The following is a 144,179-nucleotide window of genomic DNA, read 5'->3' as shown; positions in this document are numbered from 1 at the left end:
AGGACTATGGCGCCCAGGCATCCCAATTCCCAAAAATCACTCTTCAGTCATCCTAAAAATTAAGTCATCGTGGAATCATTTAGACATCATGGTGCCTTTCTGCTTGAGAGAGGACTTGGGGATATGTCAGGTAAAATGCAAATTTGCAGCAGATAGTTGCTGATTTGAATGCAGTAGGTGTCCATAGCAAGACATATGTTCAGGTGGGCCATAGGGCCATTAATGTGATTTCATTGGCATGGAGGAGAGCAGTTGCACATGAATAGATGGCTACTGGGCAGAGGATTATTATGCACCTACCACTAATGGCAAATAAAGAGTTCCTGTCCACTGTCAGGGAGCCATACATCTCACTGGAAAGTGTACAACAGCATGTAATTGATGTTGGTTCTACTTTTTCAAGGAGGATGAGTATATACAGGAGGAGCTTCGAGGTAGGCTTACCTAACTCAATTGTTAAATACATCTTATATAGTAAAAATATTGACAGCAGTACTTAAGTTCTGTTTAACATTAAATTTGTTTGGGAGATAGTTGTAGCTTGGCAAAAACACATTCTGAATGATTACACACGGGCTTAGGTTGGACTTGCCATCCAAGTTCTTGTTAAAAGTATTGTTAATGAACATATAAAGGGCAAGCATTTCTAACACCATGTGTTACTATTAATTACAATGATATTTTCTGTACCTTTTGCTTAACTTCTTCCAGAACCATCAACCATATGAAGAATATCATCATCTGCACATGGTAGGCCAAGCATTTTCATGTCAGTTTTGATGAGCAGCTCAGAGAAATATTTATTTTATCCATATGGTGTGATGTGGGTGTCAGGCTGTTGTGTGTATTGCTGTACCAATCTTAGTTTGTTAACATATATTGGACTATAGTAGTGTAGGTATTAATTTATTTCCTGTGTTTGTTGCTTAATATCACAGGTGATCCTGACAATAAAAGTGTAGAACTCTTACCACCTGATATCTGAGTATCGGCAGACTTTGATGATGATGGTGGCCAAACAGAGACACAGGTGGAGGGTGCAGAGGGGGAATATGACACTGAGGTTGACATTCAGGCATCCGCTGTAATTCCATAAAACATAACCAGTAGGCCTACCCCAAGCCATTCCAGTGAACCCTCAGATGTTGGACAGGTGGAGGTGAGACACTCGATTAGGGAAGTGTGGTTACTGCAGCTTCAGTGCTTGTTATCTCTGGCCATAGCCAAAGTGTGGGTGAGGTGCCACGCAGGAAGGTTGTAATGGGTGCTCAAAGGAGGCCTGCTGTCCATCCTCCACCTGATCTAGTTGTGTCTTCCCATGCCACTCAGACCATCATGGAGACACAGACACATTCCTATAGGTCCTCCATAATAATGTTCAACTCTCATTAGAAGCCTACACATCCATTTGATGCAGGCCTCCCAACATCTCCTCCCCAAAATCCAGTGATGATGTCATCAACCATAAGTTGTTGTGCAGCCCTGTAAATGTCAGGCTTAAGCTGTGGTGCACGCATAAAATACTGTGTTCTCTAGTCAGTGTACTTTGATCCATAGGGGTTCTGTTTTCACTGCATTCAACTAGGAGGGGTGTGCATGTATGTGTGTGTGTGTGTGTGTGTGTGTGTGTGTGTGTGTGTGTGTGTGTGTGTGTGTGTGTGTGTGTGTGTATGTCTGCATGTGTCTATCTAGCCAGAAGAGCATAAGTGAGTATCTGAAAGTTAACACTCCAATTCCATGGATTGACTGTATTTTGGCACTTGCACAGGCCTACACATCCATTTCATGCAGTCCTCCCAGCAACTTCTCTCCAACATCTAGAGCTGATGTCTTCTACCATAAGTTGTCCTGCAGACTTGTAAAAGTCAGACTTGTGCTGTGGTGCATGCATAAAATACTGTGCTCTGTAGTAGGTTTACTTAGGTAGAGGTTCTGTTTCCACAGCAGTTAACTGGTGTGTGTGCATGTGTGTGTGTGTGTGTGTGTGTGTGTGTGTGTGTGTGTGTGTGTGTGTCCTTGCTTAACATTACTCATTTTACACCATCATATGGGACACAACTATTTGCAGGTTCTCTTAACCAAACACTTTTGATGTCATCAGCTATAAAATGCTGTCTGACAACATCCAAGTCAGACTTGAGCTGTGGCACTTGCCTTAAATACAGAGTTCTTTAGTTGGTGTACTTAAATAAGTAAGGGTTCTATTCAGACAGCACTCAAAGTGTCTGTGTGTGCGTGGGTGTATTTGATCCCTTGCTTGACATTACAGAGTGCATTTTACAATAGCATATGGGATACTGCTATTGTCATCTTCCTCTCACCAGACTCTGCTGATTTGTAGATGTGCAGTATTCCCAACAATGCAGAGTCAGAGACTTACCTAGAGACCAGGCTCAAGTCACCTCATCCTATATGATACAGATTACAGTGACAGGGCTTTCAATCTATCCACATACATCATGGCATGGTTTGTAGGCCTTGTATTTACTTGGTGAGAAACCCTTGTGTTCTCTCCAGGTGCTGCAGGTGTCTGGGTAACTACATGCAAAAGGGAGCATTATACTCTAAGTGTTCTGATGAGGTTCGAGTACAGTGCTGTTACATAATCCTCAGATCTGGATATGATAGCCTGACTTATGAGGTGCGCAATGTAGCTTTTCCATACCATTGTGGACATCTGGTGCTCAAAGTTCAGATTGCTGTCTTCTTCATGTGTTCCCAGGTTTTGCATCACTGGGTTTCAGTCCAAAGAAGTGTTGTCAATGCTGTAATTATCAAGAAATTCCACTTTGCAGAAGGCCAAAATAAAGACACATTTTTGCATTTATTTGTAGGCTGTATGGCTTTAGCACCAATCTTTTGTCTGTGTTAGTTCCTCTTGTATGTTATCATCATTCATGGATTCAGTTATTGCACCTGTAAGCCAAAGGCCATATACTTTAGAAAGAATGTTAACAAATGTGCATTTGATAAAAACTAAGTCATATAAATTGGTCTACACAGAAAAAAAAATATTTCAAATAATCTTTTGAGCATGTTACGTAGATCTCATCACTACGCTAAAACACACAAGCATGCACGTGTGTGCATGTATGTGTTTATGTATGTATGGATTTATTTAATGACATTTGTAGACTAGCCCTGGGATTCATGAAGCTCGGCGCAAGGCCGATGTTAGGCTTGCGCTGACCGTGTGGTGTGAAGATGGCGCAGTAGCACCAAATGCATGTTAATGAAGGTGCGCTGCTGCCACGGCCACGTGCATAGGAAAGGAGTGCGAGTGCATAGGGCATGTCGAAGTGCCGCACTGAGGCGTGGAAATGTCAGCTGTCAACATGCAACCTAAAATGCTTGCATATAACAATTTGCTAGCAATAGTAATCACATCTGTCAGTGTCCATGGATACTGAAACATATGCAAAGCATGCAAGACAGTTCCTGCGAACACAAAATGAAGAAGCAAACACAAATGCACGTTAGGGAATAACGGGTCCCTATCCCGTGAACAAATGACATTGAAAACCATGTGCCCGTAGTCCAACGCAGTGTAGATAGTTATACCAAGTGGAAGTGAAACGCATCATATGTTAGCGCGCTGCCAGTAGGTACGTTCAGCCCAATGGTCAGGGTCACCAGCTGACCCATATTATGAGGGAGGGTACACAGCTTGGCAGATGTGTCCATAACAAAAAACACGATAAATGTAAATATCTAGCGATCGTATAACTGGAATATATCCCACAACGCATGTAATAGTCACATACAATAGGTATGTCCGTATTTCACATACCAAATGTGACAGGAAATAGAATAAGCATGTAAACGAAACAGAAGGAGCATATAAACTGCTACAACAATAAGGCAACATGTAGGCTGAAAGGAACAGTATTATCCATAGCGTTGACTGTGGGTACGTGTTGTCCAGTACAATCAGATATGTGTCCGGAATATATCCCATCCTGGACATAGGAAAAGGTGGCATCCTACCAATGATTAGAACAGTCGGCCAAAATCCATACATCTGCGGTCCAAGCCGAACTTGTCAGGATGTCAGGATGTGTCACAGTTGAATGGGTATTACCCGGGTATACCAACCATGTCATGAAAGTTAAGTATGGGCGTGTACCTATGTGCATGAGGTATAGCATGTGGAAAGTCAAACATGGCAGGGTAGTCCACACAACCATACAGGTACCTGACATATGTAGAGTATGCAATGTGTTACCTTGACTGTGTCATGGGCCATCAACCAAAGCAGTGATGGATGGAGTGTCAGGAATATGTGTGTGGGGATGATGGGTAATGGTATAATCCTCAAAGGTGACACTATGTCGTATGCAGAATAGGTGAACCAGAGGTTTATGAGGGAGCAGCGGGTGAAGCAGAAAGAAACACAAAAACATGTATACACATCTGCAATACAACCAGACAGGCCATACTGCAGAATACAATCCCACAAACATATGAATATTAAAATGTGTGATACAAATGTACAGACATGTCACCGGCACATACCCACAGATTGGTCCTGATGGAACTGGCCATATCATATGCAACACACCTGGATGCATAATGGACTATCCAGCATCCCCTCCACAGAACACAACCAGCCCCATACCTGAACGTCCACCAAATCCAGCCATACTTGGCCTAATAGTTTGGTGCAGCCACATCTACACATAGTGACCACTACGCATATGTAGTAGGTAGTGTCACCCTAGGCAGTTTCAGGATTGCAAACTATATATCCCTTGCATGTAAAACCCCCAGCACATTTTCATAATGCCAGAAGAATGTTCGGTATCGGTCTTGTTATTATCGGTCTTGTTAAATTTTTGGGATATATCTCATGGGATAAGTAACCTGTATAAACATTACAATGGGTATGAAGACACGATGTCCAGTCCTGTAGACATCTGGACACAAGTTGGAATGTGCAGTAGTGGTGCATGAGACTGTCCAACCCTAGATGGTCATGCAGAACCTACTACCCAGGATCAAACACCTGCCTGTGATGCATGTGTCCCGACACGAATAAGCGAGAGAATATATTGCACACATTCGCATAGTGGCACATGGTATAAGGGTGAGGAAGGCACTGACGTAAACAGGATACCCCCTGATCCTCTGTGTGAGGGACAATTAATGTGTGTGTAAGTGTGACCTGACCAACAATGTTACAATGCCAAATGTCCTGTGATTGTAGGAAATAACTATGTACCATACTGCATGTAACAGTTGCCTACAGCGGTCATGTCAGGGTAGAATAAACGTAATTTGTACAAGAAACAGGCAAACAACAAAAGTGCTAAAGGTATAGGCTCACAGTTAGGAAACTAATGAATGTTTTAAACCTACACTGACCATGGCTATGTGTTGGCCCAAACAATCTGGTGTCCCAAGTAGGGTTACCATCTGTCCCACTTTGCGAGGGACAGTCCCTCTTTGGACAGTTGTGTCCTGACAAAAAATATTAAAAATGGCAAATGTCCTGAGATTGTAGGACATAATTATGTCCCATATGTTATGTAATAGTTGCATAAAATAATTATTTCTGTATCTAAAATACCTAAATGTTACAAGAAACAGAATAAGCAACTAAACCGCTACAAGAATAGGCTTTTATGTAGGCAAATAAGTAAAGTTCTATCCTTTGTACTGACCGTGGGTATGTGTCGGCCTGTAAAATCTGATGTGTGTTCCGAAAATGTCCCATCTTGGCCATTTGAAAAGGTGGCAACCCTAGTCCCCAGAATATATCCCAACCTGTACATATGACAATGTCAACGATACCAATGGTCAGAGCAATCGCACAATAACTGGCCAGCCTCTTAACCACTCACAAAGCCAGTGACCTTTGAAGGAAAGGTGTTGAATGAGAATGACTACTTACAACAATGAAGAGTGATAGACGCATTTAACTGCAGGAAATTAGTAGTATTACGAATCTGTCAACACGTTCCAAGTTAATAGTACTAATTTGGTAGATGTGTCCATGATTGTCCCTGAGTTGTCATAGCCTTGTCCCTGTCACTGTAGAAATGAGTCCCCGAGTATCACAGAGGTCTGTACACATAAGTACACCAACCAACTGTCACATCTGTTGACAGGACTATTGCATACCTGTAGTGAATTTATAACTGATGTCCAGAATAATATTCATTGTATCTATAAATGAATAAAATAGTCAAATGGGAAGGGAAACACGTGGAACCCCCCACCCCCCAAACCTGCATTATGTAGTGGAACCACTCCTCACCCTAAATGATGTAGCACTGACCTAATAATGTGGTCAGAGGTGCCGAAACACCTGTATCTGTAAACAGAGGTAGAATGTTAAAATCTGGACTAACTGTGTCCATGTGCTACATCTGATATTTGAACAGCACCAGGGTAGTTCTAGTTACCAGTCGGCCGAGCCCTAACCCGGACCAGCACATGAACACCCTGACAATCAAAAACGCGTATGTGTGAGGACTATAAGCGTAGGAGTTCTGAATATCCTTGGAGTGAGTAGACATGCAGCACGGGTCCAGAGCAGTAGAAAAAAGGAAACATCCTAAGTGTAGTACTGCGGTTTTCCCAGCAGGAGAGTGGATGCCTGCTGTGTAAGGGAAGCGGTGAGGCATATGTCAGAGTAGCTATGAACCATGGGTATACATACAAATGAGCCCGAACAACAATAGTGTAGTGGTTACAGCATCCGCCTAATGTAAAAGCATTCCCAGTTCAAGTACGACTATAGCACATATTAATTGTGTAATGAATGCCTCTGTGCTGTAAAGCCAACATTTATACATGTAAAGGTGATTGTGTTCGCATGGGTCCGTTAACCGGATTCCATCAATCAAAGTGGTAATTTCATAAGGAATAAGGCACATGTAATCCCAAAGAAGTGCCTGTAAACATATGTAACTCAGAATAAGTAGATGCAAGTGTGCCTGTGCGGGTGTATGCAGCTATTAGCATAGCAAATGTATGTTGTCTTGTACAGCTGTAACTTTTGTATATATAGATAGATAGATGTGTGTATAGGTAAATATCCACAGACATAACAGAAATATGCAATTATATATCTACATATATACATATATATATATATATATATATATATATATATATATATATATATATATATGCACACACAGACATATATATATATATATATATATATATATATATATATATATATATATATATATATACATATATATATATATATATATATATATATATATATATATATATATATATATATATATACATATATATATACACACACACACACACATATATATATATATATATATATATATATATATATATATATATATATATATATATATATACATAGATATACATAGATATGTAAGGAATGCCGAAAGACGAAAGCAAACATAAGAGTTGTGAAGGGAATCCAGAGCAAGTAAGGAATTATAAAGTGCTCGCAGCGTATGTCAGATAAAGCTGCACAAGTGTAAGCAGAGCACCGCTCTTCACACCAGAGGCAGGGTTACACCATTGGCCATAACATCGTTGAAGTGCTACGTCAACATTGTAAACAGACGGAATGTAGTACATGTTGCGACCACCTACACTTGTAACCCGCAAATCATTCGTAATCCATAACACCAGAAAAGGCATGTATGTGCAAATATGAATGGATGGGGAGCCTGTGAATACACGAGGCGATACAAAATGTGTGTAGGGCCCCAACGCTCATGAGAGGGCAATGTGTAAAGGTGTGTCATGGCTGTGATATCAGGTGTATAATGGCTGTTATGCATGGAAACTCAACACGGGTGTGCAGGGGAAACTATAGATATGCGATTATGGACACAGGTGTGCTAGGGTATGTTGCGCCAGGTGCCATGTAGCGGCCCGTGGAGGTCAGCTAGTACGTAGGTGCGATTCCCAGACAGAGCATCGTTTGCGTGGAGATGGGTGTATCGTTGTCGGACGTTGTGCATCAGGGCTGGCAGCCCGGCACGTAAAACCTATACGCCACCCATGAGTGGATCGGAGTTCTGCTGTGACAACCCCAAACCGGGAAAAGCAGAAAGACACAACTACATGAAGACATCAATATGTTGACGTACAATCACAGTAACACAAACACTCATTCTATCAACAGTAATAATATGAATGTGCACAGAAACAAACACAGTAGCAGGAATAATAGGCTGCGCATACGAGTAATAGGTTGAATGACACTGTATCACATCCCAGTTAGCAGCGGCACCCCAGACATGAAAAACATGCGACATCTGTCCGCTGTATAACGTGCAATATACTGATCAGAAGTTTACTGGAGTGAAGTATCGGTGTCATAATGGCTAAGGCAATAGTATGCTGTTGAAGCAGAGCTAAAACCCAATACGCATGTGTAAGTGTCCATGTCCGGGAAATGTATAGGTTAATGGACACATAGATGTATATATAGATAAAAACATATGTATATATATATATATATATATATATATATATATATATATATATATAGAGCTAGATATATATATATATATATATATATATATATATCTATATATATATATATATATTAATTTATATACACATATATATTCTTAGCCGGATAGACATACAGACAGGCAATACAGATCAATACACTGCTGCTGTCCAAAACATCGGTAGGAAAGTGGGAGAGATCTGCAAGGTCTACACTTTAAACATGGATAACGGTGTCCCTTGCGGGACCCCAAAAATTCAGGGTACGTGTGAATCTGCTGACACTAACACGAGCAGGATGTAGGTGTACATGGAACAGTAGGTTGTGCAAATGTGATAAGACATGGGTTGATAAAACGTACAACATGTGTCCCGATACGGGGAGAGTGGGCAATGTGTAGGGGTGTGCTCATACCCCAGCTGCGCTCGCAGTAAGTATTTGTCATGACTGCTGTAGAGGGGTGCCAGGTAGGTGGATCATGGGTATGCAATAATGGGTTTTAGTGTGCAGGTGCTGGTTGGCAGAGATGTAGTAAGCCCGCCCAGTGGAAGTCATTAATATTCCTATGTGGGCATAGCATACGCCTACACCTCCCAAACGTGAAGAGCACATCTACTGGATAGTCTGTAAACCATCGGGGGAATACATAGAGACCAGATCAGTGCCGTGTACCTGATTAGCATGGACGTCCATAGTTATGTATCAGAATGTAACAAAGTCCAACTAAACACTTCCAGAACTAGTGATATTAGGTGAACAGGTGGCGGTGGCGGAATACAGGTGATGACAGATGATAACATGTATGAGTCATAAACAGCATGTACCTCGACAAACGTGAATGAATACATATGTTCTGTGACTGTAAATGTGTCTGGTTAATAGAACCAATCATCTAAATGTGTCCCACAGGGTGTTATGCATTGTTCCCGATACAGTGTTCATTCACACCCATTGGTATGTGAGTTCTGCTAGTGACAGAAAGTGTATAATTTGCTGACCACCTTACGTAGATGATAGCATAATAGAAGTGGTTCAACACCCATACGCCTGCGAGGGACACACCCGTTTGGGCAGCTGTGTCCTGCAAAATGACAGTTATGGCACATGGCCTGTGAGTTCGGGAATGGAGGGCATATAGTGTGTGTAGTGGTGTCAGAAATTAATTTGTTGTATCAGAAACAGCTACATGTAATAGGAAACAGTATTATCAATTATAATGCTACATGAATAACCTTAACGTATGCAAACCATGGAAGTCGTCAGTTTACTACTGGCTGTGGGTATGTGTTGCCTTGACACATGTGATAGCTCTACATATAGGGTCTATAGGGCTGCCACCATTCTGAATGGCCAAAGTGGAACCTGGTCTGTAGAAATGTCAGACGTACCAGGGCAGAACATACCTACAGCCATGCATAGTACAGAAATATTCATATTGGCACAAATCAAAGCATAGTCTAGCAGCAGTAAAGTTGCTTATGCTATTACATATAACATACCGACATGTCAGGTATACAAGACCTGTAACAAGCAACCAGTACAGACACGTACAACATGAGAATGTCCCCTAATCAGGACAGTTGCAATGGCTAGAGTATTGTCCATACCTCTCAACTGTCCCTGAATTTCAGGTACGTCCCTGAGTTTGACTGAAAGTTTAACTATGTCCCTCTTAATCCCTCCTAAAATTAGTGATGTTTGAAGGAAAGGTGGTGAATTACACTTAATGACTAATTACAATAAGTAAGAGTTATAAACTTCTTTTACTTCAGAAAATGTGTTTGAAGTCATATGCTCTGATTCTGTCAATGTTTCAAGTTACTAGCACTACTTTTGTAAAAGTGCCCCTGATTTTTTTCTTGACCTGTCCCTGATTCTGTAGAAATGTGTCCCCTATTGGTGGAGAGGTCTGGTATTGTCACATGAGATATACCTAATGACGGACTGTCCCATGCAAAGTGGGAAAGGTGTCACTCCTACAGTCTCCTGTCGTGCAATCTGAAAGGTGGAAAACGTACAGTAAGTATGCGGTAGCATGACTCTGTGGACAGCTGCGTTAATGAAATCATAGTCACATGTCAGCATTGCAGAGTATCAGTTCCCATATATCAGGCAGATGGGAGCAGATTGTAGGAGGAACACGCATATAATATGATTACGTCACTGGACAGGCCGCCGAGTCCGTACAGTCGAACACCTGCCGTTGCAAAATGGTTACACATACCCGATACTGTAGTCATGTAGTCTGATGTAATACACATCACAAGGGATTGCACACACCCAGCGTGAGTGACAAATGAAAGCAGAAATGTCGGTGAGCGAGCGGCTGTAAGCGTGTTAGTCTGCCAGTATGCCAGTAGTGCACTGTCAAAGAAATGTGGAGTCTAAATGGGTAAAAGGTGCTGTGACCAGAGGTCAGCAGTGCTTGACACTGTGCAAACCCATGCACAACTGCTCCCACCTGCTGGAATGTGCCTTACCCAGTCTGTATCCAAAGGCGTCGGTCTGTCCGCAAACAAAGAACCGCCCTATTCACATGTTGGTAGCAGTAACCTGTGCACATAGCTCATGTGAATTAACAATAGACCATGGCATATGTACAGACAACAGACCACACGCACACACCATACAGTGCAGTCATCCAACAGTATAGCAATGTACTGGCAGATATGTCCGGACCACTGGTGTATGCATGCCTGGCCGTCATGTGTTTCAGTGTGTGAGCATGCCCAGTATGACTGTTATGCATGTTGTCGACTGACATTACCGGCATACCGTCATGTGTGTGCGCATGCCAAGTATGGTCAACTGTATCGCATGTGTCACATGTCCAGATAGTTAATACTGTGTTGCTGATCCCTCCGTTCTACACAGACAGGTGTCATGCAAAGTCTGCAGGTTAGCTAATGGTCATGTGGCATTGACAGTTGCTACATGTCTGCATAGCGTGGCGGGACATCCAGCCACAACCACAGTCCTACACAGCACCGTGGGTGGTGCACATGACTATCACATGTGTAGGATTGATGGGGGCACAGCTGACAGTTGTACACATCTGCCGCTACTGTACTGGTATGCCAGGTACTCCATGTCAGTGTGTGGACCTACCTAAATTGCTGGTTGGAGGGATACCAGTGTACGTCAGTTCCCAGCTTTAAATAGCAGCACAGTGATGTTGGACGTCCTAGCTTACACAACCTACATCAAACTGCCTGGCCTGCTGTAGTCTGTGTGTGTCTTATGGGGTTGGGGTCATTCATTGGGCATATCCATAGGCCATTGTATATCATTTGTCTGTATTGGTCCACATCTGTCCAGCTGCATGGAACGTGTGTGGGCTGCACGGACACACATGACGGTCAGCCCATAATCTGCAGTGGGTTAGGACACCCTGTGTATCATTGTGACCCCTGTATGTACTGCAGAGGTCATGGTGCCACTATGGATGTGTACTGTCTGCTGCCCTAACATTCAGCCACCACAGTCACTTGTATGCCCACATACATACCATAGCAATGGGTAAATACACATTCTAATACAACTGCCAATTGTTAGGTCAATAGACATACCCTGGGTGTGTTCTGGACTTCAGGACAGTGCTGGAGGGCTGTCTATGTCAGTTGCACACAGTGCACCTCCTATACATGGCCGAGCACAGGTAGTGTCATGTTTGGCATCCATTGTACTGTGTGCGGGTCAGAGAGGGGAAATCCGTGGGTACCTACTGTGTCAGTGCATATGACTTCTGTTGCCTCTTTGCCAAGGACAGGTCATACTGTGCACGGGCTTTCGCTGACTGTGCCCTGCTCAGGTAGTTCCTTCAGCAAGTCACACAGTGCCTGTATAGGCCTTGGCAGTTGTGTTGGGCTGTGTGGTCCTGCCCCATGCTGTCCCTGCTGCAACTGTTACTGCAGGATAAGATTGTGTAGCATAGCAAATACCATAACAACTTGTAGGCAGGTAGCTAGTGAATACTGCAGAGCTCCACTGGATGTGCCCGGATACCAGAACCATGAACTGAGCATCCCAAACACATACACAAGTATATGTCTTGCCTGTGCATCCACCTCATTATGGTGTGAGTGTTCAGGTGTGTGTGCATTTCTGATGGGTGTCATCAGCCACCACACCAGTGTTTACCCAGCATCCCCCACTAGGAGACTGTAGGGGATGTCCATATTGGCATTGGTGTGATACAGCTGTGTCAGAAGCCATATATCGGAATCATCATAGCTTCCAGGGCAGACAGCACACACATTCAATCTCATGCCCTGTCCATCGCATATGGCCTAGCTGTTGGAGGGTATGCCCCTGCAGTGACTGTAGGCCCTACCCCACTCACTGGGTGGTGCTTCGATATGTATGTGTGTGCAGGCTATAGCACCCAGTACCCCAGCGTAGTCATCCATGTGGTTGAACTGATGCATATTGCTGGTCTACTAATCACGTGTGTTGAGGACATGTACGTGCTCACTAGCATGTGTTGACATGGTGTCTGTGTACTGGTGCAATACTCTGCATGCAGATGCCTATGAGATACCCATGATATCTCCAGTTGTGCTGTGTGAGGTACCTGTGGCTAGTACACCTAGGTCAACACATACCATGGTATCCACTGTGATGGGTTTCCCTTGGCCTGTGTGATGTGTCAGGTGTGGCAGGCACAGGTCAACAAGCCTCTGTAGGAGGTCTCTGCCCACCCCATAGTGCTCCACCATCGCCATCCCATGTAGCCCCTGGTAAGTCACCCTGGGTCTATAAAGACTTATGTCACCCCAGTAAGGATTGTTCGGCAGCATACACATCCTCACTGCCCCAGCCTTCTGCACATGTTGGTATATGTTGCCTGCTGCAGCCCTTCTCATTTGGTTGGACTGTGTCATGAAATGTCCCCGCAGGTATACACTGGTGGTGTAGAGTGCAATCGAAACCTGTGTGTATGCTGCCTTCTCACATTACCGTACTGTTCAGGTGCGGGCTGGCCATGTCATCTGCTGATTGTGCTGATCAACACCTGTTTGGGCAGCCTGTACACCCTGACTACCCCACCACTGCTGTCATCCCTCCTAATGTCACCAGGCAGGTATAGACACAACCCTAGCTTAGGCGTGCTAAGGCAGGAGCACTCCCGATGCACAGTTCTGCAATGTACTTACAGTATGCCTGACCCCCCTCCCATGCTGTCAACTATATTCGAGCCCTGCACCTGGCTGACTACACACATACACTCCAGGGGCCTGCATCACACCCCGGTGATGCATGGGATACACTATTGTCAACCTCATCTGCATAGTATAGTCTTCTAATGAATAGTTATATGACTCATACTAAACCTCCAAATTAATAACCACTGCTCAGTGTCACTCAGAAACGTACACAACTGGCAACAAGTGCCTTACTGTCACCATATTCGATGTCCCATGGTCTTCCCAGCAACAAAATAACCGGTGTCTACATGACTACAACCCATGACCCTGCACACTACAGAGGATGTGCATTACCACCATGCCATGGCAGATATACATAGATCCCAGGTTACCACGTACAGATCATCTGGCACAAACATTCAATAGTGCTGATGTCCCCAGACATTTATGTTCACATCTATGTCTACCTCTATATCTACATATATCTTATATATTATTTGTATACATATATACATGGATATATATATATATATATATATATATATATATATATATATATATATATATATATATATATGTATATACACACACACACATATACATGTACACACATATGTAGCTATGGCATTTATATCACAACAGCGGACCACATGACAGCAAAGCATTAGACAGGAATGAAAAGGAAACTACATGTGCCACCTGCATCATATAGTGTTGTTACTATCATGGCACGTGTGTTTTGTTGCGTCACGCGGGTCAGACCATATCAAGGGTAAGAGTAAGGGTGCTGACATTTACTCACCAGACCTATTGGCAAACGTATGTGTTGACAACCCAGTGTCTTGGCAGAATATGCGGGCTGTGGACACTATATAGGTCAGCAACAAAACAAATCCCGCAGCTAGCCACCCACAGATACCAACACATACAGTATATCTGCCAAACACACACCTGCCATGCCTTGGAATCGAGCACCTACCTGTTTAGTCTACTACACTACATCATTATGCAGTAACAGAAGACGCTACTGAGTTCCAGCATCACTGCACTCCCACAGGCATACTTATAGGTAGATGACATCATCCGCAAAGACAAAGACGCCAATAGGGAATGTATGAGGAGTGAGCCATCTAAAAGCATTGCTCTGTCCCAGGCAGCTGGAAACACACACTTGGCAGGGCTGGGAGTTGAAAGCACACCTAATTACCTTATCACACTACAGCATTACACAGTTACAGAATGCGCTACCAAGATTACTGGAACACAGTACTCCCTGAGGCATACTTCTAGGTGGATGACATCATCCGCAAAGACAAAGACGCTGATAGGAAATGTATGGGGAGTGAGCCATCTAAAAGCATTACTCAGTCCCCAGGCAGCTGGAAAAACACACACACACTTGGCAGGGCTGAGAGTCGAACATACACCTAACTACCTTATCACACTACAGCATTACGCAGTTACAGAACAAGCTACCAAGATTACTGGAACACAGCACTCTCAGAGGCATACGTCTAGGTGGATGACATCATCCGCAAAGGCAAAGACCCCAACAGGGAATGTATGGGGAGTGAGCCATCTAAAAGCAGTACTCTGTTCCCAGGCAATTGGAAAAACACACACACACACTTGGCAGGGTTGGGAGTCGAACATACACCTAACTACCTTATCACACTACAACATTATGCAGTTACAGCACACACTACCAAGATTACTGGAGCACAGCACTCCCAGAGGCATACTTCTAGGTGGATGACATCATCTGCAAAGGCAAAGACGCCGGTAGGGAATGTATGGAGAGTGAGCCATCTAAAAGCATTACTCTGTCTCCAGGCAGCTGGAAACACACACACACAAATTGGCAGGGCTGGGAGTCAAACATACATCTAACTATCTTATCACACTACAGCATTACGCAGTTACAGAAAGCACTACCGTGATTATTGGAACACAGTACTCCCAGAGGCATACTTCTAGGTGGATGACATCATCCGCAAAGGCAAGTACACTGATAGGGAATGTATGGAGAGTGAGCCATCTAAAAGCATTACTCTGTCTCCAGGCAGCTGGAAACACACATACACACACTTGGCAGGGCTGGGAGTCGAACATACACCTAACTACCTTATCACACTATGACATTATGCAGTTACAGCACACACTACCAAGATTACTGGAGCACAGCACTCCCAGAGGCATACTTCTAGGTGGATGACATCATCTGCAAAGGCAAGGACGCCGGTAGGGAATGTATGGAGAGTGAGCCATCTAAAAGCATTACTCTGTCTCCAGGCAGCTGGAAACACACACACACAAATTGGCAGGGCTGGGAGTCAAACATACATCTAACTATCTTATCACACTACAGCATTACGCAGTTACAGAAAGCACTACCGAGATTATTGGAACACAGTACTCCCAGAGGCATACTTCTAGGTGGATGACATCATCCGCAAAGGGAAGTACACCGAAAGGGAATGTATGGAGAGTGAGCCATCTAAAAGCATTACTCTGTCTCCAGGCAGCTGGAAACACACACACACACTTGGCAGGGCTGGGAGTCAAACATACACCTAACTACCTGATCACACTACAGCATTATGCAGTTACAGAACATGCTACTGAGATTACTGGAGCACAGCACTCCCAGAGGCATACTTCTAGGTGGATGACATCATCCTCAAAGGCAAAGATGCCAATAGGGAATGTATAGAGAGTGAGCAGTATAAAAACATATTACTGTCCCAAAGTTGACGTAGACAAACACATGGCAGTGGTGTGAGCAGGACAACTGCCTATCTACAGAGCACTATTACAACACTACATAGATACAAGACATGCCACAGACAGTACACCCTTCAAGACAGTCAACCAGTGTGTTCAATGTAGGAATCTATCCTGACGTGGGATATGGACATCTGTTGCCTGGATGACCACCATCGCTATACAGGATGTCAATGGCCATGCCCATACACAGAGGCACATAGCCGACACAAGGTGTCACTGGGCATGCTCACACACTTAGTATCACATGTCCGTTTGGAATGTACTGTGTGTCCATCTACACAATGGCATACTGGGCATGCTCACACACTTAGTAGAAGTGAAGGGCTGTCTTGCATGCACACAGATTCTAAACACGGAAGGGCACAGTTTGGAATATACTGTGTGTCCATCTACACAATGGCATACTGGGCATGCTCACACACTTTGTAGTAGTGAAGGGCTGTCTTGCATGCACACGGATTCTAAACATGGAAGGGCACAGTTTGGAATGTACTGTGTGTCCATCCACACAACAGTGTACTGGGCATGCTCACACACTTAGTAGTAGTGAAGAGCTGTCTTGCATGCACATGGATTCTAAACACGGAAGGGCACAGTTTGGAATGTACTGTGTGTCTATCTACACAATGGCATACTGGGCATGCTCACACAGTAGTAGTGAAGGGCTGTCTTCCATGCACATGGAGTCTAAACACGTACATGAAGGCCACTCACATGTACTGACAAGTACACACGCAAGAGCCATCACAGATGTCTCAGGTGCAGATCACAGAGGTAAATGCCACATTCTACTATGTAGCCCTCAGACATCACCATGTCCTTGGACCAGCAACACACATCCATACATTACCACAACACCATGTGACTCATGACCAGTGGACTGTACATAGGTCTACAGCAACTGTGCAGACTACACATGTACTGATAGGGTTTCATCATGTGTTATGCAATGCAATGATGCCACTGTTCATAACCAGGTCGGCTCTACACATAACAGGGGCCCTGGGTCTTACACAGCTGTAACAGATGACTGTCGCTGTACACCAAAAAACACTCATGTTTGGATATGACATACATGTAATCGCAGTGGATATGTACATGGCCACACACACACACACACACACACACACACACACACACACACACACACACACACACACAACACATATGTACATAGCATAGCTTTTGCTGTCCTCCGTGCAGACAACTGGCTACAGCAATCGCACGCATGCACATGGAAGGTAAGTCCATGGCTATTGAATGGTAACAGTACATAAGGTAGTAATGTTGACCGAGGTAACATTCCCTCTGTACTAGTTACCCATGACAACCATCATATCATACAACATGCCACAGTCAAGGATTCCAACCATGTCACCCAATTGCCTGTCCAGAACATCAGAAATCTGCTGTTGAGCATTTGCCAATGCCTGGATGTTCTTGTTTAGAGTATGGATAGCAGCCCTCTGAAGCCTCTGCCCTTCACTGTTTTGCCATTCAGCATGTGCCTGTGCCGCCCTTATAGTCTGGAACATGCATCTGGTGACACCAGCTGCTGTGCTCTGTCCTGCAGGTGCATGTCTGCCAGAGGTCCTCCTATGAGCAGCACTGGCCATATGCCTGTGCGGCACATCTGCAGTCATTACAGTGTCACCATGGTGTGGAGACACACCTTCTGTAGCCCCCACACATTCCTGTTCCAAGCTAACACACACTGACTGTCCTTCCTCTATGGCCACTGATGATGAGGTATGTGTTGGCATGAGAACTGTGTGCGGGGAAGAGGGGGACATAGCTGGGATGGAAACCATTGGCACAGATTCAGCCTCTGACAACCCTGCCTGTACCTCATGCATATGTTCATCACTGCTAGCATCTGTGGGGACACTAACATCAGATGAACCGCAGGAGGGTAACACACCCACATCACCTGTGAATGCAAAGAAAGACTCTACATTACAATAGACACACAGACACAGAGACACACAGACACATAGACACACAGACCACCATGCATGTGATTTGACAGATGGCATGCAGCATGCATGTGATACAGCAGACGGCATGCAGCTCAGACATTAATAGTGGTAGTTAGCATACCTCCCTGGATTGCACACAACAGCAAGCAGGTGTCATATCAGTAGCCATGCAGTTCACAGAATCATGGTAGTAAGCATGCATCCCTGTGATACACCATGTGGACCAGCACAGCTTGACAGTACACATGGCTGAAGTGACCTTGACATGTAATCTGCTGATGTGTGCATTGACATGCATACATATTTGACACAATGGTGTCCTGGCACATGTACAGTGTTGTAATGGGTATCACATTGCAGTGTTGTCTGTATGCCCTACAGATATAATGCACTTTTAGCAAATGTGCATGAGCATTGAAGGGTAGTGCAAGGCATCTACATTGCTATAGAGTGTGAAGTACAGACACTGTGCCATTGCATGGCATCATGAGGCATCTATATTGCTATACAGTGTGTAATACGCACACAGTGCATAGCCATAACTGCGTGCATACACATTACATAACTGTGGACCGTGACCCACGTCGCTGAGGTGTATACACACCAAACCATGCTGTGTCATGTGACAGGTCACTGGAAGACCTACGGATAGCACCCCTGCACAACTACTACAAAGTCTTAGCTGCCTGGCAACCATGTCCACACATGGCAGACTTGTCAATACACCATGTCCCACATGAAATTAATGTACCACATACACGAAGTGCACAGCTGACAGTGATGTCCTACAGCAGCAAGAGAAATGTACGGTATTTGTGGCCTGATGTGGTGTCAATGTCTGTGGAAGCTGTACAGGTGACAAGTGTCATGCTATGGCACAGTCGTGATGTTCAACACATCTTAAATGGTCGAATTAAGTGACACCTCCACTAGCTGTGCACAGGCTTTTAGGATGTCCAGTGTTCCACATCAACTATATAATCAGTCAACTATGGCTATAGTTGGACCATGTGTGGACAATGTGCAACAGGGTGTATACACATCACAACAACTGTGTGGCTACATCTCTCTGGCCATCCTCCATGGCCATGTATGGACATGTGTTGGCCAAATGTTTGTGAGAGCCATCTATCTCACATGTCTGTGTTGTCCCATATGACATACACCCATAGATGTCAGATATGTCACTGTCCACAGGGCTATGCAGACAATGGGTTGTATGTTTGGTATGTGGTGTATGTATTATGGGATAATGAGACAATATTGCAGCTGGAACACTACATGTCTGGAACATGTCAGATGGCACATCACAATGTGTGCACCCATTGCAGGGGCATATTACATAGTGGTGACTCCCGTGGGCTGCCCATATCCCAGCTCACTGTGTGGTACTGTTTGCGTACCACACATGTGTTGTTCCAATGTATAGTACATATGCCTACATTGAACGCCTCCACCATTGTATGCACAGCTGTCCACACATCTAGCAATGACAGATACTGTAGTTTCATGTCGGTGTTTCATTTAGTTTGTATATATTGCACATGGGTAGCCAGCGTGAATGATGACAGATGCAACCTGTATATCATGACTGGACCATACATTATGTGTACATGTGTTAACTGGCCACATGGCATATAGATACATGCATTAACATGCCTGATACTGATAACTGTCTCACCTGCAACAGACTGTCTGTGCGGCACTCCAGAGGTACCTGTATAGGGGTGACACAGCAGTTTGAACATTATCCATGACTGTATGACAGCCAGAGGGTGCACTGTGCATGTTAACACATTTGCCTGTACAGTAGCATATAGTATGCACATGTGTGCATACACAGGGTAGCATACTGTAGTATGCGGCATGTGTGTAAACATACCTTGCATATGATGTTACATTACATATTGTACAGTGACACATGCAACTAAATAGGATATAATAGTCATATGTGCTGTAGTGATTTACCAGGCAACTCCAGGCTCATTGGTTGGGAGACACCCACCTCTACGATGGCATGTAGTGTTTGTGGATGCTGTTCTGAGGTTGTCCCCAGGCTGGCCAGTAGATTCTAGGTGGGTGTGAGTGGGGCCTGGGTTGGTGGCCCACCACCTGTTCCACCTTGTTCCCTAGCGATTGCATTGGCATGCTGTTTCGCATGTCGTATCAGGTCCATGCAGTATCTGTGTACCTGCTGGTAGGTGCGGTTATGGCCACCTACATCACTAACCCTCCTGTGAAGGTCCTGCCACAGGTTATCACACTGCTGGGCAAGCTGTGGCACATGGCTGAACAACACCTCGTAGTTCTCATGGAGGTACAGGATGAGGGCATCATCCTCCAGGTGGCTATATGCTGGCAGGCATGAAGAGGCATTATTTGGAAGACATAATGATGGAGACAGGTCACAGTATCACAGAGATGTACAGAGATACAGCTGCACATACATTTGTATTAAATCTATTGCATCTGAACAGTTATCTTTGCAAATCGTCATGACACTGACACGACTGAGATGTTTGTGTCACACACATGTAACACCCGTTATGCATTGGATATCATCACCATATATGTGTGTCACCTCATTACATTGTTCATACTCCATGTGAATGCTGTCTTGATGTGGGCATGTCTGTTTGCCTGTACTGGTGTTCTTACCTATCAGCACATGCCTGGATGTGTCCACAGTAATGCTGTTGACCTTGATGCTGTGTATGTGTCACATATCAACACATACACTGCCTTGTCAGTAAAAAACGATGAGTGCACCATGGACTGTAAAACGAACTCCAATAAAACTTCAATAAAAGCTCCAAGTTAAACGAATATCCACGTTTATTGTTAAAAAAGAGAGACAAACAAACTGCAGTAAAATGTAAGCGCTTTCGCGTTGTTATACAACGCTTCATCAGACATAAAAGCAGTTAAGGAGCACTTCATTTTAAATACTGGCACATGATGACATCGTGATGTTCTTAAAGAAACACACATCCAAAACTCAAAAAACATAAAAGCCATCATGTGATATAAAACTTAATGTTTGAGAGGTCTGGACGCTAAAAAAGGCTTGATGGTAAACCTATCATTAAGCCCAAATCTATGGGCTTGTAACTTCATGATCCATTTGCCCTCCCTCTCTTCAGTCCTATTTTTCACATTGCCTAATCTACCATTTATGCTGACTAACTCGAGAACCTGAAACCTAAAACTGAATAGGTTTACCATCAAGCCTTTTTTTAGCGTCCAGACCTCTCAAACATTAAGTTTTATATCACATGATGGCTTTTATGTTTTATGTTTTTTATGTTTTTTGAGTTTTGGATGTGTCTTTCTTTAAGAACATCACAATGTCATCATGTGCCAGTATTTAAAATGAAGTGCTCCATAACTGCTTTTATGTCTGATGAAGCGTTGTATAACAACGCGAAAGCGCTTACATTTTACTGCAGTTTGTTTGTCTCTCTTTTTTAACAATAAACGTGGATATTCGTTTAACTTGGAGCTTTTATTCAAGTTTTATTGGAGTTCGTTTTACAGTCCATGGTGCACTCATCGTTTTTTACTGACATTGCTTGTTTAATGAGAGTGCTCTACCTGGCGGTACTGTTTCCTTTTTTGTTACTGTTTTGCACATACACTGCCTTAATGGACATGAGCAGTGACAATGCACACAAACCCACTGAAACCTTTACATGCATGTGTTTTGCCATATACATCTACACGGCACTGTACAGCAGTTCAACATCCTGCCACATATCGCCTGTATTGCACATGTGATAGACATGGGACAATGGCTAGCAGGACGTCATTCACAGGGATGGTTATCAACTATAGCATGTACGGTCAAGGTTTTCTAGCTATATCCGACAGCCATTTTGCCATCGTGAGGTACATCAGTGCCACATTACTGATCCAGACAGTTAATAATACATCTAACATGCGACCATCGCACCAAGTATGACAGAGATGACATGTGCAGCTTTGATGGACAGGGTTGCATAGTATGGCAGGAGTATGTAACATGTATGGCACAGGGATCTGTCCAGCATGTGGCGATCCTTGTAGTAGGATGGTGGTGTCCATGACATATGTCTTTCAGATCAGGATATGTATGTGTAGCATGTCCAACATCACAGTGTAGCACATGTCTTTATGCAAGGTAGCCAGCATGCTGCACAGTGGAGATGAGGATTATGAAGGCTGGTATTGCCCATCGATGCATGGCCAATACCCCTTAAAGGTGATATGTGATCCGATATTGGTCACCCAAGTGCTGAGTATGCCTGTCCAATGATCTCCATGCTCATCGATGGCACCCTGTCATGACTACCTAATAGGCCTGGAGACGTCACCAACTCAGGGAGGTGAATTGCATAACACCATCCCTTACACAGTGTCCATAATGTTGACCGCTGCCTAGGTGGTAGTTAATGGGTACAGGGTTATTCACCTAGTGGTGACAATGCTATTATCAGCTGTCAGATTGTACACATATGTCACAGACCTCACCCACAAAGCCCATTCTGTATGTCGTCCACAACACTGAGACAGCTATTGCTCCTAGGTCATGGACATTCACATCCTTACATACACAGATGCCTCCCATTTGTCTGTGTGGTATGGGCTACAGTGATGGGGGAGTACACAACATTAACCCTGTTTTACTGTAGCTGCCACTGGTTAGATATGCACATGTCACTCAGACACCTTTTGTAGTGTTGCTTCTGTCAACAGGCCACTGGTAGAACACTCCTGTGACCTACAAAGGTACATCTAGTATACTCAGTGTAGCTGGAACATGATATGGATGATGATGTCCTATGACCTGTCACAGGTATTCTATGCAGTGTGAAATCATCTGTACTGTCATCTACTTCTGTACTGCTAACATCTACATTGATAAAGGTTCATAGACTTGCAGACCATACACAGCAGGGTAATAGTGCAGTGCCTCCAATTATGACTGTCATCTCCACTTGTGGGTTGCAGTGGGTTGATATTATCCAACACCCTATCTGTATTGCATATTCATGCTCAGCACTTGTTCAGAACATGTGAGCACTTCATGAGCTACTAATTACTATAGCACCCATTCCAACTCATTTCTTACAAGTACACTGTCTGTCCTTACATTTCCAGCTTGCTTACAGTACAACAGCTGTTGTACACACGTAACTCACATATCTTGTGAGACATGGTTGAATATACAGGCATGCCCAAGTGTCACGTACCAGTGCTATTGCCTGTCTATATGATGAATATGGCACACATGTGGCAATAGAGCAATTGTCTCATGTACACAGTCAATGCTCACCTCCCAGCATACGACACTACAGCCTGTGAGAGATGCACATATGTAGCCATGCTGGGGGTAATGCTCTCACCAACCCAGACTGAACCTGACATTCATGTGGGGATGTTTAACATTTGCAACACATCCCACTCATCACATAGTCTCACTAGATCTCCACCACCACAGGCCACACATAGTATGAGTACGACATTTGCAGAACCTCTCCTTACTCGGTGTAGGCACCAGAGGCAGCCCCCATTACCAAACACAATAACAATTACTTATAGCCCACAGACTCATGTGTGCCCATCAACTACAGCCAATAGGGAGTTATAACATAACCAACACACCAGTCATAGGTGACTCTGTAGGCGGTCACACTGATACATCAGGGATCACTGCAGTGGCTGTACTGTACAGAGGTGCAGGTAACACATGGCTCTGCTGTGCCACCGGTATAAACACTGTAATTGGGCTTACACATAGACTTGCCAGACAGCATAGTACCTCACTATGAACCTGTGAAGCTATTACATGTCCTTTGTGCATGGTTTATTGAGTAGCTCTTCCATTTAGATTAACTATCATGCTGTTACAGTGTCCAGTGACTACAAGCCATATGTTTCGTGTTATTGTGTATTGTACATGCCAGTAGACAATACCTTTTGTTTGCATGATATAACAGTTGTGCTGTGTAGAATATCTGACATATCTACCTACAATACTGTACATTACACATATTTTACACATTATCCCATAATGCAAAGCATACTTGCACAGCAGGACCACCTCAGGCATGTTATTGTCGTTATATGCCCATACACATGCCTACTGTGACAGTATATCAACATATACAATCCCCTGCTATGGCACGTACTTGTTGGACAAACCCTACCACTGATGGCGGGTGGTGTGGAATTGTTCTGTTTAAAGCCCTCATGTAACATCCTTTGTGGTGTATGTGATGTTTACCTTGTGGCCCACAGCAGGACACACAATTTCTACAAGCGTTACTATGCTCAACAAGACATCACTAAATAATACCTATTCCCACTTTATGCATTGCGTACACTTTAATTAATACAAAACAGGCTTTACGTACACTAACATACTGAGTGTTCTACATACCTTGTTAGCATTCCGAATCTTCGTAAATATCTCTCTTACACCTTTACTGTTTAAACGGTTCTATGGTATGAGCATTCGGTTTGGATGTATGGCAAGTTATCCTTATATACGTCGATACCTGTAACATGTGGTTTCCTGCCACCAGTTGGTGTTCCTGAGTAAATTATTACATGCACATCAGCTGTGCAGCTACTCCATTTGCTAATTACGCGGCAACAGTGGGGTATAATTTAATTCTCCACTTGGGCATTGCCTTTTTGCCCTACCTTTGGGGAGACAGCCTGTATATGTTTTGTTGTGAGGAATTGCAACTGCTATTTGTAGAGACATGGATATTTTGAATTCATGCCCCCCATGGATTGTGTGTGAAGGCTAGAGTATGTGGTTCTACATGTGAGTGTACCTGTCATCTCAACCGTCTGATAAGGGACTATTGCAAACAAAACCTGTAACATCACCATCTGTTCCATTATACAACAGCTACGATTTCACATGGCGCCTTTACAAATGTGTCTCTCACAAGGTATGTTAACGCTTCTGCAGATGTAATTGAGTGAATGGATGTTTGTGATGTTATTACAGTCTGTGTTGCAATTGTTTCAGGTTTGGGGGAGATGTAGGTGGGTATACATAGCATATACAGGTTTGTGGGAACTGCATTTCTACATATTCTATATATGTGTGTGGGCTCCTTCCCTAATTGAAGACCTATCACTTAGTAGACTGAACTATGGTTGTTACGGGCTTATACATTGAGCCATTGTTAATTGGTTTCTATATAGTATGCAGGTGAGGTTGATACTTCCATACCTCCGGAAATACAGTGATATGTAAAGGAATATTACTAAATGACAGCTGTCTCATGTATTTCTGTCACAGATATTTGCACTCATTGCAGTTGTGTTGGTGACTGAACCTCTTTGGCATGGGTTGCCACCTTTTCAAATAGCCATAGTGCGACATTTGCAGGACACACATCGGTGTTTACAGGCCAACACATACCCACGGTCAGTACACAGGATAGAGCATACTTTTATCCTGAATACATACTCATTCTTGTAGCACTTAAGCTACTTATCATGTTTCATGTAACATTTACGTTTTGTAGATACAGGCATAACTATTTAATGCAACTATTACATAATATATGGGACATAATTATGTCCTACAATCTCAGACATTTGCCCTTTTTAATATTTTTTGTCAGGACACAACTGCCCAGGGAGGGGCTGTCCCTCTTAAAGTGGGACAGGTGGTAACTGTATGCCTACGGCCAACTATGACCACACCTACAGTACTGATCTACCTCTGCATTATCACTAACAGACACACGATGCAAATACACACACGCACATTACAGTCCCACGGAAACGCACATGGCACCCTCAACACACACATACACAGACTACAGCAATCACAAACACAATTGAACACAGTACCTACGTGGACCGCAACACCGGCAGCTAAATGTATAACTAAATGGATAACTAAATGTCCCTTAATATTGTAATAATATTACATGCGGTTCCAGTGTTCCGGTACTGTGTTCTTTCGGTCTTTAAGCCTCGTGATTACACGTGTCGGTATGTGACACATTCCATAGTTGGCAGTATCCTATTTATTTCTACCTCCTTGGTTGTGTACATGTTGTTGACCTATCAATATATTTGCAGATATAGGTGAATCTGTATATATCAACATATATCTCTCTATCACCCTTTTTATCTCTATTATATATATTTGTATATGCACATATATATATATATATATATATATATATATATATATATATATATATATCTATATGTATATGCATATATATATATATATATATATATATATGAGAGAGAGTGAGAAGGAGAATATACCTTTCATTGTGTACATGGTGTATACTGTTTCCTGGACTCCGCACATTTGTGTTTGAACCTGTCACATTACACACCTGCCGTTGGCATACCTCTCAACCTGGAAACATCAAAAATCTGGACAGGGCCCATGAAAAATAGGTACAAATCTGTACGCTGATTAACATCTAATTTGAATACATAATTATGTAACCCCACCCACTCCAATGGAATTGTGGGATACCAACCTTCAAACGCAAACTGAAGAACAGACAACTAAAATATGGCACCAGAGTCCCCCTGCAGCCATCCCAATGTCCCATTACCTGGCTATTTTGCCCCATTTATCATAAACATGAATGTGTGCATACTGCTTTACTTCTACAATGATTATTTGGATTTTATTTTTACATTTTACAGCACAACAATGCAGAAACACTAATAGACATCTGGTAAACAAAGCAATACTGTCTCACAATGAAAATAGGCTTGGCATTAAAACTTCTCTGCCCTTGGAACTCACATTCATTGAAACAGCACTGAAACCCACACCACATCCAAAGAAAATGCATCTGGCCAGTGGTGGATAAAGATTACTTTTGGGCTGTTTTAAAATCATTGGCCCCTTGTGCACAAAACAAGAACCATACATGTTTTCTTTTCTTTGATACACCTTCCTGACTTTATTAAATGATATTCCTTGTATAATACAACACACTTGTTAGACAGCGCGCATTTTAAATTTATTATTTTTCCAGTAGGCTGTACTGTAGGCAATGAAACAAAATGCATGAACCAATAATAACAAAACTTCCCAGTTCAGAAGATTTCCATCATAAAAGTCTACTTCCACACCCACACTATAAATACAGCATCAAAAAGGAGGTGGGACTCTTCTGCATCATAGTGCTGTGTCTCTCACCAAACAGAAGAGTATGACTGATATTTGTAAACAGTGATGCAAATACTGTCAACATATATAACTAATAATATAAATAATGATTATAATGTTATATACAGAATGCATTGTACACAGAGCATTGTTTAATTAAATCACGTATGTGTTTTGCCAAGCCTACCTGTTGTTTTATGTCCAGATAGCTACCTGGCTATGATAGCAGGTTTCTTTAATAAGTTATTGGATGCAAAACATGAAGGCTGAGGAAAGCCCAATAAGAGAAAATATGCCCTTTGTGGAAAGTGACTGGGAGTCTAGAACTTAGATTCTGGGAAACAGGATCAAATATGGTGATGAAAAACTATGGAAGAGAAGAAGATGGAAATCATTCCTGCCAGAGGAATCCAGAATGAGAGAATGAGAGAGAGGGTCAGACAGAAACCAAAACACACTGCTCCCCAACAATTAAGACTGAACCAAAGTTACTTGCTGTACATTTAATTAACCAAAAGATTCTGTTTTGCTTGGAAGAATCTGTCTAATTTGCATCTGTATATAATAAAATGCAAAGCTGCACTAATCTTCCACAATATATATGTAACACACAACTATATACATATATTGTGTGTGTGTGTGTGTGTGTGTGTGTGTGTGTGTGTGTGTGTGTGTGTGTGTGTGTGTGTGTGTGTGTGCGTGTGTGTGTGTGTGTTGCTACACAGCCAGTTCCCTACTGTACAACTGCACAAATGCACATCTTACTTCAGTCACTTCAGAAGTTAAAAAATGCAAAAATACATAGCCTAGTTCACTTAAAAAAACTTCAAAAGTAAATGATAGAAGGTTTAAATATCATGAACAATTTTTCCAAATGTTATACATTAACTATAATTCAGTAAGTAAATCCATAAAGTTCACAAACGTGAATTATATTATAAACTATTCTTCAATAAACTGGAACATGAACTGCAAGCAGCTCTAAGCTGCAAATCAACAGACTGGAAATGAAAACTTAATATGTGTTTGATACAAGAGTTGGCAAATAAAATAATAGTATTAAAGTAATATGCTGTAACTATATTTTTGAATGTTGCATACCAGTTATATATCAGTAATAAAATCTGCAGCTTAAAGATTTTACTTGGTTTTGGAAACAATTAAGTTTGAAAGACACTTGAATATGAAATGCAGACCATCAGCTGTAAAAGAAACTATTAGATCTAAAGTGCAAATCTAATAAGTTCTTCGTAAGTAATCTGCTGGTCAAATGTCGAAAAACCTAGCTTCATAAGAACAGCAATAACAAGAGTAGAATAACAAACTTAACGGACATCAACCGAAATGGAATGTACACAACGCTCAAACGCTCAATGCATGTAGTGACTTATAGTCACATTACTGTTTACAAATACAACACTAAACGGCACATGTTTCTTTGTTTACAAGTGGTAGTGCAAGAAAGGACACAGACTTAAATTATGGAAGTGGAAGGTATATCAATTTGATTGCCTTATATTCAGTCTACCTAGTGGCCCTCACTAGTTTTATTCTTTTTAAATAACGGTTCCCCTGCTGCAGTGACGTACATGCACAGAGCTTTGACTATGGTTATCTTTAGGCTATTATGTAGTCCTTTCTCCATTCAAAAAGATTTTATTGATGACATATAAGTTAATGAAAGCACAGCTGGCCGTGAACAAAGCAAACAGCATGCACAGACTCAGTCAGTACAAATGAAATTAAATAAAAAACCTTCAAGCAAACTCTTACTTCTAAGCACACTAGTCTAGTAGTACACAGATTTGTTAGCACGAGTGCTGCCGTTTAAATAAAAAGACAGTTTACACACTCCTGAAGTACAGTTTCTCCTGCTTTAAGGCAAAATCTGTTTTTTACCTGGAGGAGCCGAAGCCAAGCCATCCGTGCATACTGCATAGCTGCAGACAGAGTCAAACGTTAAATAAGGAAACCTGAGCCGGGGGACAAAGCTGACATCATCACGCACACTCTGTTGATGATGTCAGGAGAAAAAAAAAAAGAAAAGAAAATCGGAAATTAAAGGGACCATGTGGGAATCCATGGCACCCCAATATTTTGCCCTCAAAACCGGTATTTACCTAGAAATTCGGTACAGTTGAGAGGTCTGGCCATTGGTACATCTTGGGTAGCTTAGTGTTAGGTGATTGTGTAAATGATTGCATGTTCTACTCCTGGCAGTGGTCGTTTTACCCATTAGAGCAGGCACTATTAGTACAGGGGTGAATAATGCTAGTTTCACCTGTTCTGGACATCATTGACCATGATCTGCGAGATATTCAGAGAAGCTTATCCCTGTTTCGTGCATATCCGTATAGTCATGTTTAAACAAAGCTTACCAGCACTGGGCAACACAAATTCCCGCTAACATGTGCTAAACCTGATCTGATGACCTGCATCCACCATCCATTATTCTTGTCTTCGGGATTACATAACGTCCCTTGCAGGACATGGTACCAGGAACATGCATGACAGTCAGTGCATTTACCATTTGGGCATCTGAGATTTGTACACGTGTTATGGCGTTTTGTATGTGGACTGTACTACTGCTGTTACTCCATACTGCAATCAAATGGGTAACTCAGTTAGTTTACATATGGATGAGAACTATTAATGGTATGTACAAGTGATGTTTAATTTATGTGCTCCAGCATTGGGAATGTATGTCACAGTGATCCACACACTATAAAGTGCTACACCTTCACACAACCATAGGTGGAGCATGCTGGGGTGACAAATACCTGTCATGGGTACACCCCATGCTTTGCCACTACATCCATGATTACATTGTATGGAGCCCCTCATTAACACACCAGGGAATCCATGCAGAGTGTGTGGGGAACAGTGATTACACACATGGATCCCGCAATTGGCTCTGCTCCACTGAGGGTCAATTGGTTACTCGATGTGGTGGTGACAGCAGACACTGTTTGCCTCGAGTGATGAATGGCCTCTGACAATCAGGTGTGTACCTACCAATGTACCTAGGAACCTATACATACAGTACCAACATATGCTGATAGGTGCGTGTACTGTTCAGGTGTTGACATTCCTTGTTCCAACAGTTGTTGTGTGTGCAATGGTTGAGGGCTGCCTATGTAGGAGTCACACAGTAGGCCACCTATACATTACAATTTACAGGTGGTCGTGTGTGTGTGCCATCCATTTTACTGTGTGTATAGGTGGAGAGGTGTGTCAGTCCGTAAGGGCCTACACTGTCAGAGTTTGTGCTATACGTTCCCTCTTTCCCAAGGCATAGGCATATTGGGCACGCCTCCATCTGCCTACTGGGGCTGGCACAGGGTGTTTATGGTCTGAATCCGTCTGTGCCTGTGATGGCCTTGGCAATTGCGGTGGGCTGTGAGGGCCTTCACCATTATGTCCCTGCTGCAGCTGTTTCCGCAGGATCATATTATGTAGCATGGCACATACTATGAAGATGTGGGCACACTTGCCTGGAGAATACTGCAAGGCTCCACCAGATATGTCCAAGCAACAGAACCATGATTTCAGCATCCCGAACACACGCTCTATGATGATTCTGGTTTGTGCGTGTGCCTCATTATGGTGTTCTTGCATGGGTGTGTGTGCATTTCTGATGGGAGTCATCATCCATGGCTCCAGTGCATAGCCAGCATCCCCCACAAGGTGGCCCTGTGGGATGTCCCCTCTGACAAATACCTGATACAGCTGTGAGGCATGCCAGATGTGGGAGTTATGGTAGCTTCCAGAGCTGCCAGTAAACACATCCATAATAATGCCCTGGGCATTGCACATGACCTGGCACTTGATGGAGTGGTATCCCTTGCGGTTTATGTAGCGCCTACCATGCTCACCGGGTGGTGACTTGATATGTATGTGCGTGCAGTCTATCGCACCCAGTACCTCCAGGTAGTGTGCCACATGGTGGAAGAGACGCACATTGCTGGCCAACTCCTCCTGAGTTCAGGGGAAGTATATATGCTCAGTGGCATGTGGTAACATGGCATTCAGGAACTAGTGTAGTACCCTGGTTGCTGATGCCTGTGAGATCCCCATTATATCTCCAGTTGGCCTTTGAAAGGTACCTGTGGCTAGTATTCGCAAGTTTACACATATCTTCGTGTCCACTGGGATGGGTTCCCCTCTCTTGTTTCTGGATCTCAGGCATGGCTGGCACAGCTCAACTATTTGCTGCAAGATGCCCCTGTCCACCCTGTATCATTCTACTATCTCCAGATCATGTAGCCCCTGTTAGGTTACCCTTGGTCTGAACACTCTTCTCCTCCTTTGGGGCCTGTGGTGGTTGTCAGCATCATCCTCCACAACACCTTCAGTCACTAACACATGGTGATGAATCACAGCTATGGCACCTCCCAACATGTACATTGTAAAAGTTCCCCATCTGTTTACACCTATGGTGCAGTGTTTGGGAATACACAGTTGTGTGTGAGGTGCTTTCACACTTTACACTATTGTACTGTGAACACTGATGATGTCATAAGGTGTGTATGTACGATCGTAGCTACAGGGTATCTTATGTGTTTTATGACAGGAACTACTATTGTGGTGCCTTTGGTGTTGAATTACTTTTGGCTGCCATGCATTACCTCTTGCCCTTCCCTTTACATTTCTCAATGTTTCACCTCCCATTTTCTGGCATGCATCCAGCAGCCTGCTTTCATTTGTACTTTCCTAAACCTGCCTTATCTTGCGTAATGTGTTCTATGGCCGGTCTACTGCAGGTTTGCTTTGCTCTGCTATGACAGTTCTCTTTTCTTTGCAATCCGACACCTCCCCTATCCTGTTTTGCAGGTTTCTGCGAGCAGACTTGTCAGCTGCCGTCAATTGCCCGCTGTGAGTTAATAGGTGTTAATTGCTCAGTTGTACTCCAATTACCCTACTGCTGCATTTCCTTATTTTCTTCCCCTGACCTTCCTGTTTGAGCTATGGTGCATGACGTGTGCGTCTGCTTACCGGCTTTCGGGCTGGTTTTCATCCCCATACACATGCGCTTTCGGGAACCATATGTGCTCTCAACTAAACGATGCTATACCTACCTCCCCACCCCTGTCCTGCAGTTTTGCTTAGAAACAGCCAGGCTGGATTTACATTGCTCCAATGTGCTTACAGCTACGGTGACACACCCCACTGCTGATGTCATGTATACCTCTAAACCACTCCTCGGTGTTGTAGCGCTGCGCCGTATGGTACATCCTTAGTCCGGCGGGACATTTGCGATTCACTATTACCTGCCACATTTGCATGGCATTGACTACTAATTCCTAGTTACCACACTGAACACTGTCACAGACCCTTAGCAACCCTTGCAGCTTAGTTGTGGTGTACCATGCATACCATTGAGTATTATGGTGAAATCATGATTTGCATTACATTGCGATTTTATGACATTTGTATATATTTTCTTTGTGTTCCCATTTGCGCACACATGCCCTGTGGTTGTACTTTGCATTACTGTGGATATGACATTAAATGTTGTTTTTAGGTGTTGTGCATCTTTTCTTATGCCATTGGCTGTATATTTATTGGCATATGTTAACTTTGTAATACATGAGTCTGGTCCACTTTCATAGCTCCGATGTTCTGCTTGGAAAAATGTAAACCGTGTTTTTTGGTTTACATTTCTGTCGGCTTACGCTACGCCTGCAACACTTCATGAATCGCTATGTACCTTCATTTGCATGGTGCGGCACTGCACATGGGGTGATTAGCATACCTAAGCTGAGGGCTGCGCAGATCTGGCATATGCTGGTAGTGCATGTGGATTTGGAACGTACCTGAATCGCTCGGTGGCCATATTTGGCGTTATACTGCCTATGCTACACCTGCGCCTGGTGAAAGCTTCATGAATCCTGGGATAGGATATTTCATATTGTAAATCCCATTCTGCAGTGTATGATTCATGATCATACATCACACATCTTGCATATATTGCACTAAGTTGATGTAATCAATTGTGTTACATAATGAAATATAATTTTGACATGGAGGATGCTACCCAATATCAATGAGTCATTTACACTACCAAAGAGCCACTGGTGATGACACTTGTTGTCACATATAATAGAGTTAGATGGGGAGGGTTCTTTGCCATTGGTAAAGTAGCTGCATGCTAACTTAATACGACACAATGCACTAGCCAAAGGTAGAATTCCTGCCTGCAGTGCTCTGTTCTTATAGCCCAGTGAAGTAACCTAACTTAATGATTGTGGGACACAGTTCTGTAGGGGTGGTATACTATGTATTTGATGTCTGTCTATTTCAAGAAAGATTTAAGTAAACCCACATGTAACATGTTTTCTCCTGCATATCACTATTGTTCACCTTTCTCTTATCTGTTTATGTGCTCTGAGAACACAATAGACACATGATTGTTTCTTTCAAATTATACTAGAACGACAAATTGATTTTCTTCTGTTAACATCATTCATTTTAATTTCTAGGTTTTATGTGATAATATTGAAGAATGAAAAGCTTAAAAGATATTAAAAAAAGCAATCCATTGGTCAGCCTCTTCATTTCGTATTTTATGTATGCACCATCCTTCATCTTCTTCTTTAAACACTGCTCTTTATTTTGTCTGCTTTCTGTCTGAAGTTATTCTTATTCCTTCTATTTCTTTTATTTGAGCATAATTAAAACATAATGCTAAACATAAAAATAAAAATAACAAGTTAAAAACACATGAATGAGAGATGTGTAAATAAAGCTGTAATTGTACATTGACAACCTACCCAGTACATCCACAGCTATGCTCATAATGACACAAGCTTTATTGTCTTTATTGTTATTATTATATAACTTTTACTGAATGTAATATTTCTTTTGCGGTGGTCAAAATGGTAGGATCATGAATTTTTCTTGCACTTTGCACATTAAGACTTATTTCATGTTATTTGAATTTATTGTAACTAAGTGTATTTTACTAGGGAGAACACATTTGCAAAACGTATGTCTGTATATTTAAATGAATGATTTTTTAGGATGTTATGTTGTTTCTATCCAGATTCTGAGGAAGTTCCATTTTTTTTCAGTAACAAAAGTGCTTAATCTAATCTTGGATAGTGAACTATGGATTGTGTTCCTAATAAACTCTGTACTACTCAACGCATGAGGCGGACTTTGGAGAGCTTATTTTTATTGGTGACATCTTTGTATGATATATGTAACTGACACCATGTTTTCCCTATAATGACTTTCAGTAACAGGTTGTGGTTTGGCTTTAAGCCACTTTGCCCAGAAAGGAGGTTATTTGCAGATGTACAAATAACAGTGTTTTTCTTTCTACACTTGGTGCTTACATCAAGGGTATTCCTGCATCTACTAGCATAAACTATACTATATGCTACCCAGATGGAAACTCAAATGCAGACCTTCCTTCTAGACATTAACTTTTCTCAGGTTCAAAGACATGTCTTTGGTGTTACATACAACACTCCCATCTCCTGCCATTATAAGGATATCTTTTTGAAATATTATACTGCCTGAGAGGATGAAGCACAATTCTTGTACTTTGGACCTTGGACAGGGAGTGTGTGTGTGTGTGTGTGTGTGTGGGGGGGGGGGATACACCGATGCTCTGGTCACTCTTCTGCCTAACCACTCCCCGTATGGCTCTATATCTGTCTCCTTTATTAATTAATTCATCCTCAACTCTGACAGGTCTACTTCTTTTGATTAGATTAGTCATACCTATTTTCCCGTGACCATTCAGCCCAGCAAAATACCCTTTTCTAAATCATTTATTGAGCAATGTGAAATGTTCTATATCATCTAAGTGGGTCTCTTGGAGCATAATGGTCTATGTCCTTGACCTATGGGCGTACATTAAGATTTCTTTTTGTTTTATTCTTGTCTATTTGTCCATTCACATTTTAGGATAAACATCTAAGTAACTTTGTTAAGTGACAAGTGTGACCCACTGGCTGATCAAAATACTCTCTGAGCTCATTAGAAACTTTCTGCTTCTATCGCACATTCCAAGTTAAGAACATCAAAGTTAATCATGAGCTGCCTAACATGTGGGAAATACATCCTCACTTTGTCCATCCATTTAGTAGTAGAGCAATGCTAATAATCAAACACCATCCATCATACTGTAATTTCACATATAAATGTCTTTAAATTGAGATGGTGTATCAACTGATTTCTAATAAGTATACATGGGGATATAGAACTGCAATGTTTCAGAGCTTAAAATGTCATTGTGAACCATAGTAATAATACAGTATCTATATTATCACAGCCCAACATCTGTCACACAAACAAAATGTGCATCAATGCCCATCATCACATGGCAAATACAATGCAGACATGAGACCTGATTTGAACACCAATTTTCTGCCGTATTTTAATGAGATTCTTTAAGGTAAGACATCATGGCCAGAGAAGAAGCAGGTAACATTCCTTTAAGAGCAGAGAGGTAATGGGAAGAGGAGTCTAAAATATTTCTGTACCTTCTCCATAGGGATTATAAAAGGCCTCAATATAAGACTAGAAATTGGCATAGTTTAGCCCAGGCTGTCTTCTGTACTAATGGTATCCCACACGTTGGGGAAAAGTACCATCACCATTACAGTGACATGATGCACAACAATCTTGACCTTCTACATTGATGGGAGGATGAAATTAAACAGGGCCCCCCACCTCTGTACCGTATAACTTATCATAGCTGCACATATAACCTGATAGTACAAGCCATCCACAAATTTTACACAGTGCTCTTTTCATCTCTGTATTCTCTGAAGACATTTAAATAAATAAGCAGCTGCACAGGAGGAGATTGGAGCACCTATGAGAGTTCCAGGGAAAATATACTTGCTTCAGCTTTTAATATTAATAGTAGTAGAGACTCATTCCCTAATGGTATAACTTTCAGACATTACTAGCAGTTCTGTCATAACTGCCATAGAGCAGAGATAGCAGTGCTGGTGCGTATGCCTACTAGCAGTGCAATCATATCTGACCTGGTATTCACAAATATAGGAGAACACTACGTACACCCCTCTTCAGGATTGTGTTCTGTCTGGTAATGGTGGACCACAACACAATCTCTGTTAAAATAAGAATCAATTCAGTAACACCAGCAAACCCTGTAACAGAAACTGCTTCAAGGCAAAATACCTTTTGTTAAGCAATAATCTATCAAAATGTCAAGCCACTTTAAACCCACATAAAATAGTAGCCTTTGCAGAGTTATTCACAGAAGCTCTGTACAGCTGTGTCACTGACACCAGAGAGGCTGCTGTGCCTACCAAAAGTAAGTCCAGAACTAACCCAAAAAATAAATAAATAAACCATCCAGGTGGAATACAAAACTTATCAGGTTGTACAAAAAAAAACAAAAAAGTCATAGCTAATGTTAGGAAGTGTAACGCCATAAAAGTTAAAACAACAACAAAAAAAAAACTCTCACATCAAGCTGACTAGACACCTAAGAGGAATATTTAGTGTAATAAGGCCGCCCATAAGGCCTTCTTTAGCTATGTCTGAAACCACAAAGGCAGCACATAACAGTGTGCCAAGCAGTTGCTAAATCGAGTCACATACACAGAATTGGGTGATACAGCAAATGTTCTGGCTTACAGATTCAGCACCAAATGTATCCACCTCTCATCCCCAGCTGTCCCCAGGAAGTACTATTTAACAGAACATCTCCAGTTATATGAAGAAACCAGTACTTAGATGCAATGTCTTAAGCAAAGAATACAGCTTTGATGGGCCTCAATAATGGCTCAGGATGCCTCCTAAATAGTCTGGAATATGACCTACAAGGGCTACTGGAGTCACTATTCAACCATTACCTCTGCATAGGCTTCATGCCAAGGGAAAAGAGTACTATAACAGTCATCCCTCTGCATAAGAGTGGACTATTAATAGATCCCAGGAACTACAGATGTGTTAGACTAACTAGCCTCATATGGAAATGGTCATGGAAAGAGTTATCATGTAAATGATAAACAATTGCATAGGAAACTACAGGAACTGGACCCAACTCAGTTTAGTTTCGTCAAAGGCATGTCATGCCTACTGAACCTGGAAGACTTCTTTGAGAAGGTCACCAAGGCAATAAATGAGGGCAAATGGTGCATACTGTGTACCTATGCCTAGCTTAAGCATTTGAAACAATACCCACTCAGAAATTGTAAACAAACTCACAGAATTAGGCATACACACCTATGTATCTCACTGGATAGCCAGCTGGCTCACAGATAGGACCCAGGAAATTAGGATTGGACAGATCACCTTCACAAAGTGTCCAGTCACCAGTGGAGTCTCCCAGAGCTCTATGCTCAGTCCACTCCTCTTTGGCATCTGTTTCTTTAGATCAGGGCCAATGTCCAGGGTCTCTGACTTACCAAGGTTGCAGATTATTGCAAGCTATAAGCAATCATAGAAATCCCCTCAAGATTCTAACATCTTACAGGAAGGTCTACACAGACAAATGACTAGTACCAAAGCCACATATTAAAACTCAATGGCAATAAATGTATAATATTATCTCTTGGGAAGTCAACCACCCAGGGAATCTACCTTATTGATAAAAACACCCCATAAATTAGACACAGTAGTCAGGGATTTGGAGAACTGATGTAGATAGTAACTTGGTTTGCAACCAAAATGTGTGTTTGGTAGTACAAAAATCATTCTGTGTCATTCAACTTATAAGTAAAGGTATGGCATCTAAGTCCATGGAAGTCATTGTGCCACTGTATTCATCCCTCATCAGACCCATCATTAAGTATAATACTCCCTTTGGTATGTACTTGACCAGGCACATGCAACAACTGAAACATCCACTCAGCTTCGTCACAAAAAGAATACAGGGTGTAAGCACAACAGCCTATGTAGATCACCTTATCGCACTATTTCTATATTTTGTTTCCTACAGACTGCTGAGAGGTGATTTATGCCTGCCATACAAGTCATCCTTGGATTCTGCTCTGATGGACCTTTTGCATATCCACAAAATGAACAGTATTGTAACTACTGGATCTAAAGATTTAAGATTTGCTTGCGACTTAAGCAGGACATGCTGGAGGTAGAGCTATATATCTTATATATATGTATCTTATTTCTGGAATAGGCTTCCCATCTATATGAAGCATAGCCCTTCCCTTATCCTAGTCCAGTGCAACCTGAACCACTGGATGGGAAATCAGAAATTCACCCCTGGTCTGACATCTGTGTCTATGTTGAAATTAGGCAGCCATTAAATCATGCCCAAACTAACATACACCCCTTAAAATAACCTCTAAGGCACAAAAAAACATGTAGGATACATTTGGGGTGCATGACTGAGATTATAAAGACCCCATTGGTCATTAGCCCAGTATACACCTACAAACCTATGACCCTATGAAAGTTATTATTGTGTTTGTGCATTCATCCAGTCATATACTTAGAAAAACAGGACAGGATGTTAAGGCTGTGATCCCACATTGTGACCCTTCCTCCTCATCATCATCATCATTATCATCACCCATCACCTTCTTCCCATTTTCTAAAATGAGCCGGGGGGGTTGTTGTGTCAGCTGCCATCATTTCTCATGATTTAATGACACTCTGTTACCTTCTTCGACAGTAATGTCTGACTGCCACAAGCTTTCTTTCACACAATTCATCCATCTATTTGCTGGATGCCCTCGTTTCCACTTTTCTTCCTGTCTGTCCCAAATCTTCTTCACCAAATTGTCTTCTGCTTTTCTGTATATGTGCCCAAACCACCATAATCTGTTTTCTTTGACCTTTTCTGTAATGGGAGATACTTTGGCTTTTGCTCTGATGTCCTCATTTCTTCTTTTGTCCCACTGTGCATCCTAACACCCATCTCAAGCACTTTATCTCAAGTAATTCCCCCCACAGTTTGTGTTATCATGACGTATTTCAGTTGAGATTTCCATCTCAGTATACTAACTCAAGCATTAGAGAGAGGACACATGTATAAGAACCATTTTTAGGTGAGTGGACATCTTTGAAAATGTCATTCTTTTCATTTTTGTATAACCTGCAGATGAAATATATGTCTGAGCAGCATGTGATTTTGTATATGTACATTTGTCTCAGATATCACTGCTGCATTTCAGAATATAAACCATTGCTTGTTTGTCCAAGTAGCTCTTTACAGCATTAATCCATCTGTCACAATGTGGGGGATGATAGCTGTTGGTTCAATTCCCTCTCTCAGTTGTGTATGCTAGAAGCCTTGTTAAATTGAGAAGCATGTTTTGGTCCTTCAATCAATTAGGTTTAACTGTACCATAATTAAAATATATATCAGCTTCACTTTTTCATTGTATTTGTACTTGTCTCTTCTGCACTCTCTTTGTCATTACACTTTCTATTATATACTTTAGTTTACGATATTGTTTCACTCCTTTAGTTTTACAATTACATGCAGCAGCATCACAACCTGATCCATAATTCTGACAAGGGATGTTACAATTCCCCTTCTGGTGGCAACGTCAGTACCACTACCACCACTTCCAGAAGCATCCAGCCATCCGGGTTCTAGACTGACACATTCACCCAGAAGCACCCAGCACATCTGGGTCCTAGACTGACACAGTCACCCAGAAGCACCCAGTACATCTACATCTGGTTCCTAGACTGACACAGTCATCCAGAAGCACCCAGCACATCCGTGTCCTACACTGCCATAGCCACCCAGAAAAACCCAGTACATCTGTGTCCTAGACTTCCATAGTCAACCAGAAGCACCCAGAACATCTGGGTCCCAGACTACCACAGTCACAGAGAAACACCCAGCACATCTGTGTCCTAGACTGACACATTCACTTAGAAGCACCGAGCACATCCAGGTCTTAGACACAGTCACTTAGAAGTACCCATCATATCCGGGTCCTAGACTGCCACAGTCACCTAGAAGCACCCAGCACATCTGGGTCCTAGACTACCACAGTCACCGAGAAGCACTCAGCACATACAGGTCCAAGACTGCCACAGTCACCCAGAAGTACCCAGCACATTTGGGTTCTAGACTGACACATTCACCAAGAAGCACCCAGCACATCCATGCCCTAGACTGCCATAGTCACTCAAAAGCACCCAGCACATCTGGTTTCTACACTGACACAATCACCCAGAAGTACCTAGCGCATCTGTGTCCTAGACTGCCACAGTCACCTAGAAGCACCCAGCACATCCGTGTCCTAGACTACCACAGTCACCGAGAAACACCAGTGCATCCAGGTGGTGGACTGCCATAGTTACCCAGAAGCACCCAGCACATCCAAGTCCTAGACTGCCACAGTCACCTAGAAGCACCCAGCACATCTGGGTCCTAGACTACCACAGTCACCACGAAACACCAGCACATTGAGGTGCTAGACTGACACAGTCACTCAGAAGCACCCAGCACATCTGGGTCCTAGACTGACACATTCACTTAGAAACATCCAGCACATCTGGATCCCTGACTGCCACAGTCACCTAGAAGCACCCAGCATATCCAGGTCCTAGACTGTCACAGTCACCCAGAAGCACCCAGCACATCTGGGTCCTAGACTGACACAGTCACCTAGAAGCACCCAGCACATCCGGGTCCTAAACTGCCACAGGCACCTGGAAGCACCAAGCATACCTGGGTCCTAGGCTAACACAGTTGCCTAGAAGCACCCAGCACATCCAGGTCCTAGACTGACAGAGTCACCCAGAAGCACCCAGCACATCTGTGTCCTACACTGACACAGTCACCCAGAAATACCTAGCACATCTGGGTCCTAGACTGACACAGTCATCCAGAAGCAAACAACACATTCAGGTCCTAGACTGACACAGTTATCCAGAAGCACCCAGTACATCTACATCTGGTTCCTAGACTGACACAGTCATCCAGAAGCACCCAGCACATTCGGGTTCTAGACTGTCACAGTCACCCAAAAGCACCCAGCACATCCAGGTCCTAGACTGACACAGACACCCAAAAGCACCCAGCACTTCTGGGTCCTAAACTGACACAGTCACCTCCACACCTCCTGTCGTACCTGCACCACCTATACCAACCAGCAGTGTACTGGATATTGGAACAATTGTACTAGCTAGTAGCAGTGCCAGTGGATATGACATCTTTGTCACCCACTGGCAGCTGGCTGACATTGTATGGGTGATTATTGACAGGAGGCTGAATGCCCAAATCAGTCAGATGGATAACCTCCACTGGTGATTCATTGAATCGTATCCCTGACCAGCACTCTCTCCCTCATCTGAGTCAGGTCCCAATGGGGACTGTATCCAGGGTGGCAAGTAGTCTCCCACTAGGTCTCAAGTGACAGAGACTGCAGCTGTGGACATCCCATCTTTTCTCTCATCCTGGTGTTTCACTCCATTTAGTGTCCATGCCCACCCCTGCTGGTTGTTCAGTCCTCTCCTCAGTATTGTCTTCCTTGTGTTTGTCTGATGTCTGCTTAACCACTCTGACTCTCCTTCTACATTGTGTTATCACACATCCTGTCATACACCCTGCCAGTCACACACCCTGTCAGTCATACACCCTGTCAACCACACACCCTGTCAGTCATGTCTTTCTTCCCCTGCTGCCTAACCTAACCCTCTTACCTTTCTGTTACATCCATTGTTTCTTTCCCTAACTTACCTATCTCTTTAGGCATAAAAAATGGGCACCCGTCCAGAAACAAATGTATTTATTTATTTTATTTCTTTTGCATTTGTTTCCCAGGAGTTACTAGGAGAGTCCAACTGGCCTGAGTCCAATTTCAAGCGGAGGCCTAAGGACAAAAGCCTCACAAAGGTTACTATAATAACTGCAATACACAAGTTAAAAAGTACAGTATAAAAGAAGTACAGCAGCTGTTGCCTTCTAAGACAGTAAAATAAGCATAGAACAGTATACAATATAAGACCATTTGTGAAAAAGATACAATGCAGTTGTATGACATATCAAACAGTTGTTTGCTTACAGTCATAAAATAGTTAAGAAAATAAAACACAAGTTGCACCTTGACTATAGAAATTAACTGTTGTAAGTTAGCACAGTGATTTCAACATATGTGCCTGTATACTATATGAATATATACCATTGTGGGAGGCTAACCAGGGTCTGAGCAATTACATAACCAAGATCTGTTTAAATGTGACCAGAGGAGCTTTTGAAGTTATTGTGGCTTTCTATGGTCCTAATCTCAGTGGGGGTAGAATTCCATGTTTTTGCAACATAAGAAGAATAGAGGGAGTCCCCAATGCTATTTTTGCTTTTGGTAATGTTGATCACTGTTTTGTTGGCGGATCTTATTTGGCATTAGTTAGAATAGATATTAAGAAGGCCTTGTAGTGCAGGAATGTTATCAGGCTTATATATGATTTGGTGGACCACTGAAAGTTGGTTATATGTGAATAGGATAGTAATTCTAGCCAAGATAATTGTTTGATTGCTAGACAGTGATGTGTACTGAAGGGTCAGTCAGTCACAAATTTAGCTGTTTTATTGTAGCAGCTGTTTAGTTTCCTTAAGTCTGCTTTGTTTAGGTTGATGAGTATGGGGGTGGTATAGAGCAGTGTGGAAATTAGGTGGGTTCGAGCAGTGGTAGCTTTACTATTGTTGTTGGTGAGGTACTTTTTGCATCTATATAGGGTTCTAAGGTTTTCATGGACTCTTTTTAGTGTCTGTGTAGTATGCATATGGAATTTCATGTTGTGATCTATGGTAACTCCTAGCAGTTTGGTGTGTTGGACAGGTGTAATAGGAGTGTTGGTAGCGGAGTATATTTTGAATGGAGGTATGAGGTCTAAGGTTCTTGTGGGATGAAATATCATTAGCTGGGGTTTTTGGGGGTTAATTATTAGCTGAGAGTTGACTACCCAGATTTCAACAGTGGCAAAGGATACTTGAGTTAATTTTTGGAGTTGAGGGAGTGATGGGGGTGGAATAGATTAGGGTGGAGTCATTGGCATATTCACAAGGGTGGCAGGCTAGGTGAGTTAATGAAGTTGGTTGGTAAAGATATTGAAGAGGAGTGGACCAAGGATGGATCCTTGGGGGAACCCTAGGGTGACAGGTAGATAGGGAGAAAATGAATTTTGCCATTTTACTGCTTATTGGCAGTTAGCTATAGTCCTGAAATCAGGCAAGAGTGGAATGGCTTAGATTAAGATCAGAGAGAGCAGTTAGGAGTTTGGCATGGGAGACTGTATCTAAGGTTTTGGAGAGATCTAGAATGACAGTGGAGACAAGGTTTCCGTTGTTGCAATGTTGATTCACAGTGTCAGTAAAGCTGATAAGGGCTGTGGGAGTACTGTGATTGGGATGTAATCCATGTTGGGTTTTGTCAGCAGATTGTTGGTAAGGAGATAGTTCATTATTTGAGAATGTATACATTTTTCAAGGATTTTTGACAGGGGAGATAGAATAGCAATTGGACAGCAATTAGATAATTCCACTGAGTTATCACCTTTGTGAAGTAGTATTATATGTGAATTTTTCCATAGAGAAGGGACACGTTGTTCTGACAGTGAGCGATTGATTAGCAAAGAAACAGGATATGATATGGCTTTGTCTGTGATCTTGAGGTATTCTGCAGTTAAGTTAGCAGCAGCCAGAGCTGTGGGTTTAAGCTTATTCAGATGTTTAGATATTATGCTAGTAGTGTATCGTTGTAAGGAGAAGCAGTTTTGGCTAATAGATAAGGATGATAGGATTGGATCTGAAGTTGGAGAATTATTATTGGTGAAGGTTAGAATGGATTTGTTGAAGTATTCACTGAATTAGGTTGCAATATTATTGGTGATGGTATTGATGTTTGGGGGTGGAGTACTGGTGTTTCCTGGCTGCAGGATTTTATTAATGGCAGCTCAGAACTTTTGTGGGTTATTTTTGTGTCTAGATTGGGTGTTTCCACAGTGGTTCTTTTTGTCTGACCTAATTTGTTTTTGGCTTTGTTCCTTAGTTACAAAAATGCCTCTCTATTAGTTGGGGTTTTATTGTAACGCCATATGTCCCATGCTTTATCTCTTTGTTTTAGTAGTAGTTGGGTATCTTTGGTAAGCCAGCGGGCATAGTTGGATTTCATTCTAACAATTCTGATAGGGGTGAAGTGATTTAGAATGTTAAGGAAGGTGTTGTTGAAGTAGTCAACAGAACTATCCAGGGAGAGAAATGAGAGTGGTCTCCAATTACATTGATTTAGTGCAGATATGAAGTCTTGGGTTTTGAAATTCATTGAATACCGTATTTGTTGGATGGTGGTGGATTTTATAGGGTTCATTTGGTATCTTATTACAAAGGTGGGTAGCTGGTTGCTGAGGGTGTCTGGAAGGGAGATGGATAGGTATGGTTTAGATGGCCATTTAATGAGAATCCACTCTAGGATGGACTCCTTTTTAGAAGCTTTATCCACTCTGGTTACAGTTTTTATTAATTGAGTGAAGCCATACAGGTTAATGTGGTTGGAGGGGTGGAGTGAGTCACAGGAGGACCACTCAATATTTAGGTCGTCTAGTAAGAGAAATAAATTTAAAATAGATAAATAAAGAAAGAAAGAAATTACCCCACCTTCCCCATCTCTATCATGCTTATTCATTAGTTGCTCACTTTCTGTTCTACCCTCTGCTTGCTTTCCCATTTAACCTATTTCCTATTCTCCCATTTCTAGCATTAAATCTGGTAAAAATAGATAAACACACTCCATACATGTCCATGCATGGCTTTCAAAGGACTTACCTTGTGTGATCATACTGTGCACATCTGATTGCATAGAGCACCACTGATGCCCATGTGCAGCCAATGAGAAATGGCAGTGCACAGTGTATAGCAAACAGCTTGGCTGCCAAGTTCGATATATACATATGCATTTGCCTAAGCCAGCAATTGCCACGCACCTAAGTTGGGCATCATTGTGTGGCAGTTTGCACATACTACATCAGGTACAACTGTCATAATATAACTACTTTCTTTCACAGTGAATTACTACGTCAACTACACCCGGGGATGATAGATTAGGCTTCAAAGAGTATTGTCCCAATGGGTTGATGTTGGCTGCCTTATTGATTCATTATGTCAGTGTGTAATCAATCACTTACTGCTGTGTGTTTCCTTGATGCAGTTTATCTGACTTCTTCTGTAGCTCAATCTGTTATAATACAAATGTCAACACACTGAAAGTTAGTGGGTTGTTGGTTCACGGCCCATAAGGATTTTATATAGACGCATCTTTTTTTTTTTTTACAGTGGATACATATTTCTTGACATTTGCATTATAATACAAGTACAGTGATTAGACTCTGCTGATGCAGTAACTGCTTTTGGACAATATCTTGGCACTCCCCCCCCCCCATTATGTATTGTTTTACTTTTATATCTTGAGTTAGCTGACAGTTATATCCATGTGTTTCATATCCTCTTATGCTTTGTCTTTCACATCCCTAACTGTGTCACCACCATCATTCACAGATTTGTCTATGTCATATATTTTGTAGTGTGGTCCTACTACCTCATCTACCCTCCTACATTAATCTAACTTCCTTTACTAACTTCCCCAAGTTATAGTCTCTGCATATCTATCTATCTATCTATCTATCTATCTATCTATCTATCTATGTATCTATATATACATACATATACTGTTACATCAAAAAAGTAGATTGATGTACAAGCCCCATGACTCTGCTGGGCTGTCACATCTCTTTTTTCTCTTGCAGTGAGATCACACCAACACCTTCAGGGCTTAGTGTTAATGGCACTCCACTTAATGACACTCCAGAAATTTTTAAAAACGTGGTTGGCGTTTGTGATAATTTATCTGACAAGGATACTGAACCTTTGAGCAACAATGGTCTGCATGCTCTTTCAGAGCAAATGAACTTACTTTTGGAGAGACAAGTCAAATTAGAGCGCCAATACAGTGCCTGTGAAACATCGCTACCACTAGGTCCTCCTCTATTGAGAGACTCTATCTTCACTTCCGGTAACTGAGAAACTGGTACTTTGATTTCTGACGCACCAAGTTTGCAGAGTTTGGATTGCGGGCAGAGGAGTATTCCGGCCATTCGTATATCCAATTCTCTTCAAGCTACTTCTTTTCCTGTTAATCGTGAAGTCGATTCTATGGTTCCCAATGTCTCAAGTACGCAAAGCTTAGATTGTGAGCAGAGGAGTATTCCGGCCAGCAGTATACCTAATTTTCAGGCAATACTTCTACCAACAGCTGGACACGAACGAGGAGCCAGTTTGCAAAGTATTAATGAAGCTTTGATTGTTTCAGCTAATTCGAACACTAAGCCATTTGGTTCTGTTATTACTGGTCCAACGGCAGTTGCATTTCCTGTATCTGATACGGTAAATAACTCTTATTATTTTCCTGATATTAACAACTGGTTGGCTGATAACTTTACTTTTTCAGCAACAATTAATGGGACAGTTCAGCAGAACTTAGTTAATGATAGTGAACAGGCTGACATTGCTGTCAACTTTAAAACTTTGGACAGTTTGTTACTCAAATTAAAGAAAACTCAGCTTGAAATTTCATACTTTCAAGAGTGATGCTTAGCTTAAAATAGTTCCAAAAGGGTTGAGGCACTACCAATACCCCACTGGCCTTGTCGCTAATTCTTTATTTCACAAGGAACTTCTTGCTTTGTTTGACCGGCAAGGTTTTGAGTTATTGGACTTGATTATAAAACATTACTCTGTGTTGGTGGACTCTTTGAGCAAACAAGTGTCTGAACTGAAAGAACTGATTAGGCTTCACAACAAATTTTTCCATTATAAATATGACTACAGTAGAATTTTTTCTAGTATTGATCAATATCTTAATAAACTTAAAAACAATAAAACTAAGAAATTGGAGAGGGATATTAAAGCCTATAATGGGGGGGGGTCGCTTACCCCACACCGTCTTCAGCACAAGTTTGGTTAGGACCAGCTAAACCAGTTCCACCTTCATTGGGAAGTAGAGTCTCACCGCCTATCACTGAAAACAACCATCTTATTAATGACACTCCTTCTGTTGTTGGCCCTGTGTGTACTGACGATCTACTACAAACAGAAGCCAGAAGGAGTGAAAGACTGCAGAACAATACTAAATCGTTTCATTACAATTTAAGATCTAATGACTCTAGTTTTTTAGGGGCAAGACCAAAACAACCAACTGGTCAACACAATCAGAAAGTAAAGCAGAGTTTCAGGCAACACAGGACTTGAATAGATGCTTCTCTAGTATATTACATGCTGATAATGTTTCTTCAGTTAATGTGGACCTCAATGTCTCTCCGCTTGAATCAGGGTCACTGTTAAGTGTTACTGACTCACAAGATATATTTGCTTGTGAAGAATCAATTGAGTTATTTGATAATCAGACTACCAATATACTTGTAACACTTACTAATGCTGACGACAACTTTAATGTTTATAATTTTTCTTCAGTGGACATTACACTAGAACAGGTTGAGCTATTTTCTAAGGGCTACACTTATGTCCTTGTACAGAAGTTAGACTTGGTCAAGACAATTATTGATGTAAAATTATTCACTAGGAAACTAAATTTCAATTTGATGATGGATAGTAACATCACTGTCAATAGTAATGATTTTAGAATTCCTAGTGTTTATAATCCTCCCCTGCACCCATTATTGCAAATATTCAAGCTTATGTGTGAGTTGGACATTCATCAGAGATTCCATGAAGTGAAGCATGCTTATACTATTGACACTAATTTAAAAGCTGAGAAGGAATGTATTGACTTTGTTAAACTATTTGATGTACGTATTTGCAAACCAGATAAGGGTGGGGGGCTTGTGAATTTTGATGGTTCTGACTACAGTGAAAGGATGTCACTTGTTTTGGATAGCCCTTCCTATATTCTTAGTTCGAGATCTGAAGTCAACAGGGCCTACACTACCATCAGGAATAGCATCGAGGAAATGTATATAGAGGGAAGAATCAACCAGAATATGTTTAACTATATGTCAACAATGTATCCTAGGTTTCCTTGTATGTTTGGGATACCAAAAATACATAAAGATTTAATTACTCCCCCTATGCGTCCCCTTGTTGACGGGAGGTGTTCCCCTACATATCTCTGTGTGAAAGTTGTTGACTCTATTCAACAGAAATATTTGGTTAAAGTTAACCAAATTTGCTAAGACTCTTGGATGTTCCTTGATAAAATCAATAAGTTAGAATTTAATTCTGGTCACAACTTTCTCACAATTGACCTTAAAGATCTGTATACCAGTATCCCGCACGATATAGCTTTAGAATGGGTTGACCAAATGTTAAGACTACATGGTGGCAGTGGGAATGAGTTGGACCTTGTCCATGAGCTCTTGGATTTAGTATTAGATAATAACTTTTTCATGTTTGAGGATAAATTTTATCTACAAAAAGTCGGTGTTGTGATGGGCTCCCCGTTTGGTGCCAGTATTGCTAACATCATCATGGCCCACTGGGAGCACCTTTTTGTTTTCAATAATTGTATGTTTAAACAGCGAATAATTTTTTATACTCGGTACCTTGATGACATCTTTATCCTTTTGGACTGTGACAGTACTGTTAGTGACCAACTGGTCGACTATTTTAACAACTCGACACAGTTCTTAAAGTTCACATCCACATTCAATACAGAGACCATAGCATACCTCGACATCTCTCTAACTAAAGACTACTCTATCCATAAGTTTATCGCCAGTATTCATAGAAAAAGTACATATTCCAATTCTTTTTTACACTTTCCAGCTGCCATCCATTTCATCAGAAGTGGGCAGTAGTAAAAGGTCAGCTGGTTAGGGCAGCCCGCATTACTACTCTTGACAAGGACTTTCATGCTGAATGTACACACTTGAATATGTTTCTTCACCATTGTTACCCAGGTGATATGGTGGATGATTTGATTGAGGAAGTCTCGAACAAACGTTTGAGACGGTTTTATAAACCAATTTTGGAAAGTGAACATATTCAACATGAGGATGAAGTGGTTACACTTTCTGAATTGGTAAGCAAATGCACTTCTGCCCCTGAGCTTAAAACACAAACTGCTACTTTTATCACAACATACAAACTCAACAGTAGAGACTGTTTCCAGATTTTATGTAAGAACTGGGCAATTTTTAAGAGTGATAACAGTGTGTTGCAGAGGGTAGGAGACAACCCTATTGTTGTTTATAAGAGAGCTAAAAACTTAAAAGCCCTTTTTGAACAATGTCCTAATGTGCGCAGTAAAACCACGGGTATGTATAAATGCCAATCCTGCAATTATTGTCAATACATCATCGAGTCTAATAGATTTAAGATTCATGACCATCAGTACACCTTAAATTTTAGAATGAATTGTAATTCGAGAATGGTAGTTTACCTAGCTCAGTGCCAGGTCTGTTTAGCCTATTATATTGGTAAAACGGAGAGACGTCTTTGTGACCGTTTATATGAGCATATTTATGCAATAAGAAAAAACAAACTTGACAATGCATTGGCTAAGCATATTCTTTCCCATCCTGACCACAGTTTTAAATTCATGGTAATCGACCAAGTTTTTCAGAGTCCTCGTGGTGGCCCGACTGCTCTAAAGTTAGAGGAACTTGAACTGATCTGGCAAATCAGATTAAATGCTTACAATGTGCCTGGCTTGAATGAGGGCTGCTCAATCAGCAGTATACTTAAATTGAAGAGTCTTTTTAGATGATAGCTTTTAATGTAGCATCACTTTAATTTAGGCACTAATATTTACTGTGTTTTTATTTAGGTTAGTGTGAGTGTTATTTTTATGGCTTATTATTTCTACTTTTTTGCTTTTTTATTATTTTCAATGTCAATGATTTGTGTAAAGTGGATTATTCACCATATATGAAGACCTTTAGTGGTATTGTGAAAAATGGTTTTAAATGTGCACCTGCTCCTTTTAGAACTTTATTGTATTAATTGGGTTACTAATTGATGTAGTATTTATAGTATACGTGCACATGATTTTACTAGTCTGAAGAAGTTTGTATACTGAATCAAACGAAAAGCGCTTAATAAAACTTAGGATTTGCATTTGCTTGGTGCTGTGCCGTTTGCTTGTCTCAGTCCCTACTTCTTGAATTTATCAGTTTGTTTTTGCCTGTCTTTGAGTTCTACTTTCAGGGCTTGTGCTTGACAAATGAACACTAATGTTGTTCATACTTCCCTATGGTCACAGAGTAGTTCTACACAGTCCTTGCTGTGACAACAAACATTATTTTTAATGTGCTACTCATTAAGTACACTTGTCTGGCTGCATTCATAATTTATAAGCATCATGGCTCATCATTCATCCACAGCAAATAGAGGAAGGCTGGCCGTGATTGCGGCTGCTGTGTTTCAGAATCCCAGGGTATCTTTTTCCTTAGGAAGCTTACATAGATATAAATTAATTCAATGTATACTCTGCATGAAATCAATGTCTACAATGTTGGGTAGGTTGACATAATGGATAAGGTTTTATTCTTGTTGTGTTGTGTCTTTCGGCTTTTCCCGGTTAGGGGTCGCCACAGCAGAACTCCGGTCCGCTAATGATTGGTAGGTGATTTTTACATGCCGAGTTACCAGCCCTGATGCACAACCTTCAATGAAGGTACGCCCATTCACGTATGTCTCCACGCAGAAGACGCTTTAGCTGAGAATTGATCCAGACATCATCTTATTGTTACGCGACAATGCTAAAATGCAGCTTTTGATTCTAAACTCTAGTTTGTGGCTAGGCTTGTAATGGTCTGCAGACTGACTGTTTAGTATTTTCCTAAGAACTTATTTTATACTTCCTTATTTCAACCTACATATACTTAGTATTACACACTACCTATGGACATGTGACAACATATAGAATTCAGACAACTAAATATATAATTAATATGTTTCATTGCATGTATATTATAGCTAAACTGGTAACATCATTATAAGATACATATTTGAAAAAATGTGAAGAATATTATTATTAATCTCGTTGAAAGTGAGCAATTTCCAATTTGTTATTCAAGATTAGATGCTTCAGCATGAGAGAGAGGTGCATGTATGTGTGTGTGTGTGTGTGTGTGTGTGTGTGTGTGTGTGTGTGTGTGTGTGTGTGTGTGTGTGTGTGTGTGCGTGTGTGTTTGTGACTGTTTGTGTGTGTGTGTGTGTGTGTGTGTGTGTGTGTGTGTGTGTGTGTGTGTGTGTGTGTGTGCACGTGTGTGGGTGCTGGGTGGTGGTGGTGGGGTTGAGAAAGTGAGCAGAAAACAATGACATAACAAGTAAATTTGTTACTTTGAACTGGTCACTTTAGCCAAACTTGTACATCATAACAAACCTATCTAAACGGTTACAAGAGATAAGACTGCTAACTTTCTTAACTTGAAAAAAATGTGGAAATGTAAGTTCAACAGTATAAATTAGGGGGATATAAAATGGATACTGAATGTAATGAGGTTATTCCTTTGAAGGTTGATGGAGCCGAGGAACCAGAATGTGATGTGAAATAAAGAATTGTAGCCGCAGCTGTGCTCTTGCTTGGTTTATTTCATTTTATTGAGGAGAATTCCTGTGTTGTGTTTCCTGGTTTCGGCTGGGGACTGTGGTTGTTTGTTTCCAATTTGTCATTGGAAGGAGCATCAGTTATCCCAGGTGTATTTAAAACTCAAATGGAGGGTAGCAAGCTGAGGTGTATGGAGTTATGGAAAGAACGAGATGACAAGATGTTAAACGGTGATCCCTGGTCTGTGGGATTGGAGAATTATGTTGATAAAAGGTACAAACAACTTGAAAAGCTGCTAAAAAAAGAAGTTTTGTTATACTATGATGTGAAGCTGCTACAATAATATGTGGATTTGAACATTACCCCTAGAGGGCTTAGAGTGGATCGACTGCCAGCATATGATTTTTCTGAGGAAGAATCAGATTTACTGGAGTAGTCGAACGCAGTGTCATTGATGTGTACTGTAAATTGGTTGAAAATTTTGGTGAAGAGGAACATTCAGGCAAAGGAGAAGGTACGTAATACTATCATACAACTGCAGGAGGCGCTAATCACTGAAACGTCAGAAATGAGCTTCTCCAGCAAACTGAATGAGATTAAAATTCGTGTAGCTAAGGTGGAGGTGGAAATCATCGACAGAAAGAAGAAGAAATTAAGTCATGATATGAAGGATTACAATACTGGGCTTATTTTTTCTTGGCAGCATAATGAAAAGCAAGGGCGCTCGTTTTTTGCTGGCAGAAGAAGCAGAAGTCAGTACGGCCCATCTTCCCACGAGGCCTCAGTTTCTGCTGGTGAGCAGATCGCCAATATACAAAAAACATGTGTCATTTGAGGATGTTAATAAAAGTGTGGGGGATCTACTCCAGATGGAAGGCGGGGAAGAGTCAGAAAATCAGAATTGGGGAAAAGGAAGAGGCAGAAGGTTCCAGGGAAAGGGAAAGAGGAACTGAGTTTTTGGAATGGACAAAATAAGGTTTGTACTATATATAAGATTTTGAGATCCTTCCCTGGAGCCTGCCTTTCTGAACAACCATCAAGCAGAATATTTAATGCAATGGACTTTAATAATACAAATGTGAATGTAAAAAAATGTAATTGTGAACGTAAATAATTTAAATGAAAAAGGAATGTCTTATGCAGGTGTCTCACATGTTTTTGTAATGTGCCACAAGTAAGGGAGGTAGCAAATGATGTGTATTATGACAATGTTTGTTGTACAAATCAAAATGTACTAAATATTGTGAATTTGTCTAACTTAAGGGTGACGGAAACAGCAGAAAAAGTGCTTTTAAAAGGCACAAAGTATGTTCCCCCGTTTATTCCATCACTTCCTGATCTGCTAGGTGAAGTTTTTTTTTGGTTTAAAAAGCATGAATCTGAAAAAAAGGTGGAAATATTAACATATGAGGAAGATATGCATAATTTGTTACTTGATCTTTCAGTATATGAAAACTCATTTTGTAATTTGAATGAAAGTTATGAGGAAGTTAATGAAAATGTTAATGTAAATGTTTCCCAAAGCTGTTTTTCTACAGGATATGGAAGATTAGAAATATCTAAGATGCCTGCATTTAACTCATTTATTCCACCAAAGAATTCTAATGCTGTTTGTGCGTTTGAAAATACATTGTGTAAACAGATAGATAAAATGTATGATCATTGTGCCAAAAATGTTAATGTGTGCAATTTAAGTAAAGAACAGTAGTTAGCACTTAAACAACTACGTAGTGTTACTGATAAATATGTGTTTATGCAAGCTTACAGGGGAGGGAATTGGGTTATTTTAAATAAGAAAGACTATGATAATATGGTTTTGGAATTGCTATCTGATAAATAAACCTATAAAGAACTACCCTGCAGTCCAATGAAGCAATTTAATGAGGGTTTGATGGAACTGCTTGAGAGAGGTGAAAGGCTTGGTTTCTTTGATGGTAGAGATGTTAAAAAAATATATCTAAAGTGTCCTAAGGATGCAAAGTTTTTTGTGATTCCTAAACTTCAGAAGTCCCTAGCTAAACCCCCAGGAAGACTGATAGTTCAGGCATAGGGGCTTATTTACAGAATGTAGGCATCTTTTTGGACTCTCAATTAAAGGTATACCTTCCAAGAATCCAATCTTATATTAAAAACACGTCGCACATATTGGAATATATGAAGCATATACAATGGGAATCAGAATATTATTTTGTATGTGCAGATGTGAAATCTTTATACGCAAACATAAAAACTGAGAAAGGTTTGGAAGTGGTTAGAAGGATGATGGGAGTGGGTCCTAGAACCTCATTTATTTGTCAGCTGTTGGAATATGCCTTAACACACAATTATTTTGGGTATGAAGGAAAATGTTTTTACAGTTGGAAGGGACAGCAATGGGGGCAGCATTTGCCCCCTCATATGCAACATTATTTATGTCCTATTTTGAAAATTTGTTTGTATATCCAACACAATTTACAAAGAACAACAGTTTTATTTAAACGTTTTATAGATGTCTGATATTTGTGTGTAAAGGTGAAATGCATGAATTTGAGTGCTTTATGGACACATTTAATCAGAACACTTTTGGATTACAGTTTACTTATTGAATGAACAGCGAAAGCATGCAATTTTTGGATGTTGAATTTTACATTGATACAGAGGGAAGTTTGCAATATAAACCATATCATAAGGAAACAGCAGTAGAAAACTTTTTGGAAGCTAGTAGTGCACATCCCCCACATTTAATAAGATCTTTGCCTTATGGGGAAATCAGGAGGATTTCTACCAATACATCTGATAAAAGTATATTGAGGAGTGAATTGGGGAAGAGGGGATATGGCGAGAATATTATGCAGGCGACCTTGAATAAGAAAAGGGAAACAAGAAGTACAATGAGGACAATTTTGTCAGAAGACATGTTGGTCATATAAAGGAAAAGAAAGGAGGGGTTATGGAGGTGGATCCATTTTTTTGTGACAAAATTTTCTCTACTGACATTTGAAGTAAGAAAATTGGTGGAAAATGTGTGGCCTGTTATTAAAAGAGATGAAATGGTAGGAAAGTTGTTCCCAAAAAAAGTTACTTTTTCTTATGGTCTGTTTAAAAACTTAAAAGAGTTATTAAAATCGAAGAATGAAGACAAAAATAGGGCTGGGAATGGTGCTTTCCCATGCGGGGCCTGTAAAATATGTAGTAAGATCAAAAATGTAGATGGTTGGATGATAAAGGGTAAGAAGTTTTGGATTAAAAGTGAATTTAAATGTAATTCATGTGGTGTGGTCTACATCATTGGATGTGGATGCACACTCACAAAGTGGTATGTGGGGCAAACAAAAAGAAAGGTAAAACTGAGAATATTGGAACATTTAGCTGACATAAGAAATAAAAGGATGGAAAGTCCAATTGCTGAGCATTTTTGGACGTCACATGGGGGAGATATTGATAGTTTTTTTTCTTTAGTGTACTGGCACAATCTTTTGGGGGGTGATAATATAGGTAGTGAAGTATTCAAAAGCAGATTGGTAAAATTAGAAACAAAAATTATTATTAATCTAGGTACTTTATATCCTAGAGGGTTGAATTTGGAAGTAAACTGGGAGTTATAAGACTTATGTACAGATGAATAGGCAAGGAAAAATAGTAAATGTTACATTAATAAATTTTAAGAGGTCAGTAGGTAAAGTGTAGTGGCACATTTAACATTATTAGTGGGATGCAACTTAAACATTGGTAGGCACTATAAGCATAGAACATTCAATGGAAAATGGTGAAATGGAAACAGTAATAAGTTATTTACATATATTATACAAAGAAATGTTATAATGGAGATGTGTAAAATGTGTAACAACTTTATAAAAGTGAGGGATGGCTTTTATATCTGTGGAGGCACCTTTAACATTTGGGAAATTAAAGTCATTATTAAAAGGAAGTGAATGTATTTAATTAATTAGCACTGTAATTAGGGGGATATAAAATGGCTACTGAATGTAATGAGGTTATTCCTTTGAAGGCTGATGGAGCCGAGGAAGCAGAATGTGATGTGGAATAAAGAATTGTAGCCACAGTTGTGCTCTTGCTTGGTTTATTTCATCCAACAGTATAAACAATGTAAGTGAATATTAATTACTTAAGCATTCATTATCACTTTGTAAGACACGGGTCATCGTATAACACTGGAAAATATTGCATCTTCTCTGCAGCATACTTGAAGTTAACTGAGTGTGCAAAGTACCTTCATGTAGGACATGATGAAACGTTAAACAAACGGTGAAAGAAGGTGCAGAAATGTTAAAAACATTACTATAATGTCACTGTAGAGTTTTTAGCAAACTGTCATTTTTGTTAACAACATGTACTTTATGAGGTTTATGCAATGGACTGAAATATGAAAGATATTACCACTGAAAACACAGTTCTTGAAAGGAGCTTATTCTTTCTAATACCAATGTGTATTAAACTGTTATACAGTTGAAACTCTCTTGAGGTTTAGCTGGTTAATATTAAGTACACATATGCTGACCACCTACCAAACAATTGACAACATTACTGCACAGTTCACTTTTCATAGAAAAAAAACATAATAACCATCTGCTCTTTTATGAAAAGGAAAAACAAGTTTCACCATTATGTCTCCACACTGACACAAAACAACTGCTGTGAATATTTTGCAGGAGTTGCAGAAATCAATTCCAGAGATGGCTTGCTCTGTGTTTTTTTTATCTGAAGAAGTTCATTGTGTCAGATAATAGTACCAAATACAATCAAAGCTGTTATGGTTTCAGACAACAACATGCATTTTGCTTCACACTCTGTTTAAATCCTTTAAGTCATGCTTGACTAGATTGAAATAGAAATATTGAAAACCTGTCCAGTCTTGCAAGGAATGTAAGTGGGTGTTTCATCTGCTCTGATCAAACACACTGATTCTTGAAATTGAGTAGTAGATGTCAAACATTACAGCATTGCATATATCACAATCACATGTTCTTATGCAGAGTGTTAAATGTTTATGTGCCAGAAAGATGTATACATTAGTTCCAGCTTTTCTATCAGGTGTGAACGTTTTGATGGCATACTGAAGTCCTCTTGAGGTTGCTGAAAATAATAAGTTTTAAGTCACATGCATTTATACTAAGGACGTGCACACATTTCCTTTATAGTGAAACGTTTTCATTTAAAGAAAAAGAGCTGAAATGTTTTCATTTAAAGAAAAAGAGCTGAACTGTTTACATTTAAATAAAAAGAGCTCTCTCATTATCTTCTAATATCGTTTAAGCATAGAACTGCAGTACAACTTCAGATGTATGGTTCGAATATGTGCACAGGCTGGGTGCTGGCGTAATGCTTACAATGTTTACTCCCACAAACACAAGATGCAGGGGCTGATTCTGACATTTGAAGGAAAAATTGTCTAAGTTTACAAGGGCAGCTAGCCTAGTACTTACCTGTGACTACATACTGAGAACATTTCTTAAACTTCACTGTCACCATCACAGATAGATGTATCAATACAGGCTTACATTTCTGAACCGCCACTTACTGTGTGCGATATTTTCCATTAATGCAGATTTTGTATAAGTAGTAGACTCATCAGGATGCATCCAATATATGTGCCTTATCCCTGCCGCAAGGAATCCACTTTCAGAAACAAACATCAGGCTGCCATAACAGCTTTACATTTATTTCACTGCAAATATGTTCAAAAGTTCTCTTATTTTCTATAACATTAAGGTGAGTCTAGTCTTGCTTCTCTAAAGTATATGTAGAAATATTGCTGAATAAACACTGTTATATGTTAAATACCTGAAGAAAATCAATACCTAATAATTAAAGTTCATTAATGCAGAAATACAAAGTCAGCTGCCTAAGTTTTAAAAACATGCCATGAGTGGTAGACTATCTCGTCAAATGAGATGTGTGCTTTCTTTGGAATCAAGCCTCTTTTGCTTCTGTATAACTGACTTAAAAATAAATTCAAAAGCACATGGAGCATAGTACTACTGTAGTTAATGGTTTACTATCAAAACCATGAAGTTTAGATGCGCGAACGTTGAAAACATTGATGCATATGACTGACATCATGAATATTAAGTAGTTTAGATGATCGACAAGGAAATTCAAAATTTCCTTGTCAATGTAAACGTCATCTCTTGTGGCAGGTTTTTTTTTGGTTTTTCTTGCTGTAATGACACAAACTATGCAGCCAAATTCCCAAGTTGTGGGAAGCATTACAAAATGAAACCCTTAGTGCATTAAAGGAAGAACACAATATTGCCATGTGCCAGTAGTATTTCAATGAATTACCCTTGCAATAAACAGTACAACATCACAATAGTAGTCAACATCAACCATGTTAACACAGTCCTTTTTGCATATCCATCACCATGTATACACGCAGTCCTTTTTGCATATCCATCACCATGTATACACACAGTCCTTTTTGCATATCCATCACCATGTACACACATACTCCCCCTTGCATTTCCATCACCAGTTATTCACACAGTCCTTGTTGCAATTCCATCAGTAGTTGGTATGTTCAGTATTACATGGAAAGCTTATAACAATTGCCAGAAATATGTTTCTGGAATGACATCCACGACACTTGTACCCACACCCTAAAAGCTGCAGTGTTTAGCTACAAGTTCAACAAAACCTGTAGGGGTGAAGTCATTCCTCTTCTGCAGCAACCTGAGAAATACCTCCTCCCTATCTACAAGGCATCTACGCTTAGGGGATGATGGTAAACAACTCATAAGTCTGGCCCGCATGTCCTCAACATGGCTCTGATCCAGGCAAATTACATGTAAAACATCATGTAAAAATAGCTGTTTCTTGCCAAGCAGACTCCTTAACCTTCTATGCCAGCCCTCAACACTGTTTTGTGTACGTGGAAATCCCATGGTACACATATGTGCCTGATTCCAAAAAGCCACTTCAAACAATGGTGGTATGACTTCGGTGGAGGACTGCCTCATGCCACTTCTCCATGGTCTGCCCACTAAGTAATTTGTTTTAAAGTACTCACATAGGCTTGCCATGTGCAGGCATTTCAATCTGGATTCCCTGGAATGTGTCCATTACATCATTAGGGGGTACAAAAGCCAATGATGTTATCTGCTTACACAATGAATCAAACTGGATGTCATTGTCAAACTCCACAGTAAGCCGCAATTTCTGTATCTGACGCTGTATGATCTGACAAAAGTGCAAACAGCACCCCATTGCATGTGAATCTGCAAGATTTCTTTTAACACTGTTAACAGCTGCTTTCTCAAAATCACTCAAAACAATGTTAGGCTTGAATAATAACCTATGTTCCTGACAAAGTTGCAATAAATCTTTCCAGAAGTAGTCATATGTCTGATCAGATTTTGATGTCAAAACCCCATGTACTGCAGGAAATACCTTCCCATTAATGTTCCCCTGTAAATTACAGTTCACAGTATATAGCTGCTTACATTTGAGGGTATTTAAGGGGAATGTGCCATCAATGATTATGACCTCACTCAGAGTGTATGGAGGTTACTCACAGTAGTGTTGATTACAGCTGGTGGGGTACCCTCACTATGTTCACCCCAGCCTATTAGGAATGACCCTGACTTCAATGGTAACATATCTGCTGTGAAATCCCTCAATATGATCTTTTCTCTCCCTTACACCTCCCTACTCTTTCTGCGTAGTCTGCGCACTGACTGTTTCAGAGCATCTGTGTTTGGCAGAGTGGTGACTATATCAGTGGAGGTGCTTGCCATCACCTCAGAAACTATCCTGCAGGGGTCCTCCTGACAGGAAGCAGCACATCTCTTAATGTCATAATGTACCTGTGATTCCTCATATCTCTCCAGAGTGGGACCGTGAAAATGGACAGTGCTTTTTAACAGCCATTCACCTTCTGCGATGGTTTACCCTGCACAACGGCCTTTACATTTATCTTTGATTTTCCTAGCACAACACCAGTAGTTCCTGCTACCTCTACTTCTTTCCAAGTAGTACTGGTAGCCATCTTTATTGAGCAGCTTCTTGCCCTTCTGTGCTTCGGTGGTGGTGTATGTGGACCCCACTACACCTGGAATTGTGTCCCTGACATCCAACATGCTTACTATATGCTTGTGACCTATATGTGGGATACATAGATATCACTAACTATCTCTATCATTACAATTGTACAGCGCTTTACAGTTCTGTTTGACGCTACTACACTTACCCAGTATACACTGCTGTCCAACATCGTAAATCAAATCTCATATGCTATCCACCTACTGTTGATGGCCCTTTAAATTGTGCACCTCTGCCAAATACGAGCATTAATATAGATGTAATGTTGTTTTCATGACAACTGTTTGATCGATGGTTATTTGTCCAAAAGCACAGGGTTTATGGTGTTATGACTGTCGATTAAAGGATGTTAGAAATCATTACTTTCGAAGTTAGAGCTGTCGAACATTTAACTGTCGTCCAAATAAGTTTAGACCTTTTGACAGTAAACCGTATTTAATATCTCAGCCACAAAGCTGCAAGGTCTCTTATCCTACAGTCTTGCTCGTCTCTGGAACTCCTTACCCCCATCCATTCATACCATCACAAATCACTTCTCTTTCAAAAAATCCCTTCACTCACACCTAATTTCCCAGTGGGAATGCTCCTGCTCCCACCCAACATAATCTCCTCATACTGAGAATTTTCACTTCTCCTCCCCTATTCATAATGAGAATTTCTACTTACTCTCCTAAGCTCGTAGATCTTGCTCTTGCTTGTATTAACTTTTTTTCTGAATACTTAAAGGTACCTTAGTGTAAATATACCCTCTGATGGAAAAGGTTCTCTGTTTCTATATTGAAAGGTTCTATGTCAGCTCATATACCTTTCTCTTGATTGTATTAAGGTACTCATCCTGAATGTATGAAAGATATCTCCAGTGTAACCCACCATAAGTTGTAAAAGCCTCTCAGTTTCTATATTATAAATTGTTTTCAGTGATACAAGATTGTAATATTTGTATATGTTTGTACACTAGTCTACTGTATTTCCAAGTCCATAGGAATTGTATAATTGAAACTAAATACCTTATTGTAACCTTGCTAATTGTTTTTGGAGCTTTTCTCCCCAGGACTCCATTGAAAATGGGTTATTTTGGCCCAATGGACTATCCTGGTAAACCAACTGCAAATAAATAAATAAATAAATAAATAAATAAGGTCCCAGGTTAAATTCTGACTTCAGTTCACTTTACATGCTCTTCCAGTGTCTGTCAGAGCTTTTTTCTGTAGAAGTTCATCATATTGATCACTACTGCAGTGCCCTTACCTATGTTTGTTATATCCAACCAAGCTATATAACAGACGGCCAGCTTCCAAAACTTCAGGACACCTTCCATGCTCACAAATTGTCAGTCAACTTGAGCTTAGCTGACTAAACTTGGGTGCCAAACCCTTCAGACCTTTACTGCTTCTATAAGGTATGTTTCATTTAGGGTTTCAAAGTTCAACAGTCAGCTTGGTGCTGTTCATTTTCTGGGCAGATAAGTTCCCTTTGGGGGAAAAAACTTCCATTTTCTAAATATTGATTGTATTTTATCACTTTTCTCTTAAAGAAAGATATTTTAAAGTCAGGAGTGTTGTGGTTTAACAGACTGTTACAAAACTGTATCATACTTTTAAATGGGAGTGCTCTATATTTCTGTCACTTTAAAAGTTGTTCAAAGTAACTGAAAAATGTTTTTCTGTGGAAAAAATTGTGTTTATTTTACTTTTTGGGGGGCTGTTAAAGTATTTTAAAGTATTTTACAGTGGGTTTTTTCTGTAAAAAAGAGGTGACTTTAAAAGACATGTAGATTTTAATGGCATTTTCCGCTTGTCTTCCCCAAGAAAGAGGCACCACTTTTGAGTTGACCATGAAGCAAACTTCTAGACCCATGGTTGATCCTGCTTCTGGCAATGAAAATAGGCAAATAATTTACTTTCTTCTATTGCACCGGTCACTGTTCATTATTTACAGCATATGTATGACTCTGTTGATACTTCTTATAGGTTAAGGCCACTGGTACTGTTTTAACGGACTCTGTACAGCTGCATTCTCAGAATCTCCCAGATGAGATTTTAAAATCCCCTTTGGAAAGAGATTTAGTTTTTGACCCCTATATTGCAGAGGTGATCAAAAAGTGTGCTGAAATGGTAAGCTGATACAGGGAATCTCTAAGATTTTTCTGCCCTCCTTTTTCAAATTTTCTAATGGATTTTCAAACTCCTCATTCAGTTTTAGCAAAAAGCTGAATAAACATTCTCAACCAAATACAGGTAACCAGATGTTTAAGAAGAACTAGCAAGGGGGCTTCAAAAAAAGAGCCTCAAACCTCCCAAATCCAAGGTCAGTCCAACAAATCTGAATGACTACTCAAGAGACGCATGACTCCCTGTCACCCTGGTCACGCTTTCCTTACAGAAGGTCTGAATCTCCATTTTTGTCTTTGTTAACAGATAGTTTCAGACAAATGCGTTCTGAAGACCATTCATCAAGGTTACAGATGGCAGTGTGAGGAAATTTCTCCTTTACAGGGGGTCATTCCTAATCCTCCAGATCACACTGTTTTGTTTCCTCCAATTCTTCATAACATGGTTTCTTGAGGAGTGACATCACCAATTCCTCCTTCCCAGGTGGGGATGAGTTTTTATTCAAGGATATTCCTAGTGCCAAAGAATGAAAGAAAATGTTCTGGATCTTTCTTCCCTAAACCTGTTTGTGATAGTGCACAAATTCAGAATGATGTCATTTCTCCTCTTCCTCTATCAAATTTCCTGGTAACACTAGATAGATGTTCATCTTCACATACCTATTCATCCAGATTTCAGACATTTCTTAACGTTTTGTGGGTCTGGATCACATCATCAGTTCCTGCCTTAACTTTTGGACTATCCACTGCATTAAGAGCGCTCACAAAGTGTCTAGCTCCAGTTGTAGCTCATTGCAGGCTACAAGGTATCCATATGTTTCCATTTTAAAATGATGTACTTGTCTTTGCAGAGTCTTTTTCAAAGTGTCAGGAATCTCTCTCTCTCTCTCTCTCTCAGGTGAAAGATCTCTTACACAAGCTGGGATTTAAACAGAACATTCAAAAGTCTTTCTTGACACCTATACACAGGATTGTATTCTTGGGATGTCAATTTAACACCTCAGTTATTCAGGAGGAAATTGTTGATCTATATCCAGATTTATTTCTATTGTTTTCCACTCAGACGTCAGTCACTGCAAGGAAATTCCTCAAGGTTTTTGGTCTTATGCCCTCTATGATTCTTTTGATACCCCTGGCAAGACTCCACATAAGAATGATACAGTGGTTTTCTGAAGTCTTTTGGGTCTCACCAGAAACACCCTATGTATTTTCATATCCCAATGCTGCAGTTTTTCAGTACAGCAATCATTTGGTAGAGACAACAGATATCCTTAAATCCAGATCTCCCCTTGTCCCTCCCTGTTCTAAAGAAGTCATGCAACACATATACCTCAGACTTTGCTTGGGAAGCAGTTTCAGGAGGGATAAAAGAGTAAGCAGTGTGAGACACCAAGAAAGATGTAAGCACATAAATATCAGAGAGCCACTTGCCTTGATTAAGGCGCTTGACTACCAGAATTATCTTTGGTCCACAAGAACTCTTCAAGTTTTTATACACAATACCACAGTGATGTGGTACATCAACAAACAGGGGCAGAGGGGGACAGGTCAATACTACCTTTGCAGACTAGCCATGTTAGCTTGCAATATAGTTTCACAGCACAGTCTTACTCTACAGGCCTCCTACATTTTATCAGAACCAAGTTGTGTGGCAGACAAGATAAGCAGGATCAGGGCAGCCCCTCATGAATGGAAACTAGATCAGTCGGTCTTCCAACATTTGATCCTATATGGAGAGTTCCTCAAGTAGACCTGTTTGCCTCCTCCCTGAACAATCCACTTGAATGATTCAGTTCTACATTTCCATGCAAGGTGACCTGGAAGACAGATGTTGTTTCTCTTCCTTGGACAGGAATGTTTCTGTATGCCTTTACACCTTTTCAACTAATATCCAGGGTGTTCTGAAAATTCAGAAGGAATCCCCCAAGATCATTCTGGTGACCCCTGTCTGGCTCAGGCAACCATGGTTCAACCTTGTTTTGGAAACGTTCAGGAGCAATTACAACAACATCTTCACAGATTGGATCTACTCACACAAGAACAGGGTTTTGTGATATACCCTGATATCAATCAACTTCAGTTGGCTGCCTGGATGATAAGGACTTAATTTCTTTTAGGCACCTGTTTTCTGAGGATGTGCAGCAGTTACTAATGCAGGCAAGAAATCCTCTGCTAAAAAATCATATATTAGTAAATGGAAAAGGTTATCTAGTTGGTGTTGATAGCATAACCAGAAGATATTCAGGGCAAGTTTTTTCTTTGGTTTTACAATATTTGTGTGAGTTACTATCTTATGGCCTTTCTTATTCCTTTATCAAGGTTCATATATCAGCCACCTCAACATGTCTACCCATGGATTCTCCTCTTTCAATGCAGTCTCATGTCAAAATTTGTTTTGGAAGAGGTTTTGCACAAGATGCCTCCTGGTAAACTGATGGTCCTTCCTGGGATCTTTATTTTTTTGTTAGAGGAGCAAACACTTGCTCCATTTGAACTAGCTAACCTGGCTGACTTGAGGTTCTTAACATGGAAAGCAGTTTTACTGATTACTTTGAGGTCTGCAAGAAGAATATTTGAGCTGCAAGCTCTCATGGTGCGTGAGCTGTATCTCATTTTGCACAGGGACATGGTTTCATTTAGGAATAATTCTTTGATGCCTAAAGTAGTAACTGAGTTTACTTTAAGCCAAAGAATCCATCTCCCCATTTTCTTTCCTGAACCTAAAATGAAGGAGAAAGGATATCCCGTACTTCATATGTGCATAGACAACTCGGATACTATCTTGTCAGAACTCAGTCTTTCAGATCTTTGGATCAATTGTTCATTTCTTGTGAAGATAAGAAGAAGGGACAACTTTCCTCAAAACAGACTTTTTCCAAATGGTTGTCTAAAGCTGCTACTTTGTTATACTCACCACAACAAAATTACTTCATGCAGGGTTAAGACCCACTCTACTAGGGCCTATGTTTCATCTATGGCTTTTTGGAAAGGGTTGGATTCTAGAAGTATTCTAGAAGGTGCTACTTGGTCCCCTGTATATACTTTTACAAAGCACTATAAGCTTGATTACTTCTCTAGGTCTGCTAGGACCACTCTGTAGAGGCTACTGGACTTTTCTCGTTCCACCCCCAAATGTAGTAGGTTAGGCTAATCTCCCCATATAGCTAAGGCTACTGCAGTAGTTATCAACATGATGAACATAGTATAGTTATGTAAGCAAACTTACCATAGGAATAGATATTCAAATGATCACAGCTGCAGTAACCACTCCGTCCTTCTACCCGCCTTGTTTTTTGGTGTGTTCTTTAAGCTTGGGTGTTGACATTTATTTTCTGTTGCTCCTAGCATTCACCTTTCAGGACTCATAGACTTCCTGACTATGTTGGCAGGAAAGTTCTGATGGGTTTCATGCCCAAACCTGTCTTTTTGTCAGATCAGTTTGAGCTGCCTGAAAGTTTGGGTGCTTGGAAGGTGCTCTGAAACTTTGGAAGCTAGCCGGCTGTTATATCCTTCACAGAATATAACCTGCAGCTGTATTTTCCTTTCTAGTTCACAAAATTTCTCATTGGTTGAATAATTAAGACTTCTCATAAAGATGCTGGTCAACTAGATAATGAAAGCTGCCCATTTATATTACATTTACCCATGTTCTTGTGGCCAAGGTTATGGCTGAAATAGATGAGAATTAGGCACAATTGCACGCTCAAGTTAGCAAATACATATATCAAATTAAAATGAAAACACCTACAGGCTAAGAGCACAGTGATCCCAGTTTATGGTCTTCTAATCTAAACACTTTAGTGCATTTGCAGTCAGCTTACATGTTGAGTCACACAGGTCAAGCTTGCCTGGTACATTACATGGTAGATAACTGTCAAGCAAATAAATTGCACCATTTGCCAGCACATTTCCTCCAAAGAGTATCAAAATCTGTTTACTATCTACATCTGTAGATAAGCACTACTAACACTATTTTACCTGCCAGTTGCTAGATCTTTTGACCTTTTCTCTGTGGTATAAGTGTGTGTATCTGTATATATACACTTAAAGGGCAACAAAGTTATACAAACAAACCATTCAATATAAACTACAATAAAGACCCAGTCAATCTAGAGACTTCATCGTGTAATACCATAAACCACCTGCTGTGGAGGCCCATCTGATAAATACTAATGACCCCTTAAGGACATACCAGTGTTTCAGCTCCATGGCTTCTGAATGTCAATAAATATTTACAAGTTTAAGTCTTTGTGGGTACATTCAGGCCACCAAATCCAAATATAGCTTTAATGTCTGAAACATGGCATATGGCTAGTGGAGTATGCCTTTATTGACCTGATGTCATGATGGCTCACAAATGATTGATGTTTTCTTATCAAAATTAACCCAGTGAAACTCTCTTTTGATCAATACGATGGGTTTAGTAGGGGAGACAAATAGTCAACTCCTACTTAACCTATACAGTTGATTGATAAGGTTTGCCTTGGAGAGTATCAATAAAAAATAGTTGATAATTTGTGAGCTGACAAATGTTGAGTTGGCCAACACACTTGTGTGTGTGTGTGTGTGTGTGTGTGTGTGTGTGTGTGTGTGTGTGTGTGTGTGTGTGTGTGTGTGTGTGTATGTGCGTGTGTGCGTGTGTGTGTGTGTGTGTGTGTGTGTGTGTGTGTGTGTGTGTGTGTGTGTGTGTGTGTGTGTGTGTGTGTGTGTGTAGCTATGTCTGCACACACACACATATAAAATATATAGGTTTTTGTCATTTGTTTGATTGATGGTTTTGTTGACTGGAAACTCAATGTGTTAAAATCATTGAATGATCATTTGTTTAAAAGTCTGTTTCATTGAATGCGGCATAACTATACATAATTCTGTAAAACAGAAGTTTAATATGTAGAAATATATGAAGATATTGATGACATCCTATCACGCATGGTCATTAAAGGACCTGTCAGATATAACTATGTGGATCATCCACGAAATGTAAAGACATCAGGCCTGTGACAAGATCTCTTTCTTTGCCTGGAAGACCTTGGATTTTTGAGGATTGCAATTATCAAGCATAGTGCTGTGCAATGACAGACTAACTTATTTGAGGATATGCATATTAGTATATTTCATACACAGATCCTTATGCACTATATTGACTTACATGATGGTAGGTTCCCAGTGTGTGTGTGTGTGTGTGTGTGTGTGTGTGTGTGTGTGTGTGTGTGTGTGTGTGTGTGTGTGTGTGTGTGTGTGTGTGTGTGGTCTGTAACACACACACCTGCATACCCAAAGCTACTGTTCATACAGATTTGAAAAGTTATGGGGCTCACACCTCACAAAGGAGAAAAGTTGGCTAATATACATGGAACGTCTTGCATGTAAATGACAAAAGAAGCAGTGACCTCCAACAAAATGCCACTATCCACTAGTATCTGTATAATGACTGAATGAGGCAGACCTTCCACATAACATGTCTTTTACTGCATAGGGTTACATACATAGGTGACTATGGAGAGATGAAAAGTCAGCAAGCCTTGGCTGATCTTTTGTAGTACTTCTGTTTGGCACTGTGCATGGTTGTTTGACTTTCACATGCATGTTTGTAGGTTGGTTTCTGTCTTCTAGAGAGATATGTACCATTGCTTGACCTGCATTTGGAAGCTAGCCAGCTGTTATATCCTTCACAGAATATAATGTGCGGCTGTACTTTCCTTTCTAGTTCACAAAATTTCTCATTGGTTGAATAATTAAGACTTCTCATAAAGATGCTGGTCAACTAGATAATGAAAGCTGCCCATTTATATTACATTTACCCATGTTCTTGTGGCCAAGGTTATGGCTGAAATAGATGAGAATTAGGCACAATTGCACGCTCAAGTTAGCAAATACATATATCAGATTAAAATGAAAACACCTACAGGCTAAGAGCACAGTGATCCCAGTTTATGGTCTTCTAATCTAAACACTTTAGTGCATTTGCAGTCAGCTTACATGTTGAGTCACACAGGTCAAGCTTGCCTGGTACATTACATGGTAGATAACTGTCAAGCAAATAAATTGCACCATTTGCCAGCACATTTCCTCCAAAGAGTATCAAAATCTGTTTACTATCTACATCTGTAGATAAGCACTACTAACACTATTTTACCTGCCAGTTGCTAGATCTTTTGACCTTTTCTCTGTGGTATAAGTGTGTGTATCTGTATATATACACTTAAAGGGCAACAAAGTTATACAAACAAACCATTCAATATAAACTACAATAAAGACCCAGTCAATCTAGAGACTTCATCGTGTAATACCATAAACCACCTGCTGTGGAGGCCCATCTGATAAATACTAATGACCCCTTAAGGACATACCAGTGTTTCAGCTCCATGGCTTCTGAATGTCAATAAATATTTACATGTTTAAGTCTTTGTGGGTACATTCAGGCCACCAAATCCAAATATAGCTTTAATGTCTGAAACATGGCATATGGCTAGTGGAGTATGCCTTTATTGACCTGATGTCATGATGGCTCACAAATGATTGATGTTTTCTTATCAAAATTAACCCAGTGAAACTCTCTTTTGATCAATACGATGGGTTTAGTAGGGGAGACAAATAGTCAACTCCTACTTAACCTATACAGTTGATTGATAAGGTTTGCCTTGGAGAGTATCAATAAAAAATAGTTGATAATTTGTGAGCTGACAAATGTTGAGTTGGCCAACACACTTGTGTGTGTGTGTGTGTGTGTGTGTGTGTGTATGTGTATGTGCGTGCGTGTGTGCGTGTGTGCGTGTGCGTGTGTGTGTGTGTCTGTGTGTGTGTGTGTGTGTGTGTGTGTGTGTGTGTGTTTGTGTGTGTGTGTGTGTGTGTGTGTGTGTGTGTGTGTGTGTGTAGCTATGTCTGCACACACACACATATAAAATATATAGGTTTTTGTCATTTGTTTGATTGATGGTTTTGTTGACTGGAAACTCGATGTGTTAAAATCATTGAATGATCATTTGTTTAAAAGTCTGTTTCATTGAATGCGGCATAACTATACATAATTCTGTAAAACAGAAGTTTAATATGTAGAAATATATGAAGATATTGATGACATCCTATCACGCATGGTCATTAAAGGACCTGTCAGATATAACTATGTGGATCATCCACGAAATGTAAAGACATCAGGCCTGTGACAAGATCTCTTTCTTTGCCTGGAAGACCTTGGATTTTTGAGGATTGCAATTATCAAGCATAGTGCTGTGCAATGACAGACTAACTTATTTGAGGATATGCATATTAGTATATTTCATACACAGATCCTTATGTACTATATTGACTTACATGATGGTAGGTTCCCAGTGTGTGTGTGTGTGTGTGTGTGTGTGTGTGTGTGTGTGTGTGTGTGTGTGTGTGTGTGTGTGTGTGTGGTCTGTAACACACACACCTGCATACCCAAAGCTACTGTTCATACAGATTTGAAAAGTTATGGGGCTCACACCTCACAAAGGAGAAAAGTTGGCTAATATACATGGAACGTCTTGCATGTAAATGACAAAAGAAGCAGTGACCTCCAACAAAATGCCACTATCCACTAGTATCTGTATAATGACTGAATGAGGCAGACCTTCCACATAACATGTCTTTTACTGCATAGGGTTACATACATAGGTGACTATGGAGAGATGAAAAGTCAGCAAGCCTTGGCTGATCTTTTGTAGTACTTCTGTTTGGCACTGTGCATGGTTGTTTGACTTTCACATGCATGTTTGTAGGTTGGTTTCTGTCTTCTAGAGAGATATGTACCATTGCTTGACCTGCATTTGGAAGCTAGCCAGCTGTTATATCCTTCACAGAATATAATGTGCGGCTGTACTTTCCTTTCTAATTCACAAAATTGCTCATTAATTGAATAATTAAGACTTCTCATAAAGATGCTGGTCAACTACATTAGATAGGAAAACAAGAAGGATGCTTCATGCTCACCAAATGATTTACACCAGATGATATATTCTCTGTTCCAAAGGAGGGATGGGCCTCCTTGAGATTGATTACATGTAGAGATCTGCAATTGTGGGACTCCACACATATCTGCTGTCCTCACAAGACCCAAATGTAGTGAAAGTTTTGAAACATGAGGAGAATAAATCTTAATCTAGCAGAAGTATACTGACGTCAATCAGGAATGGAAATTAAACCAGAAGTAGATAAAAATCAGGCAGCAGCTGAATGTGCCAAAAAAAAAACAAAAGAAGGAATATAAGGTGAAGGACCAAATGAGAAGGCAAGAAATGTGGAAAATGCATAAATATGGTTGCAAGCATAGAAAACTCTGTAAGAGCCTCATGTTGCTCAGGAATGAGCACAGGAATGGTTAAGGAGAGGTGAATTCAAACTGAGATGAAAGGTTAATATTGGCAGCCCAGGATAGTGAGCTGTGTATACACATTGGTTTACAAAGTCAATTGAACATGTAGGAGAAACAGACAAATGCAGGTTTTATAAAACCAAATTGGAAACAGTTGCACTCGTTGCTGGTTGTGACATACTAAGGGCAGAAGGACTGTATACCGAACGGCAGAATAATGTGGCAAGACTGTTGCACTGGGGATTGTGCAAACATTATGGTATTGAAGTGGCTGAAAATCACTGGAAACATGAATCACAAAGCATCATAGCAAATGAAGAAGTCTGCATCATATGGGGTCATCCATTACCAGCACATTTCAAAAGATAGATGCTAGAAAACCAGATATAGTGGTCCAAGAAAAGAAGACAAAAGTAGCATTGATCATTGAAATCACCACACCGAGTGACTACCGTGGCTTGTGTACAGAGAGACACAAAGTCACAAAATATCAGGATTTGCAGGCAGAAATGAGAGCAATGTGGAAGAAAGATACCCAGACAGTTCCAATGGTAATAGGAGCAACAGGTCTTATAAAGAACAGTCTACAATCATATTTAGATATGCTACCAATACATGTAACTTCATACGAATTGCAGAAGGAGTCATTACTGGGCACACTGGGGGTGCTGTGAAGACCACTACTGATCGACATAAAAGAGTAAAACAATACTAATTTCATGAACTTTAATTGTACTTTGACTTATGAATGGGGTCCATTCCCATCATGGTATTAGAAACTCAAAAGACTTGGAGAAATTAAAAAAAGTGTGACTAGTCTGATTATGTATAGGCACAGAATAAAGGGTGCCAAAACAGGAATAGCCCAGATAAAAAAAAAATGGATTAGTGAATATGCCAACACTGGGTTCAGGACCTGTGTGGGGAGCACAAGTAACATGCGCCCAAGGAAAGTGGGAAACAGAAAGAAGATGTGGTGTGGGTGAAGAACAGGGTGAAACAAGAGTAATGTTGGTATAGGAAAATCTGAGGGAAAGACAAAGGGGCATGGGCAATATTTTTTGTGGGAATAGGCCCATTCCTTTAATTTTTTAAGAAAGGTAAATACAGGGATGGGAGAAGATGAAGTTAAGCACAGCAGGTATAACAGTAAAGCAAATACTACAATGCAAGATGGACAAAGGTTGGAAAAAAACATTATGGACAGATTAGTTACACAGACAGAACACTGCACAAGACAGGCAATGGAAAGTTGTCAAATGAGGGAGGGGGGTGTGCATACCAGCCATGGTGAAATACACAATTAAAAATCTGCCTATGCACCATCATGTTAGCACATGGTGCATTATGTGTGACAGTCATACCTGGATGTGTATGACCAATGGTACATGTTTGTTCCAGGGTAATAAATTAAGATCACAGTACACATTGGATAAATATACATATATCCAATTATTCCATGAGCCGTGAAGATGTTAGCCAAGCCACATCACAGATGAGCAAATGCAGGTCAAGTAATGGTATATATCTCTAGAAAACAGAAACAAACCTACGACCATGCATGTGAAAGTCAACCAACCATGCACAGTGTCATATAGAACTACTGCAAAAGATCATCCAAGGCTGCTACATACACAAGTTGGTATACACAACAAATGTTTGTATGTTACACACATATGCCATGTCAAAGGGAACACATAGGTATGCATGTGTATGCATGTGTATCAGTGGCATAAATGGAATGTACATGAAATCAAGGTCAATACACATACATACACTAATGGCGTGTAATTATATGCTAAAAATTTAACAGGACAGAATATTGAACATACTAGGCTGTGCACATGGATGTGAAAAAATACAGTGGGTAACACACGAGTAGAATGAGAACAATGATTTATTGCAAGCATTAGCCAACAGATTGTGTGCACATGTCCTGCATTGTAAAATTCCCAAACATTTGATACATGTTCACCAGTTCGGATTAATAACTGGCAATAGACAGTAGTTTTGACAAAGGCAAACATATCTGCAATAAACAATAGAGACATATTAAAGTAGTACAGAGGCAGTCAACCTGGGACCACATCAAGGTAAAACAGGACGTGGTAAGGTGACACAATGCAAATGCATCTGTAAAGCACACAGAGTGCTGTTAAAGACACACAGACATTTATTTTATTAATTTATTTATTTGACATTTGTTAACCGGTTTGGTGCAACTGATCCAGGTGGCCCATTTTCAGTGGAGACCCGAGGAAAAAAGCTCCAAATACATAAACTATAACACTGGCTGAAAATATATACAGAGATAGGTAGATCACTAGACAAACTATAACACTACTTAGAAATATAGACAAATATGGATATAGGTAAAAAATTCTTGATACAGTTATGCAACAGAGGAGACTTAAAATCAGTCAAAAAAATACTATGACTTAATAAAAAGAACATAAAAAGTGTGTGCCATATAAAACAATATAAGCCATAGTACCCTATATTCTAAAGATGCTTAGGACTAGGTTCAGGGAGGGGGGGGTTACAGAGGCATGACCTGAGGTGTATTAGGTATTGTTTGAGTGACTTCTTAAATTTGTAGGTCTGAGGTATGCTTCTTAAGGTCAAGGGAAGTTTGTTCCACAGAATGGTAGGAGAGTAGCTGTATAAGTTGTGTCCTGCAAATTTGTTAGGTTTATAGATGGACTGCTGATGTCCTCAAAACTGGACATGTATAAGGCACACATGCATAGTAAAGTGCAATCATGTCACATCAACATACACAGGTAAGTAAGTTAAAAATTTCAGTCTCTTACACATATACTGTCATGCAAACGTCAACTAAGGAAACGTGTATGTCAGCCACACTGCTCATTATGTTGCAGAGGACACTTCTGTGAGCATCTTTACAGCACATTAACAGTACATCACAGAGTGCTCACTTGTCAAAGCTACATATCTGTGTCAGTATATATGTGCACACATATGTACAAACATCAACCTCTTGCTCCGGCAACATAGTAACCCAGTTCAACAAATACTTTATTGAAACTATCCAAGCCCTTGTTGCCTCGCAAAACACCTCCAAAAGTCCTAACAACTCTATCCATCTCCCACCACAACACAACTCCAGCCACAAAAATAACCCCATTCAATTTTCACTACATCCCTTATCTGTCAGTAATATAAAAAGATTACTAAAAAAACTTAAACCTACCACACTTGCTGTAGATAAACTCCCAGCAGAGGTTTTGAAAATTGCAGCCGACACAATAGCATACCCAGTAATCATACTCATAAATAGATCAATATCAGAAAACACAGTCCCTTCCATCTGGAAGATCTCCCACATCATTCCACTTCACAATGGGGAAAATTCCACCGAATTCAACAACTATCGCCCCATAGCTATTATGTCTCCCTCTTCCAAAATCTTAGAGAGAGTCATACATTTTCAGCTCATGGATTTCCTTCACACACACAAGCTCCTATCAAACACTCAACATGGATTTTGACCCCATCACAGCACTACAACAGCCCTCATGGCCTTTACTAATATGGTTAATAGTCATAGAAATAATGAGCAATATGTATCTGCTATATTTTTAGACTTAGCTAAAGCCTTAGAAATGGTGGATCACAATAAACTCATCGAGGTCCTCTCCAAATTTAACCTCAGTAACTCATCTCTTTTCTGGTTCCAAAGTTACCTTTCAGAGTGCCAACAAGTTGTCCTGTGGCAACAACAACTTTCTTCACTCCTCCAAGTCTGTATAGGGGTTCCACAAGGCTCCATCCTTGGCCCCCTACTTTTCTTTTTCTTCACCAATCAGCTCCATACCGCCACACATCATGCATCAGTAATACAATACGCAGACAACTCAAGTCTGATATGTCCAGCCTCCTCCCTACAAGACCTGCATACCATAACTCAAGAATCCTTTCTGTCTCTGGAAAATTGGCTCACTGATTCCCAACTCATACTAAACACCAACAAAACTGAACTACTTCTTCTCTACCCAACCAAACCCCCCCCCCCCCCATCCTTTATGATCCATTCCAAAAACCAAACTGTCATCTTCCCATCCATTCATACCAAACTGTTAGGAGTTGAAATCGACAATAACCTAAAATTTGAAAAAGTTCCAGAAAAAAATAGGTCTATTATACAGGAATAAGTAATTTTTAACTCCCAGTACTAAAGCTATTACTGCCCATACACACCTCCTCTCAATCCTCCTATATGCCTCCCCTATACTAATCGGTCTCTGCAAAGCTGACCTCTCCAAATTAAATTCATGTTACAATAAAATTGCCAAATTTGCAGCAGATGCCCCATACAAAAATACAAAACATGCCACTTTATATCACTTAAACAACTCAGTTGGTTAGAACTTCCCCAGCTACTTCAATTCAACCAACTAACATTTGACTCTAAGCTTCTACACAAACGAGATAATACCCCAGCTCTCCAAAATCTTATAAGACAATGCACCTCCCCTAGATCCCTTCGCTCAAATAGCAAACTCCACCTACATGTCACAAAAGCCAATATTTCAGCTGGTGAATCACTTTTCTACTATTATACTTCTAAAACTTGGAACAACCTCCCATCTACTATAACAATAGTAACTCTATGACACAGTTTAAAACCCTACTAAAATCACATTTACTAGACACTTGGCTTTGCCCTTGTAACCATCCTGGCTAACCCCACTCTTAACACTACTAATCTAATACTACTATTCAGCTTCGTTATCTAAAGTCTACTCAGTTAGTGTCACCTACACAGAAACATTCATTCATTAAAATAACTCCTACTCTCTTCATCTCTCTGAACCATGCAGAATCATGCCTGAGTCAAACTTACCCACCTCTAGACAATAGTATGTTCAGCATTTAAGTCTGCACATATGCATTGTGAATGTCTCCAAATATTTTTAGTTGCTGTAACCACTAAACTATTTTTTTCTATGTATCTCACCATGTATATATTACTTACCTTTCATGACAATCTGCTTGCTGTACTGCAACTGACAACTATGATTACCTGTATAAAACATGTGCTTTTCTTTATTACTTTAATTGTATAAACTTATATACTGTATTACTTAATTCTTGCTACTTATAATTGGAGCTTTTCTCCCCAGGCCTCCACTGAAAAAAGACCCAGTAAACAAATGTTAAATAAATAAATACATAAATAAATAAATAAATACAAATTATGTATACAACTATTTATGTAACGTTGTACACCAATGTCACTACATCATGGGTGTGGAAATGCTACATACAACAAACATGTTGTAATGTACTGTGAAAGACTGTGTAATCTGTAATATTGTGTACAGATTAATGTTAATTTGCTCTTTGATGCAGTCAGAAAGGGAGGACTGCACATACACAGGATATACCTGTATGTGATCCCATATGGCATCAGTATTGCTAAAGCATGACACCACACCACATCATGAGAGTGGGGCATTATGACAACTGTCATCCAAAACTATGTGGAATGACATGTCTGTATGTTGCACATACCTGATATGGCAAAACAGACATCCAAGGCATATGATATTGTTAGTGTTAGACTATGGGGCAACATATGGTGTCTGTTAGACAATGGAGGCTCTCAATAGAAATCTATGCAAACACCAGAGACCGCCAAGGCAGAAACTCACTCGACCACCACAGCACAGCACAAACCACAAGACATATAGCACTCCTACACGGTGTGCCCCTCAACCTAAGCCCCTAAGGCAAAACAGCTTGCACAATACACTAATCCTAGGTGACTCAATAATGAGGCACACTGATGTCCCATTCAGTAGGTTGAATAAGGAGAAGGTAATAGTCAGCTGTCTGTCGGGTGCCAGGATCTGACACATAGCACATGCACTCAGGTCACTCCACAACAAGTACAAGTATAACTCTGTCATTGTCCATGTGGGTGTGAATGACCTGACATGTACCTCCCTGGACTATATGAAAAGAGACATGGAGGAGCTCTCGGATTATGTGGCCCAGGCAGGTATGACCCTAACCCTGAGCAGCATCCTACCATTGCCCAGAATGATACCGCAGTACAAGCAGAAAATGATTGACTTCAACAATTGGCTACATTTCTGGTGTCATTCTAAGAGGATACAGTATCTGTCTGCTTGAGATGACATGATTGACACACCTTGATGCCTTGCCAGAGATGGCCTGCATCTGTCAGTTATGGGTTTCTGGATACTGGCTAAGGCTCTTGCCACCCCTATAGTGCCTTTTTTAGGCAATGTTCCAAAGACCAAATTACCACTGTAACAGCTATAAATAAATGCAATCTGAGGATAATGCTGCTCAGTGATAGAAGTCTAAATCTCAAGATGCACTTGCTGAAACCACTCCTCAAAATGGAGAACGTCGACATTTGTGCTGTAACAGAGACCTGGTTTAATGCAGCAGAAAGCACCCCTGCACTACCAGGCTATAACTCATTCCACACCTTTCAGCTACAGAACATGGAACAAAGCACCAAAGACAGTAGTGTCTCCATATTCATGAAGGATATGCTCACCTCCAGACTAGTAGCCCAGCATAATGCATCTGAGATACTTCAGATACAAATAACATTGTGTAAGATGGCAATTCAGGTCATAGACTGCTATAGGTCCCCAACTATGTCCCAAAACTCTCGCTCCACATTCCTAAGCACACTGGAAGGTATTAGGGTCCAACCCAACACTCTTATACTAGGTGACTTCAACTACCCCTCCATCAACTGATAAAACTTCTCATGCACCAATATACTGGCCCAACACTTTCTGGAATTCATAAATTCCAATGCCTTGGACCAGCTTATTCTTACCCCCACTAGAGGAAGCAACATCCTTGACCTGGTTATTACAAACATGGGCAACTGTTGCTCTACACCAATAGTCAATTCCTCCCTGGTTAGATCAGACCACAAACTAATCACCATGGAAATTCACATCTCACCCACACCCCCCGCAAAGGTAACCACCATGAAAAACTTCTCCAAAGCTGACTTTGGGCTCCAAAAAACAGAGGTGGCTAAATTCAGGGAACCCATGTCAATGGAAAATAGATGCTTGACTGCCGAATCATACACCAATGCACTGTATGAACACGTACATAAATGCATGGAATTAGCCATACCCAACAGAATCAAGACGCTCTCCTCCAAAAAAGGAAGCCAGTCTGGTGGTCCCCTGCCATTAATAAACTCTACAACAGAAGGAAGAAACTGTTGCAGAAAAAGGTGAAGTCCCAAGACTGGAAAAACTCCCTTATTAGCCTCAACAAAAAGTTGAGATCCCTCATCAAAATCTCTAAAGCAAGCTATGAAGGCAGAATTGCAGCAAACACTAAAAACAATCACAAAAACTTCTATAGTTATATCAAGAATCTCCAAGGTAATACCAAGCTTTTCTGTGAGTTACTGCACAATGGTGCCTCCTATACTGAGCCAACAAATATTGCCAACATACTGGCTGACAGATTTAGTGCCAACTTTAACCCCCCCCCCCCAAAGAACCAATCACAATACTGGAGGAATGCCAGGCATCCAGAATTACTGAAGCACAGGTTAAAGCCGAATTGTCCAAGGCTGAGAATACAGCTTCCATGGGACCCAACAATATCCCTGGATGTGTTCTACATGAACTACAAAGTGAACTGGCACCACATCTGTATGCCTTATTCAATCACAGCCTTACCTCAGGCTTTGTCCCTACACAATGGTGCACTGCTACAGTCCTCCCTCTCCATAAATGGGGAGTGACTACAGACCCTGGGAATTATCACCCCGTTAGCCTGATGAGTCTGATATGAAAGGCTATGGAGTGCATCATCATGGACCTAATTAACAAGGATATAGGGAATCTCCAAACTCTAGATCCCATGCAATTTGGTTTTGTGAATGGTAGATCATGCCTACTCAACCTGGTTGACTTCTTTAAGTCAGTCACCAGAGCTGTGGATGAGGGCAAGGCAGTTGATACAGCGTACCTGGATCTGGCCAAGGCCTTTGATACAATTCCCCACTCAGGAATTACTGGCAAACTCACCAAACTAGATATCAACCCCCATATCACTAGGTGGGTTGCAAATTGGCTCACAGATAGAACCCACAATGTGAAAGTAGCAGACTCCAAGTCAGCCTGCCGATGAGTCACGAGTGGAGTCCCACAGGGATCGGTCCTGGGTCTTCTCCTGTTTGGCATCTACTTGTCAGAAGTACAGGCCAACACGGAGGGACTCTGGCTGACCAAGTTCACATATGACTGCAAGCTGGGAGCCATTATTAACTCCCCAAGTGATATAGACATCCTACAGAAAGGCCTTACTGAGGCCAATGACTGGTGTCAAAACCATGGCCTTAAGCATAATGCCAAAAAATGCATCATCATCCCCTTTGGGAAAAACTCAGTTCCCACTTATTACCACATCAATGGGAGCCCACTGAACACTGAAGGCATTGCAAGAGATCTGGGGACACAGCTTGACAGCAACTTCTCCTTCGACCACCACATTGCCACTGTGGTCAAAATGTCCTATGTGGCACATCTCATTAGCAAGGATTTTGCATCCAGGAAGAAAGAGGTCATCATCTCTCTCTACTCTTCCCTCATTAGGTCAATCATTGATTATCATGCTGCATTTGGCATGTCCCTCACTAGACACATGCAACAGCTGGAAAGACCACAAAAGTACCTCACAAAGAGGATCCTAGGCCATAAACACATGTCCTACATGGACAGACTCAAAAAACTCCAGCTATTCTCTGTCTCATATCATCTATTAAGAGGCAATTTCTGCTTGACTTACAAAGCCATGTCTGACCCAGCTCTGTTAGAAATGCTACATCTAAAGAAATCCCATTCCCTCCACACCACATGCTCCAGAGACCTCAACCTCATTACCACAATCAACAGAATATTCTGGAAGGACAGGTCCATAACACAAAGACTGCCCATGCTCTGGAATAGACTTCCCATACATGTCAAGCAGAGCACCTCACTGGTCCTCTTCAAGAGAAATCTTGATGAGTGAATGGGAAATAGAAAGTTCATCCTGGAGATCACTCCAGTGGCTCTACTTGATAGAGGCACTGGAAACTAACGTCGGGCAGCATGATGCCAGGGCACTTCTATGGGCTAGGCTTGTAAAGGTTCCAGGGCCATTAGCCTAGTACACACCTATGAACCTATGAAACCAAAGTAAATGTCATACGATAATAACACATAAGCATGACACATACATTGTATGCATGCACAAGAGTGCATGTATAATCTGATCAATTAAATGTCAAAATCACCATGTTGGCAATAGAATGCAAGTGCAGCACACAGACAACACCTACCAACTGGAGGGACCAGACTGATGTGGATCAGACTCCTGAATTATCTCACAAGCTATCATCCTGAATGAATCGCACAAAGCCTTTGCCATCTCATCAAAGTCATTCCTCATCATGTCCCTCACATGTATTTGGAATGTATCAGTAATGACCTCTTTGATCTCCTCCCAAAAATTGTCTGTATCATGGCGATGGTCACTTCTTCTCTGGGGTGCAGGCAGGATGGCTCAATCAGGGGAAGGTCCAGGTTCTTTGCCATTGTTGTCATCATCACCATATTCTTCTGATGACTCAGGTAGTGGCCTTGCACATGCATATCCTCGTCTTCAGATTGGTGAATGTGCACGGTTATCAAGCTCTGTAAAGATTAATTGCAAATTACAACAGAAAAGAAAACAAAATGCCTATCACACAGAGCAATCCTATAAAAATCAGAGCACAACACAATATTATTATGATGACAATTTATACAGGGACCGAGACACAGCTATTGTTGACAGAGTTACCCATAGCCTGATATGTCATACTCATAAAAAAAGACAACAGTATTCTTTCTTGGTCAATTCAATATGCTTAAACATATATATGTGTCATTAGTATTGTGGCAATGTATGAATGGTCAATAAACATATTTTACTGTCTGCATTCAATGATTTATATGAAGGGACCAAACATGCTATTATATAAATGAAGAGAAAGATATCAGAATCTACTGTAAATAATATTCACAGCATACTACTGAGACAGACAGCATGACATATGGCTGAACACACATAAATATAATAAGTGCAACACTAAAGACAATGTGATATGTTCAATCAAAAGAACTGTACACATATCAGAATGTAATATATCTGTTAATAGTAGTATTGCATGTGTACAACTGTATACATTCACTTCCAAAACAACCAGGAATCAGAGTGCTTACAAATCAAATATTTTGGAACATGATTGCTGATTTGATTATGACCTGCTGCTATCAAATGTATACCCGCTGAAGTCAACCTAGGCTATAGCAGTGCTTTTTAAAAATAAAAACAAGTGTTTGGAGATCGAAACAACACCATTGTTGACCTGAAAGATGTGGTCATTCTGACCTGATTCTGTCAAATGTGTACCCCCTCAAATGTCAGTCAACCTAGGCTATAGCAGTGTTTTTAAAAAAAGTGTTTGCAGAGACAGAAAAAGTACCAGTGTTTACCTGTGGGGTTTGCTCATTATGAACTGCTGCTATCAAATAGGTACCTGTTCAAGTGTAAGTCAACCTAGTTATAGCAATGTTTTTCTAAATGGGTTTGGAGACAGAAGCAATCAGAAACAATACCAATATTGACCTACAGGGTGTACTCATTATGAGCTGCTGATATCAAACGGGTACCTGCTGTAGTGACAGCCAATCGAGGCTATAGCACTGTTTATACAAACACACACTGTGTGAGGCAAATGCAATACTAAAGTTGTATTGAAGGCCATGCCACACAGTCTGAAAACAGTGTGTTAACACTGTCATCATAGATGCCCGCTCATTCTATGAACAGGCAGGCTAAGCACAACAGATCAAACATCAGCAAACATAGCCAGACATACAAGTATGCCAAACCATGCATCACAAACAGTAATCACAGCAATCAAACTTGCATGTACACCATTCACATTATAGCCTGTGTATCAGATGCACACAACAAGCTGTTCTTTATTTTGTGGATGTATTTCTCAAAAATGCATGCTGACAAAATGGTTGAAAACTACAACATACATCAACACCTTAACTTTTATACACAATTGTAATGAAAGCTACCGTTTACTGATTTCACTTACCTTACTGATGTATGATGGTATTCCTGCATTCTAAACAATGTTGTTGTGTCTTTCAGCTTATGGTTAGGGGTTGCCACAGTGGAACTCCGGTCCGCTAATGTTTGGTAGTGGATTTTTACATGCTGAGTTACCAGCCCTGATGCACAACCTTCAACAAAGGCACGCTCATTCACACATGCCTCCACACAGAAGACGCTCTAGCTGAGAATCGAACGGGACAACGTCTTGCTGTGAGGCGACAACGCTACAGCAGCACCACTACGTATTTTTTTTAATTACAAGCCTGAAAACAATGGAATATGCATCTCACTTCATAATATATGTGAAATATTCAAGATACCTCTCTCCCTCCATTGCTCTTCAAGCCTGTGGATCTGCTTGTTACTCTCTTCCAAGTGCTGTCTTTGTCATCTGAAATAAAGAAAACATTTAACAGTTATTAATTAAATAACAAGGATAAACATTTCACAGCACATTTTGTAGAGTGTTATTGTAAAGACCCTTAGTTTAGGGCAACACTCAGTTGATATTCTAACATTCGGGTGTTAACATCTTTGAGTACAGATTGGAAGTCAAGAGATTCAAACCTGCTGATGCATGTAACTTACATGCAAACTCTCACCTATAGACTTATCTGCCTGCCTAACACACCTTAAGCATGCTTTCCAGGCTATGAAAAGAGTTAATGTGATGACATCATCCTAATGGATGATGGTATACTAAGAATGATCTTGGCTTAATATTGCAAACTGTGAACACGTGCTGCTCATGTAGCTAAACTGTTTTCAAATTACATTCCCATCAGCACTGTGTTCTGAGAAATTAGCAGTAAATGAGATAAGCCATTCCTCATACGGGGGGAACGTGACTTGTAACATCCACTTTGTGTGAACAGAATCATATATCTTGCTGTACATTATGGACACAGAAAGGTATGTAGGAGGACAATTATTCCCTGAAATTATACATCACCAAGTGATTTAGTATTGTAATGTGAAATGCAAGCAGACTATGGTGTCATGATGCTCTTGTCTTTGGGACTGTATTTAACATAATAATATAATGTCAAGAGTTCTAATCTCAATCAAGAAGTGTACAGATATTACAAGTCATGTTGTCTTTACAGATGTTATATGATGTCATTAATGATATGCATACTATTTGTTCTGACATATGTTGTTCATTGACTCAGGTGTATAAATGTGCTCATCCGTGAGTCTTATCATGTGTGTATCAATGTTTTCCAGATTACGCACCATCTTAGGGGTGACAATTTTCCCCCGCAGGAAAATAACATCATCCTTGATGCTCTCCTCCAATATAGAAGGAGACTCCTACTCTGTTCTGGGAATACTGTGTGGAGAAATTAAATATAGACAGACCTCACCAACATAATCAATGTCGTTGGAGGCCACAACCAATCACTTGAGACTTGTAGACATTGCTGCTAGGACATGATTCTTCATGCAGACAACAAAGTCACACGTTATGGGATCTAGAGAGATGACACCAGTGGTGGACCATCACTGACCCCCGATGATGTCACAATCTTTTTGGTCTCACTGCATAGAGCAAGAGGGGAATGATGAATCCTTGGTGGTGGTATTAAAGTGTGGGTTCCAGGACAGACATGTATACATCCATATAGACATGTATATATATTCAGCTTGAATGTTAGAGTGCCATTGAAATACAGCAGTGATATAAAAGGCATCTGCAATATTGTGAGAAACAACTGGAATTTTAGCCAACGATGATGAACTTAGGTTGATAGTGGGCAACTTTCCTAAGTTTTTGTATAAAAGGAACAAAAATCTTAAGCAACTTACAGAAAATAGCTACCAGCTTCAGTACAAAGTTGCCTGCAAGTGAAAGGGCTAGTACTTATTGTTGCTGGAGATGCAAGGCTTGTAAAGTAATATCTAGAAACAACACTTTCATACACCTGATTACAGAGGTAAGATACCAACTTAAACTCTGTGCTGATTGTTGCTCTTGTAATGTGATATATCTTGCCAAATGTTGATCCTGTACTTCATTTTATGTGGGTAAAACAAACAGAAGATTAAAAGACCGCATACTGCAGCACCTAAGTAACATTAGACTTAGTAAAAATACAAGTGCTTAATATCAGCACAAGTTGTATAAACCTGAGCATAACTTTACTTTTATGGTACTACAGTTATGTGAATCAGATAAAAGACGGGGTAATATATGCAATAGAACAGAAGTGGCAGAAGCCTGTTGGATAGAAGATTTACAAGCTGATAAACCCCCAGGGTTGAATGGATATCTTCCCCTAAAACCCATTTTGAGAGAACACAAGCTCAGGCACTGAAATGATTAACTTGATACAAGCAAGAGCTCAGAATAAGAGGAAAGAGGTGTGGTGCAGCTTTGAGTCTGTGATTGGTCAAGCATTACTTAAAACAGTTAAACACATTTTGTTCTTTGATCTGATGAAGAAATTGTGCGAAAGCGCTTATCTTTTATGATTTACAATGAAATTTATGGTTTTAGCTGTCTTGGTCCTTGTTGTTTTTTAGCTGCTTAAATCTTAGAAGATCAAATTTGTTGAGGCTCTGTATGCAAGGCAGAGATAGTCACTTCATAGTCTATATGATAACAACATGAGGGTCAAGTTTGTGAGACAGACAGTGTACATTTTTGACGTAGACCCTTGATTTTCTTGGTAAGAAAGCACTGCGGTCATTCGAATTTTGTTAAGTGTTTGGACAGGTAAATACCCAAAAGGGCATTATACTCAATTGATCTGCCTTATAAGTGACAAATACAGTGGTATAATCATATTCCTGGAAGTAGACATCATATCTGTACCAAAAAGCTGTGTAATTGGAAATAACTTCCTTACAAAAGTGGATCTATAGTGATTTAAGGATATTTTGTCATCCACAGATGTTCCCAGGTCCCTAACTAAAGGATCATCTTTAAGGGGGTGTGTCAATAATATCATCCTTACAGGGGAAATCTTGCTTACCAAAGAGATTATTATACATTTTTTGGCGTTCAGTTTAGTCCAAGGTTTGACACCAACTATCTGTTTGGGAAAGGCCCTCTTGAAGGATCTTGGTGTCCTTTGGATGGTTTATGATAGCACCAGGTTTACAGACATCAACAAACTTTGTCAGCCATAAACCCTTAACATTAGTGTTGACCTCTGAGAAGTAAGTGACAAAGAGGAGTGGCCTAAGGACTGAACCTTTAGGTATAACACTAGTGACTGGACTTTTGAGGGGATAGATCCTCTACAGTAATTTCCCAGGTTCTGTTGAGACAGTTTCATATCCATAAATTTGAACAGGGATTAATATTAACTGGGAGGATTTAATAATCATATCTGAGTGCTGGATGGTGTTGATTGCTTTTGTGAGGTCTATATATGTGGTTTGTACAGATGTTTCTTCATCGATTGCTTGAGTAACCTTCTTTAAGAAATCAACCAGGTTAAGCAGGCACGATCTGCACTTGACAAAGCCAAACTGTATTGGGTCAACACTTTATATGCTACCTCTGTTCTTATTTAGTAATCCCATAATGATTCCCTGCACAGCCTATCAGATGAGGCTAGTCAGACATATGGGCTTATAATTACCTAGGTCTGTTGAAGCCCCATCTCTGTGAAAGGGGATGACTATTTTCTGTCCTACATTCATCTGGCAAAAATCCTTTTTGGAGGCTAATATTGAAGAGCTTCATTTGAGAGTTTGATAGGTGTTGGTGCATTATCTGGCACATAGACACAGTATTCTTGGCCTTTGAACATACTTTGAGGCCTTAGTGGAAGATTTGGCAGTATAGATGTGGGTACATGATTTATAGGTTAGTACTAGGCTAACTGCACTTGTGGACCATTTTAAGCCTAGCCAGTTAACCCATGTAAGAGTCAAATCCTGCACCTTGTGTCTGTAAGGTAAACACCTTAACCATTACACCAAACTCCCACCCTGAGGTGATCTGGGAATATAGGGAGAGATAAGGGGTAAAGTTAGTTTGTGAGGTTTTATATGAGAAATCCCATCCTGGTCTGTTGCATAATGCACGTTAGCCACTTCAGATACCTGCATGGTCTCAGTGACTTTCCAACCTGCGTCAATGTTGATGTAGAAGATGAAGACTGATCACCCCAGAGACCATGATTTTAGAATATACTAGGCTTACATAACTTATGACTAGAGTGACTAGAGCCAGGAGCAATGACCCATTATATTCAGTAAAAATAACAATCAGAGAATCAGAGTCATCTTCTGATAGGAACTGAAGGATTGTGGATGAAAATATTTCTAAGCCAAAGTGATTAGCAGAATGAGTCACCTGATGTTCTCATTGGAGGGACTACAGTGTGGAAGTCCTGGGCAGAAGAGAATTAGGACATTTTTAGACCAGAAGAGTAGTTAAACTACTAAGTCTGATGCATTTATATCCAGAAGGAAGAATAATTCTACACTATGGCCTAAGCTTTGCATTGCAGAGGTAATGACCTGAAGAAACCTAAAACCTTTCATAATGCATCTAAATTAATTTGGCAAGAGTCACTGACACATTATCTGACTCATTATCTTCCCTGTGGTTGAAATCACCAAACAAAGCTAAGTGCTGGTGAGTAATGAGCATGTCAACAAGGAAATTAGTGATCTTCTAAACGAATGTCCTTGACAACCTAGTGGGAAGTAGAGAAGGAGAATCTTATAATTTTCTCATGCAACAATGATATGTTCAAACCAGTCTGTCTCCTTAGAGGCAACCTGAGCTATCTACAACCTGTGGTCACTGCATGCAGCAACCCCTCCAGTCCTCCCTCCTTCAAGGACACTGCAACACTGAGAATCGTATTGGAATGGCTAAAGCCAAGTAAAGGCCAACAATGTCTTTGAACCATGTCTCAGTGGCAAAATTTCCCCTAAAAGGGAATGTAAGAGGATAATTCCTACTACTTGCATTTGATTGAAAAAAAGGAACTGTGGGTGCTATTAGGAGATAAATAATCTGTTTTTTTTTTTTAAATCTAGGATAGTAGGAGCAAGGCTGAAAACCCACCACAGGAATGCATATGGAAACACCTGTAATGCCCAGATTATGTCAACCATCTCAATGTTTTCAAGATAGGTGGAAATGACTGGAGAGGTAGTAAACTATTCAAGGTAGATTATGTGAGAAGGAAGTTTACAGACCCAGCAATATGGATTTACTCTATTGAGAAAGTCCAGTGGAAATAGTGCCCATAATAAAAAAAAAATAATAAAACAGTATTAAACTAAAACAGATTCAGTTGTGTAATATAAAATGGCAGCAGTGCATTCATATTAAGTACCCTTTCTGACCTGTAGGATGAATAAAAACTAAGCAGCACAAACCAAATATATATAGACTGAGACATTAAAAACTAAAAAAAAAAATCTTAAAATGTTATGCTGACAGTAAAGAACTTGTTTTGAAAACAGTAGTCATTGTAGACAAGTAATCAGCTTAATCCCAACAAAGTTATGCATTATGTTGGTTATACTTGGAAACATTAATAAAAAACAAAAACTAATACATTGAAAACCATAGCATGAGCTAGCCTGCTTGATGAAAACAGTAATACAATCTCGAACCATAAAAACTCCACAAAACTCTTTGCAAACAGCCAGAATATCTAATGTCCCAGCCAGTGGTTCTTGTAGTGAAACACAGAAATGGGTGTTATATGGGCAATAATCAAAGCCCTAGACACAATCATTAAAGGAACAAGATGGAAGTCAACCCAGTAGGCAGCTTCACATAGTAGTTTTGCAAAAACCCAGACTTTACAAAGATATAGCAATTGTATAATCTTTCTCACAGGAAGCAGCAGCCAAAGGATAAAGCTAGAGAGCATGGACAATCACATCCAACACAGCACAGCAAATCTCCAGGTAATTTCCAGAATAATTGAATCTCCTAAAATGGCTTAAGGTTACAGATTTGCATTAACAGAATGGAACATAAATCAGTCTCAACAGGGAACATGTTCTGACCACCATAAAATCAAGTATGTGTATAAAACTACCCTTCTTAATTGCAATACAGTATCCTCAGTTATTCAACCTGCTGCTGTAGCTGCCACTGAAGCTTTAGGGTAAAAGAAACAGTCAGATGAAAAACAAAAATAATAGCAATTCTGTGTAGCAACCCTAACATACAAAAAATAATACTTCTTTTCTTGAAATGAGCTAATATCATTGATGGTTCAATCAATAACCATGCAGCAAAAGTATTCTAACCCAAGAGCTACAGCTGCTGTAAGACAATGCTGATTACTCCAACACTGAATGGAATAGGCAACACCATTCTTAGTTCACACTGTGACAAGCAGAACATCAAAATGATTGAGTACATCACTGTATACTGAAACACCCCAAAGAACCCTTTAGAACCTAGTAAGCAAACCCATAAATCCATGAAAGTCTGAAATCAATACTCAAATTGCAACAAACAGAGTAGCTAACATCAATAGTGCCTGTAGGTGGCCATCTGCCAGTTTCTTCAGACATGCAAAACGATTCACTAGGAACCATCTCACTGAGTGCAGCTTAGTAAAACTGAACATTCTGATCACTGTTTTCATAGGAAACTACTAGCACTGTTGTTTCTAAGTGTGCCCTTGCACTAATTCCTTCCTTTATGGAGATTACTCTCTTCATGTCTATGCAAATGAGGAGTTGGTATATGTAAGTTAAGGGATGTGGATAGTTTGTCTACCACACGGGGTATGGGTGATGATTCTCCCCTGAAAAAAAAAAGTTTATTGTTATTTTTTTGTGTTTGGTATTTTCAGGAAGTTGTTCCTCCTGAAATTTTAACTGGATTCTCTACAAGTAGAAGTAGATTTTTCTGTTTAAAATACAGCAGTAACTTTCAATAATTAGATGTCTGTTCTTAGAATGCCTTCTGAGGAATTTTATAGTTATAATTCTGTCTCTAGAATTCCATCACAAAAATTTTAACTACAATTTCATCTGTAGGTCATCAACAGATTTTTGTTTCTAGATCTCTGTTTTTATAATTCTGCCTGCAGCTATTAGCATGAAGAATTCTGTCTGTACAGTTCTTTGTTTAGCATTTAATTGAGAGCAGTATCTTTCTTGATCTGTGTCTGTAGAATTGTGTTTAGAATTATTTCTGTGAAAATTTGTGGTGAGATTTCTCTCTGCAGACCTGTATGTAATAGTTTATCTGCTGAATTTTGTGTGTTTAGGATTATAACTGCAGATATTTATTTGTTTAGATTTCTGTATCTAGAATCATAACAGTAGAATTATAGCTATATAATTCTGTGTTTAAAACACTACATACAGAATTTGGTGTTTAGAATGCCTTATGTAGACCTCTTGGTCTATAAATTCATGTATAGACTTGTAGCTATAAAATTGTATTTAAACATATATCTGTGGCAGTTCTGGTGCAGTGGTTAGCATTGTCACTTCACAAGATGAGGTTCTCTGGTTCAATTCTTGGCTTGAGTGCCTTCTATGGGGAGTCTGCATGTCCTCCCTGTGATCAAGTGAGTTTTAAAGACATGCAGGTAGGTGTGTGTGTGTGTGCCTTCTGTGAAGGCTGGATGCTGGGATGGCAACTCAACACCGTAAAAACTCCACTGCTAATCAATGTGTGGACCGGGGATCCACTGTGATGACCCCTAACAAGGAAAAGCTGAAAGACATTGCATATCTGTAAAACTGTTTTGTTACAACTCTATGTGTCAAGTACTGTGTTAAGAAGCCTACTGATTGAATTTTGTGTTTCAATTTAGTCTGTATAATTTTGTGTTTAGAATTACATGTGCAGAATTTTGTTACTGCAATCTTATCTACTGAAATCTCTCTATAGAATTTTGTTATTGCAAGTGTATCTGTATATAATATCTATAGAATTCTTCCTGTATGATTAGCAGTCCAACTGTAGAATTTTATGCTTATATTTCTACATGTTGAATTATTTGTCTTTCTGTTTTGTCTTGCTTTTTTCTGTATAGTTTCTCTTTAGAATGGTGTCTGCGAAAGTTTATGGGCTGGATTCAATAAACCCTACATGATTTGGTTGTGCCATATTCGCATCACAGTGTGACATGCACACAATAGCACTCCAATTTGTATTCAGTAAACCAGCTAAACATTGAGGCATTATAATGAGTGTATAAACAGCTGAATTATACTCTAATCAACAAATCCAAGAAGGCAGAGCTATTCAGCAATCATAAAGAAACCATGTATGTTTCCGGTAGGCATTTGCGCTATAATCCATAAACTTTTGGAATACAGACACAGAAACTGCACAGGAAAGAAAGCTGCTGCTGCTTTTCTGCATGTATATGTACAGCAAGCTCAACTCTGTGCTGCTGCTGCTGAAATACCTCAGTTAAGGAAGAAGAGGGTATTTAGACCCTGTTTAACTTTTCATGATCTGCATGAAGTGGAAATAGTAGAGCACTACAGGGTGGATAGAGACATACTCCAGAAATTCTGTAACTTCTGTAATCCCCAGCTGAGACCAAGGGCAAACTGAGAAGAACCCATACTGGTGGAGACCAAGATATGTGTAGCTCTTAGAATGTTAACTACAGGAATCTTTCAGAGACCCTCAGGAGACATTCTGTGAGTGTCACAGTCATCAGTTTCTGAATGCTATATATATATATATATATATATATATATATATATATATATATGTATATATCAGCATGCCAGTGACTATATATATATATATATATATATATATATATATATATATATATATATAGAGAGAGAGAGAGAGAGATTTTTTTTCCTGTACCCCCCCCGAAGGACAGAGCTAGAACTATGCAGGAATTCTACCCTGAGGCACAATTCCCTGAAGTCTTAGATGCCATAGACTGCGCATACACTGAGATCAAATCACCAGCCATGCAGCAAGAAAGGGGGGAAGGGTCTGTAAGAGGAAGGGGTTCCACTCTCTTAAATGCTAGGGTGTGTGTAATGCTAGGGGAATCATCCTTAATGTGTGCGCTGACAGTCTCAGCAGTTACCGTGATTCCTATATCTGGCACACCTCACAACTCTACCAGAGGTTTTCCAGGGGTGATGTCCCACAAGGCTATCTACTGGGAGATGCAGGGTAAGCACTGGAACCATGGCGACCCCAACAACTTCTACTGTCACACCTACAAATCACTCACTCCATACTCTACAAACCATCAGCATGTCCCTCCCTCTTCTCCCTAATGCCCCTCCCTCTTCTCCCTAGTATCCTTCTACTTCCCCAGTTGTTCACTCTGTATCTCAGACTAGCATCTCTTTATAAACCCAATAAAAGCATTGGCAAACTCTTATACAGACATTCAGTGGCCCACAACTAGAACAAACTCCCTTCAAATTTAAGAAACACCCCACACATAAAGCATTTCAGAAAAGATCTTAAACACTCCCTATTCTATTTATGGTGCTGCCAGGATCTTACTTAACTCTTTTTTATCATTTTACTCAATCTCTTCCTTTCTTTTTTTTTTTTTTGGTATGGCTGTAATTACCATGACTCTATTTTTAAAATTTGGAAGTCATATCAATCATGTCAACACCTAATGTCTCCATCTGTGACTACAACCTATGTAAATATTTATTTTTATTGATATTTGATATGTGACGTGACTATATTTGCACATAATCTTTCTCATTTGATTTTACTTACTGCCTACTTTGTACATGATTTCTCTGTCATTTGTAACTGCTTTGTTCTTCTTAATGTTTATCATTCATGTTTTCTTTTCTTATCATAGTGAATTTTAAATTGCACATTTATAATTTTTGTTTGTATTACACTGGAGCTTTTCTCCTCGGGCTACCACTGAAAATGGGCTTTGTGGCTCAGTTGGGCCAACCAGTTAACAAATGTTAAATAAAATAAAATAATAAATGGCTGATGATGCTCATCAGAAATGCACACCCACCCACAGAGGACCATTATAATAAGGCACATGCTTTAACATGAAACATCATAGAGTGCGTGTTTGGACTGCTAAAGTCACAAATTTAGTGTCTAGATATACTGGGGGTGGGGGTTGCAGTATGATCCTAGTACTTGTGCTGAAATTATTACAGTCTGTACTATCCCACACAATATCATCCTGCGAAAACAGCTGCAGCAGAAACACCAAATGGTAGGAGCACACATTCCACCACCCCTGGTAGGGTCACCACATCTGCATGTAGGTGATGAATTAGAGGGGGAATCCCAGCTGCTGTGGGTAGATATATGTATGCAGAATATGCCCTTGCACTGGCCAAGAGGCAATGAACAGCACACATGCTGACCATCTAAGGGGTATACCTTTCAATCTATGCATATACATAGAGTATAAGTGATGCCAGCCAACACTCACAACCTTTACTTCCTCATGCAATGGCTGTGTATCACACAGAGTCAATCCTGAATGACAAAAGTTGTAAATGAAGGACAGTCAATGTAAGTGTGGAACCTGTACTAGAAAAAAAAAATGTGTAAGAACATGAGTAAATGGCATATATAGGACTGTTAACATGGGATGATGCTATGTATATTGCTTCCTTACTAAGACATGTGTTCTTGTAGTAGAGTATGTCAACATTTTACATGGTTCTCATTCAACCATCACAGTGACAGCTGCAGTACGGCACAGGTGTGCATGTACATACCTAGCATCTGGAAATGGTATCTGGCATACTGTCAGAAGAAAAAATTCAAATGAGTCGCATCTGCCTCAGGCGATGAATTTTCCTTTATTAGCAGCTAACCAGATTACACAGCATGTTGGCCAAGATGTCCGGTCTGGACTGATCTGATCTCCTCTGATCTGATCAACTTGTTTACTGACATCAACTTTTATACTGCAAGCAAAACAACTTTTTGTTACATTTCTGACCGTTGACAGTTGGCTATGAAAAACATATAGGAAAAACATGTTTATCACAAATTACCTCAAACCCACAGCTAGTACAGAATGTTTAAGAAGTACAAAATGTTCAATTCAACAACGGTAACTCAAATTTTCCAGGACAATCAGCCTACCCCAGTAAATTAACTCTTACTCGGCCATGCGTCCTTATCCCAGGCTTCACTGAGCTATAACCAAATCTCTTTATTCTGAAATGCAGAAAACAGATATCATTCAGGTTCATAAGCAATGCTGCATATTGTTCACAGATGAGGCCCATCTTTGATAGGCATATCCCAACAAATAACATGTTCACTTTGCAAGAACAGGAAAAAGACAAATAACAGTATGTTTTTAAAACTTTTTCTCTTAACATTTCCCCCCTGAAAACACTTTTATTTGTCTTTTATTTCAGCAATATATGGTAAAAACTAAGTTTTTCTTTGCATACATTACTTCATTAGCAAGACAAATTTTTAAACTTCAAAAACATTTGCAAAGAGTCACATTTCAATGTATTCACTTTCACCAGTCTGTTGCAATTGCTGGTACATCGTCTTCGTAACAGCAGTATCAATCAGTCTTTGTAGAAGACCTCTGATACAGGGTATACAACAACAACCGCATATCACCACAATAGCCACAGCGACTCCAACGGACACCAGGAAACTGCTGATGAGATTACTCCATTTTACAAACCACGCTTGTAGAAAATCTGTAAAGGGATCATTTACCCCAGAGTTCTCTGCCAATTCTTCGGATAACATCTCCAAACCTTTCAAAGCTCGAGTGATGCCTCCATCAGGCGCAGTGTTGTTTGGAATATATGTACAACAGAAAGTCCCAAACATCTTGCAAACTCCTTCTTCTTTGGCCAGGAGCATATCCAACGCAATTCGATTCTGCCATGCCACCTGCGAAGTGGCCTCCAGTTGTTCAGCAATTCCTTTCAATGCATCTTTGGTATAGTTCACAAAACACTGCTGGTTATAGTAAATGTAGTTGATCCAGTCCACATTCTTATTAGGTTGAATCCAGACAAAGATGGATGTAAAACCAGCTGCTATTTGGTTTATTGCTTTGTATTCATCAGGTACGCCTCTTGGTATGCCATTGATGTAGACACCGTTATCGAAAGATTGCTTTCGTGCCTCTCTTTTTCTCCTACTCAACCACTTTGGCTTTATTTCAAGTTTTCTTATGAAATTGCCTGCTGGAACTGGGAAAATGTAGAATGGCAGAATTAACTTTACAAGTGCACAAGTTCCCTTCCAGGGAATCGTAAGCCTTGATCTGAGTTTGTTGACTCCACATAACTACCATACGTCTGCTAAACTATGAGTTTGGTTCTCCAGAAATGGATTCCCATTGCCATTCACAGTAACATTGCAATAGTTCTGTCCCATATTGCCATAATTTTTCCCTGTGCCATCTCTGGAAATGCACATATACAAACCTGGATAGGAAATCACTGCAGGCGGTTTCTCAACTTTGCTTGTGACCGGAAAACGCTGAGTTTCATCTTTGCATTTTTCTTCAGTTTTGTTGAAGAATAATTTCAACAGACACATTAGGTTACCTTCATCTTGCATCAATGGGACTGCTGCTAATTGCTGTTTACCTTCAGCACAAGAAATACAGTTCTCACGATGTGCTTCTCGGTTACTATATCTAACCCAAGATAACGATTCATTATGGTGTACGAATCCCGTCTCGAGTAACAATTGTTTTTCTTTTGTGAAGGCAAAATCTGCTTTATTTGTAGCATTCTTAAGGCTTTGTACTTTAAGCTGGAGGGTCCCCAAAGGATCAGTTCTAGTTGGAAGAGACACTCCGATTCCATAAACTCCTGAATCACTTTCTTGTGGTGACACAATGGTTATAGTAACTACTCCAGTACCTTGGAAATGCGCAATTTTTATTCATTGTTGCCTGCTTTTATCTTTCTCTGGTATCACTGCACCACTTGTTTCCCATTCATTCGCATCTGTTGACCACCAAACACTTGACCAGGACGTACAGTCTCTATTGCACAAGTATTTTGCATGAGTCAAGAAATTATTATTGTTCCATTTAGAACAGTCCAAAATTCCTTCACAAAGTTTCACCTTAAACACAGTAGTAACACCTGTTTGCACTTGCAGCACCACCATTCCTTTTTCTCTTGCAACTGTTCCTTCTTGTATGGACATATTTACTTTCGCCACCAAAATCATCATCATGTGACAGTTCAAGTACCAGTTGAACATGGGCATCGTCCCAAAGGACTACCTTGCATCATTGGTTTCTTCACTGGGTTTGAGACAAACTAACCCCTATTGGGGTAATCCCCCTTTGTAGCCAGACTTTGCACTCAGAGGTCTGGTGGAGTTTGACCAATATCAATGGCAGAAGGAAGAGCCTTGAGTTTTTTACAGTGGGTGATATGAATCCACAAAGTCCTCTCAGCGATCTTTACAGCCATAGGTGTCGAGATAAGTACTTGGTATGGGCCTTCCCACCTGGGGGAAGACCAATTATTTCTCTTCACAATTCGGATCCACACCCAGTCCCCGGGTGCCACGCTTAACAAGGTTTCATTTCTGGAATCTGCAAAGGAGTCATTGGTTACAAGAGATTTGACATTTAGCAGCTTCTTCATATAATCCGCTAGATCCTCAACCCCCCTCACGTTCCGCTGGCAACAATCCTTGCCACTGCGGGACGTAATATGGTCTCCCAAACAAAAGTTCAAATGGTGTAAGTCCTTTGTAGGAAGGTGAGATTCGCATGTACAGGAGTGCCAACGGAAGGCACGCAGTCCAAGACCTATGTGTTTCTGCCATTAGTTTGTGGAGCTTACTCTTCAAGATACCGTTGTGTCTTTCCAACAGTCCAGCTGATTGGGGATGGTAAGCACAATGATTTTTGAGATTAATTTGAAACACTTGACCCAAACAATCTGGTTAACAAAATGAGACCCATTATCACTGTAAATGTGTCTTGGTAGGCCAAATCGGGGAATTATTTCTGTAGTCAAAAGCTTTGCTACTGTTTGTGCATTCAGATGCTTCACTGGAAAAGCTTCTGCCCATTTAGAAAAAAGCATCAATAATGATTAAACAGAACCTTTTCCCCTCTGAGGGTGTCAATTCAATAAAGTCCATACAGAGTGTGTGGAATGGATACGGAGGGGTAGGGAATGCCTGCTGAGACTTTTTAACTCCCCCTGAGCATGATACTTTGCACATAATAAACAAGATAAACAGAATTGCTTTGCATAAGTTGAAAACCCTTTACACCAAAACACCTTAGGCACTATTTGAATCATCGTCTGTACTCCTACATGGGCAGGTCCATGGCTAACCAATGCCGCATACCTAAAAAGGTTTGAGGGTAATACCATTTTGCCATCTGATGCCCTATACAACCCATTCTGTTGAGTGATACCATATTTTACCCAACAGCATTTTTCCTTCTGTGTCATCAATGTTTGCATTACTTTTAGTGTCTCTAAGTCTAAGAGGTGTCCGGGCTCCAAATCATTATCATGTAAAAGCAAATCATTTTCTTGAGCTGCCTTTTTTGCAGCCATATCAGCAAGGGAGACAGGATCTTTTCTGTTGGTATGTGCGGAACATTTACATATCGCTATCTGAAGTGGTAGTTGCACTGCATCTAACAACTGTAAAATTAAATCTCTGTGATTTATTGATTTGCCTGTAACAGCAACCATTCCCCTATTCTTCCATAGTTGAGCAAAAACATGTACAGTGGAGAAAGCATATTGACTATCTTTATAAATTGCCACTTTTTTACCCTCCCCTAAGGTACAAGCTCGAGTCAAAGCCACCAACTCAGCTGCCTGTGCAGAATAAATGTTTGACAATGCTTTTGCCTCCAAAACTTCAGTTTCTGTGGTGACAGCATACCCTACTAGTGTTTTTCCGACAGAGTCTTTCTTTGCCGATCTGTCTACAAACAAAACGAGATCAGAATCTATCAACAGAATATCCATTAAATCTGGTCGGGGAACTACTTTGTCATGAATGCTCTCTAAACAAATGTGTGGAGTACCTTCTTCTGCAGTCGGCAAAAGTGTCGCCGTATTAAGAGTAGTACATCTTTCTATGGTCATATGAGGCTGTGTCAGCAGCACTGTCATGCACGACAAATGTCGACTAGGAGATAAAAAGGTTATCTTATCTTGCAAAAGTATAGTAGCTATTGAATGTGGAACCCACAATTGTAATGGGTGAAACAAAACTAATGATGCTGAGGCTTGTACTGCCATGGCAGCCACCACCACAGCTTGAACACAATGCGATAATGCCCTTGCAACAGGATCTAATCTGGAGGAGTAGAAAGCTATCGGCCTCTGTTTATCCCCATGTACTTGTACCAGAACCGGAGTCATATATCCTCCCTTACAATCAATCATTTGTACAAACGGCTTAGAATAGTTCAGAAAACCCAAAACAGAGGATCCTGCTATCAATTGCTTAATTCTAATAAATGCCTGTATTGCCTTATTTGTCCACTGTATATTATTCTTAGCCACCATGGGAGTATCATAGATCAGTGCGGTCAATGGCCCTACTTCCTCAGCATAGTTAGGGATCCAACTTCTACAAAAATTATACACACCTAAAAAGGACATCATCTCCCACTTAGTCGTAGGCATAGGTGCCTCAAGAATTGCTTGTTTTCTTTTGTTCTCCAATTGTCTACCTGCCTGAGAAATTAAATAACCCAAGTACTTTACTTGTGCTTTCCACAATTGTAACTTTTCTTTATTTACCTTATGTCCTTGCTCAGCTAAAAAACTAAGAAGGGCAAGGGTATCCCTTTTACAACCTTCCTGCGTGGGTGAAACCAACAAAATATCATCTACATACAACAGAACCTTGCTTCCCTCTGGGGGAACAAACTGAGCTAAATTCGCAGCCATTTCTTGTGCAAATATTGTCGGACTCTCACAATAGCCCTGTGGCAATCTGGTGTAGATGTATATTTTACCTTGATAAGTGAATGCAAACCAAAATCTACTCTCCTTATGTAGTGGTATGGAGAAAAAGGCATTGCTTATATATATGACAGAAATATATCTGTGCTGAGGTAATAAATAATTAAGTAATGTATAGGGGTCAGGGACCACCGGTGCTTTTGGGATCACAGCCGAATTAACTGCTTGTAAATCCTGAACCAACCTCCATGACCCATCTGGTTTCTTTACAGGAAACAACGGAGTATTGCAGGGTGAATCTGGGCATTCAACAAGAATTCCTGCCTGTTTTAGCTGCTCAATGACTGGCTTAATTCCTTCCTCTGCTTGTTTACTTAGCGGGTATTGGTGCTTACGAGGTCTAAAACCTGACTTTGGAGTTATACAAACTTCACCTGCTGTTTTCATCAGTCCTACATCCCCTTTACCTTTTGACCATAAATCTACAGGTAAGGCACTTAACGCACTATCTTCCTCTTGAGTTAGGAGGATTTGACATGCCATTTCTGTTTTATCATCCCTGAGGTGCACACTTGGTTGTGCCCAAGTCACCCAATTTAATCTTTGTACCTGGATCTGTTGATCCTTTAACTGACTTTCGGACATTGTGTCCCAATTTGTTACCTTTTTCGCCAAATCTACCCAATGTGTCCCCACCGCTTTAGTAATTGAAATATGTGGGCTATAACCTGAGTGATATAAAGAACTCATTTCCTTGGTCAAAGTACAGGTCACTACTGTATTACCTTGCTTATCCCAAAACATATCATTCAAAATTATCCTTGCACATTTGTGCCTAAAGAATTCTTTTTCAAATTCTTTATCCGGACCAGGGGCCTGTCTGTAGTACATAGTACAATGTAAGTGCGCCGCAACCTAGGGTGACCCGCTCCTAGATTTACTTAAAGCTAGGTTGATCAAATCTGTATCAACCCTCCCCAGCCTGTTTGAAATCAAGTCCTGGCTATAACAGTAAAACAAGTCTTGTACTCCTTGTACCACCAAGCCATCCGCTAACCTTTTCGCCTCAATGCCTTTAGGTGTGGAAATTGCCGCTATTCCAAACAAATGCATCAAATCTCTTCCCAGCAAATTAACTGGACAAACTTTTGATATAATTACCCTACACCTAACAGTTTGGTTTGTTTGCGGATCTGTGAACAATAGAGAATGAGACAGTGGTTCCTTATAGATTTTCCCATTTGCCGCTTTCACAAGGACAAACTCATCAGTTTCGCAGTTCGGGGGTAGAACTGCTGGACCCAAAAGTGTACGCGATGCACCTGAATCACATAAAAACTCCACTTTCTGTCCCTCAACCAAAAACTCTATCATGGGTTTTTGATCCAGATGCATAGCAATACCCAAATGTGCCAGGTTTATGACTTCACAGTCACAATCCCGCCCTTCCTTAATTTCCTGGGTGTCCTGACATTCATTGCAGAGAGTGTCTGCCTCATCATCATCACAATCATTCTCACTTTCTTCTTCTCTACAATAATCACAATAATGAATTTGGCGCCTTCCTTTACTATCATATAGTCATGCGGAGCCCTTGTTCGTAAGCTGTGGGGGATGTTGCCACTCTTCACAGTTGGCAGCAAAGTGCCCACGTCTACTGCATTTAAAACATTCTCCACGTTTTAACCTCCCCTCATATTCCTCTGAATGTCCACCCTGTTTATATGACGTGTCCCATTTCGGGCCCCCAAGTCTTTGTACGCCACCACAGCGCCCTTGCCCCCTTTGGTCCTGTACCAAAACTATACCACCATCATCCCCTACTGCTAACACTTGTACTTTCTTTTTCTTTTTTAAATTGAAATGTCACTCAGCATGCCGTGCATATTCAAACAAAGGTTGCAGTCTACATGCTCTGTGATCAACCATATGCTTAGTTATAAAACTATTTATTGGAGCCTTACAACCTTTAAGAAAAGCGTTTTTCAATTGCTGTGCGTACGAACTATCAGTAGTCTGATCCTGCGGAATCATCATTCCACAATGGTTATTGAACACTTCTGTCAATCTTACAATATAGTGATCTACAGATTCATCATCATTTTGGATGCACTGATTTATTACTGTCCAATCTGCTCTTGAACGCCACTTATCAGAAATTCTCTTCAACAGATCAGTGACTCGCGTGTCTAACACCCCAGAATTATGCTTTAATGTAGTGCCGTCATCTGCCTTACATGTCCAAGTACCACAAACAAAGTGCCACTCTGGACCCAGGATTTGTCGCACTACTTGTTCTACTTCTAAACCATTTAGACGATAACTTAAACGCATACCATGTCCTCAGAAAACTTTTGAAAATTAACCTTGGGATGAGGAATACCATCCGTAGCTCATTTTATATCCTCTCTAGCCCAGGGACGATAAACTAAAATAGTTGGCTCTTGCCCAACATCCCCTGCTTGTGGGTTTGCAACTTGTATTAAGGGAAGGGCTTCTGAGTGGTCAGAAAGTTTAATGGCCCAACGTCCTTGCCCTGCTGGTCCCGACCTTAACTGCATAGGTTGGTCTACCTGTTGCAAAGCAATGTTGGGTACTACAGGAATTTGCGGGTAAATTGGAGGGGTCACAACGTTTCCTTGAGCAGCCAATAACCCACCCTGCTGTACAGATACCACATCTTCAGACTGATATTGAGGAGGTTCCGCCGGTACAGCAGCAGCAATTTCCCCATACGGTGGGGCAGTTGCCTGCCTTTGTACCGCACAAACTGTATGCTCATCCTTCTTATCTAAAAATAAAGCTACTTTTCCACTTGGCACCAGTGATCCCTTTTGATTTATTTTTTCTTTTTCCGGGCACTGTTTTTCTTTTATAGCTCATTTATTTGCCTCTTCTAACCATTTTTGTGCTTGGGGAAATTCCAATTGTCTTTGTTTTTTAGTTCTAGTTCCAGCATCTTTTTTCAAATCTCTAACCAATTTTGTACAGGCATTCTTATTCAGTGTACCATCAAAATCATATCTCGACTTCCACTTTTTCAAAAATGTAACATTATTTTTGTTTAAACCTTTCATATACTTAGCATCAACATTTAAACAGGCATCACTCTCACACTTGCAGCAACTCTAACCCATGTTTCCCCTAGATTTCTTATTTTACCCCCCCCTTTTTTTTTTTCTTTTTTCAGGTATTTAAGACTGTATCAAAATGATTTTACAGGGCTTATTATAAAATGGGACTATCTTAACGGGTGACCCTAACAAAATAATCTTAACAAGTAATCCTACCCATCTTTAACTAAAAATAAAACCTTGTCGACAAGATTAAATTAAATTAAAAGAAATTTATTTTTCATCCTGCCTGAACCAGATGAGACTCCATTTCCCCTTTTCATTCAGAAACCGTCCCTCAGATAGGGATCAGAGAGTGGCCGGCCTCTTTTCAACAACAAATCAGTCGGAGGGCTTTCAGTCGAGGGAATCTTAAGATGAGAAACCCTCACCTGCACAGGTTTTTCGGTCTCTCTGTCAGTCTGATCCATATCTTCGTAGAGGTTTCCGGTCCAAAGGACCAAAATGTCAGAAGAAAAAATTCAAATGAGTCGCATCTGCCTCAGGCGATGAATTTTCCTTTATTAGCAGCTATCCAGATTACACAGCATGTTGGCCAAGATGTCCAGTCTGGACTGATCTGATCTCCTCTGATCTGATCAACTTGTTTACTGACATCAACTTTTATACTGCAAGCAAAACAACTTTTTGTTACATTTCTGACCGTTGACAGTTGGCTATGAAAAACATATAGGAAAAACATGTTTATCACAAATTACCTCAAACCCACAGCTAGTACAGAATGTTCAAGAAGTACAAAATGTTCAGTTCAACAACGGTAGCTCAAATTTTCCAGGACACACAGCCTATCCCAGTAAATGAACTCTTACTCGGCCGTGCGTCCTTATCCCAGGCTTCACTGAGCTATAACCAAATCTCTTTATTCTGAAATGCACAAAACAGATATCATTCAGGTTCATAAGCAATGCTGCATATTGTTCACAGATGAGGCCCATCTTTGATAGGCATATCCCAACAAATAATATGTTCCCTTTGCAAGAACTGGAAAAAGACAAATAACAGTATGTTTTTAAAACCTTTTCTCTTAACACATACAGTAGTATTATGTCATAGTAATTACATGGGCACATACTCTTGGGTTAATCAACATGTTGTAATGCTGTTATACACACAAACATATGCCATTTGTAGATTTACTTGCAACCCAGGGAAATTCATTGTATGCACTATCGTGTTGCTATTCACAGGCATTATGCAGATGTTGCCCAGCAGCATTGTATGACTGTCAGCGTTTCTGTCATTAACTGTTCTGCATGAACCATATCCACCTCAGTTGTAATATGTCCATATATGGTGTCAGGTTTTCCACTGATAAACATATAGGTACATGACATACAACTGATGTAATGCTGTGAACCAGGTACATAGGTACAGTTGTATCACAGTGCTAATAATTCCACTGTGTCGAATGTAATTCATGCCCAAGGTTTTATTTAGAGGTGATGTACAGCTTGAAGTCCAGTTATAGCATAAGTGCTGCTATAGTTTGAGTGTACTGCATCACGTACATACCACCACAACACATCAGCATTACGACTTTATAGTTTGCATAAGCACATATGGATGTATGTCAGGGTTTCATTGCAGTATAAAGCTTTCACTAGCAATGTCAGGGGAACAGTGATAGTGTGGCACATGTGTTAGGTTTGACATGCACTTATAGAGGGTACTCATTGTATTGTTTGTCATGTGTACAATATTAAAGTGACAGCTTCCTCAATCATTGACCTTTGACTTTCCACTGCTGTACTTTCTGTACACATGGACATAGTTGATGCATTACCATCAGTCTCACATACTGCAATACCATTCATTATAATAGGAATTCACACATTAGTTGGAGATGATTCAGACAATATTGATTACTATTGCATGTGGCAGATGCATGTAATATCCAACTGTGTGTAGGGAATCCACTCATAATAGTGTAGTGTTTGTATATGTTATTATCTGTATGACCAATACCTATGACAGGTAGGGATGCTTTAGTCAAGTGTATCACATTGGGAACTGTAAGGTCCCACACATCTTGTAGGCCATACAGAACTATTCTCTGGGATGCATACCCATACGATTTGACAGTGCAGACTTCCCTTCAAGGTGATCTACTAAATGCTTGTGTGATGCATGTTTCTATGTTGCACCCAGTAAATATACAGCTCAATAACAAAACTGATGACATGGGTTTGATTCTTGCTGTTGGGGATTGTGGCTTATGTGTCATGCATCTGTGCCAGGATTGCCCCTGGTTTCAACTCCAGGTTTAACACTGTCCATTTTAACCCCTCCAAAAAGTGGTCATATTTGGGGAACAGGTGGGGAATTCCCCTTATAGAATATTGGCAATTATTACAATTGTACACATTTATTACTACAGAACATGTTTAATAAGTTACAATCACATATTCTATCAATGCTGCAGATTAATGGTCATAATATTTTAAGTGTCCATGATTTGCCTGTTTCTGTCTATATTGCCCAGAAGTTGAGAATGTTGCTATGTATCCCTAATTGGTTGAGAGCTATGGTGAAATGTCAGTCATATTTAAGCAAGTCATTTTGTAAATCTTCATAGTATGTTCATACCCCCTAATGTTTATACCATCCTTACTAAATGTCTACTCCACTGAGCATGTTACTTCCATTGACATGTAACCTTGTGTGAATGTCAGATATATACTATCATGTGTGCTCATATCATAATACATACTATCATGTGTGTTGATATCATAATACATACTATCTTGTGTATTGACATCATAATATACTTGCACAGGAGGTGCAAACAGCAGTACATACTTAATGGTATGCTACTGACTTGTCCTGGAAGTGTGCATACATTAACATAGCTTAGCTTGGGGACATTGCCATATTTACCATGTCTTCCTCCTCTTTATTCATTCTTATCATTCATGTTTGTGGCCATTTTCATCAGCACACTTTCCCTGCCCAGAGTACATTTCCTTGTATTTGCTCTTGCCATTTACCCCCACTCTACATTATTTCAGTCTGCAAAGAATAGTTTTTGTGTGCATTGCACTAAGTATACTTTTCTTTACCGTGTTATTACTACTGTTACTGCAGTATTTTCACCTCTGGTAGTCACTGTGGCTGTCCGCTCAATTTCATGAAGCAGGTTTGCTCATAAGCAAACATGAATACTTCTTGTTTCTCTGTTCATGTTGCTCTGCATAGTTTCTTGACAGCAGCACTGTTGCTGGCCATAAAACCTTGCTTGCATTTGTGTAAGCACAATGGGCAACATAAATATGTGATTAGTGCTGCTGCTCATTGCACTAATGAGTAAACTCAGTGAAGGCTTAGCAGGAAGCCTTCACAGAGTTTATCAAATTCCAGAGTATATTTATAATTCTATCTGTAAGCTTCTTTGCTCATAATTCTCTGGATTTCTGCTTAGATTTCTCTCTGTAGAATACTATGATTAAATTTGTGTACATAGTATTCAGAAATTATCTGTAGAATTCTGGAATTAGAAATTATTATTTAGTCAGCATATTGTAAATACTGCTATTAAAGCTTGTACATTTGTACATTTTCAAGCTTTGTACTATTTCAAAGTTTCTCATGTACTGTGCTATTATAATTATTCAAAGCTTTCTAATGTAAAGTTGAAGCTTTTCTCGATGGACCTCTGCTGTAAAGGGTTTTTTGTGTCCAGCTGGACTTCCTCAGTAAACAATCATTCATTTTTTCATTAGGTAATCATGTGTGTGTGTGTATGTGTGTGTGTGTGTGTGTGTGTGTGTGTGTGTGTGTGTGTGTGTGTGTGTGTGCGTGTGTGTGTGTGTGTGTGTATGTGTCTGTCTGTCTGTTGTATTTAGTTCATATATGGGGTTGTAGGGAATAAGACTCCAAGGAAAAAATAATTTTTAAGCTATGATATTTCTGGTTTACCTCTCATGGTTTTAGATGTTTTTGGTGTTTATAATCATGAGTCAATTACATTAGGCATGGACTCATAGAATTCAATTTGTAAAACATTATCATTGGAATTTGAACTATAAAATTCTTGGTCTAGAATTTTATCACAATAATTCTTGCCTTTCATTTTTCTGTGTACATAATAAGCATTTAGAATGCTATCTGTAGGATGCATTGTTTAGAAATTTATGTCTAGAATTGTGTTGATACATCTATTTGTAGACTTCTTCAGTTAAATTCTCTCTGTTGAAATCTGAGTGTATACTTCTAGCTGGAAATGTTTCTGTTTAGACTGCTACATTTATAGTTCTGTACTTAGAATTCTACATTCTGACTGCGGTGGTGGTGCTGTGGTAGCATTGTTGCCTCACAGTAAGACGATGTCCTGTTCAATTCTCAGCTAGAGCGTCTTTTGTGTGGAGACGTGTGTGAATGGATGTACGTTCATTGAAGGTTGTGTGTCAGGGCCAGCAACTCAGCATGTAAAAATCTACTGCCGATCATTAGCGGACTGGAGTTCTGCTGTGGTGACCCCTAACTGGGAAAAGCCGAAAGACACAACGACTTAGAATTCTACATTCTGTCCTCTACAATTGTGAAGACTGGTAGAGAAGGGTGAAGGCTGCCAGCCTAGCCCGAATTGTGCAGATTATTCTATCATTTGTAAATATGAATGTAAACTACAGGATTGTTGTCTTAAATGTAAAGAAATACTGTTACTTGTGGAACTGGAAATAAATGTCACAACAGTGCACACTACTGACCAAAGTAAAGCCTGTGGTGACCCTTTGAAGTGGAAAGTGGTGCCGGAAAGTCTAGATGAAGAAATTCTTTCTATTGTTTTAGCCAAGAGTTAAATTGCTAGATTTACACATGCAAATGTATTTTATTGCTCTGTTCCTGACCAGCTACAAGATAACAAAAGGGAGATGTTAAGAATGTAAATGCAGTTAATCTGTCAGCCTGGGAACACCAGAAAAGTGTAAAAGATGATGTAATATTTATCCAAAATGCAATAGCAATTTAAACAGAGATAATCAGAAGGCATTAAGCATTTTTGTCTTGATCATCCAACTCATTAGCACTCTGCCTGTTGTCTTATATAAGTTATCTTAGAAATGTGTTTTTTGTAGAAATAGCTAGGACTATAAAGATAAGACTAAGTGTTTTTTTCTGTGATGTCAGAACTGTTCTACTGATTTATTTTAAGTATTTATGTGTGATCTCTGAACTCTTGACTAGCACTGTATGTGTAGTAGAAAGTATTGTCTTGTGGTTTTAATTATGTATTATTAAATATTAAATATTTTGGAACCTCAACTGTGGCTGATTTGTGTAGAGATATTTTAACTCTAGGGTGCATTGCATATTTATAGTGATTACTGTGCAGGGTCACTCTAATAAGCCTTGACTGATTAGTCACACTTACCAATTGGATAATAATATTGCACAGTAAAAATTGAGCACCCTTTTAAGGGACTTTGGTTAGCTGATAATATTAGCTGGGTGGTGGCAGCTGGTCCTACTGTATAGTCTGGGTAAAAGCAGCACAGCTGGAGAACCTGTGTCAGCATTCCCCAGAAGTGTCTGTGTGATTGCATAAACTCATCTCAAAGTGTGTGTAAGTCAGCTACTTGGGCAGGGACACGAAGCACTGGTTGGACAGTGAGGGTGCTGTAGATTCTAGCTTGCGCAGCTAGGCTGAGATCTGGACGCTATAGCTGTGCCAGTGAGGAGTCTTATTGGGGACCTGGGGAGCAAGGGAGCGACCAGCCCCAGAATGACTGTGATTTCTGTGTGCTCTTAAGGGAAATTGCACTTTACTGTGTTATCCCTTCCTCATATGTGAGATGCCCTCTCTGGTGTTAGTGGTGAGGATTGAGGCTCCTTGATTGCTTGACCAGGGCATGGGCATCACGACAATTATGACACATAAGCCACATTCTATATGTAGAATTTTATCTGCAGAAAATTATCTTTAGAATTGTCTTGTAGAAATCTGTTTTAATGTCTATGCGAAAGATCCTTTGTGGCTATTCTAACAGAATTCTCACATTAGAAATTTGTTTTAGATTTCTATTTGCAGATGTTTTTATTTTGAATGATATGTGTGGAATTTTATGTACATTGTTATATGTTTAGAATTCTGCCATGAATGCATTTTATCAATAGAAATATATGTATTGAATTACATCACTAGAATTCCATTTTAGAATATCATCTATTTATTTACTTGTAATTTTCTAACTGTGAAAATGTTCTGGTCCAAAGGCCCATTTCAGGCATGTACATTGAGATTATGACACATGTTATCATTATACTAGTACTTACAAATGTAACAGAATCACAATACAATGCCAAGTAATAATTACAATGGAGACAGTCATGATACACATTAGCAATTATACACAAATATCTTCAAAAGGAATGTTATAGTCACAAAAACAAGATGGGAAAGGGTATATTAGCTAGTAATATAGATTACTGAGATTAGACATACTGTATTTACATTGAAATTGAGATTAGAAAATTAGAAAATGAATACAATTATTAATTAATAACATATACGGCACACTACCTATTGAATATATGAATAGAATTATATTTCCAAACTTCTATTATTGGAATTTTAGCTATAGATTTATATAGTTTGAATTGTATGAAACTTTGTGTTTGGAATTATATGTTTTGAATTTCCTGTAGAGAACTTTATCTGTAGAGTCCAATAATTATAATTATGCCTCCAGACATCTGTCTCTGGACTGCTGTAATTATAAATTTATCTCTAAAATCTTTAGGCCTAAAACTGTCGAATTTTATCTTTGGAATTCTATCTGCAGGAGTTTATATTTAATAACTCTGTAGTCTATAGTGCTTATACACAAGATACATGCCTGTAGTTCCATATGTACAATTATGTGTTTCACTCAAATATTTGTTGAAATTGAATACATAGATAATGAAATGCCATTGCAGAGTTCTGTGTTTATTTTGTCTATCATTATTATTTTTCTCAGAGAATGCTATGCATAAAGTTCCAGCTATAGAATTCTGTATCTAGTAATATTTGCTGAGAACTCTGCATCTAGAATTCTAAATTTAATATGTATAAGTAAAATTATGTTTTATTTTCTTTTTTGGGGAGAGGGGGGTGTCCAATATAATCTGAAGAGGGCTGTAGAGTTTTGTTTCTGTAACTGAATTTGTATAATACATCTGTTCAGACTTGAAAAGCAGAATTCCATATATAGACTATGTTTAAAATTATGTCTGTAGAATTTTCTGTTTGAAATATGTGTTTAGTACTGAGTATGTAGACTACAGTGTTCTGGATATTTATACAACTTTGTCTATAGATATCTACTTATAGAATTCCAGATGTAAAATTATATTAGAATTCTATCTGTAGAATTTTGTGCTAGTTCTCTACCCTCTTTTTTTCTCCTTGGAATGTAGTCTAACCTCATTCATTTATAACCTTTGCTTACATCTTTCCTATCTCTATTTTGTTTAGCTCTTTCAGGTATACTATGTTTATCTTTCTCCTTTTATTTCTACTCGATATATGTTCTTTCTTGATTGGGTTGTTCACACCTTCTACATTCCAACTCTGAACATCCAACCACTTCCCCCTCTGATCTGCTTTCTCTTCCTCAGGAGCTGGACCTCAGGGCTCATTAGGCATACTGTAAAGGTACACTAATGCTCCATCCTCAAACAAGGTTGGTTAAAGTTGTTCATGGTCATCAGTTATAGCAGCCACTCGAGGCTTATTCTTCGGTTAGTAATTTCCCTTCTGACTCTACTACTCATTTTCTTTACTTTTCAGTTGTCAATTCATCCTTCCATGCCTCACATCTTCAGTATGGTACAATCATAAACTTTTAATTCTAAATTTCTTACTCACTAACCACACAGACTAAAAACATTATTAGGGAAATAACACATCTTATTTGGACACATTATTAGGGAAATAACACATATTATTTGGACTGTGTTGGTCCTCATTTCCAAAATTTGCACATATAATATAATTATCCACAAACATAATATGATATAAAACACATATTGAGCTTCCAATTTTGACTAATTGACAACTCTGCTTTGAACATCCCTACACCCCAAAGTGGATTAACCAAGCTTCCCACTGTCCCATGATATTTATCCTTCTACAACAAAATGATAATAGAAACATATTTATTTCAGAATTTCATTGGTCTATAAGTATTTAGCGTAATTAGGTTCATAGCTAAGTGCTAGGCAATTAGTCTGAAGACCATTACAAGCCAAGCAAAAACACAAAAACAAAAATAAAGGACTGTTTAACAGTTCCCTCCAGACTCAACAAGGCCAAAACAAGACAGACCAAGAGAGAATTGGAGGGAGCCCATCCAATTATCTAGGTTTGCTTTTTCAGACAGCAAGGGTGAAGCTCTACTTCACATGCAGTAGATATTTGTATCAGAGTTAAGGAATACATTGGGATATGAATCTATCATGCAAATTTAAATGATGTATCTATTAAAGAAGGTTTAGTTCTTTGTGGTTTGAAGTACTATTTGTTCTATGAAGCAACAGAAGGTCAAAGAGGGTAAAAGGCTAGGCACAGATCTCCATGTAGCAATCTATAACAGTCTGATTGCAGAACAAAGCGGAAAGAGGGATGCCAATCTGTCCTGATAACTAGGAATTTTTGAGGCTACTGCTGTTTTTCTAGTTAGAGGTTTATCAAGTTGAGTGATATGTTTAGACAAATGCATGATAAAAGGTGCATTTTATTCAGTAATGGGTCTGATGAATTATGAATAAGTGGTACCTAAGACTTCATTGGTTTTAGTGGAGATGCCTTTGGAAATTAGATGAACCAGATGAAAAGCTTTCAAAAGTATTGGGAGACATGATTGTCATGTCATAAGGAATTTTCAGCAAGAATTTCAAGATCCTTTACAATGCTGTCTGATTTGAGTGGTGTGTCACCTATATGGTATGTGAAAATATTTTGCTCACCAAAATGAACTATGCTTTCTTCATATTTAATTTCAGACCTCAGTCTTTACATTATTTGTTAACGTGATCTAACTCATGTAGGAGCAATTGTGAGTTAGTAAAACATTGATTAACAACACACAGTTTGCAGGTATCTGCAAACCTAGATAACCATAGGCCAGGAGTGATGGTCTTGAAATCTGAGAAATAGAAACCAAATATGACAGGAAATGAAACTTTGCTCTGTGCTGCACCATTGGTAAAATTTTGGTTTTCAGAAGGGTCACCAAAGACTCTAACCACATGAGTTCTGTCATACACAATGCTAGCTATCCAAACAGTACCATAAGGATTTATATTCAGATTTACAAGTCTGTCAATAACACCTGCAGGAGGATTAGTGTCTAATGCCTTGGCCAGGTTGAGACATGGGGTCTATATTATAATCTCGACTGTTTAATGGATCGAATGCATAAAGATCGAACTTTATGCATCGAACCATTAAACAGTTGAACTTTAAAAAAAAAAAAATTAGAACAAAAAAAAAACTAACAATGCCAGCTATTAAAGCCAATTATCTTGTGTTTGAATGTTGACATCATTGTGGGCAATGGCAAAATGCCACTAAGATCAGTGTATATTCCTGCCTCAGGAACTTGAATATCAAGTTTGGATATATACAGAAAATCTAAGTTTAGAAAATATAAGTACTCGTAACTTAAACATAGCCTGTGATTAACTAATACAACAGGCATTTAACACCTAACCCTTTGCTTAAAATACAGCTATGTTATAAGCAAATGGTTATAGGTTGAATTTATGCTGTATTATTTAATCTGTCTCCTACATATAATAATAGAATACCCTTGATCGGTTTAGAGTGTATGACAGATTTAAACACATATGCAGTCATCTTCTAAAGCTTTGTTTAAAATGGGGTAACCTTCTCTTAGAAATATTAATTAACTAACACATTGTCCATGCTAATTTCCATTCTCCTTTGATACCCTTGACAGGCTTAGTGAAATTCTCTCTACTGTATTATAGGTTTACATATTTTTCACATATAAAATAGTTTATTTCATATGGAAATTACCCTTTGTTTGCTCATTAGGCTAATTTCCATTGATGGGCTACCACTGTCTCTTAAAGTCTTACCTTTCTACAAGTTTCACATTGCTGTCACTTCATCTCTTAACCCATTATACTGTTACTCTTCTTTCTCTACTGACTGACATTATCCCTTCCTCCATTTCTCATTCACCCTCAACATTTTATCTCACCTGAGAAACAGAAAATTAACACACACACACACACACACACACACACACACACACACACACACACACACACACACACACACACACACACACACACACACACACACACACACACACACACACAAGCATGCAACTTGCCAGAGACCCCACTACCTTTCACTAACTGCTCTTTGCTGCCATACCTAGTTCTTTTTATGGCCTGAGACTATCATTAATTTTTCCTAGCCACTTAGTTATCAGTATCATGTCTGCTGTCTGCCAGAATCTGGATTTCTGCAGACATCTCCACTCCTGCACCATTTAGAGTAAATCTTGAACTCTTTCCTCCTCCACTCCATTTCACTCCTCTGTCACCTCATCCAAACTCCAAATGGCCCATAATTGCCTTATTTTTTCAGGGGGTCAATGCAAATATTGCTGACTAGTGACTGAGTATTACCTTCCTCTACCTCCTCATTTGAGTGTATTTATCAGTTACTCTGCCTGTCCCTGATGTAGATGTGAAGGCTGCCAGCCTAGCCAGATAGAATTTTGGAGATAATTTTGTCATCTGTAAATATTAATAATATTTAATAATTATTTAATAATTAATAATAAAAAAGGGGTTGGGAGGGTGGCCTAATGGTTAAGGTGTTTGCCTTACAAACACAAGGTGCAGGGTTTGAGTCTCACAAGGGATAATTGGCTAGGCTTAAAATGGCTCGCAAGGGCAGTTAGCTTAGTACTAATCTATGAACCTATGTAACAACAGTACACTCTGCTAGCAGAAAGCTGACCAAGTAAAGCATGTTGTGACCCTTTGATCTAAAGTCGGCTCCACCCTGTCTAGATGAATACATTCTTTCTATTGTTTTAACCAAGAGTTAAATTGCTAGATTCAAACATGAAAATGTATTTTTATTGCTCTGCTTCCTGACCAGCAGCAAGATAACACAAGGAGATGTTAAGAATGTAAATGTAGTTTCTGTTAACCTTGGAATCCAGGGAAATGTGAAGAATGATGTAATGGGAACCAGAAACGTGATTTTAAAAACAGAATCAGAGAGCTGTAAGCATTTTTGTCTTGACCATTCAACTCATCAGCACTCTGTCTTGTTCTATATGTAAGTTTATCCTAGACTTGTGTTTTCTCTTAGAAAAGTTAGAAACTAGATAGATTAGACTAAGTGTTTTTCTGTGATGTCAGAACTGTACTACTGAATTATTTTAAGTATTTCTCTGTGATCTCTGAACTCTTGACTAGCACTGTGTAGTAAAAAGTATTGTCTTGTGTTTTTTTTAAACCCTTTTAACTGTGGCTGTTTTGTGTAGAGATAATTTAAGCTCTTAAGAGTACTTGCATGCCTTTGTTAAACTTTTACAAAGCCACTCTAATAGCTTTAGCCCTGGGCTATACTACCAATTGGATAATAATATTGCACAGTAATAATTGGACACCTTTTTAAGGGCCTTTGAGTAGCTGATAAATATTAGCTGGTTGGTGGCAGTGATTTCTGCTGTATAGTCTGGGTAAAAGGGGCACAGCTGAAGGACCTGTGCCAGGCTTCCCCAGAAGTGTCTGTGTGGTTGTATAAACTCTTATCTCAAAGTGTGTGTGTGTGTGAGTGTGTGTGTGTGTGTGTGTGTGTGTGTGTGTGTGTGTGTGTGTGTGTGTGTGTGTGTGTGTGTGTGTGTGTGTGTGTCAGTGTTTGTCAGCTACTTGGGCAGGAACACGAAGCACTGGTTGAACAAAGAGGGGGCTGGGGATTTTAGCTTGCCCAGTTGGCTGGGATCTGGACCCTATAACTGTGCCAGTGGGGAGTCTTATTGGGGACCTGGAGAGCAAGTGAGTGATCAGTCCCAGACTGACTGCAATCTCTATGTGCTCTTTAGGTAAATTGCACTTTATTGTGTGCATTTTTTATCCTTTCCTCCAATATGAGACGCCCCTCACGCGTGTTAGTGGTAAGGATTGAGGGTCCTTGACTGCTGGGCAAGGGCACAGGCATTACATATTAATTGTTTGGCAGTGGTGGGATATCCACACCACATATTAATTGGTTGGCAAATAGTAATTGGCTTGTAGTGGTGTGGGTAGAGTGTATTCCTGTAGCTTGTGTACAGTGAGCTTTGAAGGTGTTTTGTACTCTAAATCAGCCATGCAGTGAATACTCAGAGTTCAGATCACAATTGTTTTATCTCTTTTGTTAGCTTAGTTATTCAGGATGAGCAGGCAGCATGTCAACAGAGGAGTATGGAAAGGAGCCAGCTGGTGGAGATGTGCCAGGCTATGGGACTGGTGCATGGAAACCTGACTAAGGCATACTTGATCGCAGCCTTGGTTACAGCTATATCAGAAAACAGCAACCAGTAGGACAATCAGACTGGCAGTGGAGATATAATACCCTTGGAGAATGGACAGCTCAACATTTCTGCAGAGGACTTAAAAATCCATCTGTAGCTAAAGAAACTTGAGTTGGAGGCCAGGCATGTGAAAATAGAAGCAACTGAGAGACTGAGGCATCTAGAAAAAGTCACAAACAATGTTCAGTGCCTCACTCTAGTGCATCTAGAGAGTGAGGACAATGAGAAACTGCGACATTTGCAGGCTGAGGAAAATGGGAAACTGCTACGCCTGGAAGCTGAGGAAAAGGAGAGGCAGCAGCATGAGAAGGAGATGCTGACTTTTCACCAGAGTCATTGAGATAATAGGGAAGGGGGTAACTGGACCCCAGAAGCACAACAGGTCAGTAAATTTCTTCCACAGTTTAAAGAGGGGGATAATTTTGATAGTTTCATTCATATGTTTGAGAGGGTATGCAAACAGTATGGGGTTGTCCAAAGGCTCTGGGTACAGTTCCTGACCCCCTTACTCCATGGCAAAGCTGTAACTGTATTGTCAAAAATGTCTGACATTGCATGTTTTGATTACGCTGCTGTTAAAAAGCATTCATTAGAATTGTTTAAGCTAACACCTGAAACGTATAGGAAAAAGTTTTGTGAGTAAGGATGCAAAGCAGATGAAAGTGTGTGTGAATATGTTGCTGAACCGGTCACTTATTTCCATAGGTGGGAGAGTGGATGTCAGATCACCACTTTTGAAGGGCTGGCAGACCATTTGGTGAGGGAACAAGCCCTTAGCACTTTGCCTGAGGAAATGAGGATATGGTTAACTGCTAGAGAATGTGCTACTTCAGATGAGTTGGGAAAGAAGGGAGACCTATACCTGGGAAGCAGGGCAGCACTACACAGGAAAGGGATCCCCAGTACTGCTAATGGGTCTAAAGGAACCCATGGTGGGTAGCACAGACTGTCCCAACAGGGTCTGCCAGTAGCAGGGGAAGCTACTAGTCCAGGTACATTTCCAAGACCTAGAGTTAAATGTTTTGAATGAAACCATTGGAGCCATGTGACATACATATATCCATGGAGGCAAGGTGGGGAACAGAAGGTGAAGGAGCCAATAAGTGGGAAAGACAAAATGCTAGTAGTAGGTTGTCTTGAGACAACAGGGGTACTAAACTACAATCCTGCAGATGCCCTGAGAGAGAAGGATTTGGATGAGGCAGTACTATGTGCTTATGCAGTTACACCCAGTCAGGCTTGGAGGCAAGCAGGTAAGTCTGGTAGACTGGGTGAGCCCAGACAGACTGCATACTTGCAACCAGGACTGGTGAGGTGGTTACTTTAGGGAGGGAGCTACTCTGTAGCAGTGAGACTGAATGTGAGCCAAAGCTGCTTGGGGGTGATGGTCCTTTGGACAGAGTGACTGCAAAGGTAGAGGTGAGTAGTAGTATCCAGAGTGACAGTGAGGCACCACTGTCAGAGGATGACAGACTTCCTGTGGAAGGAGAGCTGGGAAGGGTTACAAGGAGAGAGTTGAGACAGGCTCAGCTCTCAGACCCTATATTGCAAGGCCTGAGGCAGGTAGCTAGGGAGGCACCTGATTCTCAAGGAAAGGGGGAATCTGTATACTGGGAAAAAGGGTTACTGCACAGACAGTGGGTCCCTGAGGGAGGGCTAGAAGGTGAGAGAATACAGCAGTTGGTAGTGCCTAATGCCTACCGTCTGGTGCATCTAGACATAGACCATGATATAACCTTTGCAGGTCATATCGGCATAAAACGTAAAAAAAGGTGTATTATGCAGAACTTCTATTGGGCTGGAATTTCCTGAGATGTAACAGGGTACTGCAGGACCTGTGAGCATTGCTAAAGGTAGGCCAGGCAGGAGACAAGGTGAGAGCTCCTTTGATGCCTTTGCCTGTGATTGAGGAGCCATTTCAGAGGGTAGCTATGGATATTGTGGGTCCTCTGAGTACCCCAAGTTTGACGGGGAAAAAGTATATCCTAGTGGTAGTGGATTATGCTACACAATACTTTGAGGCAGTGGCTTTGTCCTCCATTGAGGTCGAGAAGGTGGCAAATGTTTTGTTAGATATTTTAAGCAGGTTAGGTTTCCCAAAATAAATACTGACTAACAGAGGTGCCAATTTAATGTCAGACCTGCTGGTTGTTCTGTGAAAGTCCTGTGGGGTGAAGCACATGATGACCACCCTATACCATCCCCAGACAAATGGTCTTGTTGAGAGGTTAAACTCTACAATCAAGTCCATGCTACAGGCATTTTCAGAACAGTTTAAGATGGAGTAGGACAAATATTTGTCCCATCTGTTGTTTCCTTACAGAGAGGTTCCCGAGGAATCCACAGGTGTTCACCCTTTGAGTTGCTGCATGGGCATAGGGTGAGAAGACCTCTAGATATAATTTGAGATGAGTGGGAAGGTGAGTGCGAGTCTCACTAGGAGTTTGTTGTGGCATACATCTTAAACCTCAGGACAAGGCTCAGGGAACTCGTGGGCTTGGCCAAGGGGAACCTGGCAGAAGCCCAACAACAGAAAAAGGTGTGGTATGACAGGAATGCTCGAGCTAGAGAGTATGCTGTGGGGCAGGAGGTAATGGTTCTCATTCCTTTCAGACACAACAAGCTGCAAGCAGCTTGGGAGGGACCCTACAAGTTGGTAAGAAAGGTAAGTGATGTTAACTACATGGTGGAACTGCTAAGCAGATGTCAGGGGCACAAATTGTACCATGTTAACATGATGAAACCTTACCATGATAGGGAGGCCCTTGTGCTGAGCATTTGCAGTGGATTGCAGGAGGAGTCTGAGAGAGATCTGTAGACTGATCTCCAAAGTGAGGCTCAGGCTGACACCTCAGTGCAAGGGATAGCAATGTCCCAGCAGCTGTCTCAAACCCAGGTTCAAGAATTCTGAGCAGTGTTGCAGGAATTTGGGGAAATGTTCACTGGAAACCAGGGTGCACCCACCTGGGGCAGCACCAGGTGGATACAGGGCCCCAAAGGCCTATAGGCAGACCCCTTATAGAGTGCCTGAGAGAGTCGAACAGACTCTGAGGGAGGAGGTACAGGTGATGTTGGAACTAGGGGTGATTCAAGAGTCCAATAGTCCCTGGGCCTCCCCAGTTGTGCTGGTGCCAAAGAAGGATGGCAGCACCAGGTTCTATGTGGACTACAGGAAATTAAATAGTCACACAGAGTTGGATGCTTACCCCATGCCTAGGACAGATGAGGCCCTAGAGCAGCTGGTTGGGGCTAAGTATCTTACAACTATTGATCTTACCAAGAGTTACTGGCAGGTACCCTTGACTCCCAGTGCTAGAGAGAAGTGAGCTTTGTGACTTCTTTGGCTTGTATGAGTTCACAAAGATGCCCTTCGGGATGAAGAATGCCCCAGCGACTTTCCAGAGGCTGGTAGATCATATCTTAGCAAGAGCAGGAGGGTATGCCCTTGCTTACCTAGATGATATTACCATCTACAGCCTTTCCTGGCCAAAGCCACTGCAGCATGTCAGGGAGGTGTTGGGCAGACTACAGAGGGCAGGGTTGACCATTAAGCTGAGCAAATGTCAGGTGAGTATGGCAGAAGTCTGCTACCTAGGACATAAAGTGGGGAGTGGTAAGATAAGGCCAGAGCCAGCCAAAGTGGAAGCTATTCAGGCATGGCATGCACCTGTTACTACAAAGCAGGTGAGGGCATTTTTAGGGACAGCAGGGTACTACAGAAAGTTCGTCCCCAGTTGTAGTACCATAGCTGTTCCCCTCATGGACCTGACAAGGAAGAACAGGCCAGATAGGGTAGTGTGGATCCCAGCATGTGAGCAGGCATATCAGACGCTTAAAGAAGTTTTTGGAGGACTCCCCGTGTTAGCCAGTCGAGATTACAGCAAATAATTTTTTGTGCAGGTGGATGCTTCAAACCATGTGGTGGGGGCTGTACTTTGCCAGATTTTTTGTCATAGGGAGAAGATCACCCAGTGGTTCATCTCAGTCATAGGCTCCAACCCAGGGAGGAATGCTATGCAGCTGTAGAAAAGGAATGTCTAGCCATAGTGTGGACACTGCAGAAACTTCAGCCATATCTGTATGGAAGGAAATTCACTGTTATGACAGATCACAGCCCCCTAACATGGTTACACAGAGCAAGCCAGCAAAATGCCAAGTTGCTAAGATGGAGCCTGGGGTTGCAAGCATATGATATGTCAGTGCAGCACCGCAGTGGGATTAGCAATGCCAATGCAGATGGGTTCTCAAGACAGGGAATGGGGTAAGGTATACTCTGATAGACCTAACCCTATCAAACAGCATTTCTCAAGGGTCACTTGAAAAACTAGCTTGAGTTCTCTGGGGGGTGGGGGGATGTGAAGGCTGCCAGCCTAGCCAGATAGAATTTCGGAGATAAGTCTGTCATCTGTAAATATTAATGTAACAACAGTACACTTTGCTGACAGAAAGCTGACCAAGTAAAGCATGTTTTGACCCTTTGATCAAAAGTCAGCTCCAGCCTGTCTAGATGAAGACATTCTTTCTATTGTTTTAACCAAGAGTTAAATTGCTAGATTTAAAAATGCAAATGTATTTTTATTGCTCTGCTTCCTGACCAGCTGCAAGATAACACAAGGAGATATTAAGAATGTAAATGTAGTTTCTGTTAACCTGGGAACCAGGAAAGTGTGAAGAATGATGCAATGGGAGCCAGGAATATGATTTTAAAAACAGAGAGAATCAGAGAGATTTAAGCATTTTTGTTTTGACTATCCAACTCATCAGCACTCTGCCTTGTTTTTATGAAGTCTATCTTAGACTTGTGTTTTCTCTTAGAAATAGCTAGAAACTAGAAAGATTAGACTAAGTGTTTTTCTGTGATATCAGAACTGTACTACTGAATTATTTTAAATATTTCTCTGTGATCTCTGACCTCTTGACTAGCACTGTGTAGTAAAAGTATTGTCTTGTGTTTTTAATTATTTATTATTAAATATTTTTAAACCCTTTTAACTGTGGCTGTTTTGTGTAGAGATAATTTAAGCTCTTAAGAGTACTTGCATGCCTTTGGTAAAATTGTACAAAGCCACTCTAATAGCTTTAGCCCTGGGCTATACTATCAACTGGATAATAATATTGCACAGTAATAATTGGGTACCTTTTCAAGGGCCTTTGAGTAGCTGATAAATATTAGCTGGGTGGTGGCAGTGATTTCTACTGTATAGTCTGGGTAATAGGTGCACAGCTAGAGAACCTGTGCCAGCCTTCCCCAGAAGTGTCTGTGTGGTTGTATAAACTCTTATCTCAAAGTGTGTGTGTGTGTGTGTGTGTGTGTGTGTGTGTGTGTGTGTATGTGTGTGTGTGTGTGTGTGTGTGTGAGTTACTTGGGCAGGGACACAAAGCACTGCAGCTGCTCTCCTCTGTGCAGATGAAATCATGTCAGTGGCTCTATGGCACACCTGATCATATGTTCTGCTGTGGCCACCTACTGCATTAATGTCTGCAACTATCTGCTGCCACATTTTAATTCTGCTGATGTATCTTCATGTCCCCTCTCAAGCAGGAAGCCACCATATTGCCGAAAAGCGTCCACAATTAGCTGATTTTTAGGGTCAGTAAAGGGTGTTTTTTGGGGATTGAGATGCCTGGGTGCCATAGTCCTAGGTATCCTAAAATACAATAGAAAGATAATGCACATAACTATCATATAACTACAAAATAACTGTTCCCAGATAAAACAGAAAAGATAACATTTTAGTATTACCCACTGGAGAAACATAAAGTAGCCTAGAGATTTGAAATATGAATAACAGGCTGGATGCTAAAATGGCGAGTAACAATAGCAACATATCCTTGTTTGTGCCATAAAAAATGTAAATTTGGTCCCTCACCCCCAAAATAACAGGCAAATGGCACATTTTACTAATAAACCTTCTTTGAAATGCTAAAAGTGCTATCAAATCAACGTTCCCTGTCCCTGAAACATATATATAGATTTAATGTACAACACCCATTTTAAAGTATTGCCGATCATGTCATGTATATCTGTGAAATGCCCTAAAACAACATGCCCATGCCATCAGTATACATTTAACTATGCATACAGATAAAAGTGTAGTCTTTGCTAATCAATATATATATATATATATATATATATATATATATATATAAAATCTATTTAACACATTTTTCTTAGTTACATTTCAGCATATAGCTGACAAAATGCAAGCATATCTTCTCAAATTCAATAATCTTCTGTGCAGTTATATCCCAGACTAATAGCCTCTTTTCCATGTTCTCCACATAAACAAGTGTCCTCACCTTTGGTTTCCTCTAGCTACTCAGTTGCCTTTTTATGGTGTAGATTCAGGACTGTCAGCATGGTGATTATGCAAATGAGATGTGAACTCATTAGAACTGCTTAATCCCAAATACTTGGCTCCATATATCAGATGTAAAACTAGTGCAGGCACTCCCTCAGTGTTTGTTTTAATGGAATGCAACATGAACAATCACTGGTAGAGAGAAGGAAAACACAGCAGCAGACTGCATTACATCCAGTGAGTGTGTCAGTCTAGACTTACAAAGTGTTAGATGTAATTTTGTTGAGGTTGGAAATGTAAGTGAGCAGCACTCAATTCACAGGTTCTGTTCATTAACATCCAAACTCCCCTTCATTTGTCGGCACCTGCATTATTATATTATTGCCATTTAATATCCTCACATATTTTAAGGACAATGACATAGAATGGCTGAGCAACAAACACAGAGAGGTAAAACAGAGTTGCATATTTGCAAACAATACTCATAACTGGTTGTTTGATCACTCAGTGCATGACACACAAAATGAATAACTGTACAAATAACTGTTAAATGGTTTCATATTACTGTAGACAATGTTGTAGATGGTTGTATGCAGAATTATTTAAATTCTATGCTGCAAAGGTGGTTGTGTGGCAAAGAGGGATAAAGCACCTTACTGTGTTCTGAAGGTTCATTGCAGTTCAAATATGGAGCTATATAGAAATATTTCACATGTACTACCATTTTGTAGTGTGTATGTCATAGATTGCTTTTCCTCATTTTAGCTACTTTTTCCTTTTTTTTTTTTTTTTTTTGTGGCAGGCTAGTGTTTGCACAATGAGTGGCTTAGCTCAAACATGGGAAACAGAGAAAAAAATGAATGTCAGGTTTGGCTGTGCTTATCTTGTTTGCACGAAGTGTGGCTGTGTGCAAACTTGACTATTGGCTCACCCAGGAAGCTGACAGAACACCTGCAAACAGGGTGTCTGTAAAAGGCAAAGGTCAAAAACAAAACAGTGTTGTAATTTTTATCTTCCATCATGCAACTGCCCTTAGCCATGTTATCAAGCTTCCCCAACAGCTGCAGCCATTGACCACCTGCAGACAGGACTCAGACAGCTAATAATTGAAACCGGATACATTCAATTAATTTTGTTGGACACCGCTCAAACACGTTAAGTGGTATTACATGGCAGTAAACACAAAGACTTTAAGAATGATTAGAAAATTAGGAAATGTTATGTAGCTAGTCCTGTGGCAGCAGGTGTAAGTGTAGGGCTGGAATACAGATAGTCCTGTGTTCTAGTAAAAGGTGTGCAACCGAAACCTATTTTTACTGTTGCAACAAAATAAACACATGTCATTTCAACATTCTTGTTGCAGCAGGTGCAAGTGTATGACTGCCATACACATGTGCCTGGGTTCTAAATCAGGGTATTCCATACACTTTTACTGTTGTTCCACTTCCCATTATATTCACTCTGTCTTATAACACTTTAGATAGTGAAGCTGATATGAATTATATGTATGAGGGATGAGACATGATTATTGTGTTTTCATATGTATGACTGAGGGTATACTGTCTACTATACTTCTGTAAGTATAATTCTTCTATCTGTACTTGCATGGTCTTTACAATTACATAAGATGCATATACAACTGGAATTATATTCAATAACCTTGTCAGGTCACACCCATATGTAACAGGGAACTGTTCACCTGTATTTATGCATAATTCCTGACTACATCTGCACAGCACTTCTTCTGTGGCAAAGATGGAAAATCAATAATGTAGAAGGCAATGTTTTGTCCTTTATGCCAAGGTTTGAATCCCATAGTGTAAAACTCAATTTTCCTCAGTGTATAAAGGCAAAAACAAATGTGTCAGATCATTACATTTATGCCCCCAGTGCATGTCTATACAATGAACTCACCTAACAGATGCCTTCCAATTTCCAATATATATTTCCAGGCTATATCAGTAGATACCCCTCACACTAAGGCCAAGTGTAGAATAACTTTAGATTCCTCCCTGCTTGACACTGTTGTTCTCTGCTTAACATTGCACAACCAAGGTTGGCATGTTACTCAGGTTTGTGCGCTACCACTAAAAGTGATAACTGGAACTGCTTGGAAACCATTGGTTCCATTGCTGTAGTTCAGCTGGTAGACATGGCTGGGGTTAGATAGGAAGGTGACAAGTTTAGGGCACAAAAGTGGGATGTCCAGGAGTCCATGATATTTATTGGACTCCTAGTAAAGCACCACAGCCAAAGGCTTCAGCAGGAGGATTATTTTGGCTCTCAGTACAAGTATGAGGCTTGAAATAGTGTGACCCAGGCTGTATCCAATGCTACTGGCATCCCCATGCACTGGAGAGCAGTGCAGGCATCATTTTAATGACCTGCACAGGTGAAAAAGGATACCTTTAACCATTGGTTGAATGAGTTTGAGAATGTGGACATCCTACAGCTTTGCAAGTATGACAATAAAAGAGCACTTGTAAGACTTAGAAAGGTAAATATAGACAAGGTTGGTATGCATAATGGTCTTCTGCTCTTTTCTCATTTTTTCCCCAGCTGCCACCAAACATGAATTCAATAAGCAGGCTTGTGTTGCTCCAATGGAGAGACTGAAGGAAGCAAGTGGTATGTATGCAGCAGAAGAGAACTGTTATTGTGGCTTCAAAAGTCAAAGATAGCTTTTTGGGTCTTTTATACTGTAGTATCAAATTGAGCATGCATAGCCCAACTGTAAAAGCAAGTATGCATGTATTAGTCTGTACCACAAACCAATTGTAGAAGTCACATATTAGACTACAGAGAGAGGTTGTGGGTTCAAATACCACAATTCACAACTATACAATACTGTTATTTATTTAATAATATTTACATTCAATTAAAAACTATACCAGTGTCACAAATGCTCTACTGTAAACTGTAATCTGTATAACTGGAACAAACATATGTGTAATGTATGCGCATTTCAAGGATTACTTTCAGCAATCTGTAGCACAGTGTGTATCTGTTAGGATGTATACTTAAATGCAATACTTCAGATAAAAGAGTTGTATAATGGGGTTAATGCATTGTACGTCACATATGATTGCACCAATTTTATCTCTTTTTTTTCACTCAACCCCAACCCTTATCTCATTTTTATTTTCTATTATATGTCATGAAAATGTCTCCATGTCATCCATGTGTACCACATCACTAAATGCTGCACAGCACAGTGAGGTAGGCCAGCCCAACTGGATCAGTCTGCCCCCCATTCCACCAGCTCCAACAATGATGCCCAGCACATCTGGGAGCCAACCTGGCAGCACTGTCTCTGCTGCCCCTAAACTACCTGTGCCCTCAGGTAATACTGCCACAGAAGCTGGTCCAGTAGTAACCTCCTGGAGTAGTAACGGATGTGTTGATTTCATTATCTGTCGAGATATGCCAGAGTTGGTGCATAGAGTCATGTACCTCGCCATTGGTGTATGCCTATGCCAGATAAAGAGGCTGCTTTCCCTCATGGTCCATAAGAGGCAAGAAGTTATGCACTATAGCCAGCAACAGAGTAAGGGAACAGTGATGACAGTCCAATGGGTGAGGACTCAATTCTCACTGTCTTCAAACTTGACGGGCATGAGCCTATATTGCCCCCTTCCTCACCCCAATCAAGGTGTCCCCCAACCTTCTGTGTCCCTCACCATCCCTGTCTCTTGTCTTGCTTGTCTTGTTTGTTTGCATTTGCTTCCTCACATACCCAACTTACCTGACCCAGACATAACAACATCCCTTATCTAACAGTCCTCTCTTACTGAATTAAAAAAACAAAATCAGCACCTGGCGCACAAAAAAAAAAAAAAAAAAAAATTGTCCCATACTTAGCTCTCCATTTCACACATGTGTCTTCTTGACACACTTGATTCAGTCCAATTTGCTATACAACGTGATTCCGTTGTTGTCACTTCTCTCTCTCTCTGGAGGTGACAGTCCAAATTCAGCTAATATTCTGCATATATTATCAGTTTTTACTGTCGAAGAAATGGATAGCTATAGTTCTTTTCTACCTCCATCTTGCACATTCCTAAATTGCTTTCCCTTTGTTCTTCCCCCTGCTCACTCCCCATTTCACCACTTTCCTATCTACCCCATTTTAACTTCTATAATCTGGTCAAAAAATAGAATCACTCAAAACACACATGAGCAACAGAAAAAGCAATGGATTCCTTCGCTTTTTGGCTTCTATATTTGTGCAGAGTTTGGCATTGCACAGCCATGCCAAGAAATGGTGAGTGTTGGTTACCTCTGCACAATGCTGCTTAACCCTAATGCACTATGCCAACACACAGCAGCACATGTACTATACACAATTAATGTCATTCCATTATTTAAAAATCTTAGATACACCTGGATTCAAACCAAGTAACATCTGGGCTCAAAAAGAAGTGTGACAATGCATTTACACCTGCTGCCACAGAGTCAGTTAAGCAACAACTCTGTTTCATAGACTCAGTACTCTCAGGCTTTTAGCAATATGGCTCACATTTGCACAGTGCTTAACTATGAGCAAACAGAGAAAGTAATGTAAATGTGTATCTTGCATCCGCAAACCCTTTGCCAACCATTGTTCAAACACACTGTTCACCACGCTATGGAAAACTAAATATTATTATGTATTAGTGCTGTTTACTGTCCATTTCCCACAAACTCACTTAATATAAATGTGTACAACTTCACTCAGCTTATTAACTCAACAACTATGCCTTCCAAGAACTTCCTTACTGGAAGCACCCTGGACTGGATTCTAGTTTCTCATCCATGTTACATCTCTGATAGTGGAACTCTGCCTGACCCATTAGGCAACCACTTCCCCAATTTTGCCCACTGTCTTCCCTCCTCCATACAATTAACTCATACCTACACCTTCACTCACTGTCTAAAAAACTTTAATCCAAGCACATTCTCAAATGCACTAAAAAAAACGAACTGGAACCCACTAAAAACCCTTCCCTTAGAAAATGCTGTTACCTACTTTAACTCAACTTTCGTCAACTTGCTTGACTCCTTTGCCCCTCTGAAAACAAAATGCATAAGAAGAAATCCTGTACCTTGGCTAACCAAACATACCTTACTAGCCATGTAATTCTGGGATAAAGCCTGGAAATGCTACTCCAAAAATAAAACTATCACCACCCTTAATGAATTTAAAACACTTTGTAACAAAGAAAAAAAAAACTTATTATCTCAGACCACAAAGCCTACTTTTCTACACTCCAAACCAGCCATAACACCAACCCAAAAAATTCTGGCATGGAATCTCCTCCCTTCTCAACCCTGGCAAAAAAGAAGCCCCCTTCCCTGATCCAGATGCCTCTGACTTGGACTTAGTCACCCAATTTAACATTTTCTTTATTGATTCCATAAGTAAACTTACAACGTCCTTCACTTCCCATTTGACTTCCTCACCTTTATTTCCACCTATTCCTCCCTCCCCTAGCATCTCCTGCTAACAACCACCTCCTTTCTCCTTCAACCCCATCCCTACGGCCACCATAAAAAAAGTTCTATTAACATTGAAATCTGGCTCCAATGCCCCTGATGATATACCCTCATATTTCTTAAAAGTTGACACAGAAGGCATAGCATTTCCCATCTGCATTCTTATAAATCAATCTATTGTTGAATGTGAAGTTCCCCAGCTCTGGAAAAAGGCCTTTATTATTTCACTCCATAAAGGTAGTAATAACAATAATATCACAAACGTTCGACCTATCGCTATCTTATCCCTCATTTCTAAACTTCTCGAAAAATGCATCCATCTACAACTTCTGCCTTACCTCATAAACAACCAACTTCTAACTCCTACTCAACACGGTTTCAGACCCAGCCACAGCACTACCACAGTTCTCCCCTCCTTCAAGAAACAGTTAATAAGGCCCGTGACACTGGCCACATCATGTCCACTCTTCTCCTTGACCTCTTTAAGGCATTCAACACTATCTCTCATAACCTTCTTTACACTAAACTCTCAAACTAATTCTATCCCATTCCTTTATTAACTGGTCTACCAGTTACTTGTCAAACCAGCAACAAACAGTCAGATGGAAAAAAGTCACCTACCCTTTTCTCAATACTCCCACAGGTGTCCCCCAGGGTTTAATTTTAGACCCTCTTCTATTCAATATATTCATAAACGATTTCTACCAAGCCATCCCAAATGCCAACCTTGTCCAATATGCCAATGACTCAACAATAATCTGCTCTGCCTCTTCTATACCCACCTTAGTTAAATTAACCCAATATGCCTTCTCCTCCACTGAGCAATGGATTATGGACAACCATCTAGCACTCAGTGCTACTAAAACTAAGCTCATGATATTTACTGCTTCCAAAACCACCACCCTAGATAAAACCTCATTCTCAGTCACCAGTCAAGTAATACTCCTCTTGAAATAGTCCCTAATACTAAACTACTAGGAGTCCTAATCGATGACCAGCTAAAGTTTGATAATCACCTTCAAGTAAATATAAAAAAAAACACACAAAAAATAGGCATGCTTTACCACCACAACTGTTACATCTCTCTTTCCACTAAGCTCATGCTCGCCAACACTTACCTTATCCCATCCCTCCTGTATGGTGCCACTATCCTTACTAACCTGCAATCCTCCCTCAAGACTAAACTCTCCTCTTGCTATAATAAAATAACAAAATTTGCAACTGGCCATAGATCCACTTCCCATCACTGCACTGCCCTACACCAACTGTATTGGCTTGAGCTGCCCAATTACCTCATCTATACTCAACTTGTCCAAGCACGCAAACTTATTTTCACCCACTCTTTTTGTCCCTCTCTTGCCACCACCTTTAAAATGCACCAACCAAATAGACTTTTGAGATCTAATTCCCAAAATCTAATTGAACTGCATAAACCTGACCATCCACCAGGCAAACATCTAATGCCCTTCTCTCTAGTACACCATTGGAATTCCCTCCCACCTCTCATTCGTACCACCAGCAGCCTCTCTTCATTCAAAACGTTACTTCACACACACCTAACTTCACTATGGAAATGCTCTTGCTCCCACCCCACATAATCTCCCTACACTATAGCTAGTCTCTATAAGCTATAATTCACAATAGCCTCCCATTGTTTTGTACCCCTAATAAACTCTAGGAATTAGCATAACTCCTAGAATGGTACAATTCAGTAGCCTAGAAATTAGCTGCATGAATTAGCATAACTGTTAAAAAATTTAGACTGTTTCTGTTATTGCATTGTGCTAATATGTTAAACTGTTAAAAACTTTGTAAATATTACTCTTATTGCATTGTACTAATATGTGCACTTTACTAATATGTGTTTTTCTATTTGTTTAATTTTTGCTTCATTTGTGCACATTACATTTCTCTAATAACTTACTCTTATGTTAAATCTGTAATTTGTAATTTTCTGGAGCTTTTCTCCCCAGGACTCCATTGCAAATGGGCTCCTCGTGGCCCAATGGACTATCCTGATGAATAAACTATAAATAAATAAATAAGTAAATAAACAAATAAATAAATACATTTCCTGTTTATGATATGGAATTGCATGTGAAAACATAACAAACTGAAGGCCCTATCTAACAATATGTCACACATTTAAAATACGGCCATGTAGTGCCTCTCTCCAAGCACTGCAACCCTGGTGTTTCAGTATGTTTTTCTAACATATATCAACTACACTGCATAAATTAATATGTTGTATGATATGCAGTACATATCAGTCTGGTAAAATGCAGAACTACAGCAGCTGGCCCATATGCTTAAACAGCTTTATCAGCAAGGCTATGGAAGGAGTCATCATGGATCTTATCCACAGGGAAATAGTTGACCCTCAACACACTTAACCTAACCCATTTTGGTTTTGTCAGGGGTAAATCTTGACTATTAAACCTAGTGGACTTCTTTGATAATGACCCCAATGACCTGGATGAAGGATAACAAGACATACCACCTATGTTGATTTATCCAAGGCCTTTAACACTATGTCCCATTCAGGTATCATAGAGAAACTCCCATACAAGGATTAATCCATACATTACTAGATGGATAATCAACTGGTTTACTGACAAAATGCACACTATGAGAGTTGGAAACTGCACCTCCACCACTAGACCACTTATCAGTGGAATACTACAAGGATCTGTGCTGGGCCCTGAACTGTTTGGAAACTATTTCTCTGAAGTCCAGGCAAAGGTTGATGGCTGCCAACTAGGCACTCTCATATAGCGTCCCCCAACAATGTTAACATATTACAGAAAGGGCTGACACAGACAAATGATTGGTTAAAAACTCATGGACTGAACCTTAAAGCAAAAAATGACACATTGTCCCCTCTAACAATGAAGTACCTTGCTAATGTTGATATATATAACACCCCTGTAAGCTCAAATATAATGTTTGGAGACTTGAGAACATGTCTTGATAGCAAGCTACACTTCAATCACTATGTGCCCATAGTGGTGAGACACACATTCTACATTGTGCACCTCATAAAATAGGCCATCACATCCAAGACCGGGGAGGTCATAGCTCCACTGTACTCAAACCTTATCTGACCAGTAATTGAGTACAATGCTCCCTTCTGTCTGTATCTCACCAGACACCTGCAGCAACTGGAAGAGACACAGAGGTCTGTGACTAGGAGAATCCAGGGCCTCCAAAACATGACATACATGGAAAAAATGAAAGATCTGTCACTGTATTCAATATCTTGTGGGCTGGTGAGGGGTGACCTATGCCTGGCCTACAGAGCAGTCTCAGACCCTGCCCTTCTGGAAATTCTGGAAATATGCAAATGAAATAGGACAAGAATAACTTGCTCCAGGGATCTCAGCCTAGCCTGTGACATAAACAGTACATACTGGGCAGACAGATATATATCCCAGTGACTGCCACTCCTCTGTAATAGGCTCCTACTACTGCATGTAAAGCAGTGCTTCGCAATGACCCTATTCAAGCGCAGTCTTGACAACTGGATGGGTGATTGTAAATTCACTCCTGTCGTCAGTCATAAAGTGTTGTCTGAGATACTCAAAGTCAGACATGAGCTGTGACACTTGCTCTAGACACAGAGTTCTGTAGTCTGCATACCTTAGATAGGTAGGGTTTCATTCCCACTGCAGTCAGTTGGTGTATGTGTGTGCACTTGCTTGACATTACAGAGAGCCTTTTACACCAGCATGTGGGACAGTATTATTACCATATTATCCTCACCAGACACTGCTGATGTCAGCAGTTATGTCTGATTTGTGGATGTGCACTATTCCCACTAGGGCAGGGTCAGAGACTGGCCTGGTAGCCAGGCAGAAGTCACCTTGTTCTATACAATACAGATTACAGTGATGGATTTCAGTCTATCCACATACAGTGGATATAAAAAGTTTACACAACCCTGCTAAAATGCCAGGTTTTTGTGATATAAAAAAATGAGACCACAATAAATCATTTCAAAACTTTTCCCACCTTTAATGTGACCTATAACCTGCATAATTCATTTGAAAAACAAACAAATTTGTTAGGGGAAAAATATAAAAAATGAAAAATGTACAATAAGCTGGTTGCATAAGTGTGCACACACTTAAACTAAGACTTTGTTGAAGCACCTTTTAATTTAATAACTATATTCAGTCTTCTTGGGTAGGAGTCTATCAGTGTGGCACATCTTGACTTTGCAATATTTGCCCACTCTTCCTTGCAAAAGTACTCCAAATCAGTCATATTGTTATGGCATCTCTTATGCAAAGTCCTCTGCAGCTCACCCCAGAGATTTTCTATTGGATTTAGGTCTGGGCTCTGGCTGGGCCATTCCAAAACTTTAATTTTCTTCTGGTGAAGCCATTCTTTTTTTATTTGGATGCATGCTTGGGGTCATTGTCATGTTGAAAGGTGAAATTCATCTTCATCTTCAGCTTTCTAGCAGATGCCTGAAGGTTTTGGGCCAAAAGTGACTGGTATTTGGAACTGTTCATAATTCCCTCCACCTTGACTAAAGACCAAGTTCCAGCTTAAGAAAAGCAATCCCAGTGCATGATACTGCCACCACCATGTTTCACTGTGGGCATAGTGTTCTTTTAGTGCTGCAAAGTGTTGTTTTTGTGCCAAATGTACCTTTTGGAATTGTGGCCAGAAAGTTCAGCCTTGGCCTCATCAGACCATAACACATTTTCCCACAAGCTTTTTGGAGACCTGATGTATTGTTTTGCAAATTTTAGCTGGGCCTAAATGTTTTTCTGTGTAACAAAGGCTTCCGTCTTGCAACCATAACCCATAGCCCAGACATATGGAGAATACAAGAGATTGTTGTCACATGTAGTACACAACCAGTAATTGCCAGAAATTCCTGCAGCTCCTTTAGTGTTGCTGTAGGTCACTTGGCAGCCTCCTTGATCAGTTTTTGTCTTGTCTATTCATTAGTTTTGGAGGGACATCCAGTTCTTTGCAACATCACTGTTGTCCCATATTTTCTCTTCTTTTTGATGACTGTATTCACTGTGTTCCATGGTATATCCAATGCTGTGGAAATTTTTTTGCACCCTTCTCCTGACTGATACCTTTCAACAATGAGATCTTTTTGATGCTTTGTAAGCTCTCTGTGAACTGTGGCTTTTGCTGTAGCAGGCAACTGAGTACATGTCAGGAAAATCCTACTAGGACAGCTGAACGTTATTTGGGGTTAATCAGAGTCTCTTTAATTGATGGAAGGTGTGTACGCAAGAAGAATGAATGCTGTAATTAAATCAAAAGGTGCTTCAACAAGGTATTAGTTTAAGGGTGTGCACACTTATGCAACCAGCTTATTGTACTTTTTTATTTTTTTATATTTTTCCCCTAAAAGATTTGTTTGTTTTTTAATTGAATTTTGCAGGTTATAGGTCACATTAAAGGTGGGGAATGTTTTGAAATGATTTATTTTGGTCTCATTTTTTATATCACAAAAACCTGACATTTTAACATGGATGTGTAAACTTTTATATCCACTGATATAATGGCATGGTTTATAGGCACTGTGCTTTCTTGGTGAGTAACTCCTATGGTGTCTCCAACTTCTGCGTGTGTTTGGTGAGCTACATGCAAAAAAGAGCATTATAGTCTATATTAGTGTTCTGATGACGTTCAAGTACAGTGTTGTAATATACTCCTAAGATCTAAATGCGATGGTATGACTTATGATATGCACAATATAGACTTTCATTACCAGTGTGGACACTTGGTGGTCAAAGTTCAGACTTCTATGTATGTGTTCCCACTGCTTGCATCACTGAGTTTCAGCATAGAAGGGCTGTTGTCTGTGGTATAATTAGCAAGGAATTCCACTTTGTAGAAAGCCAAAATAAAGACACATTTTTGCATTTATTTGTAGACCACATGACTTTGTCATCAATAATTTGTCTGTATTAGCCCCTTCTGTAGTAAGTTATCATCATAGGTGGACTCAATGATTGCACCTAGTATGCAAGAATCAGCAAATGTGGTAAGCCAAAGACTGCATACTTTAGCCTGACTTGTCTAGAAATAGATTCCAAACAGTAAAGAGCCAAGCATGGATCCTTTGGGTACACCAGTGGTGAAAACTCTACTGGTACATGTTGATTCAGCAGCTTTCACAGTATGTGTTCTGTCAATGAGCCAGTTAGTTACCCATTTAGTGACTTAATGTTTAATCCCCAGCTGAGAGAGTTTCTCAATGATATCTGTATGGGGGATTGTGCTCAAACACTAGGCCAGTTGAGCCTAGCCAGTATGCACTGTCTTACCTTCAACCAGGCCTATCACACAGAATCAATGGGCTGTGACAACATCACAGATCATCTATCACATGACTTGTCAAATACACCTTTCTGACACAGTTGAATGTATACTCTAACATACCTTCCATACAGACTATGTTCCTGTAGAAAGGTGTACAACAACATGCATACATCTGAGTTAAGGGGGGGTAGTGCCCAATGTCTGCATGTACAGACACATCCTGACTCTCATCATGGACCTTTTGTAAAGGGACACTATTGATATCTTGGCTGTGTGCAGAAGACCTGTGTGAGTTGCTAATTCTACATCATGTATGTTACATCTGTTAAATGTCCTTAAAAAGGTCATTGAGGGCATGCATTATGACAAAATCTATCATCCTTTTGAACTTGACAAGCCCAAGGCATTTGACACAAATCCACAATCAGGTATTCACACAACACTGTCAGATGTGGCCATGTACAACTACATTACCAAATGGGTAAACCACTGCATTACATAAGTGGGACCTAAATATGTTGAAATGTGTGAAGTGACCTATATCTTAGGTCTAGTAATTGGGTCTGTACATCAGGGTCATTTGCTAGGCCCTTTCCTGTCCATTATTTAAGTGCCAGGCATCACAGATGACATACACATCATGTGTCCAAACAGCTATCTGAAGGACTACAGGTTATGGACAATCATTCACTCCAACTGTGATATTAGTATAATGCAGACAGTATCAACACACACCAAAGATTGCTGCCACAGCCATGACACGACCTGCAATGATACCTAAACATGGGGGGATTTGTTACATCAGGAAAACAAACACAAAACCTAAATATAATGGAGATGTCACACCCTGTAATCAGACTAGTAGGTATGTGACCTGTGTCCTGGGGTAGATGGTAGTGGAACATCCACTAGCATGTCGTCACAGTGCTGAATACTCCCTTGTATGTAACACAACTACTGATCATGTAAAGGATATCCACATCAAAGGCCATAATACCTCCATAGTTCACAGCCTTCATCATGCCAATAACTGAGTACAATGCACCCTTATTCATGTACCTCTCTGCACACCTTCCAATGATGTGTAACTGAAGTGTACCATTTTTATCACAGTGAGCCATCACACATCTTATTGGCCATATCTAGGTATTCCTTTTTGTGGCATAAACATTACTGTGTGATGTGAATCCTCATCAAGCTGTTACACTAGATGCATGTGTGCTAACTGTTCTGGCAATGCACACAATACATGCAAAGCTGTTTGACAACATTAATGGCATGGGTAACATTTGTGATAGTGTGGATTGTGACACACACACACACACACACACACACACACACACACACACACATATATATATATATATATATATATATATATATATATATATATATATATATATATATGCCATGCACAGCAGTCAGCTAGCCTATATTGATCATAATGTTGCATACAGTTATAGTAGTGTCCCTACTAACATCTCCAGCAAATGTTACGGTACCAGGACATTGTGCATGATTACCCTCATAGAGAGAGGACATGTCATAATAGTTGTAAAAGTGTGTTTGTGCAGCATCATCTCTGATCACTTTAAATCACATATGTCATATCAGAGACATTGGATTACTGCTGGTATTATTCTGATATTGTCCATGATTGTGCTTGCTTCTTTTAATGTAGTCCATGAGCCTTTACCTGTGCCCCACTTGCTGGAGACCTCTGCTGAGATTGCACTCAAGCTTGCACTAATCAGTTTGCACATCTTCACAATATGCACCCTACCCCATTTGTATATAACATTCCTGACAGATGTTCTCTGCATTGCTCATGTAAGGATACTTGTCTCACACAGACATCTTCACCATTGCTAAATCACCTTGTGTGACAGTCACATAATACACATGTTCACTGTGCAGCCCCTATTGTGCCATGTTGATATATGATTGGTGTTGCTGATACAACTGTCTTCCATTGACATGCTTTCATCTGCTGCACATTAATTTGTTTCACCTGAACTCTTTCCCTGTGTTCATTCCTACAATTCATCTTTGTGTCCCTGTTCAATACACACACTTCCCCTAAGTGTTTATTTTATGTGGCAGTCCATGTACCCTTACAGATCATTTACACAGCTTCAGTAGAGAATGCCAGGAATGGGATTTCACAATATTATTCACTGTATACACTCTCTTGTACTGTGTTTGGACCATATACTTAACTATCATACCTGTCAACTATACAGATTTTCACATAATGTCCAGCTTTTGTCTTATATGTCTTTTGGTGTGTTCCTTATCAAATTTGCAGTTTTCTGCCATACAGTGGGATGATCTGAGGACTAATGTGACTCAATAATTACATACATTTGAGTTTCAGGAGTAAAATCCTTCAGAAAATGCATCTTCACAAAAATCCCTTGCTATTCTAGCAGATTTCTAAAGAGCAAACATGTCAACTCTGGCCATATTTCTGAGTTGTTATCCACCCATTATGCTGGCCTTTGTCCAGAAATCTTAAACTAAGAGATTGAGAGTTATGAAAACTATTATCTTTTAAGCCATGGTGTTTATTGTGGCATTCTGAGGAAAACCACAGAGCTTCAGTGCTCTGACTTAAACAGGTTTGATATGCATGTTCGCTCACATAGTTTCCTGGCTAAACCTTGCTTATTTATATTTAAAGACAGTGCGCAGCTTGAATATGTTGTGAGTGCTACTGCTAGCCATGCATCACCACACACACATGTAAACTCCCTGTAGACATCATGTAAAGTCTACACAGAGTTTACTGAATCCCTGCGCATATCTAAAATTCAGTTTAAAATTTTTTACATAAAATTCTACATTTTATTTCTATTTGTGGAGACCTATCTGCAGAATTCTCTCCATATATTTATGCTTATAAATCTGTCTGCAGAAATCTTTGTGCAGAGCTATAAGTGCAGAATTCATTGCTTTAATTAGACTCTTGAGTTTTATTATTAGAATTCCATGCGCTGAGTTCTATATGCACAATTCTGCATTCCTAATTCTAACAGTAGAATTTTATTTATAGAATTCTACCCACAAAAATCAATCTTTGTAGCTCTATTTTTGGAATTATGTGATTAAAAACAAATAGGCTGAATTCTACACTAAGAATTTTAAATGTATACTCTTACATTTGAAATACTATCTAATGAATGATTTGCATATAATTCTCTTTGAAGATTTTTTTTATTTGCTTGTTTGTGTGTTTGTTTTTTAGTCCAATTGGTAGTCTTCTCTGTATGAAACTCTACCTGTAAATGTTTGTATTTATAATTCTGTTTGTAGAACTCTGCAGTTAAATAATAGATATCTGTGTGATTGTTTATTATGGCCATGCATACAGCACTCCTTTTTTAATTTTATTTCTGAAATCATTTGCTAAGAATACTATCTGCAGAAATCTATGCAGACAGTTCTGCTAATTTTAGAATACTCACTGTAAAATTATGTAATTAAAACTCGATCTATAGTATTCTGTTCTTAGAATGCTGCCAGTGTTGAGAATTCTATGGATAGAATTATGTGTTTGGAATTCTCTATTTTATTTTGCTTCATTTTGATTTTGTTTTCTGGGTTTTGCCTGACTCAGTTTAATCAACAAACAATTTTCAGTAGAGATCAGGAAGAAAGGTTCCAACATATTGCAAACATATTCAACAGACATTCAGTGATATACATGAATAGACATAAAATAATTTCAAAGCTGCACATACATTTAATAATTAGATTTAGTATATATTCTAATGGTTCCATCAAATAAATAATAGCTCTTGTGATTAGTGATTAGAAATTCAAAGAAATGGAAGTGAGGGGACTATCTCAGTAGGGTAGAAAATGTTAATATTACAGTTAAGAGATGGGGTATTAAGCAGGTTCAGAGACAATTATATATGACTATACTAAAGTATATATTAGATGTATAGTGGTGGTGTGGTAAGCAGTGTCACAAAACTGTGTTTATGGCTGGGAGATCCTAGTAAAGCTATTTAGGTATTGGTGAATACTGGATGTTGGACTTAGGATTCTGAGGGCAAAGAAATTGCTTGATGATATTGTTAGCTACACATTACAGTGGCATACATGCAGGAGATATATAGGAGCAAATCCATAGATTTGATAGAGGAAGTTTTAGTTGTATTCTAAATAAGTTTACATTCCAAGTGGATTTCAGTGGTAGTGAGATCTGATCTCAAAGTTTAGCTACACTATTTGGATGTAGAGAGTCACCTGCAGTATTAGATAATTTGGTTATAGTGCTTAGTGATTTTTCTCTGGAGTGTAAAATTCTACTGGTGGCATAGTATTGTATTAAGTTGTTAAGGTCTGACAATTTCTGTGCTATAGAGAAATCTGGACATAGTAGTAAGTTGAGAAATAAGTAATGTGGTAATTCTAACCAGTTTAATTTTCTAAGTGGTAGGCAGTGATGTGTTCTTTTGTTACATTAACTACAAATGTGGCTATGTTATTATAACATTGCTGAAGTTTGGAGATTCATAAGATTTAAAGATTAGTAAAGATTAAGGAAGCACTCATGAGAGATGGTATTAAGAAACCAGACACTATACTTCTGGCTATGTAAGTCAGTTAAGGCTTTACTCTATATAATGTACATACATTTTTATGAATTTTTTTAACCACAAATGATAGATGGTGGTTAGATTTCAGCTGGTCATCTATGGTGACATAATAACATTTTGCATGGTTTACTTGCTCAGTCATTGTAGTGTTGGCAGGGATGTTAATAAATAGAGTTGTTACAGTAAATATACGTTTTGGAATAACCAGCAGTAACATTATAGGGTTTAGAAATAGTTGTGAATTGTTTAGCCATGCTTCAGTTGATAAGAATGACTGTTGTTAAAAGCCTTGGAATTTAGAGAGAGATTTGGCAGAGTAGCTTAGCTTCAAGTTATCAATTTATTGAGCTAGAGTAGCTTTCTTTGTAGAGGTGTACAGGTCATTGATAAATATGTTGAAAACTATGGGGCCTGGTATAGAACATTGAGGGATACCAACAGTAACTGTCAAGAAGGTAGAGAAATTGTTTTTGTATTTCACTGCTTGTGTTCTGTTTGAGATATATCTATGGAACTATTGTAGTGAAGAGTTGGTGAGCCATTAAGGATGAAAGTTTATTTTAGGTAAGAGGTTCTGGTGGGAGATAGTATCAAAAGGTTTCGATAACTCATGGACATTTGTGGAGACTAGGTTTCTGGCACTTCTATGGGCATTAAAAGCATTTGGCAAGTTCAGCAAAGCAGTAGTTGTGCTGTGATAAGGACAGATACTGCTTTGAGTTCAAGACAGAAGCTGGTTATCCTCTAGAGAGTTGAGAAGCCGAGTATGAATACATTTTTCTAATATTTTTGATTGGGGAGATAAAATGGCAAATGGTCTTGTATACTGTAGTATGTATAGTATTATACAGAATTTGAAAATAGAATTAATTCTATATAATTCTTTGAATAGAGTTGTATCTCTGGTGTTCTTAGTTAAGAATTGAGTATATGTATTTATAATTTTATCTGCAGAATCCTATGGGTAATTACATCAATAAACTTTACTCTAGAATTTTGCCTGTAGATTTCTATCTGCAAAATTCTATACTGATGATCTCATCTATATTAATCTCTAGTAAGAGTTCTATTTACTTCTATAAAATTCTTTATTTATAATTCTATCACCAGAACACCAGTGTGTTGACATCAGTTGGTTTTTTTTTTCCTTAGAATTCTCTGCTTAGAACTGCATCTATAGAATTTTGTGTTTAGAATTCATTGACATTCTAAGCTTAGAATTCTATATGTAGAATTCTATGTTTAGAATTCTATCTGATGAATTTTGTGTTCAGAAATCTATCCGTATGGGCGTGGCCAAGGATGAACACAGGATAGCAGCAGATTTCTTCAGCTCCACCAATTTCATTACACTGACAGGAATTAATTACTTAAAAAAATAATTTTTGAAGTAATTTTCTTTCTAAATATGTTTGTTTTATACAGTTCTTGAACTATATCTAAAAAAGAAAGGACATTTTAACAATATTCCTGTCAGAAATCACTTTGGAAATTTTCCTGTCAGTTTATCAGTCTGAAATGAGTTCCAGTAAGACAAATGCTCAAGACTCCAGCATCAAGAAAGAACTTCAGTCTCTGATAACTATAATCCAGCAACTTACTGCTAAGATGGATAAAATGGATACTAAAATAGATACCGTCATAGAAAAAACTACAAAACAAATAGACTTGTTACATATAGACCTGCAACAACAGAAGATCCAGATGACAGGCATAGAAGAAGCTGTGAATGACATGGAAAATAGAATCCAAGAAGAAGAAATCAACATTGAGTTTCTGCTGAAACAAAATACACATTTACAAACAAAGCTGGATGACCTGGAAAATAGATCTAGGCGCAATAACATTAGGATTTTTGGACTGCCAGAAAATATTGAAGGTAACAATATTACTTCTTTTTAACAACATGGCTCCCTAAAACTTTAGACTTACCAGAAGCATTCTCTTTTGGTATCGAAAGAGCACATAGATCTATAGCTAATACTAACTCTAACAAAACTATCCTAGATCAGTTATAGTTAGATTTCTATCATCTTTTGATAAAGAGATGGTTCTTAAATCTGCTTGGGCTAAAGCTCCTGTTAAGATTAATGAGACAACTGTGCGTTTTGACAATGACTATTCTTCCTTGGTAATAGCTAAAAGAAAAGTTTTTCTGCCACTAATAAGGGAGCTTAAAAAGCACAGTTTAAAACATACCTTCTGTTTCCTGCCAAGCTAAAAATCTTCCTTCCTGATGGTCCTAAAATTTTTGATAACTTAGACTCTGCTTTACTGTTTATCAAAAAAAATAAGATTTTGGATAAAATAGAGGAAATGGAATGGGCTAGTCCTTCATTAAAGAGACTGGCAACTGAAACTTCGTGGAAGACTTCAGAGAGGAAGAAGAGACTAAAAAACAAATGATTTGTTCTATGTTTTTTTTTCTTTTTTCTCTCATCATTTTACTTCATTATTAATCTTTTTAAATATAGTTCCTGCATTTCCAGAAAGCCACAAATATTCTGAAAAAGATTTAATCAAAGTTATTCTCTGTGTGCAAAGAAATGTTTTATTTTATAACCAGTCAAAATATCTGAGGAACTAATAACAAGCTATTATTCAATTTGTTTCTCTTTCTGAAAAAGAGAAGTAAGGTCAGTAATTTGATACATTTTTTTTTTCTCTTTTTTTCTCCTTTTCTTCTTTTCTTTGTTTAAACAATGACATTCTATTTAGATTATGTAGTGGGTAAAGGGTGGGGGAGGGCAGGGAGAGAAGAGTAATGAAAATATGATAAATGGAATAATAACATATTTATTCCTTGTAAAAAGTTTATATGTTCTTCAAATGCTATTCCTAATTATACTTTCTTGATTATACTGCTTATACTTGTTTGTAAATAATCTGTCATGCTTTAACTAATAATAATTAGAACTAAATAATAGTAAATAATGTTTTATTTTTAACTATTAATATAAACAGTAAGTAATATTCCATTGTATATACTTCTTATAGCTTTCTCTTACATTTTTTCTATTTCTGCTTTACACTCTTTTATTTTCTACTCTCTTTTTCTTTTCTTTATTCTTTCTCTTTATTTATTTTTTTTCATATTAATATATAGAAATGCTTTTGATCATATAGACACAGTAAATTATAAGATTTGCATAAAAATTGAGTTGGGACAAAAATATTGAGTTTTATTACTTATTAATAACTTTGGGCTTAATTTCACTTACATAGAGGCTGTAATAACCTGTAAAATACATCGCGAAGGTTTTGTCATGTTTTGATGCATTTACACTGCTAAATGAATGTTTGTCACTAGTTTTTAACAAGTTTCCCGCCAAAATGTTAAGGGAGACAATCTGGGATGTGTGCTGCCTCATGAACAGTGTCCTCGAGTTGTTTTAAAAGCTTCAACTCTCAGAATTATCACAGAGAAGCTGAAAGCAGTCAATTTGACCTTTGACCTAGATATCACACTGACACATTGCAGATTCAGGAAGAACACTCTACCAGGAAGTAGAACTGATGCAAATGCGACTATGTGAAGGAAAATGAACTCTTTAACATTTAAATGTGAGTTATTTTATATAATTACTTAAATATCTATGTTATAATTCATAAAATATGTCAGTTATAATGATTTTAAAGGATGCAGTTTCTTGTAGTAAGTAAATGTCTTACTTTAGAAGGCATAGAAAATGAAACATTTATTCAAGTGTTTTTGAAAATCTACTTGACTGCAGCATACTAATCTGTGTTAAAAACTTATGTTCCAAACATATACATTACTATAACTCATTTAATTCATCTGATTGACAAGCATAACTAACTTTATAACTCTATTCTGGAAGAAATTGTCATGTGATATATTTTAAAGCAGTAGTATAGACATACAAAATACAGATGGCTTTTTTTACAATAATGCAAGTGTTTCTGAGAATTTGCATAATTATGCAGTATGATTTATAACAATTTCTATAAATATAATATTTTATTCTATTGACAATAATGAGTATGAGTAAAATGCTCATATACAAGCAATTCAAGGTTTTTTTTGGAAGCTGTTGACTGCATTTACATGACAGAAAATAGATGCATCTTAATATATGTAATGTCTGAACCATATTAGCCAAAGTTTTTGATTTAAATGAATGTTAGAACTTATTTTTACATACTTTGAATAAATTAATATGTAAATATGCCTTCCTTTTTTTTTTTTTCTCTCTCTTTCTTTCACTCTCTCTCCCTCTTTCACATCTTTTATTTCTCTCTCTCCTCTTTGTTCCTAATATCAAGATTATTTGAATGCTACTTGAATACAAGTGTATTATATTACATAGATGTATATAGTAGTATGAATAGTTTTTTTTTAAAAAAAAGTTTATTTTAGTTTATATGATGCTGTTTTCTCAAATGTGTAGTTTTGTCTTGCTAGATAATTGAATTGAAAGTTGTTAATTTAAGTTAAATATAATCAGTATTAAATTGATAAGGTGGTAGCTGAGGTACTGCTTCTTAGGGTAGGGGGTTAACTTGAGTGGTAAATACTACTCTAAGTTGGAGTTTTTAACTCCAGGCTGGATGCAAGGTTTAATCCTTACATTATTTTCTCTTGTTCATTGTTATATGTATATAGTTTTGACATCCACAATATATTTTGTACACTCATTGTCACTACAAACAAAATTGAATCCTATACAAAATCCCATAAGAGATTCAATAAATACAGCTATATTTAAAGGTACACCTAAAGGAGGAGATGTAACATTACTTATGTTGTTATTTGTTATTTTGATCATAAGATTCTTAAGTTTTAAAAATGCCAAATGACATCTTTAAAAGGAATTTCTTTAAACATTAATGGATTGAATAATCCGTGTAAAAGGGCAAGCCTAATAAGATACATTAATTTACATAAGGCCAACTTAGTCTTCCTGCAAGAAACCCTCTCTTGAAAAAGATATTGATAAACTAGCCACAAACAAATATACAGTATTGGTTAGTTCAGAGCACACTCAGAAAAAGAGGAGTGGCTATTTTATGGAATAAAAGTATGCCCATTCCTAAAACCATTAAGTCTTATCAGGATGACAAAGGAATGTTTTGTATAGTTACAATACAAATTAATGGGAAGACTTACACTTTAATTAATGTATATTGGATACCTGGAATTGGTATTAATACAGTGAAACATCATCTTGATAAGATCATATCATTCTCTATAGGAGATATTATTTTAGCTGGTGACTTTAATTGTATACTACATGAAAGTGATACCACCACTATAGGAAAAAGAAGAATTACATCTAATGCAAAACATTTAAATGTTTTTGCTAATTCTTATCATTTGTATGATATTAATAATCAGATAGATTCAAAATCATTACCATACACCTTTTTTTTCTAACAGATACAAAACTTATTCAAAAATAGATAGGGTCTTTATTTCTAACCAGATGGTAACAGATTTAATTAATTCCAAAATCATTTCATGTCCTATATCTGATCAAAATTCAATTGTTTTTGAATTCATGATAAAAAATACTCATAATGTTCAGATCAAAAGGATACCAGCATACTTAACTCAACTAAAAGACTATAAGGAATATATACTTTCAGAAGTAAAACATTTTTTAGACATAAATAATACTCCTGAAGTCTCCATTGTCTATGTTTGGGATGCCTTAAAATCATATCTATATGGACAAAGTATCAGATGGTATAATAATAAAAGGAAATCTTGGGATAAGGAATTGTTAGATATTCAAAGTAAATTAGACTCTTATAAACATAATAATAAAGAAAATATTATGGACAAGAAAGTTATTGAAGAAATAAACAAACTAAATGAGAAATACAAAGAAATTTTAACTCATAAAGTTAAAATAACTTTAGAGAAATACAAGTTTTTGTCTTATTCAATAAGCCCCAAATACTTACATAGACTTAAAAATAAAACAAAAAGGTTGAATAAACAAAACCATATCAAAGAAATCTTTTCTCTAAGGAAAAAGAAGAATGTTTCTAGTGTACCAGAAATACTAGATGAATTTAGAAATCACTTTCACAAGATTAACCATAATAACATTAACATGGAACCTAAAGATAAAATAAAGGAGTTTATAACCACAAACATGAATAAAAAGCTTAATAAACAACAGATTAAACTATTGGACAAAAGTATTTCATATACAGAGGTTATTACACAAATAAATAAGCTTAAATCAAACAAAGCACCGGGTAATGATGGTATTATACCAGAGATATATAAAATCCTTTCTAAAAGTACATATTCATTAATACATAAGGTTTTTATTTTGGCCCAAACTGAGTTAATAACCCCCCCATCTTGGCAATATACATTTATTTCGCCAATTTTAAAACCTAATAAAGATCCAACTAGATGTACTTCATATCGGCCCATCTCATTACTTAATGTTGATTATAAAATGTTTATGAGTATTTTTGCTTATAGATTGAAGACAATCATCCCCGGCATTATAGATATAGATCAGACAGGCTTCATTGTAAATAGAAATACTTTTGATAATATAAGAAGAACTTTAACATTAATTGATTTTGCAAATAGGAAAAAGAAAGATTTAACACTTATTAGTCTTGATATAAGTTCAGCATTTGATTCAGTAAGTTGGGACTATCTGTTTACCTTACTGAAGTGCACAAACTTCTCAGATGCATTTGTAAATCTAATTGAGCATTTATACAAAGGAACATTGGCTTATATTAAGGTAGAAACATATGTTTCACAAAAAATACCCATGTTTAAAGGTACAAAACAAGGATGTCCACTTTCTCCACTATTATTCACTTTAGTAATGGAGCCTTGGGCTAATTTGATCAGAAACAGTACTGACATAGAAGGTTTTGAAATAGATGAAAATACAACATCCAAAATTCAACTTTTTGCAGATGATGCTCTAATTACATCAGCAGGATCTAATTCTTCTATGCAGTCTCTATTTGATAAAATGATGAATTTTAAAAGTATTTCTGGTTTAATATTCAATGAAGAAAAAACTAAAATACTACCTATATATACACGAAAAAATATTCTCATTAGTGATTTTACTAAATATGTACCCAATTCAGGTCAGATAACTTATTTAGGTATAATACTATCTAAAGATATTAAATCTATTATATATAATAATTATTAATATACAAAATCTTTTTAATACCTGGAATAATATGTTTTTTACTATGGAGGAGAGACTTACAATTATTAAAATGATAATATTCCCCAAGATTTTATACTTAATACAATCAATAATACTTCCACCTACAAAAATTATTATCAAGAAACTGAATACACTAATGTTAAATTTCCTATGGGCACCTAATAGACCTAGGATTGCATTAAAGAAACATACTAATAGCTGGTCTCAAGGGGGTATTTCTTTTCCAGACTTTAATTTATATACTATCTCTTCTATTGTAAAAGTTATTACTTTATTAATAGATCAGTCATATGTCGCAAAATGGAAAGATTATTGGGAGCTAATTAGTATGCACTTCATGAAAATCTCCTTAACACATAAAAATATGATTGTAAATAACTCCATGTTATGGTTACTAAAGGAATTTTGTACTTCACCTATTACACCTAAACATATGGTTTGTTACCCATTAAATATTATTATTAGTTATCGTAACTTTATATTTATGCACCCTAAGTATAGGGAATGGAATTTTATTGTATTTCCTATAATGTATACTCAGGGTATGCTTTTGTCATCTACTTCTGAAGGAACTCATTTAGCTATAGATAATGATCTAAAGTACTGGTATCAGTTGATATCTGATAATAAAGTTAAAAATCTAGATTTCTTAAAACAAGAATTTGATCTAAGAGAAACTTGCTGGTTAGAGGTTCAGACCTTTAGACAACATCTCATTAATAAAATAGATCTAATGTCTATAACAGTTAAAGAATCTATTCCAACACTGATTGATTACTTGATATTAAATTTACAACATAAAGTTTCTGATAAAGGTAAACTTTTATACATACATAAAATTATCAGACAAGAAACTTTTTACAGTGTAGATACATACTGGAATTATTTCACTTCTATTAATGGGGACCCACCAAATCAACAAGATAAACAATATATATTGGAATCTGCCTATAGAACTACGACTTCCATTGTCTGGAGACTTTATACATGGAAATTTTTACATAGATCTTTTTATACACCTTTGATGATGAATAAAATAAATAATAAAGATAATCTATGTAAGAGATGTAATGTAGAAAT

The sequence above is a fragment of the Protopterus annectens genome, chromosome 2.part0, assembly GCF_019279795.1.
Source record: "Protopterus annectens isolate FY-2018-M chromosome 2.part0, PAN1.0, whole genome shotgun sequence".
NCBI lineage: Eukaryota > Metazoa > Chordata > Ceratodontiformes > Protopteridae > Protopterus > Protopterus annectens.
The sequence above is the reverse complement of the archived record's forward strand: the minus strand, read 5'-3'. Positions refer to the sequence as shown.